This window comes from Talpa europaea, assembly GCF_964194135.1.
Source record: "Talpa europaea genome assembly, chromosome: 14".
Classification (NCBI taxonomy): Eukaryota; Metazoa; Chordata; class Mammalia; order Eulipotyphla; family Talpidae; genus Talpa; species Talpa europaea.
In genome coordinates this window covers 52,562,428-52,705,707 of record NC_140082.1, presented here as the reverse complement: position 1 = coordinate 52,705,707, position 143,280 = coordinate 52,562,428, and the positions used below count along the sequence as shown (strand labels likewise).

The 143,280-nt window shown below is 49.7% G+C and overlaps 3 protein-coding genes across 3 annotated transcripts; 2 read left to right on the top strand and 1 right to left on the bottom strand.

The window, feature by feature from the left end:
- Positions 1–39,450: 39,450 nt before the first annotated feature.
- RSPH14 (radial spoke head 14 homolog) lies at positions 39,451–116,361 on the bottom strand (the record flags this gene model as incomplete). The annotated part of the gene is made up of 6 exons (XM_084254296.1): positions 116,157–116,361; positions 114,730–114,832; positions 109,751–109,869; positions 43,449–43,674; positions 41,302–41,438; positions 39,451–39,689 (listed from the first exon to the last, which is right to left on the bottom strand). Exons 1-6 carry the CDS (start codon positions 116,353–116,355, stop codon positions 39,451–39,453), a joined length of 1,023 nt encoding a protein of 340 aa, XP_084110422.1. The 5' UTR covers positions 116,356–116,361.
- Positions 74,718–101,629, top strand: GNAZ (G protein subunit alpha z). Its single transcript, XM_084253501.1, has 2 exons — positions 74,718–75,703; positions 101,153–101,629. Exons 1-2 carry the CDS (start codon positions 74,981–74,983, stop codon positions 101,495–101,497), a joined length of 1,068 nt encoding a protein of 355 aa, XP_084109627.1. The 5' UTR covers positions 74,718–74,980; the 3' UTR covers positions 101,498–101,629.
- Positions 116,362–124,446: 8,085 nt separating the features above from the next.
- Positions 124,447–135,646, top strand: RAB36 (RAB36, member RAS oncogene family; the record flags this gene model as incomplete). Its single annotated transcript, XM_084254176.1, has 10 exons — positions 124,447–124,515; positions 127,757–127,848; positions 129,805–129,870; positions 130,298–130,399; positions 131,257–131,321; positions 132,028–132,083; positions 132,930–133,007; positions 133,331–133,421; positions 134,952–135,071; positions 135,582–135,646. The coding sequence occupies 10 exons, from the start codon at positions 124,447–124,449 to the stop codon at positions 135,644–135,646; spliced, it is 804 nt and encodes a 267-aa protein (XP_084110302.1).
- Between the last annotated feature and the right edge of the window lie 7,634 nt (positions 135,647–143,280).

Here is a 143,280-nt window from a genome sequence, read left to right as displayed (position 1 = left end):
TAGAAAAACCACCTTACTATTTGGCATAACAAAAGTTCACTTTATCTAACACTTATGCAAAGGTGTACATTAGCTGATTAAAGACTTAAATATGAAGAGTAAAACTGTACCATTAAGGGACGGTAATGTCAGAGCATATTTTTGAGAAGGGGGAAGTCCAAATCGCATCAGTTTACATATTACATATACAGTTTACATATTACATATGCATTTGCACATTACATATACAGACTTTGTTAACAAAGATTCCAGACAGTGTTGCTTGTTTGTAATGATGAGCAGCAACAAAACAGCAACAAGAAAAGGAGCTCCAATAGAAATGTGGGCAATTTATAGAAAAGGAAGTGGAAACAAACATAAATACTAGCAAGAATATAATGCAGTACTATCAGGGAAGTACAATTTAAAACCACAATGAGGGCCTCCCCAGTGGCGCAGCGGTTGAGCGCTGGGTTGTGAAGCTGCCCGCAGCCTCTGCAGCGCCGGTTCGATCCCTGGCTGCTCCCCGGCCACCAGAGGAGGGTCCCACATGGCGCGCAGACCTCTCCTGCTGCTGCTGCTCCCCTCAGCAGTGTACTTCGGTCCTTCTGCCTGCTCTGCTCCCCGCTCTGGCTCTGGTGAATTCTCTCACCCTCCCTTGCTTCTGACTGTACCCAGTGCTTGCATAAATAAATAAATAAATAAATAAATAAATAAATAAATAAATAAAATAAAACCACAATGAAACTGGCAAAAACTGAAAAGCTTAATAAAGCCAAGTACAGGAGAAGATGGGGACATTTTGGAACCCTCATGCACCTCTTGTAGAAGTATAGATTGGTGAAGAGTAACCTTGCAGTATTTAATAAAAATAAGTATTGGTATACTCTATGGCCTAGAAATGTTGCTAAGAATCTCCAAAAATATATGTTCATGTAAATTCATCAGGGACTATATAGGAGACATATGTTAGTGTTACCACTAAGTGTTGATTCCTATAGAGTGGGCAGGTGAAATATGGGGAGGTGATACTGAGGATGCAACAATTTGAAGCATTTGACTAGATGTACACATAACAACAACGATGACTCTTTAAAATGTATTGAGTGGAAGAACAGGAAGATGATTTCTAGCACAATGCATAAGCATTCTCTGTAACATAGCTATTAATTTTTATAGCCTCTATTATGTGTCTATGCTACTGAACCTAGAAGAAAAGAAATTGTTTCTTACATTTTTCTTTTCAATTTCATCTATAATGATAACTTTAAGAGTTTACCTGGAAGGCCTCCCTGGTGGCCCAGGCGGCTGAGCGCAGCACTGTGAAGGTGTCCACAAGCCTCTGCAGTGCTGGTTCAATCCCCCTGGCCTCGGAGCAACCCATGGCAAGCAGACCTCTCCTGTCTCGCCCGCTGCTCCCCTCAGCAGTGTGTTTCATCACTCTTTCTGTTCTGTTCCCCGCTCTGTCTCTAGCGAATCCTCTCACCCTCCTGCGCATCTGGCCTGTACCTCAGCTCTTGTATAAATAAAAAAAATAAATCTTAAAAAAAAAAAAGAGTTTACCTGGACTTCCACATCTGACAATAGGTAAACTGGATTTCCTGAACTATCTGCAATCAATACAGAACACCTAGGAACTTTGGGTGAAATATAACAAACATCTTATTGTAGTCATAGAGGCACTCATAAGAAAGGAAGAAAATCTCCAGACGCTAAAAACAAAAAGAGAATTGAAATCAAGAGAGCTAAGTTGACATTGACACTGACTGTCCCTGACAGCATTTACCAAGCTTGGTTTTCAAAGACTTGGGTTTAATGACTATGTAAGGACAGGGAAAAGGTCTTGAGTTCCTGAGTGGTCAAGAATGAACCCTCCATGTAGAACTTGGATTCTTGAAAGACTGTAATGACATCAAAATGGTAGACTTGGGGGGGGGGGCAGGGCGGAAATCTACCATCAGCCAAAGAAACAACAGCTTTAAAAAAGTGCCTCAGCCTGGGTTCTAAAAGGAAGGAGAAAGTCTCTGAAATTTCATAATATCAGGCCTGCCTTCTTGTACATTTGGGTTTTTTATTTACCTCTGTAGTCAGGAAAACTCCATAGTAACTCATCCAGAATTTGTTGCAATCTGACCTGGCAGGAGTAATGGCAAATTCCTTCAGAATTGATGCACCTATAGCCAAAGTTTTGTATTTCCATAAGTAAATTCCTACTCAACATGAGCTCCCAACCCCAAATTAGAAAACATTGAAGAATCAAGCCGCCATGAGCAAGAAATAGAAGAATTAGTACTAGCAAACTTCATAAAATTAGGTACTAAATGCAAAATACGTGTTTAAGGAAATAAAAGTGGACCTGAAACATTAACAAAGTTCTATCAAAATAAGATAGTCAAATTTGAAAATGCAAACTTTGAGAAATGAAATATATACTTAGTGAAATGTAAAACTCAGTAACTTTTAAATAGATTAAACATAGTTAAGGAGGGAGTGGGAAGAGCAAAAGAGACTGTGACGGTGCGAGGGTGTCTTGGTGGTGGGAATTTTATGGGGGTTACACCTGAGCAGAGATATCAAACATTGTACAAAAATGAATAATGATGTAAATATATATATAAATAAAAAAACATGGTTGAAGAGAGAAAATTAGTACTCTTGGAAGAGAAAACCGATGAAATTATGCATAAAGCACAAACATGGAAATGGCGAAAGTGAAAAAAAGTGACGATAGAATGAAAATCAAAATGCATATCATAGGAGTTTCAGAAGAAAAGGAGAGCAAAGCAATACTTCAAGAGAGACAGCAGGTGATAATTTTTATAATTCTTGAAAGATCAAGAATCCAGATTCTGGAATTACAGTGAGTCCCAAGCAGAACTGATTTAAAAATCATAGTGAAAGTTCAGAGCACTGAAGATGAGATTTTTAAAGTCACCTGAGAGGAAAGATCACTTACACAATAAGACAGTTATGCCCACAACAGACTTCTCAGCAGCCATGGTGTATCCCAGCGGTGGAAGAACAAAATTTTCAAAGTATTGAGGTAAATGTCAACTTCAAATTACATGCCTAGATAACATTATCGTTCAAAACCAAGGGCAAAATAAAGTCATAAACTTCTTCAAAGAAAGACTGAAAGGTGTAAATAAGGCAAAAGGAAGTACTAAAGAGCAAGTAGGAATATGTAGCAAAGATATTGATAGGTGGGTGAGAAAATCTAAAGCATTGGCTAAAAGTGAATAATTATGATTATAGGAAGTTAAAAACAGGAGAAAACTAAAATGGATCACAATTTGAAGTATGTCTGTAGACCTTATATTCAGGAAGATGAGGATATTGATTTGCTTTATACTTGAAGTTATATCCATGTTAGAATTTTAAGGATAATTACTAAAAGCATAGAAGTAGAGTATATTACTTCTTAACTAGTAAAAAAAAATGATTTAAGAAAAATAGTTTTCAAAAAGGCAAATTAACTAATTGAAGGAAAATTGTTAATCTTTGGCCCACCATCATTTTTAAACAATAATCCTCCCATCACTTTCTGATATATGACAGTATATGAAAGTGCTTAGAACTTTCTAATTATAAATGTTTAATGTCCTGACAATCACCCTTTCCTCAGAGAAAATCACGCTTGTGCCCTTGCCCTGCCACTTCACCGCCTCCCCAAAACTGTCTCCTGTGCACAGAGCTGAGCCAAGACCAGAACATATAGTCTGACTCTCCCCAACCTGCTCAGCACAGTCCTGCATACCCTGAGAGACCACCAACAGAATAGCAGCAGTTCCCCTGAGAAGCAGTACCTGTTGCATGAAACAAGAGCACTTGGGTGTTATTCCTCCTGTTGTTAAAATAATGCATTTGGAAAATAAGGCAGAAAATGAAAATCCTGCCTGTTAAGCCACCCAGAATTAACCACCATTACTGTGTTGCTCTTTTCCTATAGACTTTTGTAGGGACATAGTCCTAACATGTATGTACCCTGTGCCTTTAGTTACTGTCACATTGTGAACATTTTTCCACATTAGTTAAATGTTCTACAAATCTATAATTTTAGTGCATACACAACTCTGCATTGTTTTGATGCACTGGACCATGTCTTTATGTCTTTAAGTGTTTCTCTTATCAGCTGTAACATTCTGTTCGGCCTGAATGCACACTGCCTCTTAGAGCCATAACACTATGAAATGGGTCGTGAAACATCTCCTGGGAGGTGTTTTGCATGTTAAAGGTCTATACTAATTACATCAGATAAATGAAGGCAGTCCCAGTTTTGAGCACTCATCCATTACCATCATCTTTGCTGTAATGATTGTCACAAGGACCCTCTTAGATCTGCCCTGCAGAGACTGTCCATGACCTCTAGGAGGGAGTCTTGTCCTTGCCAAGTTACAGCATGTAATTGCTGTGCTACCCACGATTGGTGTTCAGTGCTAGCAATGAGGCCAAGGTCATACACTCCATCCCTGCCCCCTCCAGCAACTGTGCACTGCACAAAGCATGCTCATTGGTCACACATGCCTCCTCTAAACCTGGATACCCCAGAGATGCAGTGGGGGAGCAGTGTAGCAAAAACCCCCAGAGGGGACATCCTCCTGCTGCAGCAGGTCATGATTGTCCTATCTGTGCCGAGGCACCCAGGCTTTATCTGCTCTGATAAAACCATCACCCCCTCATGCACTTTTGTTTCCTTGGCAGATAGCTGTCCAACGATGCCTGGCAGGAAAGGGCATATATCATGTGAAATTAGGCTGTATCTTTTGTGGGTACCTGACTCTTCTGCCCATGTTCATTTTCGTGATGCCAGGAATGATCAGCCGCATCTTGTACCCAGGTAAAAATCTTGATCCTGATGTGCTCACACCAATCTACTTCTCTCTCAGAGATCTTGAAAGTATTTGGGGTTATCATGTCTCCCACAAAATATTGGCAGTGAGGTGCCTTAGATTGCTTTTGGAGGGCCTAATGGGTTTGGTTTGGGATGCAGCTGGACAAAAGTCTTTCAGAGACTGGATGTAGGTGACAAGAGAGGAAGTCCAGAAAGAGAAGTTGAGGCAGGAAAAGCCAACCAATGCTTTCTCTGCCTGGGCCAAGTCTCTGCCACAGAGTTGAGGCACAGTCCAAAGACAGGTTGAGTTTCTCCTCTGGCACTGCAGCTGCTTTTGGGCGAGGGGCTGCTGGGGACCTGACAGATGCTGTCACTACTTTGGCAACCCCAGAAACAGACTTTTGTACCTTCATTGAACAGATGAGGCAAATCAGGGGAACTCGGGGTAACCTTGAAAGTGGTCTGACTTTGAGGCCCATGTTTTTCCAGTAAATGCTATTAAAACATCCTGTTTCCTTTACTGAACTATCAATTCTGTGGGTGTATCTCGTCCCTATTTCAACCTGGTTTTACTAGCTCTACTGTCTCTGCGCACAACAGATTTGTTTATTCAGTACACCGTTACGGAGCACTTCCTCTGCCAGGTGCAGCACAGGGTCAGAGCAGGCGGCTTCCTCGGGTGTCTGCTGCTGCAGCGCTTTGACAAAGCCAGACAAGAATAGAACGCTTTTTTATTGTCAAGTGGGCATCTCAGAGCCCAAGTCACCCTTTAGTTTGCCTTGGGCTATGTCTCCTTTTCTCATCTTAATTCCTTTCCAGTTTTCAAAGAAAGGAATTTCCTTGTTAGATTTCAGTATTCCCAGATTTAGTCTTTGGCTATCCAGTGGCATTTTTGGGGTCTCATAGTTGGTATTTCCTTATAGGTTAGAAAATAAACCCCCTGTGCTCTCTAAGTCCCCAAAATTCCCTGGGTCTGCAGCCCTGCCCTCCCCCCACCCCACTTACAGCACAAAGCACCCCACTCACTGGGAAAGAAGTTTAAGCAGAATATCATGTATTTTGGGTTATTACTGCTACAGGAGAGTAAAAAAGATGGAAAATAGTTCCTTCATCTAGCTAGAGTAGACCTCAGGAAACTAAACTCCCTCCAGCTTCTGGCCAAGAAGTGAATAGAGTTGATGGACTGCCCCGGTGAAGAAGCCAAGGGATGGAGAAGGGCCTGGCACCCCTTGAGCCTAGTCCTCAGAAACAGCAAGATCACAGGTTCATTTCATATGCTAGAAAGACACTTATCATGGAAGCACAGTACTTGCTCATGTTTCTAGGAGAATATGCTTGTCTGAAAACGCAAACGCTCTGGTTTTTCTAGAAGAATATGCTTGTCTGATAATGCAAACGCTCTGGTCCCAGATTCTGGATCTCTCTCCTGGTCAGAGCAGGGGGCCAGACAGTGCCATGGTATGATTCTCCACCTCTGATTTTCTATGTAGATCATTGTATTGTTTGGACTTTGAGTTGAAAACAATGTGTACTTTTAGGAGCTTGTGTCATCATCAGGCAACCTGGTGGCAAGATAGCCACCAGCAGCACCAGGCCTCTATTCTGCCAGCTCAGCAACGCCCCCACAGAGAGAGTATTTCCTTTTCCAGTAGTTTCAGCAACAATCCCAGATGAGTCTTAGTGAGTTCAACTAAGTGATAGGACAGTCATTGTGGCTTAGTTGGCAAAACAGGCAGGCCTGGCTCTTGAACCCCTCCCAAGCCAAGCAAGTGAAACTGAGGGCCTGTTAACAAAGCAGTGGGGAAGGAGAGAGGATGAAGAAAATGACGTTCACTACAACTACTCCTTTGGACTTTGACATTCTTTCTCTAGATGCGTGGTAACAACTTCTTGAGCTAGTTGGCTGTCACCAGTGTAATGGCTTGCTCTACGCATAAACTTGGACAGTATCCTGCTAACTCATTCTAGTCTATTGACTCAGTTTTTTCACTCAGTCAGTATTACTCATTATATAGAGATTTTTTGTTCTTGAGTTATGCATCACATTCATTCCTTCTAATTCTCTGTCAGAATTTCTTCCCAAATACTCTAAAATAACATCGTTATCAGAGTTAAGGGCATAAGGTTATGAGTTGCTCACAGATTCATATGTGTCTAAATATAGCAGATGCTCAAATAATGACATTTCATTCATGCTGTTTCACTATAACATTGACAAGAGGGCAAAAATAGCCAACGTTATTTGAGGACCTGCTTTCATTATACGTCACTTCACTCCAAGTACAGTTTCCAAGAACCTATCGACAACTTTAAGTGAGGACTTACTGTAATCCACTTGCTTTCCTAACACCCTAGCTGCTGTTACTGAAAGATTTGTCAGAGTCATAGGGCTTGCTTTGAGTAAAGCTGTAAATTGGTAGAAACACTGATTTCTGTGATTCCTTCCTGCCTAACGCCTAGTCCATGCTTCACTTCCAGCTCCTAAAAAGTGCACAGAATCATGAATTGAAGCAGTCACCAGTAGACAATCTAATATCCATATCCAATTTTTAATTTGCTTCCCTTTCCCCGAGCGCAAATTTTAGAACTCTAAAGCCAACATGTTGGTGTGACTTTAATCTCTCTTTGCAGATAAAGTGGCATGTGTTATACCTTCACACTGTGAAAAGCAGTGTGGTTCCACGTCCGGTTGCAGCTTTATTGCTTACCCGTTGCTTGCGGTAGAGTTGCTGCCCACAGGTAAGAAATGAACTCTGATCCTGAGGGCTACAGAAGCCTCAAGATCTGAGTCCCTATTGGAGGCTACACCCTCAGGCTGTAAGTGGATGTTTAGAGTGAGTGGGCTGGAGTTGGTTTATCTAGCAGGCAGCCCATTGATCTAGATGGAAATAACAGGCTGTGGAATGGGAGCATGGAGAAGGAATATTGTTTGTCCTGAGTGAAGGGGCTGGTTCTCCCCCATCTTCATTCCTTACTCAGAGTGTACCATGCATATGATTTGCATTGTTCACTGCCCCTGCTTAAATCACACCTTTGCTCATTCATTCTGCAGATTGACTCCACACTGTGGTAGGCAGTGTTCTAAACCATCTCATCTCATACAGAAATGAGCATGACCTGGTCCTGCTCTCAAAGAACTTACCTCCAGTGGAACAGGCAAGGTCACCACCAGGGAGGTGACTTTCATTGTGAGATGACTGTGAGCCTGTGCGTTCATCTCACCTACTTCCCATGTACTATGCACCACATGCAGAGTCCAATTTAAAAGAAAATTCCATATTAGTACTGGATCAATAGCCTGGAAAAGTTGAAATATTTCAATCAAGTATGATACAAATGGAATCCGATGGAGAGAAATGCTGACCATTCCATAGATCAGAAAGAAAGTTGTCTGGATTTCCCCAGCCGAGCCACTCTGAGAGCACCCAGGGCTGTGACAGTAGGCTGCAGAACCTGATGGAAGACAAATTCCAGGACTCTAGTCTTTTCTTGGACTGACTACATTGATTACAGTTCAGGGCCAGTTACCCTCAGGCTTTCCCGACAACACATAGAAATGTCCAATGAGCATGGTAACCTTATACTAATAATAATACTAAATTTTATATTTATAGATAACATTTGGAGAATGCAAATAAGCATTTTAAAACCCACCTATTTAGTTTATGTTAATCTTAACAACCCTATGTTGGAGTTCTTTTCCATCCACTTCACAGGTGAGGACACTGAGGTACAAGGAGCTTATCACTTTCCTACCATCTGAACCTTCTCTGAGCCTCTGGCTCCTCATCTGTTAAAGGGGGACCACAGTGGTGTCCATTTCACAGGGCTTTAGGGAGAATCATGCAAAGTGATGCCTCAAGAGATGTTCTGGCAGAAAATAACCACTCCCATTATTACATAAAGATACAGTAGGAAACTAGTAAGTCTCATCACCAAGCAAGGACAATGCAATCCATTAATTTGTCTTAGATGGAATTGAACTGCAACTTAAATATTAATGTTTTATAGGGGAAAATTTAGTTTGTGGGACAGTTCCTTCAGAAGCAAAAGGCATCTCCTGGCAAGTCTCGAGGAAATGTCCCTTCTCTTCCAGGTGTACTAGGTGTGATGTTGTCTGCGCTATGGGCCTCTCTTATATCCTCCTTGACTTCTAATTTCAACTGTGCCTCCACCCTTTTCACATTGGACCTCTATACCCAGATACGTCCTACGGCTTCTGAAAAGGAACTCATGGTAACAGGAAGGTAAAGGATTCCTCTAATCATGTTAGTTACTCTATCTATATGAAATGATGCCCACAATATGTTTTACTGTGATAAATTCAGGCTATAATACTGTATATAGAATTATATATACTGCTTATATACAATAAGGTTTTTTTTTTGCTGCAGTTTTGCAGTAAAGATGCATTTCCTTTATAATCACAAAGAAAATGTTCCCATTTGGGAAAAAATTAATAATCACAATTACAAAAATGAGCAAAATTTAACATATCTCCATATAGTCCTTGTGAGGGGATTTGCATATATTATCTCATTTAATCCTAATGAAAATCTTTCAAAGTAAGTTTTACTATTCTTATTCTCATTGTATAAAATGGGTTACAGTAACTCAGAGAAGGGTCACATAGTTGGAGAACTTGTCATTTCAGGGCCATGCTATTAACCACAATGCCGCATGACAACATGCTAAGCATGGATTAAGAGATGGGGTGATCCCTTCTTTATTATGTAGGGTTTCATGTTGGCAGCCTATGGATCACATCCAGCCCATATACATTGAACTCCTCATGCATTATGTCTACAGTGCTTCCTTTAGCTCCCATCAAGGTGCATTTGAGTTTGCCTTCACATTTCTATTAGTACTCCATGTTTTAAAAAAAGTTTAAGAAACAGGGCCTCCCCAGTGACGCAGCGGTTGAGCGCTGGCCTGCAAAGCTGCCTGAGCCTCTGCACCTCTGGTTTGATCCCTGGGCGCCGGGCAAGGGTCCCACATGGCACGCAGACCTCTCCTGCCACACCCACTGCTCCCCTTAGCAATGTACTTCATCGGTCTGCCTGTTCTGTTCCCCGCTCTAGCTCTGGTGAATTCTCTCACCTTCCCGTGCTTCCCACTGTACCCAGTGCTTGTATAAATAAATAAATAAATCTTTAAAAAAAAGTTTAAGAAACATAACCGGTTTATTAAAATTTATTATAGAAGATGGGGAGAAAGTGAGACATATTTATTTTCTGAAACTCAAAATATTGATGCCAAAGCCTGTCAAATATAGCACAGGAAAAATTAATTTAAAAAAAATAATTTATTGTTAAAGAGTAATATCATTTTTAAATACTAATGCAAAATTATAAATATAATATTAGGCAAAAATCCAGCAATATATTAAAGAATGGTATCATATCACCCATTGTGATTTTTTCCCAGTAATATAAGAATGGCTCAGTATTAGGAAATTTAATAATATAACTCACCATACTAGTAGACCAGGAGAGAAAAAAACATGTCTTTTTACATATGATGAAAAGATATTTATGGGCCTCCCCTGGTGGCACAGCAGTTGAGCGCTGGGCTGCGAAGCTGCCCGCAGCCTCTGCATCGCCGGTTCGATCCCTGGCTGCCTGTGAGGGTCCCACATGGTGCACAGACCTCTCCTGACCTCTCCTGCCGTGCCCGCTGCTCCCCTCAGCAGTGTGTTTCATTGGTCTACCTGTTCTGTTCCCCACTCTGGCTCTGGTGAATTCTCTCACCCTCCCGTGCTTCCGACTGTACCCAGTGCTTGTATAAATAAATAAATAAAATCTTTAAAAAAAAAAAGTTTAAAAAAAAAAAAAGATATTTGTTAAAATGGATAAGTACCTTTCAACATGATAAAACATATCTATGTCCTCTAAAAGCCTTTATCATGTTTAATGATTAGAAAGGAACAAGGCAAGAATGCCCCCCTTGCCATTGTATTTGTACTAATATATGTAAATGTATATATAGACCCACGGCTAAAGTTAGACAAAAACTTTCAGATAACCATGATTAATATAGAAAATATATTTTTGGGGGGTTAGATAAACATTTATTAGATATGATACTAAAAGCAAGATCGATAAAAAACAGTCAATCAAAATAAAAAAAAATTCTTTAAAAGACAGCATTAAGAAAATTAAAAGAGGGCCTCCCTGGTGGCGCAGCGGTTGAGCGCTGGGTTGCAAAGCTGCCCACAGCCTCTGCAGCACCAGTTCGATCCCCTGGCTGCTCCCTGGCCACTGGAGGAGGGTACCGCATGGTGCGCAGACCTCTCCTGCCATGCCCGCTGTTCCCCTCAGCAGTGTATTTCGTCAGTCTGCCTGTTCTGCTCCCCGTTCTGGCTCTGGTGAATTCTCTCACCCTCCCGTGCTTCTGACTGTACCCAGTGCTTGTATAAATAAATAAATAAATAAATCTATCTTTTTTTAAAAAAAAGTCAGAAAGATTAAAAAAAAATAAAGAAAATTAAAAGACATTGGGAGAAGGTATTTGTGAATCATATACCTGACAAAAGATTTGTATTCAGAACATATAAAGAACTCAATAAGACAATTCAATAAAAATGATTTTTCCAAGAATAGGCAAATATATTAAGTAGATATTTTACATATATATAATATATATATACGCACATACATGATTCAACATTAGTAACCATATATTTCTAAAAAGAAAAAATGAAAAGATTAAGAATTTTGCCAGAGAATTAGAATTTATAAAAATAAAAAGGTTGGGTTTTTTTTAAGATTTATTTATTTTTATACAAGAACCGGGGTACAGGCCAGATGCGCAGGAGGGTGAGAAGATTCACCAGAGACAGAGTGGGGAACAGAACAGGAAGATTGACGAAATACACCACTGAGGGGAGCAGTGGGAGAGACAGGAGAGGTCTGCTTCGCCATGTGGGATTCTCGCCGGCCGGCCAGGATGGAACCCATGCTGCAGAGGCTGCAGACAGTTTCACATTGCAGCACTCAACTGCCTGTTCCACAAGGGAGACCCTGAAAAGTTTTTTTTTATGGAAAAATAAATATCTGAAAATAAGAATAAATAGGTTAGCAACTGTTTCACCATAACAGAACTCGATTAGAAATGGATTAACCAACAACATCCAAACTGAAATACACAGAAAAAAAAAAGAATAAATCAAAATAGTATTTAAAAGAATAAATCAGAATAGTATTTATGTAATTGAAATCAAAGAAAAGAGAAGAAAATTGTGTAGAAACAATTTTGAGAAAATGGCCACACTAATTTTCCAAATATTAGATAACTATCCAGAGAACAAGAAGTTCAACAATTCCAAGCAGGATAAGCACAAAAGAACCATACTTTGGCTTCAGTATAGTGAAATTACTGAAGGTTGAAGATAGAGAAAATCTTTAGAAAGGAGGAAAACATGGAATAACTAATAAAATACTTGATTACTCAAAAGAAATTTAAAAAGGGATAAAGAGACTATAAAAGGTTAAATAGAAACAAATAGTATGATGGCATATATAAACCTAAATACATTTATAATCTCATGAAGCATAATTCTTGTGAGTGATATAAGATAGAGATCTAGTATCATTCTTTTGCATGTTACTATACATGTAAATGGTATCCCAGTACCATTTATGCAAAAGACTATATTTCTCTGTTGAGTATTCTTGACTCTCTTGTCAAAATTTGTTGTCTGTACATTCATGAGTTTATTTCTGTGCTCTTGATTCTGTTCCATGGGTCTATATACCTGTTCTCATGCCAGTACCAGGCTGTTTTGATTACTATAATTATGTAAAATAGTTTAAAATCAGGAACTATTATACCTTTGACTTTGTTCTTCTTTCCCGGGATTGTTTTGTATATTCAAGATCATTTGTGGTTCCAAACAAATTTAAGGATTTTTTTTTCTATTTCTGTAAAAATACTTGCCATTGGGCTCTTGATGAAGATTGCATTCAATCTATAGATGGCTTTTGGTTGGTGGTATGGACATTTTAACAATATTAATACATCTAATCCATGAGCATAAGAAATCTTTCTATTTACTTGTGTCTTTTTCAAATTCTTTAATCAATGTTTTAGCTCAGATTCTTTCATCAGTGTTATGGTATTTAGTGTATAGCTCTTTCACTCTCTTGGTTAAATTTATTACTAAATATTTTACTATTTTTTGATACTATTGTAAATGGAGTTGTCTCCTGTGTTTCTTTTTCATGTAATTCGTTGTTAATGTATGGAAACACTACTAGTTTTTGCATTCTGGTTTTGTACCCTGCAACTTTATTAAAAAGAGACACCTTTAAAATAAAATTGATGATAGCTTAAAGAAAACATATAAATATGAACACAGAGAGAAATTTAAAACAACGTAGTAACAACTCCAGACAAGAAATATATAAAAAATAATAATAAACTATGGCCATCTGGGGTTTAGTCCAAGAATGAAAGCATAGTTTACTATTCAAAATTTAATTAAGGGGGCCTCCCTGGCGGCATAGAGGGTAAGTCTCAGCACTGTGAAGCTCTCCACAGCCACTGGAGCACAAGTTCAATCCCCAGCCAGGATGCTAACCCACATGGTACAACAGACCTCTCCTGTCTTGCCTGCTGCTCCCCTCAGCAGTGTATTTCAGTAGATCTTCCTGTTCTGCGCCCCACTCTGTCTCTGGTGAATCCTCTCACACCCCGCACATCTAGCCTACATCCCAGTTCTTCTATGCATAAATAAATAAACAAATAAATCTTTCTAAAAAACAAAATTTAATTAATATACTTGGCCACATTAACTGAAAATAGGAGAAAATCATATAATCATCAAATTAAGATAAAAACCATTTAAAATTTTAATACCTATTTATTATTTCCTTATCTCAGTAAGATTAGTGAGATAAGGAAATTCTTTGTCAAGTGCATATATATTTTTTAACCCTATAACATTTCTCATACTAATGCTTGTATTTGAATATCTTTTTCCCTGATTACTCTGCTGCTTTTTCAACACCCATACAGGCAGCACTTGGGTGTGTGAATCTGAGACAGATAGCACCCATACTGTACCCACACTGTGAGTACAAAAACCACTTGTAAAGCTGAAAACCTGGGCTGGGTCACATGGCACCAACTTGCAAGGGCTCCTGAACTCCTTTCATCTGGAGGATAAGTGCTAATGGTACATTTCTGATTTGCTACTTTCCTATCAAAATAGGACTTGCTTCATTATCTTCTTTTTTTTTAAGATTTATTTATTTATGCATACAAGAGCTGGGGTACAAGCCAGAGATGTGGGGGGTGAGATGACTCACCAGAGACAGAGCGGGGAACAGAACAGGCAGACTGAGTGAAATACACTGCTGCGGAGAGCAGCGGGCAAGATAGGAGAGGTCTGCTGCGCCATGTGGGTTTCTCCCTGGCCAACCGGGGATCGAATTCATGCTACAGAGGCTGTGGATTGCTTTATAATGCAGTGCTTAATCCCTTGTGCCACCAGGGAGGCCCTTCATTATTTTCTAAAATAATAAGGACTCTATGCTAGTAAAAAAATATTTTCCCACGAGATTGGGGACCAGACATCTATGCCCACAATAACCACTTTAATTCAACATTATGCTGGAGGTGCTTCCAATGTAAAAATGTGGAAAAAAACAAATAAATGGCATAAGGATGAAGGTGGAAGAACTAAAACTGTCATGAAAGACTCTTAGACAAACCATTACTACTTAAAAAATAAACTCATGCCATTCCCAGCAATATGGATGGAGCTGGAAGTGTTTAAGCTCAGTGAAATAAGCCAGAAAGAAAAAGAAAAATATAGGATGGTTTCACTTATAAGAGGAACGTACGGGAACCAAATAAGGGATCAGGAAAAAAGTTACTATAATGAATTTAAAAACAAAATCAAGGGCCTCCCCTGGTGGTGCAGCGGTTGAGCGCTGGGCTGCGAAGCTGTCCGCAGCCTCTGCAGCACCAGTTCGATCCCTGGCCACCAGCAAGGGTCCCACATGGTGCGCAGACCTCTCCTGCCACACCCGCTGCTCCCCTCAGCAGAGTATTTCGTCGGTCTGCCTGTTCTGTTCCCCGCTATGGTTCTCTGGTGAATTCTCTCACCTTTCCGCACTTCTGACTTCTACCCAGTGCTTTTAAAAACAAACAAACAAACAAATAAATAAATAAATAATTTTTAAAAAAATATTAAAAAAAATAACAGGCAAATATAAATCAGAGATACTCTGCAGGGGAGGGGGAGGGAGAGGGATCAAAACGACGGAGGGAAGAACACAAGGGACTATGGTAATGGTGCACAGGTGAATTGATGGTGGGAATTTCGTGGGGATTACACCTGAGAGGAGAAAGCTTACATTATACAAAAAGGAAGAATGATGTAAAATATATGTAAAATTTAAAAAATAATAAACAAAAAGAAATTAAATAAAAGTGAATTTAAAAAGACTGATACAAAAACACAAACATTAATCATATATTACACATTAGGCATTTTACATGCTATCATACCTATTGTGTTACATACGTTTGGTTACCATATCAGATAACTAAAAACAAATTTCACAAAAATGTGAGTAAATTGCTGAAAATTACAAAGCATCATTGAAAGAAATTAATGAAATCTAAATAAATACAGGAATGTGCCATGTCTATGAATTACAGGGTTCAGTATTGACAATATGTCTGCTCTCCCCATATTTTCCTATATATTCAGAGTAATTACGATCAAAATTGCATTAACTTTGTGTATGTAAAAATCGGTTCTAAAATTAATATATAACTGCAAAGAGAAAATAATAGAAAAAGTAATTCTTGATGATGAACAAAGCTGGAAGATTTATGTTAACATACACCAATATCTATCATGAAGTGATACTAGTTGAACAGTGTGGTTTTGGTACAAGTATAGACAAATCAATGGAACAAATTATGGAATACATAAAAAGGCCTATGGATGTAGAGTTACCTGATTTAGAGCAAAGATTACAATACAGTGTGGTGAGAAAGAAGAATTTTCAATAAATGGGTGATTTGGTTATTCATAGAGTAAAAGAATAATGATTCTTCAGTGCAGTCTTTATCAAAATTCCAGTAGCGTTTTTCACAGAAATAGAACAAATAATACTAAAATTTGTATGGAACCACAAAAGACTCCATGTAACCAAAACAATTGTGAGGAAAAATGGAGATATCACACTCTCCAACCTCATACTGCAAAGCTGTAGTTATAAAAAAAAACAGCATGGTATTGGAATAAAAATAGACACATAGATCAATGGCACAGAATGAAGAGCCCAGGAATAAACCCATACATATATGGGCAGCTAATTGGCAAAGGACAGCTAATTGAAGAGAGCCTATAATAGAGAAAGGAAAGTTTCTTCAACAAACGGTGTTGAGAAAACTGGACAGCCACTTGCAAAAATGAAACTAAAGCACTGTCTTATACCAGGCCCCAAAATCAATTCAAAACTGATTAAATACTTGAAGGTTAGATTTGAAACCATAAAATATATAGGGAAAAAAACATAGGCAATAATCTCATTGACATGAGCTGTAGAGATGTCTGTGGGGATTCTGTGCCAATAGCAAGGAAAACAAAAGCAAGAATAAAAAAATAGGAATAGATCAAACTATAAAGCTTCTGCATAGTAAAAGAACCCATCATAAAAACAAACAAACAACCTACTGAGCGGGCGAAGATAGTCATGTATCCATCAAGAGACTAATATCCCAAATTTGTAAATAAACTCATACAACTCAACAACAAAAAAGCAAATAATTCATTCAAAAATGGGCAGAATAGCTAAATGGACACTTCATCAAAGAAGATATATAGATGGCCAACAGATACATGAAAAAAATGTTTGTCACTTAACCATTAGGAAAATACAAGTCAAAACCACACCTGTGAGAATGACTTGCATTAAAAAGACAAGAAACAGGGCCTCCCTGGTGGCGCAGCGGTTGGGCGCTGGGCTGCGAAGCTGCCCATAGTCTCTGCAGCACCAATTTGATCCCTGGCAGGTCCCACATGGCGCAGACCTCTCCTGCCGCGTCCACTGCTTCCCTCAGCAGTGTACTTTGGTGCTTCTGCCTGCTCTGCTCCCTGCTCTGGCTCTGGGTCTCACCCTCCCACGCTTCTGACTGTACCCAGTGCTTGTATAAATAAATAAATAAATCTTTTTAAAAATAAGTAAATAAATAAAAAGACAAGAAACAACAAGTGTTGATGAAGATGAGGAGAAAGGGAAACCCTTGTACACTTTTGGTGGGAATGCAAACTGGTACAGCCATTGCGAAAAAAAATGTAATGCTTCTCTTACAGAATTAAGAATAGAAATACCATATGACCCAGCTATTTCACTTCTGAGTATTCACCCAAAAAATATGAAAATATTAATTTGAAGAAATTATGTTCATTGCATATGTTCATTGCAATATTGTTTTCAATAACTAAGATATGGAAATAACCTAAGTACCCACTGATGGATGAATGAATAAAGATGTGGTGTAATTATTCATAATGGGAATACTGCTCATTATAAAAAAGAAAAAAAGGTGAAATTTTGCCATTTGTGACAACATATTGATACTATGCTAGTTGATGATAGTATCATTTGGACAAAACAGAAACTTTATGATTTCACTCATGTGGAAGATAAAGAACAAATGAACAAACAAAACAAAAACAAGCTCTTAGATTTTTTTTAAAGATTTTTATTTATGTGTACAAGAACTGGGATATAAGCCAGAGGTGTGGAGGCGGGGGGGGGGGGGGCGGCGGTGAAAGGATCCACCAGAGACAGAGTGGGGAACAGAATAGGTGGATTGACTGAAACACACTGCTGAGGGTAGCAGCGGGCCAGACAGGAGAGGTCTGCTGCGCCATGTGGGTAGCTCCCTGGCTGGCTGGGGATCCAACTCGTGCTGCAGAGGCTGCAGATAGCTTCATAGTGCTGTGCTTAACCCCTTGCACCACCAGGGAGGCCCCCCTCTTAGATTTTAAGAACAAACTGCTGATTACCAGAGGAGCAAGGACTGGATGATAATTCAGTAAAGGGGATGTGTTATATCCTGGTGGATGGAAACTAGACTTTTGATGGCAATCTTAATGTAGTATATACAAATACTGAATTATAACATTGTACACCTGAAACCTATATAGTATATTATACCAGTTATTTCAATAAAAATGTTTTTTAATAAAGAAGATATCATTCTTTTAAAAAGAATATTGACCCTTCTCCCACACCATACTCAATCTGTTTCAGATGGACTTTACATGTGAAAGGTAAAACAACAAAGCTTTTATTAAAAAAAACTAACACAACATGCCCCTGACCTTGGAGTTATAGTGATTTCTTAAATGCAATATAAAGAAAACTAACCCTGAAGGGGGAAAATACAACGTTCACATTAAGGATGTCTGGTAATGTAGACCTAAAAGACATCCTACTGAATGAGAGAAAATAGTCACACATCATACAACCGACAAGTTATTAATGTCCAAGACACACAAAAAAATTTTTTTTCAATGTAACGGTAAGAAAACAAACAACATAGTGACCAAATTGGCAGCAGATGCAACCAGACAATTCACCAAGGAGAATATCTAAAAAGCTAATAGATACATGGAAAAATGCTGATCATCTCTTTATTAAAGTAGCTGCATGTCAAAACCGCAATTATCATCTCATACCTATGAGAAAGGCACATATTAGAAGGACACCTTCCAGGACTCCAGTAGTTCTGGAGAGGGTGCAGAGGAACCCTATTACATTGCTGATGGGATGTAAAATGGTACAACACTATAGAAAGTGATCTGGATTTACCTTTAAAAACTAGGGGGGGGCCTCCCCGGTGGCGCAGCGGTTGAGCGCTGGGTTGCGAAACTGCGCGCGGCCTCTGCGGCGCCGGTTCGATCCCCGGCTGCTCCCTGGCCACCAGAGGAGGGTCCCACATGGCGTGCAGACCTCTCTTGCCGCCCGCTGCTCCCCTCAGCAGTGTACTTCGGTCATTCTGCCTGCTCTGCTCCCCATTCTGGCTCTGGTGAATTCTCTCACCCTCCCGCGCTTCTGACTGTACCCAGTGCATGTATAAACAAAAACAAACAAACAAACCAGCAAACAAATAAATAAAGCATGCCTCTATAAAAAAAAAAAAAAAAAAAAACTAGGGGGGACAATAGGGCCTCCCTGGTGGCTTAGGGGCTGTCTCAGTGCTATCACCTCTCTAGCCTGAGTTCGATCCCCAGCCAGGGAGCTACATGGTGCAGCAGACCTCTCCTGTCTCACCTTCTGCTCCCCTCAGCAGTGTATTTCAATAGATCCACCTGTTCTGCTCTCCACTTTGCCTCTGGTGAATCCCATACTTCTGGCCTGTACCTCAGTTCTTGTATGCATAAATAAATAAATCTTTTTTTAAAAAATAAGGTAAGATAATTCTCTCAGTTCTGAAGACAATTCAAAACAACAAGGACTAGATTAAAATTCCAAACAGGAGCCTCTAGTAGGAAACAGAGAAATCTATAAAACTTTTGGCAGTCTTGTGGAACTGAAGTGCCAAATTGAGTTTCCTCAAGTATGGACAAGTTTCCCCCACAAGACATAAATTGAATTCCAAAGCTGTGCATTATGAAAGCAAAAATCTTTTGAAAAGTGAAGGGAATATCCTAGGATGTTGAATTGTGTCCAGTGCTTTTCTGCATCTATTAAAGTAATCATAGCATTTTCTTTTTTATTCTGTTAGTGCGGTAAACTTCAATTATTGATTTTTGAGTGTTAAATCAACCTTGTGAATCTGAAATATAAACCCTGTTTGGTCATGTTGTATTATTTGCCTTTATATGTTACTTAGTTTGATTTTTTAATATTTTATTAGGGATTTTTCCACCTGTGTTTTTGAGGACTCTAAGCTTGTAATTTCTTCCTATAATGTCTTTGACAAAATTGGTTTGATGGTTATTTTGCCCTCATAAACTGATCTGGGAAATGCTAACTCTTCTGTTTTCTAAAAGAGTTTGCTCAAAATTAGTGCTATTTAATAAGTATTTACTAGAATTCACCAATGAAACTATGTAAATAGGGAGTTTTCTTCATGGAAGTATTTTTATTTTGAATTCAATTTTTAATAAATATGTTACTCTTGAGGCTTTCTATGCCTGTGTCATTTTTATTAAGTTGAATTTTTCAAAATATTTGTCCATTTCATCTGAGTTAAGTTATTGCTAGCTGTTCATAATTTTTGGTTTTTGATGAATAGCAATTTTATTTTTTTATATTTAAAGACTATTGAAAAATATTATAAATTGTACTAAATAAAACCCAATATCTCAACTGGAAATATAACAATATTTACTCATTAATATGATTTAAGTTTTCTAAAATTTCTTGTTTAATTTCAGTACTGTGGACTCAAGAACCTGTTACATGCATTATGGTTACATTACAAATTTCTATAGCCCTTACTGTCATGAACATCATCATCATCATCATCATCTTCATATTTTCTTTTCTAGTCACTTGAGTGTTCATTGATGCTATTTTATGATGAAACTGTGTTAGTGGTAATGGGGAGTTTGGACCCAATTAATGATGGATTAATCAGAACATTGTGAATAGCTGATTTTTTCAGAAATTGATGCTTTTACAGGAATTAATGCTTTTACAGCTGGGGCCGTGAGATGGGCATTTGTGCTATTGACCTTTGCCCCATGAGGACATGGGAATCCTTACTTTCGTTGAATTACACATGGTTTGTTAGGTTGGTGTGCCTAGTGTAAGACTACTTGTTCTTCTAGTAACTGAACCAACACTAAACTGTGGAACAAAAGTACATGCCTTTATCTGTAAAGATTTAAGTCTATAGTTTGGAACACTCTGTTGGTGACAGGCTAGGAACTGAATATGACTTGATGAGTAGCAAACGGGTTTAATTTCTTTGCTTTGCAAGATCTAATAAAAAAATATCTTGAGGCAGGCAAGGTAAAACATGGTCAGCATGCCACTGGATTGCCAATCCCATATCATGTGCCTCTACAGAAGCTTTCTTACCATGGTTTAAATACATTCTTGCATCATCTAGAATTGTGGTCACATATCAGAATGCAAACTCCAGTGTCTGCTTTATAACATCTGATTCATATGCTTGTAATCCCCATATCCTTCAGGATTGGGGCCATCACTTCTGCATCTTTTGGCACGTACTTGGGAGAAGCCATCTTGCAGCTTCTGTGATGAGACTTCTTAGCTAAATCCCCTGATTAATATATTTTAATTCTGATCTTGATGCAAATTCTTTGCCTGTGGTTTTCCATTTCCCGGTATACCATGAGCAGGATGTTCAAAAACATCTTAATACACTGACTCCAAGTTTCTCCCATAATTTTACTCTTGTGTTTGAGAAAGTAAACAAAGAACACATATATTTCCAACCCTGAAGAAACAGCAATAGAGGCAGAAACTGGGCAGTGAAGGTCTTTATAGGTGGCCAGTGTTAAGTGGGCACACCTGTGCCTGCCACACCCAGAGTGCCACCTCTGGGTCAAGTGAAAATTAACCCCAGGCTCAAGCCTGGTGATCCAGAAACTTCTCTTTCCATTGGGAGACCCAAGCTTCATAGATCATGACCGTCTGCAGGAAGGATCAGCAGGGAGGCAGCATGAAAGTGAAGATAACCTAAGCACAGATTACAGCTTGCTGTGGAAGAAAAGAAGAGGTAGGGGCACCTAATGTTACTCCTGAAACTGAGATCAAGTATTAAATCTCCAGACCCCACTCCTACTTCCACCTCCCACCAAGGTTAACCAAGAAGCAAAGCTAAATCCTTGGAGCCCCAACAACACACACATGCACAAATAGCTATAAATAAGGCAATATACATGCCTGGGAAGGGAGAAACATCTGAACATAAGATTGAAAAGCAAAATGAGAGGGACAGAAGTCCTGGGACTAATAATATAAAACAGACAGAAATAGAAAAACTATCTGATCACAATTTCAAACCAACAATATTAAAAAAGTTAAATGAGATACTGGAAGATCAGTCAAAGACAGATACACAGGCATAAGATCTCAGAAAGGAGATCCAGGAACAAAGAGAATTCCTCACCAAAGAGATTGAATATATTTTTAAAAATCATTAAAAAAAGACTGAATGAAATGCAGACAAATTTAGAAAGCACTTTAAATAGAATTAAACTGGCAGAAGAAATAATTTCAGTTGTAGAAGTCTCAAATGAACAAATTACATGTGTAAAAGACAAGAAAGTCAAGACAAGAAAAAAATGAGGAAACGCTACAAGAAATATCAAACTCAATTAGAAGAATAAACCCAAGAAGGATCAGGATTCTGGAAGGGGGAGAAAAGGAAATAGGAGCAGAACACTTATTCAAAAAAAATAGAGAACTTCCTAAACCTACAGAATGAATTATATATGGATGCCCAGGAAGCAGAGAGAACACCTAATTTTCTTAAACAAAATGACCTAAACCCAGACACAGCATATAAAATTATCAAAAATCAAAGATATAGAATTTTTTTAAGAAACAAGGAAAAATAATAATTTACAAGGGCTCCCAAATTAGAATTTCCATAGATTTCAGCCCAGACACTCTCCAGGCAAGAAGAGAATGGAAGGAAATAGTCACAACCTAAAAGACAAGAACTGACAGCCAAGAAATCTCTACCCTGCAAAATTATAATTTAAGTATGAAGGTGTTATAAAGGTTTACTCAAACAGAAGTTAGTGGAGTTTGCCACCATTAGACCTACACTTGAAGTAATACTGAAAGGAGTTTTGCTACCAAATAGAAAAACTGAAACACAAACTCCTCAGCAAATTACAATAGCAATACAAAACTAGAAATATGAACAAGAATAAACCAACAACAAAACACTAAATGGGAGGAAGAAATGGGCAGAAACTGTATAGTAGTTAAATGTCAGACACCAACTCATAAAGGACTTAAAACAGAAATTTAAGTAAAATCCCCATGCCATCCACTAACCAAAAAATCCAGAATAGACATCCACAAATGAAGAAGCAAAGAAACTTACAGAAATACTAAGGAAAGCCATCTGGAAGAGCAGAGAGAAACAATGGGGCGGAGGGGGGGGCAGGAAATCCAGAAAAGTAAAACAATCAGAAGTCAAAAGCAAAATGACCTATAATAAGCAGTTCATATCAATAATCACCCTAAATGTAAATGGCCTGAATTCACCAATAAAAAGAAAGAGGCTAACAACGTGGATCTGTATTTAACACTATTAAGTTTCTATGACCTTGAGAGAAATAAATACTGATTAAAACAAAAACAAAAATAAAACAAAACACATGCATGCCCAAATCCTAGTCTTAGCTATTTTTATTTAGTCAGTCTCAAGTGAGGCAAGAGCATTTATAATTTTTATAACGTGTTTCTGAAGCACATTTCTGCTGAGAGCACCTGTTTTACAGATGCTGATAGTGCAAATCTATGTTACTTAGCTTAGGCCCTCTAGAAAGCAGAGCCTGAGACAGTGATTATGATCCTACTGTCTAAAAAAAAAAAAAAAATTTACATTTGCGTGTATGTGTTCCAATAAAACTTTATTTACAAAACAGAAGGTAGGCTAGATTTGGCACCGTAGGATGTCTCTAATGGATTCTTCAACTAAGCAATCTTTATATGAATAATTTCCTAAATGAAAGGATTTAGAAAAGTAGGATTCCAGTCACCTTAGTTCTTCAACCCAGTGCTTCACTAGGCACTCTGTGCATGTAGTTGAAGCCTTTCTAGACATCACACGTAAACCCTCCTGAAGCATTTAGGAAATCTCAATTCCTCTCAAACTTATAAAGAAAATCTGGATTGACACCAGTTTACTTGTTAATAATAATAGTCTACCATGTAATAAATGTTTACTCTGTGGCAGTGTTCCAAGTGAGTTATGGATTATCTCAATAATGAGAGGCCTCCTGGTGGCGCAAGGGGTTAAGCACAGCACTGTGAAGCTATCCACAGCCTCTGCAGCACCGAGTTCGATCCCTGGCCAGGGAGGTGACCCACATGTCACAGCAGACCTCTCCTGACTCTCCTGCTACTCCTCTCAGCAGTGTATTTGTCAGTATGCCTGTTTTGCTTCCCACTATGTCTCTGGTGAATCCTCTCACCCCCAGCACCTCTGGCCTGTACCCCAGTTCTTGTATGCACAAATAAATAAATCTTTTTTTTTAAAGATTTATTTATTTATACAAGCATTGGGTACAGTCAGAAGCGCGGGAGGGTGAGAAAATTCACCAGAGCCAGAGCAGGGAGCAGAACAGGCAGACAGACGAAGTGCACTGCTGAGGGGAGCAGCGGGTTTGCAGGAGAGGCCTGCACGCCAAGTGGGACCCTTGTCCGGCAGCTGGGGATCAAACTGGCGCTGCAGAGGCTGCGGGCAGCTTCGCAAGCCAGCGCTCAACCGCTGTGCCACCGGGGAGGTCCTAAATAAATTAAAAAAAAAAAAAAAAAAAGAAAACAAATAATGAAGATGGAAAATTCTAATAGTACCATTTTTAGAGTATATTTACATTATCCTGACTTCTCTCCACTTCCACTAGTACCTTGTGGTCCCAGGCATCTTCCTCCCCATAATTTTACTATATTGTCCCTTCAGCATTTGTGGGATCTCTAATAATGATTTTTCTTTTTGTTATTGGTAATTTGTGTTTCTTTTTTTGTTTTTTCTCTTAGTCAAACATGCCTATAGAGTTATCAATTTTAATAATCTTTCCAAAGAAACATCTTTTGAAGTTGTCGATTCCTCTGTTTTCTACCTTTGATTTTTGTTCATTATTTCCTTTTTTCTCTTTTCTTTGAATTTAGAAATACTCTGCTCTTTTTTTCTAGTTTCCTAGTGGTAATTCAAACCATTGGTTTTAAAACTTTTTTTGCCATTACCTTTTAAAGCTATAAATTTCCTCTAAGTTCTGTTTTTTAGCTGCATCACACAAAGTTTGATATATTGTGTCCTCATTTTCATTCAGTTCAAAATATTTTCTAATTTTCTTGTCATGCTTGTCTTTGGTTATAGATTATTTAGAAGTGTACTGTTGGATATCCAAGTGTTTGGTGCTTTCCCACTGTCTTTTTCTTAGCGATTTCTAATGTATTTCTTCGATCCCAGAGTATACTTTGAGATTTTTAATCTTTTGAAATTTATTGATACTTTTATATTCTTAATTGTGTCTATTATGTGTTGTCTATATATTATGTATATACACATGTACACACTTAGTGTATTCTATACTGTGGAGTGTTAAGGGTTTCTGATATGATTTTGTAGTTCTCTTATTTCTCCTTCACTGTAGTTCTGTCAGCCATTCTGAATCTCCAACCTCTGTGTTGTGCCACCTCAACCCAGTAAGAGGATTTCTGTTTAACTACTAGCCACTTCATGCAGAGTAGAGCGTGCCAGGGAAGAAAGTAGATAAATGTGGATAGCACTCAATATGGTTTTGTTCTTTGAAGATTGAATTCCCTCCCGTTCTTGCCTGCTTTGTGCTGGGCTTCAGTATTGATTTTATATTTGGTCCAGAATTTATCATTTATCATTGTCAGTTCAGTCTCATGCCAACTTCTCTATCATTACTAGAGCTGGAACTTAGATCCTTGCCTCTTCTTTGTCTATTAAGAAATTAGTCATTTCTAGTCTGCCTTGGCTACACATTTTTAAGTGGTTATTGGCACAAACCTAAGATTTATTAATCTTTGAAGTGATATCTGATTTAGGGTAATTTTACATATGAATACTTTTTAACAAATCTTTTACTTAAAAAAAAAAAAAGCCTCAGGCCTTCCTGGTGGCGCAGGGGTTAAAGTCTCAGCACTCTCAAGCTGTCTGCAGTATGAGTTTGATCTCTGGCTAGGGAGCTACCCACATGGCACAGCAGACCTCTCCTGTCTTGCCCGCTGCTCCCCTCAGCAGTATATTTCAGTAGATCTGCCTATTCTGTTCCCCACTTTGTCTCTGGTGAATCCTCTCATTCCTTGTACCTCTGGCCTACACCCCATGTCTTGTATGCATAAATAAATAAAAATAAATCTTTCAAAAAATCCTCTGGTTAGTTCCTTAAGATTTCAGCAAAAACTAGTAAGATTCTTAACTCATCAAAAACTTTAAATTTTAATAGGAAATAAAAAAATCTTTAAATCCATAGTATCCTGTCTGAAAATTTTTTAATGTGCTACCCCTCAAGAAATTAAGATTCCTTTTCACAAAGATGGCACCAAAAGTAAAGAAGGAAGTCCCTACACTTCCTTCCCAAAGTCAAATCCAGAGCTTTGAAGGCCAAGCAAACAGCACAGAAGGGCGTCCACAGCCACAAGAAAAACAAGATCTGCACCTCACCTATTTTCCAGAGGCCCAAGACACTGCAGCTCCCTAAGCCCCCAAATATCCTCAGAAGCGCACCCCCAGGAGAACAAGCTTGACCCCTCTGCCATCATCAAGTTTCCACGACCCTCTGTGTCAGCCATGAAGAAGACACATAGAAGACGGCAACACACTTGTGTTCACAGTGGATGTCAAGGCCAACAAGCACCAGAGCTGGTAGGCTGTGAAGAAGCTCCAGGACACCAAGGTGGCCCACGTCAACACCCTGATCAGACCTGAGGAGGAAAAGAAGCATACACCTGACTTGCTCCTGTGACTCTTCGGATGTTGCCAGCAACATTAGGATCATTGGAACTAAGTCCAGTTGGCTAATTCTAAATATAAATTTTTTCACCATAAAAAAATAAATTAATATTTTTAAGCATGACTACTATAAACCCACCCTCCAAATGTAACAATCTTTCTATGATCCAGTAACATATCAACAGACACTCCCTTTTACTTGTTCACAAGTTTGTTGTCCGCATCCTTATGGTCCTTTCAGAGTTTAGGGGTGTGATTATCTTCTCTATTCCACAAATATGAAGAGGCACTTGACTTAATGTAAAAGAATAATTGAGTTACTAGTTCACGGATTCACTGGTGTTGGGGGCGGGGGATGGAGATCTCATCAAACTGCTATTGACTATTGGTGTAATTTGCAGGTTTTTTGTCATAGTTTTATTTGCTATCACCATCGCCTGGGCCACTCTTATGCAAAGTATGTACAGTGAAGAAATGTTTGAGTTTGTGATGGGAACTACTAATTACCTGGCAGCACCCATTGCTGCTGTCTTCCTGCTTGCCATATTTTCCAGGAGAGTTACTGAGCAGGTAGGTGGGAATTGGCATAGCCACCTTGTGTCACAGTGTGAAGGTTTGCCAGAGTGGCATGAGGAGGGTCTCTTGTGCTTCAGGAGTTCATATCACCATTGCATCATTTGCTTTCTGAGAGAATGATTTCCTCCTGGAGAAATTTAGTCTGAGCTCCAGGAGAAGAAATTTATACATGCAGAAGAACTCTGATTAGTTTTCTTCCCTTTGCAATGTAATCCACTTTCAACCATACCACAGACAACACAAAAGGTGTGTGGTCTTCCTTCCTGCATATCTGCCTGTAGAAAAATATTCTTCTGTTGCCTCTCTGCATGGATGTGTCATGCTCACTGCAACATATATAGTCATGGGCTCCTTCTCCCTTCTTTATAGTGAGGACCATCTTTTCCAAGATGCAATTCATGATTCAATCATTTCATAAGGCTTTGAGAGATAGTTTTGCAGAATATTTTCATTTATTTGAATCATAACTTATTCCCTCTAACAGCACTGAGTAGCAAGGCCTTGCACACATTGCTGAGCATTGTCTGAGGTGCTCTGTGATCTGGCCCCTCCCTGCCATCTGTCCTTGCTCTTTCCATGCACATGTCCTAGGACCCAGCTACCCCTAACATTTGCAGTATTGGTTGCCTGAATGCCCTATGCTTTCTCTGCCTCCCTTCATTCCCAAGGACTATTTGCTCTGCCAGGAATATCATTCTCCTCCACCTGACTGATGCTTCCTCCCAGGCTAATCTTAGGTATTTAGTCCTCTAGGCCAATCTGCTAGTACTTTTTCCTCCAGACAGCTCGCCAGGACTCCATTAAGAACCAAGAATGTGGGGGACAGCTACTGGGCACCAGGGAGGCCAGAGATGCTTCCCTTTGCTCTCCTGGGGAGAAAATGGGCAAGAGTGGCAGGCAGTCTTGAGAGTCTGCTTCCCACTTATGACACCAACCTTGAGGTATTGGGGCCTATCACCAAGAAAGAGTGGGGATCTGGGTCATATCCCTACCCTTGGTTCCAGGTTACAAGGATATTGTGGGTATCCTCCAGATGTCTGTCCATTATCTAAGTTAAAGTTATTTCTAATGTTTTTTAAGTTCTCTTACTGTCCTAAGAGACAGTACAAGTGTCTCATGTCTTTGTTTCACCTAATGAATATCATCTCCTCATGGAGCTCCCTCCAAGTATTTAATGCCCTTATGACAAATTTAACTTTAGTCAGGGATATGAGGCTCAAGAGGGTTTGTTTCATCACCCATAATCTTCCCAGGTGACTCTCAGGTCTCCTTTTTGGCAGGGTGCCTTCTGGGGATTGGTTGGTGGAGTTCTGATTGGTCTTTGTGGAATGGTGTTCAAGTTTATCTACAAACCCCAGGGCTGCATGGAAAACAAAAGCATGTGCCCGGTGTTCATCTGCAACTTGAACTACCTCTATTTTGTCATAATACTCTTCATAGTCACTATATTCATCATCGTGGGGATCTCCTCATTCACACTCCCAGTTCCGGATAAACATGTAAGTGCTGCATGAGAAGGTTTTGGTGTCCCAGTGTTCCAGCTAGTGGTCCCTTGGTTCCACAAGTTTTGGGGGGAAAAAACTGAATTCCTGCAGTGTTCATTTATTTTTTTGTTGGTTTGTGTGCAAGTGGGGAGGCTGTGGATCAGGGGTTGGGGTAATGGGCATGGGAGTGGCTGAGAAATAGGCAAAAAACACAGAAAAGACCCTGCTTAAAAACAAAGCTAACCTAAAGAGCTTTTCAACAATCTGCCAATTAAGTATTCACTTAGAATGTGAAGTTTGGATTTTAAAATGAGAATCTTCCTTGAAAGTATTAAGCCCACTAACTGCAGTATGAATTAATGTAATCAGGGCAGTGCTAGCTGCCACCCACCCAGAGGAAGGAGAGGACAGTAGTGCCGGCAGCGACCTGTGGCAGCTTCAGGCTGGGTATTTGTCAGCCTTCTCATTCCATGGCCATCTCCCACCTCACAGGAGACAGGTTCACTCCCTTGGGATATTACAGCACCTGTATTTAGAGATGTTGTCACTTGTCCAAGGTATCAAAACTGGTAAGTGGGCAGGTCTGGGCCCCTACCTGGCTTCTCCACTACTTCTGCAAGGCCAGTAAGCTTAGCAGGACAGGGATGTAACTAAACCAGAAAGTGCAGGGGGTGTCTAAAGTTTAGGACTCAGCTCAGCAGTTTTGCAGTTTTGCCTGAGGTCTGGGTAAAGAAAAACTTGGAAGACTGCCTCAGGATCCTCAGTCGAGCTGGGGGTTACCCTCTGACCACGCCTTCTGCTCAATATTTTCCATTTGATTCATTCCTGTCATGCACACGGCCCAGTTTGCAAAAGGGACTGACAAATAAGGAGGATGGCCAGGATTATGTGGGAGGCACAGACCTGCTGTGCACCCCTGCATCAGTGATGGGAGGAGGTGTGGGGGACAGGGGACTTTTCCCTCTTGCTCAGGGTCTTCATTGTTTAGATGGCTTGTGTTCTTTTCTGCTGTCCTCTAGCTCTCAACATTTTGGTTTTGCCCCTTCTTAGGCAGTCACACTAAGTATTTCTGAGCTTCTTAGCAATATGCCAGGCGCTCTGGAGAATAGAGTAGTGGCCAGCAGGGGATGGGGAGATGAAGAGGAAAATTAGTGTGTATGTTCAACAACTATAGGCAAAGCTCTCTGCTCTCTGCTCCCCACCACCAAGGAGGGCCCAGGATCTCCCAGCATACCCAGCAACCTGGTCTACAGTAGGCTGTGTGTGTGGTTGGGGGAAGGGGGCAACTGCATACACAGAAAGCAGGTGCCTAATCAGAAAGCAGTTAAAGGTTAAACCTAGTCTCTGTCATGCACAGAATTTTAGTTTCAACATTTTAGTCCAAGAGATGAGACTCAAGTGAGTCGTAGAATGGGCTATCTGTGGAGGTATCCCAGCCTAGAGGGGTTCCTTTGCATCCTTGCCACATGTTGGGAGGCTGAGATTCAAATATACCAAGTGTGGTGTAATAGATTAAAATTTATCTATTACACTATAGACTCAGTAGAAATTTCACTGCTGACCCCAGACTTTGGCGGGGAGGGGCAGGGAACAACAATTGGCTGGATTTTGTTTCTTCCCAAAGTAACCATATATGTTTTCAGGAAGAAAATTAAATTTCAGAAGGGAAGGGATAGAAACCTCCCCTTCTGCAGCTGCTAATTCTCCACTGAACTTCAGTGACTGAGTGCTGCTGAGGGTCAGGACCAGGTGAAGCCTCTCCAGGCTGAGCTCATGCTCACCTCTGACAACCAGGGGGGTTTCTGGAACTAAATTGGCTCCTAGATCTGCCCTGTCCTGTTTGTCTGGTAAGAGCGCCTCCTCCTTCACCAGAAGCTGCAGACCAGGGGTGATGGGCAGCTCCTCCCACCCTGAAGGGCCCGGGTCTCTGGACCCTCAGAATTGGAAGGCACACTAGGCTCATTGCCTTCTACTTGTTGCTTCACCAACAGAAACATAGGAGACCCAATCAGGTTGCATCACTCTTTGCCAAGGCCATACAACCGCAAGTACCAGAGCCAGAACTGTGAGCCAGAGATGCCCACATCTTGCTTTCCCCACCCCATGGTCCTTCTATTCTTGTTGGAGTTCAATGACCAGATCTCTCTTCAGTCACTGAGACCCTGGCACTCAGCTGCCAGTCGTGGCACCACAGGTGTGCATGGTTCCAAGGGCTCAGGGTGGTAACATGCCCCTTGCTTTCCTCCCAGCTACACCAGCTCTGTTGGACTTTACGAAACAGCCAAGAGGAAAGGGTATATCTGGAGGCAGAAATCCAAAGGAAGACATGCATATCGCAGGAAACGCCAGGTGAGAAGGACGATTTAAAGCATTTGCCAGGGAATCCAGTTCAGAGCATTCGGGGTGGGATATGGCCTGTACTGCAGCCATGGATATGGCCTGTACCCCTACCCCACAGTCTCTCCCAGAAATTCTTTTCCAGGCAGAGGCCCCATCTTTCATTTTTCCTAAGTTTGCTTCAGGAGTGTGTATTGAGGTTGTGATGCTTCTCACGCATCTATGTGGAGCACTGTGTGCTGGAGGGATCCATGTGGCAGACTTCTGAGGTGTACTGGCCCCTGGAGGCAGGTTCAGGGGGGCGCCTAGAATGGAGAGAAGGGCCTTGCAGGCAATGGGGAGGAGACAGCCAGTGAGAGTGGAAAGACAGAAGTGTTTGGTGGCCCAGAAATGGCTCAAAAAGCAGGGAGTTGACCCATTGCAGCAAATGCTACTGCCAAGAGAGCTGGAACCTGAGAACTGGTCACTGGACTTAGCCACACAGATATCACATTGTGGCACCTCCCTGGAAGAAGGCAGGGGAAAGGGGCCCTGACGGGGATGCAAAACAAAAGGGTTTCTCAGGAGGGGAGCAAGAAATGGTTGGTAGGGTGTTTGGGGAGGGGGGTGAGCAGCCCCTACCCAAGAACATGCCAGGGGAAAACAGGTCATAAGTCAAGTGGATTTCATTCCGTACGGGAAAAGAAGGCTCCAACAGATCTTCAGCCCTGAGAACCTAAGGGCCCAGATGGTACCCTCAGATGGGGTCAGAAAAGAAGCATTTGGATCATGGGGAAGGGTGACCTGAGCTTCTTAGGCTCCAATGCAAATAGGGATAAAGCCTAATGAGATTAGCCCTAAGCCTGGGGTGGAGAGTGCTATGGAGCCTGTGAATTTGGGGGAAGGAAAGGTCTGCCTGGGAAGAAGGCAGAGTTCTGGAGACCCCTGTCCATCCCATAAAGGAAGTCTGAGCCTACAGGGACCTGGAGCTCCCTCCTGACACCTACAGGAGACCCTGGGTTGAAGTGAGCTCCTGGGGCTTCTGCCCAGCAGGTGTGGGATGGGGAGTGGCCTTTCCTGAGCAAAGCTTCCCCGTGCACCTGGGGGGATGCACCTGGGGGGTTTCCTGGGACTTTCTCCCTGAGGAGGTTAGTAAACTGGCTCCTTGAGGGCCCACAGTTGCAGACAGAGGATGATGATTCAGTGGCTACATTTATTGCCCATTTAGGATGTACCAGGCACTGCTGAGATTATTCCATGTGTGATAAGTATGATTCTTATCCCCATTTCAGAGGTGGAGCAACAGCACTGAAAAGTTAAATGACTTATCCTGGGCTCCATAGAAAACAGGCAGCAGAGGAGCTGGGACTTAAACACAGGTAGTCTGACTCCAGAGGTGTGCTCTTGGCCACTGACATATCCCACTCCTTATCAGACAGCCCTTGGGCTTGGTCTAGTGCCTCGTTGCCTTTTACCTACAATAGCCTCTTTTGGCCTGGCAGCTGAATGGTGGTAGGCAACACGGACATCTGAAAGAATGGACCAGAATGTGGTAATCAGGGTTTCTCAGTCCCTACAGCAGATATCTGCATCCCTGGCTTTGGGGTCCTCTGACTGCAATCATCATCCCTTTGCAACAGAAGCTGCTCTATCCCTGGCTGATAAGTTCCATCATCTCTGCTTCCTCCTTATCCTCAGAACACAGCTGGTGTGGAGACTACGCACCAGAATGAGACATAGAACATGTCACAGTACACACTGCTGGGAGCACAATCAGACTGAGATGAGCTTGTCTTGTCTTCGAGGAGGAAACCAATCCCACGCAGCAGCAGGGCCTTTTTCAGTGTGCTGGAGCTGGCCACGGTGCTGATCTATGCCCGAGCAGTCCTCGAGGAGAAGCCAGGGAGAGCTGTACTGACAGGGGACCAACATTTTAAGCCTAGAATTAGGCAATTTCCCTAATTTGGCCCAGAGAAATAGGTGGAAACTTTCTTATAATTCCTAGACTTCCCTCCTTTGCCTACTGCAAAATACCTGCAGTTCCCCTTAAGGACCCAGAGAGCCTAATTTTGGACCAGATCATGAAACTGGGAGAAGACACTGAAAAGCTGCCATAAAGAGCAGTGACTGCTTCCAGAAATCTAGCTGTTTCTTCCATCCTCTGGTGAAGTTCAAGGGATAAGGGGATTCTGAGGAGGATCCACTTACCTCTAGACATACAGAGCTGTGTTCAGCTGTGTACCTGAGACAGAGAAGGGCAGGTATACAAGAGAGGCAGAGAACTACACCTGGGCCTGGCTGCAGGATCTGCCAACAGAAGCTACACATGATCCCAAGGCAACCCCCACACTGTCTCTTGCCATGGTCTCTGAGCCCCTCATCCTAGTCTCCCATGTCTGTGATGATAGTGGTATATTCTGCAGTAGGGGTTGAGCTAAGCTTCATATTGGAGCAAGTTTGTCAGTCTTCCTACTAGGCCCATCACTGAGACATGACCTCCTAGAAGTCCTCCCTCCTGTGTTTCAATCTATACTGCCTAACTTTTTCCTATTTCCTCTGTTTCAGAGACATTCAGGAAGGACCAGGGCTACTTCTGGATAGCCTGGGATGTGTTCTGTGGCCTGAAGCTGTATCACAACTTGGTGAAAACAAAACCTGGTGACACCTCTGGAAGTACAAGGCATGATGATATAGAGGAGACATCCCTCATGAAAAAAACTACCAATGCCGCTGCAATAATCTTGCTACTGTTCCTAGTCCTCTGTCACATCTACTACTTCTAAAGCAGCTGGTACCCAGGGGCAGCTGGGCAGAACAGGCAAACCTCTGCCTCTCAGACTCTCTCATCATCAAGGGGAGGAAGTGTTTCCTATGGGAGATCCATGGATGTGGGCCCAAGGATTATACTAATGAAAATGCCCCCTCGGTGTCACACATCAAGTGCCACCAGCTGCAGGGCATGCGTGCCAATGGGACAGAGTGAAGTCCATCCGAGATTGCAGAGACTATGCAAATGAGAACATCTGTTCCTTTACAAAGTGAGTCATTTTCTCCAAATGGCTCTACTGCATAAACACTGACTTTCACTTTAAATTTAATTTTGGCTTTTTATCTCTAGATATATTTGGGATTTCTGCTTGTGTTTACTTTGCTGTCACCATTTCCTTCCTATACCCAACCTCCATTTGCTTTGTGTCTCCTCCTTTTTAAAGGTACAGGTCTGCTGGCAAGGATGCCATGTCACGTAGAGCCTCCACCCATGCTGGTGTTATACACACGCACACACACACACACACACACACACACACAGGTGCTGTGCCCACACTGAGAACCACACAGTTCAGCAGAAGCCAAAGCTGCTCCTGTCTAAACCACTGGTAGAGCTGAGTTGCCCTAATGGAAATGGCAACAGCCTGGCACTGCCTGGCTACTGCCCTGCCACACCCCCAGAGGACAGGTGTTCTACAGTCTGAAACTGTAGCCTAGCTCCAGACTGACCCCACAAGAGGCCAGGAGGGAAACCTCCCCCTTGCAGAGCTCTTCCCAGTCCTCCCCAAAAGCCTGTTATTGGAACATTTTGGGAATTGGGCGCATGGGTTATATTCCCTTTAGCTGTTAAATGTAGGCCACTTCTGGGCTATGTTTCTGTGGAGGGGGAGGGGAGTGGATCCCTAAACCTCTCCTTCCTCTTACTTCTTCTCAGACCAAATTAATGGATTTGTGTCTTTAGAAAAAGTTCCAGGTGACTTGAACTGAATTGGGGGAGGCCCACCCAGAATCCCAAATATCACACTCTAAGGGTGCACTCACATAACCAACCCCTCATCTCTAGTTTAATCCTGCAGCTGGAAGTTTTGATACCTACTACATGCCAGCCACTGAAAGGAAATAGCCATGAACAGAGCACATGGTCTATAAGGGAAAGAGACCATGACAGCTAGTGGTGACAATCAGCATTTAGTGTGGCCTGATGTTTTCCTGCCTGAGTAAGTGCATTATCCCATTCAGACCACAGAAGCACTCTTAGTGGAAGGGCTTGAGGGAATCACATTTCACAGGGGAGAGGCCTGAGGCTCAGAAAGGGAAGTTGGTAAACAGAGAGTGTGCACAAGGCCTGAAGCAGCCCTGTCTAACAGCAGGGCCACACGCTGGCCCTCCACATAGCATGTACACTGACACATCCTTCTCAGAGACCCCTAGCCAAACTCAGAGTCAAGGAAAACCTCCCACAACCAAAGGAGGAGGTCAGTTAGCTAGCTAACAGGAGATACAACTTGTGGGAAGACCTATGAGGTAAGTGGCCCTCCCCTGGTGATGCAGCGGCTGGGCGCTGGGCTGCGAGGCTGCCAGCAGCCTCTGTGGTGCCGGTTCGATCCCCAGCCACCGGTGAGGGTCCCACATGGCGCATGGACCTCTCCTGCTGCGCCCACTGCTCCCCTCAGCAGTGTATTTCATCACTCTGCCTGTTCTGTTCCCCGCTCTTGTTCTGGTGGATTCTCTCACCCTCCCACACTTCTGACTGTGCCCAGTGCCTGTATAAATAAATAAATAAATCATTAAAAAAAGGTATATTTATTTATGCATACAAGAACCGGGGTACAGGCCAGAGGTGCAGGGGTGGGGGGATGAGAGGATTCACCAGAAACAGAATGGGGAACAGAACAAGCAGATTGACCAAAACACACTGCTGAGGGGAGCAGCGGGCAAGTCAGAAGAGGTCTGCTGCGCCATGTGGGTTGCTCCCTGCCCAGCCCGGGGATCGAACTCTTGCTGCAGAGGCTATGGATAGCTCAACCCCTTGCACCACCAGGGAGGCCCCATAATCACAACCCTTTTATGTTTGGGGACCCTAGTTCCCTGGGAGCTTCAGCAGGGAAGTGACGAGATCAGATTTGCTGGCTACTGCCAGAAAGCTAAAAGTGAGGCAGAAACACCCACCAATGGACTATTAGAGTAATCCAGGCAAGTGTGTGGCAGAGAGGAAAAAAGAGTGAGTGACATCTATAGAAGTTATCGTTAGAAGTGACAGGACTTGACCCAAATGCCCAAAAATAGATGACGGGATCAAGAAGATGTGGTATATATACACAATGGAATATATTCAGCAATCAAAAAAGATAAACTCATGCCATTCACAGCAACATGGATGGAGCTAGAAGGAATTATGCTCAGTGAAATAAGCCAGAAGGAAAAAGAAAAATATCGCATGGTTTCACTTATAACAGGAATATAGGGGAATCAAATAAGACATCAGTGTAAAAAATATTAACAGTACAAAGCACAACAAAGCAAAAACGGACAATTATAAATCAGAGACATCCTGCAGGGGAGGCGGAGGGAGAGGGATCAGAAGGAGGGAGGGAGGGAGGAGCACAGGAGACAGAAGTGATGGTGCACAGGTGCATTGGTGAAGGAAATTCTATGGAGACTCAACCTGAGGGGGTGGGGGGAAGCAAATATTGTTTAAAAATTTTTTTAAAAAATACAAAAAAATAAATAAAATGGAAATAGGCAAAAATAAAAAAAAATGAATAGTGATGTAAAAAAAAAAAAAAAGAAGTAACAGGACTTGAATGATTAGACTTCTGGGAGGAGGGGGCCAGGGTGACTCTCTGCCTTCAGCCTGTGAGTAAATGATGTACCAGTTCCAGAGACAGGCAGAAGTAAAGATGTGTGAGCAAAGCTGCTTTGGGGACATGTTGAGTTTGAGTTGCATAAAGACATTGTCATCATGACAATATTAAGTGTTCTGATTCATGAACAGAAGATGTCTTTCTAGGTCTCTTATTCTTTTTCATGCTATTATAAATCAAATTGTCAATCCTTAATTGCATTTTAGAGTTGTTCATTTCTAGCATATAGAAAAACAATTTTTATATATTCATCTTGTATCCAAAAAATTTACTGAACATTTTTTAATAGTTCTAATGGGTTTTTTTTTTAAGATTTATTTATTTCTACAAGAACCGGGGTACAGGCCAGATGTGCGGGTTCACCACAGACAGAGGATTCACCAGAGACAGAGTGGGGAACAGAACAGGCAGACTGACTGAAATACACTGCTGAGGGGAGCAGCAGGCGAGACAGGAGAGGTCTGCTGCGCCATGTGGGTTGCTCCAAGGCCGGCGCTGCAGAGATTGGGGACAGCTTCACAGTGTTGCGCTCAACTGCCTGCGCCACCAGAGAGGCCCTAGTTCTAATTGTTTTTAAGTATCTTCCTTAGGATTTTTCATGTACAATATCATGTAGTCTGCAACTAGAGACCATTTATTTCTTTCCAATATGAATGCATTTTATTTCTTTCTCTTGCTGAATTGTCTTGGCTAAAACCTCTAGTACAATATCATAGAAGTAATGAGAGCATACGTTCTCATCTTGTTTCTTATTTTAGGGTGAAGCATCCAGTGATTCACCACTGAATATGATGTTAGCTGTGGATTTTTGCAGATGTTTCTTTATCATGTTGAGAAAGTTCCTCTCTATTTCTAGTTTGCTGAGAATTTTGCTTTCTTTTGATTGTGAATGTGTGTTGGATTTTGTCAAATGCTTTTTTTATTATCTATTAAGATAATCACGTGATTTTTGTCCTTTATTCTACTTATGTGTTGCATTGGTTCATTTTCAAATGCTAAGCCAACCTTGCATTCCTGGTAAAGGTTCAGCTGGTCATGGTGTACAATGCTTTCTAATGTACAGTGCTGGATTTAGTTTTTTGAAATTTGATTGACTAGTACATCCATATTCAGAAAAACAGTTTGTCTATAGTTTTTCTTATGATGGCTTTGTCTGGTTTGAATATCAGGATAATATTAGCTTTATAGAATGAATTAGGATGTATCCCCTTCTCTTTTATTTTTTTGGAATAGTCTGTGAAAGTATTGATGTTAATTTTTCCCTGGAGACACTTAAAGGTAATAGATGTTAAGTTGGGTGAAAAAAAAAATCCAGAACTCAAGAGAGAGCCTGGGACTGAAGACTCATATTGGGGGTCAGAAGGCAGAGGGCAGACCAGGCTAAGACAGGAACCTAGTAGAGGAAGCCCACAGCCAGGCCGTTGAAATGTGCAAGAGAGCGGGAGAGGGCCTAGCACAGAGACCACCAATACCATTGGTCATGTAGAGAAAGAGGGACCCAGAGGAAACCAAGAGTGCATAGCCAGAGCCTGGGGGAAGGACCAAGCCAAGCACCCCAAGGTGGGAACATCCACACCAAGATCACTGCAACAGGTCAAGCCCAAAAAGTTCAGGGTCTGAACAGCAAGGTCAGTGACCTTAGCCAGAACTTTTTGGTGATGTGGTTGGGATGCTGGTTGAGGAGGAATTGAGACATGAGGCAGTGGAGCCCCTAAAATGCCTTTTTTTTTTTTTTTTTCTGAAGGAGAATAAGTTTCCTCTTATGGGGCCTTTTTTTTTTTTTTTTTTTTTTTTTTTTTGAGAATGGTATTTAACCAGAAACCGCTGGCACAGCTCAGCCCAGTAGCAGATCCTTTTCACATCAAGAGAGCATAGTGGAGCTAATTCTCTTATTCCAGGAACACAGACTTCTCTGTGTTTCCTCTAGGAAGGAGAAGGCGCCTGGGGCTCTTTGAAAATACTGAAAACAGGCTCATGTGGGGGTTCTGGTTTTGCTGCTGATGTTTGTTCGAAAAGGAGTGGGAATCCCACGAACCTGGGGAGGTTCTACCCCATAGGAAACAGGGCTGCTAGTTGGTGACATAATGAAGGAAGCCTCATTTGAAGCAGGGAGCCTCAAAAAACTCATGGGGGAAGATAAAGATCCAGATAAACCATCAGAGCCCTGAAGCTGAGATCCACTCCAGTAGGGGTCAGAACTAGCTAAAGAATGTCAACCTTATCAGACCAGGGTTGAGTAAGAGAAATTAAGGGATTCCCATGCATACCTGGATGCCTACCTCTAACACTCAAACCTCCTGAGCCAGTTTCACAGAATAGGAGAAGAGAGACAGATAGAGACACAGAGGACCACCCTGGGGGAGGCAGACAGGTGTGGTCAGCCTCAGGCCAGTGCCAGAGCTTACTCAGATCACTTCCAGGCTATGGAGAAGAATCCAGTTATTTGGAGGAAATATTTTACAGAATGACCCTCCTTGGGCCTCCTTGGGGGCATCCTCTTCCAGCATGTCCCCACTGTGGGGCTGCACTTTTGACCTTCCTTCCTGCAGCTCAAGGTGAAAAGGGGGCAGACCTCACTGAGCAAGGGTGTGCCCAAGCATCTGGTCACTGGAATGTGCAAAGTTTGGGTGATGCCTGGTTCAGCTGTCTTCCTTTCCCCTGCAACTCCCTCCCCCCACACATACCTTGTCCCTCCAGGCCTCGGCTCTGCTCTCTACCGCTGAGAGGATGCTTGGTCCCAGCAGAGAGTAGAGTTACCTCCCTCCTGTTACTGGGCCCTGGGTTGAGCCCATGACCCCTTCCTGGCCACCTGAAACCTGGTGTTCCTACACTGGCAAAAGAAAGTGAGATGTGATAGTGCTCCAAGAAAATAAACTGCCATTCAGATGCAAGATAAAGAGATTCAGCCAATTTATTGAGGCATGGCGTTTATCAGGTCTGGCCCAGTAGGACAGACTCAGGGTTTCCACTCGATGACCTGGATGGCGATCTGTGCCGCCCGCCGCACAGCCATGCTGATATCTAACTCCAGTCTACGGAAGTTGGGCACACAGGCTTGCAGGAACTTTCGGCCCTCAGGGGCCTCGGCCAGCATGGTGAGGGTCTTAACAGCATTCAGGCGTGCCTGGCTCAAGGGGGAATTCAGCAATTTCAGGAGAAGGGGGATGGCCTCTGCATCCAGGGCTGCATACTTTCCTGTGGGTCACCAACACCAGGTGTTCATGAGGGGGCTCTCTTCCCCAACTCCTCTCATGCCCCAGTCCTCTGGCCACCCTCCAGCCTTCATAGTGTCTGGCAGATGCCACCCTTCCCCCGGGCTCCCTCTCTCACAACTCCCCACCGCAGGCCCTCCTTTGCCTCCAGCCTAGGCCAGGTCTCCTACCCTTGAAGCCCCCTAACTGGCTTCTCCCCATCCACCCTGGGTCTGTCCCACAATCCAGTCCTCACAAAGCAACAAATACAGTCTTTTAAAAATTAAAATCCAACCCTATATTTATGTGGCAAATATTTATTCAATACTGTGAACCAGTCACAAAGCACACTCCATTCTCATTCTCGTGACCCTTATAGTCTAGGGAGGGGCGTCAACATGAACATGAAAAGGCGATACCCTCCCTTCACTGCCTCCCCCCACCCTTCCCTGCTAAAAGGCTGAGTGGCTGCTCCTCTGCCCTGACGCTCCGGCTGCGCTCAGCGTGCTCTTTGCTTTGCTGCAGCAGCATGTCCACTGCCCCTTTGCCCTACTAACTCCCATTATCCTCTGGGTCAATGGCCATGCCCCACCCAGAGGATGCTTTGCCCCTGGCCTGTGCCCCTGGCCTGCTGCCCTGCTCCCTTCTGTCACTCATCACTCTGACACTCCTACCAAACCATAGATGACCCATGTTAAGACTGAGTCTCACAGGGGCTTCACATCTCAAGGTTCTGGAAATTGCCCAGGTAGAGATACTGCCCTGCTGATGCCTAAGAGATAGACATACAGGGCAGCACCTGCCCTGGCATCCTGACTGAACAGTGAAAGGGAGCAGTAGACTCTGGGAAAACCGCAACCACACTGCACTGGTACATCTCACATTCCACCATTAGGGCAAGTGGGGGGAGTGGGCGGGAGGCCTGACTCTGGGGGCTTTGCAGTATGATGACTGAGAATTAGAAGTCCAAGGAAGCACAGGTACCATGAGTGCAGGCCTGTGAGGAAGGTCAGATGGTTTCAGAGGTCATGGCCTCCAAGTATGGAAACCATCCATGGCCAACCCTCTGCGTAGCATGAATGCTCGGCTGGCTAGAGTCAGGGTGGGGGCTGGGGGCTTGGAGACATAATCTTATTCCTCCACTTGTCTTATACTTCCACTTCTCACACTGAGAAAGGTAATTTCTATCAAGAAACACAGGGAAGCAGGAACTCCAGCGTTTGCTTAGAATCATGGCTAGCAAGCAAATCAATCTCAGGATCATGGCTCACAAGGTCCTGGATCAGAGGCTGGAAATCCAGACCCAGACAATAGCCTGGTAGGAAGGGACAAGAGAGCCTAATGTGGGTGACCAGGGAGGGGCGCGGGCAGGCAAGCCCACTGTGACCAAGAAGGAGGAAGGGTGGAGCCTAGGACCCAAACTTGAAAGGACTTCAACCAGCACAGGAGTATTCTGGCAGGGTGGGGAGGGGACAATACCTGGGATGCCGATGACAAGACCAGCTGTGTGCCGGGGCTGGGGGCTGAGGTCACCTCTCTGCTTACAAATGCCCCCATTGATGGCATTTGTTCTCCCTGTCCTCCCGCCAGCACACCCAGTCAGCAGGCTGCCTCACCTTCAGTGGTCACTGTGGCGTACATGAGGGCCCCTGCGGCATTGGCCTGCACATTCACGTCATTGTCTTTCAGCAGGTGCACAAGGATGGGGATGACATCACATTTCCACACCTGGTTCTTGCCGTCCAGAGGGATGCTGGGTCAGAGAAGTGAAAGCTGGGTGACTCTGCTTGGGAGGACGAGGGAGGCAGGCCCCTGGACCTCTCAGGGGGACACTGGAGAAAAGGATTTGTGCTGGGATAATCCCTGGTGGTCTAGGTTGGATGAAGGACCAGGGTGTAGGGCAGCACTAGTGTGAAGCTGAGGTCTCAACCCCAAGCTCAGATGACAAGGGAGCAGAGCCTGGGGCTACCACATGTGGGACCATACAGGAGTAGAGGGTGATGGAACTTTGCCCCAAGGCATCACTCAAAGAAACTAGACATTTTGTTGCCCCTCGCCCCAGAACCAGGAGGAACAGAACCCAGGGGTGAGCCGCAGAGCTGGCCAGGATGGGCTAAGCTACACAAACAGCAGCAAGTTGCCAGGAAGCACTCAGGCAAGATGACTTTTTAGGTCACTTCTAATCCTGGAATTGTAGGAAGCTGTGAAACAGAGTGGTAGACCCCCTGAGTGTTTCCCTGTGAGAAGGCCAAAACTGTCCCCCAAAAAAGAAGGGTTCCCTGGGCCAGGAAACGTTGCTAACAGGTCCTACCAAAGCCTCATAACACACGTTTGTCCTGCAGCAAGGAACTCAAGTCACTCAGTTTCATCAGCCTTCCCCAAACTTTGCAACCCACAGAACCCTCATGTTGGCAGAACAGTTAATAACATCTGAAAAGACACGGGCTCTTATGTCTTGGGAACATGGTTTGGAAGCGCAGGGTTAGCCAATGCTGTCACTGTGAAGCTGTTGAGTTTCGAGGCCAGTGGACATCCACCCTCAGGAAACTGATCAAAGATATAGATATTGGGCCCCACCTGCGGCGAGACCTCACCTTCATTCATTCCTGCAGAGAGTACTGATAGCACCTGGTACATGCGGCCCTGGTCAGGACATTGAGGCAAGAGCCAGGTGTCTCACTCTCAGCACCACTGATGTTCAGGGCCAGGTAATTCTTCAGTGGGCACTGTGGACTGTATATGATGTTGAGCAGCACCCCTGGCCACTCCCACTCAATGCCAAGAGCACCCCCTGACCCCCAGTTTGGAACTACCAAAAATGTTTCTGGATGGTGCTGCATGTCTCCAGGATCGGGAGCAAACCTCCACCTGTTTTGAAGCCCTGGTCTCAAGCAGCAGAAAGAGCAAAGTCCTGTCCTCAGGCATTGCCCTTGGGGACAATGCATGAAACAGTTTGGAACGGTGAAAAGTACAGGCAGGGCTGGGAGGCCGCTGTTTTGTAGAGAAAGTACACTCTCAGAGGCCTCACTGGGTAAGCACATCTGAGCAAAGACCTGAGATGATCTGGTTAAGGTGGGGCCCCGGGATCTGCATGTTAACAAGTCTCCCAGGGGCCAGACTCAGAGGCCATACTTGACAGAGGTGCCCCAAATAAGGGAGGAGGCCACAGAACTGGGCGGCAGGGCTGACCCCCATCCTTCAGAAGTGTCACTGTCTGGGATCACACATCACCTGCCTCCCTCACCCCCAGCTCCCAGGGGGTGTTATGCTTTCTCAGGTGCCAGGCCAGGATTTAGACTGTGATACGTGTCACCTTGGGTCACAGGCTACTGGACATACAGCACCTCATTTCCCCATCTACAATGGGAAGTCACTCCTTTCCTTCAAGTAGTGTCTAAAGGTGAAGTCTGTGGACACTGCCTGCACACACTGAGAGCTTAGTAACCACCGTGATCCCCAGTTGTGCTCCATGCTTGCCTTCTTTTTGGAGGAGGGTGACCAACCATCTGGTTTTGCCCAGGACTGGGGGTTTCCTGAAATACAAGACTGTCAGGGCTAAGCTCGGGGCATTCTCGAGCCAACAGACAGTGGTCACCCAAGGGATAGGGTTCTCTTCAGTTCCAGCATCCTCCTTTGCACTGCACAAGCAGGCCCCAGGGTGGCTGATAGCCCCTCCGCTGATGGCAGCTCAACTGCCCGCTAAGTTTCAGCAGAAAGCCAAGGGGAGCAGTTGCTCCCACCTCCCCATGCTGCCAAACCTCACCTGACAGCGATGAGCGTGCGGGCAGCTTTGCTGCGAATGTTCTCGTTGGTACTGAGCAGCTTCTCCTTCAGGATGGGCACCACGCGGCTGTTCAGCGCCTCGGAGGCATCCTCCATCAGGCAGAAGGACAGTGTGTCCAGGAGAAGCACCTGGATCTCCTCTTCCTCCTTCTGCAGCTTCCACACCAGTGAAGGAATCAGGCCGCTGTTGATAATGCCCTGGGCCCCTGCCAGACAAGAAAGAGCACTGAGGGCCTCCCTGGTGGCGCAAGGGGTTAAGCACAGCTCTATGAAACTATCTGCAGCCTCTTCAGTAACTCCTGGCCAGGGAGCTACCCACATGGCACGGCAGACCTCTCCTGTCTCACCCACTGCTCCCCTCAGCAGTGTATTTCGTCAGTCTGCCTGTTCTGTTCCCCACTGTGTCTCTGGTGAATCCTCTCACCCTCTGCACTTCTGGCCTGTACCCCAGTTCTTGTCTGCATAAATAAATCTTTAAAAAAAAAAAAAAGAAAGAGCCCTGAGGGTGAGGGTGGGTCAGTCACTTCCCACCAAGCTGAGTAGCATGCAGGAACAAGGAATAAGTCTTCTAGAGTTGGGGGGGAGAGGGGAGGGTGCTGAGGAGATGACTTGCAAATATCTCCTGCTGCCTTCCTGAGCAGCCAGCAGGAAACTGTGGGTGACTAGCAGGGATGAGGTAGAGGTTGTGAGGCCTCAAAGGACACCAAAAGGTGCCAGCCTTTGGTCACCTGTGATTTGCATGGCATCAGCCTTAAACAGAAGCAGATGCCACCCCATTTTCCTCACCTTGTACTATGCGGGGGGGGGGGGGGGAGCAGTCAAGGCCTCTTCCCACCTACAATATCTCTAAGCTACTGGAGGTCCCAGACCTACCTAACTGGTCCTTGGGTACAGGAAGAACTTGATAGGGAGTCCCTGGTGGAAGATTTAGAGCAAATGGGCAACATGTTATTTAGCACTAAGATCTGTGCCTCCAACAAAAGGTAATAGGAAATCCACAGACCCTGCCCAAGCTCCCTAGTGCCCTGAAGGATGGGGGCTCCACATGGCACAGCTGGGGTACAGAACAGGGAGAAGTTCAGTATGCTGAACCTGTAAAGAGTGCCACCTTGCTCCTTCCCCTCCTGGGGAATGTCTGCAAGGCGCTACCTGGAGGAGAACCCAGAGCCCACCCAGGCTGCACCCAGACCCCCAGGTCCCAGCCGGTGAGTACCCAGAGCAGCCCTCACGGAGAAGCGCGCAGGGTGTCACTGGGCAGGGCCACCCTTCCCCAAGGTAGGCCCGTGGCCCATCACTACTGCCCTGCAGCCCACCATCTCCCTGCCTTCCCCGCAGCCCATACCACCCACTGTGAAGTCACCCATAGCCCCCAAGGGGGCGGCCACTGGCAAATACTTCTCTTCCGCCCTCCCCAGCTAAACCCTCTAATTTACTCTAGAGAGACAAATAAACAGGTTAATTAGCCTAAAGGTCTCTGAGTGCCAATTAACACCAGGGATTTCCTCTTTGAAGACATCACCCCAGCCAGCCTTCTTCCCTCACTCCCCGAGGACATCAAATGGCAGGTGCCTGGGGTGAGGGGGGTGAAGAGACCAGACGGCTTGTCCAGTGGCTCCCAGTGTCCCTGGCCAGCTTCTCATTGATGCACAGTGGTGGAGCAGCGAGCTCTGCCTCATTACTTCTCAGCACACTCACAACCCAGGAAGTTTTCTGTTGCTTCAGGAGTATTGGTTTCTTTGAAGAATACGTATTTCCAACAAGCCTAGGATGGACTCCTAAATGTATCCAGCTGTGTGACCTTGGACAAGTTTCCTAAACTCTCTGAGTCTAATTTTTTCATCATTGACACGGTCTACCTGGTCAAGGGTCGTGCAATATCTCTGAGGTAGTGGGTGGCAACATGGTCCGTGTAAGGGTCACCTGGGCCTAGCACAAGAATCTCTGCCGACTCTGAGTCTCAAGCTAGGATCTGTGGGGTAAGAGAGAGGGGTGAGGAGTAGGCTCAAAGAGCTGCACTGTCCCACCCCTGCAAAATCACCTGTTAGGCCAAAGGACGTCCACCCTTAGAAACTTGATCAAAGATGCAGAAAATGGGCCCACCTTCAAGGACACCTCACATTCAAACCTCGCCTCCAGTCAAGCCACTCCCAGGGGTGACTCCTGGGCCTTCTGTTCCTGCTCCTGCTCCTTTCCTAGGGCTCCCTACCTGCCTGACCCTCCATGGGTTCAGCACAGTCATAGTGGGGAGATGATCATTTGACCTAAGAAGGATTTTACTGGCTAAGGGGTGATCAGGCTCTTGACTGCGGAACACCTGAGAAAGAAAGGGCTGGGAGTGAGGCACATGTGGGCTCAGTTGTGGCCTCACTTGCCTCTGGTCTGAACTTCCTGGGGGAATGGGGATTCCCAGGAGAGGAGTTGCTGTTAGAACATGGAAAAGGGATGCCTACGGGCTGGGGGAAAGCAGAGGGAGGGAAGGAGGCGAAGTCAGAAGTCTGAAGAGTTGGAGGTGACAGCCTCCACTGTGCCCCACAGGTGAGGAAGCCCAGAGAGGCCATGCAGGTCACACAGCAGACAGGTCCCTCAGCAGCTTGGGGTTTACTTCTCAGGCATTTGTCTTGGGTCTCTACTCCTAGAAACGCTGAGCACCGCGACCGGGTTCATTTTGAGACAGAGGGAGATTAAAAATAAAACGCGTGCCGGGTGTGCCTCTCTGCTCGTTCACTTTGCTTCTTTTCAGCTAAAAGGAGAGTTGCAGGCCTGGCTATTTATAACTAACCCAGATCTATGGATGGCTTGTTCAAGTGGGGTGGGGGGCACACAGACCCCAAGGAAACAAAACAGAGAAATCAACCCATTCAGTCACAGCCTGAGAATTGCTGGGCGGGGATTGGGGGATCAGGACAGGTGGCACACATAGAAGAGCCAGCCAGGAGGGGGCTGCAGTCAGTGGTCCACCCTCCAGAAGTGGGGATGCTAGTGGGAGAGTCTGCTGGGACTGTCTTTTTTTTTTTTTTTTAAGATTTATTTGTTTATGCATACAAGAGCTGGGGTACAGGCGAGAGATGTGGGGGGTGAGAGGATTCACCAGAGACAGAGTGGGGTACAGAACAGGCAGACTGACCGAAATACACTGCTGAGGGGAGCAGCGGGCAAGGCAGGAAATGTCTGCCTCACCATGTGGGTAGCTTCCTGGCCGGCCTATCAAACTCATGCTGCAGAGGCTGCAGATTGCGTCATAGTCTGGTGCTTAACCCCTTGTACCACCAGAGAGGCCCCTGGGACTGTCTTTACAGCAAAGGTTGGCACATGTATACATGAAGAGTTCCAGGGACTGGGGGCCCTGGATGTGTAGGGAGAGAAGCCTGGGGAAGCTTAGCTTCATGGGGGGAAGAGGGGCAAAGTTATCTATGCATGGAGGGCCTTGTGTCCCTGTGGTGGGGAAGAGGGGGTGTGGCTTGGGTTCCTGAACAGGCTCATGGTTGATGAGCCAGAAAATTCTGCTGGGATTAAGGGGGGTCATGACGCCCATGGCATGGAACCCCCTGTGGTGGAGGTTTGGCTATTTCCTGGGGGAGGGGTAGACACCTCCTCTAGGAGTCACTCTTCAGCTGGCTGTCCCTGCTGGGCTGGTGAGGTGCCAGTTGGGCTCAATCACTGGGACCCCTTTCCTCTTTCCACCAGAAAACCCCAGCTGGTATCCCCCAGTCCTATTCTCCTGACCAGTGAGGCTTCAGGAGACCACGCATCTGTACCTGGCTCCCTGGGCCTACCACAACTCACCAGGACCCACCTGGCCAGCTTTAGCCTTGTGTGGCCCAAACTCTAGGCACACACCTTGGAGTAGCACATGACATGGTTGACCAAGTTTTCCTTCTTCTTGACACTCTCTTCCCAAGGCTCTGGGACTCTGCTGGTTCCCAGCCACTTCCCTAAGCGAGTACCATTCCTTCCTCCGGCCTCCCCTCTCATGTGGGCCCCCCTTTGGCCCTAGTCTCCCAACAACTCCCCACTGCCATGCCCAACCCCTTCTCTCCATGGCCGTCTCCTAACACACACAGGCCTCATGAGCCCATGGCCCTATGTGGAACTTGGCTTCATGGACTGACTTCTCTGCTTTCTTATTTTCTTTGGGCTTAGCTGACATTTTTCTTACTTGATTCTGCCTATTAGCACATCTCACATTGTGGGACCATGTCTAAATATGAAAAAAAAAGAAGCTTGCCAACCTCCTTCTCAAATTTAAAAAGCTAATCTTAAAATGCTCCACTTGTTCTTAGGCCAACGTCCCCAATCCTACCCAAGCGCTACCAGCACCATGTGACTATTCCCAGCCCCACTCTCGTCTCATATTTTGGCACCTTCACAAGCTCACTGGATCTTCCCTGTTCTTCAGGATTCATGCTCCTTCCTACCCAGTGCCATTGCCACCTTAGAAAGCACCTCTGCTGCCCTGTGTCACAGACCACCTCATGACCTCAGCTCAAGTGTTTTTTCCTCCAGGAAGCTGTCCTGGAGGTCCAGTGCCCCCCCCTGTGGATTTCTTCCATTGGGTTTCGAGCAACTGTAATGGTGGATTAATGTCCTGCTGTCTGTCCCTGCCTTAGGAGACAGGAAGGCCTACCAGCCAGGGCCCGGTCTTTATAAATCCCAGAACTCTGGGGCCTCCCTGGTGGTGCAGAGTTAAGCACCACACTGTGAAGCAATCAGCAGCCTCTGCAGCACGAATTCCATCCCCGGCAGGCCAGGGAGCAACCCACATGGCGCAGCAGACTTCTCCTGTCTTACCCGCTGCTCCCCTCAGCAGTGTATTTTAGTCAGTCTACCTGTTCTGTCCCCCCACTCTGTCTCTGGTGGAATCTCTCACCCCCCCCCCATATCTCTGGCCTGTACCCCAGCTCTTGTATGCATAAATAAATAAATAAATCTTTAAAAAAAAAAAAATCCCAGAACTCTGCCTAGAACTGCGTGTCCAGGACCTCCCTGGTAGCCTAGGGGTTGAATCTCAGCGCTGTCACTTCTGTGGCCTGGTTTGATCCCCAGTCAGGGAGCTGGCCCACATATAGTGCAGCAGATCTCTATTGTCTTGCCCACTACTCCCCTAAGCAGTGTATTTCAGTAGATCTGTTGTGCTCCTCACTCTGTTTCGAGTGGATCTTCTCACCCCCCTGCAACTCTGGCCTGCACCTCAGTTCTTCTATGAAAAAAATAAAAAAAAAACACTAAAAAGAGAAATAAGAACTGTGTGCCCAGTAGCAAATGGAAGGGCTGCAATCACTGGTTGACACCAGGTGACCTCTCACTTGGTGGTGGCCACCAAGGTCAGGAGGCAGCAGTGAACCCCCTTGGGTTCTTCCTTGCATAGCCTCTGACCTCACACCTGCACTCTGCTGGAGGGGGTCATTCTACACTTGCCTCTAGGTTTGCCCCCACAAACAGCTCTGTTCTGACCCTTGATCCCATAGCATAAACTGCCCTCTTCCATTTCTGAACATGTGCCAGTATGCATTTCCTATGCAAGATAACCTCAGAATCACCCTTTAGGGACAGTTTGTGTCCCCTTTTGACAGAAGAGGAAACTGACATGCAGCTAGATGAAATACCTCACCTGAGGGTATGGGGTGATGGGGCAAAGCTAGGCCTTCACTCCAACCCCCTGACTTCTGAGTCACCCAAAGCAGGGCCTGTCCATCACCTTCCTGTCCATCACCTTCATAGAGAGCCATTGGTCTCTATGTGGGCATCCAGGCAGAAGCCCAGCCTGACTCAGTATGGTGGTGTGTGGGACATGTACAGAGAGAAGGCCCTCAAATATGAGCCTGATTCCTCTAGTTCTCATTGGCCAGCTCCAGCAAGCACCAGGCCAAATCATGGTACATGGTCGGGCTAGTGGCACCTGCTTCCCTTACGTTCAGGATGCTCATAACCAGTATCTGTCCTATCTCTGAGAGTTAAGGCTACATCTTCACAGGTGGCCCAGGATCCTGGAGTATGCAGTATATACATGGTCTTCATTTCACAGCGGAGGAAACGTTGCTGGAGAGGTTATGAAATGATGTTGAGATGCCAGTGTCCAGCTGGCAGGGCCTGACTACCTCTGCCTTTGGATCACAGACCTTTGCAGGGGCCACCATCCCACCAATCTCCTGTGGTGTTTCTGCTCAGCGGAGGTAACAGCGGAGGTGATCCTTATTATTCCACCAGTAAGGTGTTGGTTGGAAGCATCTGGATTTTACTTGGGATGCGCCAGGAGGCTCAAAGGTTCAGGTTTCAGTAATGAAAGAGAGAGCTGTTGGCCCTCTGGTCTGTCCTTCACGCACAGGAGTGAAGGGTTCCTGACTCTGAGGCCTCCTGAAATTGAAAGCAAAATTTTGCAGACTCCCTCGGGTGCATTTTGGAAAGCTTCTCAAAGATCCCAACTTAGCTGGCTCCCACACCTTTGTCTAGTATGGGGGACGGCTCCTTGGTCCCTCTCTGTCCTCTCCTTTCCTTGACTGGGATTGCCAAGTACCCTAAGGAGCCCCGACACGCTGGGCCCTGGAGCCGCAATGATGACTAATGTCCCCTCCCATCTCTGCACAAACCTCACCAGCGCAAACCTTTAGGATTCGGCATACCCTTTCACCGACCGGCAACTGTCGCGACAATCCAGGAAAGGTGGTGCCACTAGCCCCACTTTTGCAAAACAGAAAAGCTCAGAGAAGTCGGTTGCCCAAGGTCGCGCAGCTCTCAAAGAGCTGCGCTGGGTTCGAATCCCAGCACGAGCGCACGAGCGGCGGAGCGCGCCGGCACATCCGCTGCGGTCAGGCCACACCTCGGCGCCGGCCATCAGGGGGTCCGGCCGGGTGGGCGCGCGGGCCTCGGCGCGGCCGGGGGCCCGGGCGGTCTGCGCGGCGGGCGCGTGCGAGTGTGCGGCGCGCGCGGGGAGCCGCGGCCCCGCCCCCGCCCATCGCCATTGGGCCGCGCCCGCGTCCGTCAGCCGCCCTGGCCCAACCAACGGCGAGCCGGCGCTCGTGGCGGGGCGGCGGCGCCCGGCGCGTGGTGCCCGGCGGGCCCGCGGCCACCCCCTCCCCCGCCCCCCGCCCGCGGTTGGCCTGGCAACGCGCTGCGCTCGCGGCTCCGCCTCCTGCCGGCGGCGGCGGCGCGGCGCGGCGCGGCGCGGGGCGGGCGGACCCGCGGGCGGGCGGCGGGCTGCGCGGGAGGGCGGGCGGAGGGAGTCAGGCGGGCCGGAGCGTGTGCGCCGCCCGCGGTCCGGTCACGTCCCCGCGCGGGCGCCGCCGCCCGCGTCGTGCGGAACCAGGGCGCCGCGGCCCCGCGCTCGCCGCCCCGCCCCGCCCCGCCCGGAGCGGCTCGGCCGATGCACCGCGCGGCGACCCGGAGGTGAGTGAGCGACCTGCGCCCGGGCGGGCGGCCGAGCCGCGGGGGTCCGGGCGGGGGACCCGGGCGCCCACCCCACCCCCACCCGGGCCTTTGTGCCGGGGATCCGCCTCGGCCGGGGTCGCCGGGGTGCAGCTACGGGGATGCCCGCGAGGGCGGGGATGCCCGCAAGGTGGGCAGGGGCGGCCGCGGGCCAGGTGGGTGCGGGGAGGGGGCGCCGCCCGGCCGAGGAGCCGCGGGGAGGTGGCGGCTGCCGGCCCGCGAGGGTGGGCAGAGACCGTCAGGGATGCCGCGCCGGCCGCCGGCGCCCCCAGCAGCCGCTGGTGCGGAGCTCGGCCCGGCGGGCGACCTGCGGAGCGTGGCTGAGGTGGGGTCCGCCTCCGGGCGAGGCTGGCGGGAGGCGCCCCCCGGCTGCGGGATCGCCGGCGTGTGGCCTGGGCTGGAGGGAGCACCGGGCGCCGCAGGCCTGCGTCCGGGCGCCGACGACTCAGTTTTCGGTCATTGCTCTTGCGGCGACCAGGTTCCCGGGAGGCGTTTAGAGCGAGAGATGAGTATCGACCCGCTGCGATTGAGATATTTTGCCGGCTCAATGTTTTTTCCCTTAAAAGGCGGTGGGGGTGTCTTGGGGGAGGGGTGTGAGGGCCTCGGGGCTGGGGCTCGGTATCCTGCAGGAGATCGGAGGGGGCTCTGCCTTCAGGGCGGTGCTGAGCCTCTCTGGGTGGTGATGGCAGGAATCCGCCTAGGCCAAGAATTAGGGTTCTCTGTTACAAGGGAGGAGAGGATGGGAAGGCGGTGCTGAGACCAGGGTTCCCTGGAGTCGGTGTCTCGGGGTGGAGCGACCCGCCTCCTAGGCGAGGTCTGCCGGCTGCGGGAAGCCGCCCAGCCCCTGACAGGCTCCTTTCTGCCCAAGTGATTTCCCTGCCTTGGGGACTGAGTCCCGCTGCCTTCGGCTTGGTCTGGAGTAGGCTCCTTGGCCAAATTCGATTAAGCAAATATTTACTGAGTGTTTGCTCCCCCAGGGCCTGGCGCTGGGGTGGAAGAGGTGAACTGAGCCTGCCCTCACCCACTGACTCACCACTCCACAAGGGAGAAATGTCTCTGCTCAGATAACCCAACCCTGAGTGTGGATTTAGGGACCTGGGCAGGGATGCTGCAGAGGTGACCTGGGCTGGGGTTAAATGGGCCTCTTGGGCAAAGTGACATTTCAGCTGGAGCTCGAAGGACTCAGGTGCGGTTTGGGTGGGCACTGCAAGCAAAGGGGAGAAAATGGACCTATGCACAGAGAGTGCACTTGGGAGTTTGTGTCTGGCAGGAGCACAGGAAAGGAAGGTGCAAGAGGTATGGTGGGAGAGGTATATGGGGGTGTGGGAGGCGGGTTGCTGAGGAAGCTGAGCGAAAGTAACCACCCCATAGCAGACACCTGTGACCCAGGAGCTGGGGTGGACCTGGGAAGAGTTTGAAAGACCAGGGGGGGCTTCTCGCAGACTTGGACTGCCGTTGGGCAGGGCCAGGTGCTAAGTAACCAGCCAGCCCCCTTCCTAGCCAGGATGGACCTGCCTATTTTGGACAGTCTAGCTAGTGAGTCTGTCCCTCTGGGATGTGGATACTTTCAGGCAGTGCTGTAGAGGGGCAGATGGCATGGGAGGGTCGGGCCATGCTAGAATGAAGTGGTGTGCCTTAAGCATTTCCCATACTTTGGAGACGATGAGACACAACATTTGGTTTAAAACTCTTCTCGTGTGTTCCTCTAACAGACATTGATTTTCTGAGACTGGAGGTGAAGAAGACACAATCCCTCCCCCAGGAAGGCCTCCCAGTCACCTTCTGCCCTAGATCTGCTCGCTAGCTTGCTCAGGGATGTTTTTACTCTGTCTCTGAGAGGCTGTTTGTTACTCATCTGTGTGGCCTGCCCCCTCCCCATCCCGTCCCCAAACACATACCCACTTTTAGCTTTTGGCTGAGGCCCAGTTTGCTGCAAGGAAAGCAGAACCTTCTGCCTGCCCGCAGAGCGTGCAGTCTGCGCCGCACTCTTGTGCCTGTTGCCTGATGTGGGACTCTAGGTTTGGGACTCAGGGAATGAATTCCTCCCTCTGTCCCTAGCTTCTCAGCTTTTCTGTTTCCTAGAGTCCCAGGAGGAAAAGTGTCTAGGTCTGGATCTCAGGAGCTTCAAGGGTGATTTCAGGAACTTCTGGGTAACCAGATGGACTTGACAAAGCTGCCCAGACCCTTGCTGAGAAGCGGATAGGATAGAGAGATGAATGGCTGGGAGGAGTCTGGCCTCAGACTTGGGGTCTGGCCTTAGTCATCTGACCTTGCCCTAGCCCTGTGGTTGTCTCATGTGTAAATGCAATGACAGTGTGTGACACACCTTCTTTTCCTGGAGGTGAGGACAAGATAGCCCTGTACTGTAGCCCTCAGAAAAACTAAAACGATAAACGCTGTAGGGCATTTTCACTGCTGCTGACCACAACTAGGCTACCAGGAACTCTGGAATAGGCAGATTAGCACACTGCTCTCCCACAAACCCCAGGAAGGAAACCTGGGTAACTGAGCCTCTAGTGGCAGGCCTGTAGCTCTACTTGGCAGGAAGGAGGAGGGCAAAAGGAAATAGACAAGAGATATTAAGGCATATGACAAGGATCTACTCCAGTCTGGTGCCCAGGGCACTGACCCCAATGCAGCTTATGCAGACTGGGGAGAGGCATGGAAGGGTCCATGGCGCAGGGAGAGAAGAAGACCTGGATCAGGCCCTGACCCTGTCTCATTGTATCTAAGCTTCTTTCTCATTTATAAACAGAGCACCAGTTCTTGCCCAGGTTCTCTCCACAAGTTTGACCCCTTCTGAACATCCATACTGCCTGGGGTGGGGCTTCATGGGAGTGAACTGACAGGACCAATGCATGGATCCTGCACCACATGGGAGGAGACATCAGCTTTCCATGTACATGGGCCCAAGGAAGCAGAACCTTACAAGGCTCATTCACTCATTCATTTAGTCAGTCAGCTAATATTCATCAGTGCCTGCTGACTGGTAAGTGCTGTCAGGTTCACAGACAAGGCAAAGAGCAGGACAGACATGGCATACACTCTCAGCTCTCACATCAGATCGGAAGAGACGAACACAGCACATTTGTAAATGCATGCCAGGTAGGATAGGAGAAAACTAAAACAGAAAGGGGGGCATCTCTCTGTGGAGGGGTTGATGGCACAGTGCCATAGAGAAACAGTGGGTGAGTTGTTTCTGACAGGGAAGAATACCAGGAGGGGAGTTGCAGGTGCAAAGGCACTGAGGCCAACACAGTTTATCTGCTTTGAGGTCACAACAGAAGATCAGGGGTGGGAGCCTAATGGGTGGGAGGTGGGGGTTGCAGGAGCAGGTTAAGTGGGTCTCCACAGACCTTACCGAGGTGGGAAAACCTTGGCAGATTTGGAGCAGAGGAGAGACTTGAGCCAGTTGCACTTACAAAAGATCTGTCTGACTGACGGTCCTGGGGGCTAGACCGGAAGGCCACTGGAGACCATCGCAACATTTGGGGCAAGGAGGCTGCTGGCATAACTGGGCAGGACAGTAGAGGTAGTGAAAAGCAGTTGAATTGGGGATTTATTTTAAAGAGGAGCAGTTGTAGCTGCTGGATGGAGAAGAGGGAGGACAGCTCTGAAAGGATGGCTGGGGAGGAATATATAGAAAGACTGATTCGTGAGGTAGGGAATTGGAGTTGGGTTAGACTTTGGTAGATACAGGCACATGTGGCAGTCAGAGGGGAGAGCAAGACTGGAGGCAGAAACCTGGAGTCCTCAGCACCAGGTTTGTGGGACCAGATGCAATTGGACTGAGCCTTGGGGCCTGGATGACTCAGAATGTGATCTGAGAAGAAGCACCCAAAAAAGAGATGGAGGACTGACAAGCAAGTGAGATGAGAGCAGAGTTGTGATAGTGACCTGGGGCTGCAGAAGAGGGTACCCCCAGGACAGTGGGCCACTACAGTGGGCGGGGGTGGGGGGGTCCATGGGGATTAAGCAACATGGGCAGGAGCAGCGACATAATTTGTGGGGCCTCTTCTTTAAAATTATTAAACAGGACCTCCCCTGGTGGCGCAGGTGGTTGAATGCCACGCTGTGAAGCTGTCCACAGCCTCTGCAGTGCCCGGTTCAATCCCAGCCGGCCGGCAAGGGTCCCACATGGCGCTGCAGACCTCTCCTGTTGTGCCCGCTGCTCCCCTCAGCAGTGTATTTCGTCAGTCTGCCTGTTCTGTTCCCTGTTCTGTCTCTGGTGAATCCTCTCACCCTCCCGCACATCTGGCCTGTACCTCGGTTCTTGTATAAATAATTAAATCTTTAAATAAATAAATAAATAAATAAAATTATTAAACATTTCAAGGCCAACAGCAGAGCATTCAGCCAGGCATGGGGCTCTATGTGGCTGCCGGTGGCCACACTTGGGAAGCAGGCCGTGAAGACAGTACAATCTCCCCACCATTCCCTTCTCTTTGGCAGGTGGTCTGTGTTTGGCACCTCGGACCATTCAGAGCCCGCCTGTGGCCCTCACCCAGGCTTCCTGTGAGTGTTGCTTCTATCCCCCCCTGTATGCCTTGACCCCCCGCAGGCCTCAGGCCTCTTGGCAGGAGCACAGCTCCAGGGTTAAGGGCTGAGCACTCCTCTTGGCAAGCCCTGGGTGAGCGAGGCGGGCGGCTTCACACACAATGGCTTCCTTGAATTCGTCTCTTTTCCAAAGAAACCTGCTACATCACAGAGTTTTGAGTTATTTGCTTCTAAATTAAGGTATAACTCTCTTTAGAGATGTCCCTGGAGAATCCATCAAAAAGTGCTAAGAAGTGAGACTGTTAAAAGCCGTGGTGCAGGGAGGGGCCTTACAGTGTCAAACCCAGCCTTCCTTCTAGCAGCCTCTCACCAGAAACACACCCATCCCGGAGGGCTTGTCCACACCCGCCATGCCTGGGGTCATGACCACAGGCTCTGGTCAGTGCAAACCTTCAGAAGGCTGCCCCCCTGCACAGCCCTGGCCCCTGCCCTTGGGATAGGGAGCTGGGGGTACAGTTCCCTGTGTGGAGCGGGAGCTGGCCATGGGGCTGGGCCTGAACCCTGACCCCTTCAGTGATGCCTGCCCCTGTGAATTGTGGAGATCAGGGACATGGGGTTGGAGTGGAGGAGAATGGACTTGACATTTACATTACCTCCAGAGCCCAGATAAGGCATTTGCAGGAGGACAAATGCAATCTCTACCTCCATTTTACGGTTGAGGAGACTGAGACCTGAGGAGATGGGGGTGGCTCTCCCGAGGGACTTGCTAGCTACAGGGAGGGCATTCAGGATCCCTCAGGACTTTGTTCTCAGTAGGTAGGGTAGCCTGGGTGATCACCGTCTGCTTGGGTAGTCACTGGGAAGGGTGCACCAGAAGGCTGCCTGGGCCTGCCTTGCTGGAGGCTGATTGAGTGGTAGCTGTTGTCAGTTCTTAGGTGCTGGCCCTGTTCTGGCAGGGTTGGTGAACTGCAGCAAGGCCTTGTCCTTTTCTCTGGAGGGACAGGACTGATCTTCACTCACTACTACTCTTCTCACCAACGGTTCCCACATGGGGCCCACATATATCCTTGTCCTGGCAAAGGGTCTTCAGACCTTCTAGTTCTATATTTTCATTTCAGGCGAGGCCTGTCTGGGCCCTCTCTCTAGAATAGCACCTGTGTTCCCACCCACACGTTTCCTGTAGCCTCCTTGCCTCTGTTTTCCCCTTAGCACCTATTATAGTATAACCTACTTCTTTTATTTATTTTGTTTGCTCACCATCTCCCTCCTGGATCTGAACATAAGCTCTATGAGGTCAAGACCTTCATCCACTGTTCACAGCCGAGAATCCAGTCCCCAGAGCCCAGCCTGGCCCACAGTAGCAACTCGGGAAATGACTGTGAAGCATACGTCCCACCATAATGTATTGAGCCACTTCCATGCGGGTGCTCTGGGCTTCCTGCTGGCTGTAGCCTTCATATTGGAGAGGTGCTGCTCCTGGGAGGATGTGCCTTTGGGTCTCAAGTGATGTGTCTCAGGCCTTAGATTGACTGCCAGACACAAACCACCCATGCATGGTGGACACCACTGACTGAGCATCCGTCAAGCAGAACCGTCATCCATTCATTCGTCATCCATTCAGATGGGCTGCCCATCTTCTCTGCTGTCCTCACAGACGCAGGTCCCTGCCTCCGGGAATTGGAACCTCAGGTTGACACCTGGCCCCTCAGTGACATGGTGTGATTCAGTGAGGCCTAGATCAGATGCAGAGGATTCACATAGCTCTGACATATGAGGGCAAGATGAGGTTCTAGTGGCAATAAAGGAAATAGTACCCACAGTGGCCATGTGACAACTGAGTGGCCCCTGTTCCCGGAGATTAGCTCATCAGGGCAGCTCAGTGTAGAGGAAAGAACATTGAACAGGAAGTTAGAAGACCTGGATTCTAGTCCTTGCTCTGCCTGTAATAGAAACCCTGGTGAAGCCTCTTCATTCTCTGGGCCTTGGAGTTTTCTACATGGGAAACCCTGGGCTGGATCAGGGTGCAGGCAGTTTTCATTTCTTTTTTTTTTTTTTAATATTTATTTATTTATACAAGCACTGGGTACAGTCAGAAGCACGGGAGGGTGAGAGAATTCACCAGAGCCAGAGCGGGGAGCAGAGCAGGCAGAAGGACCAAAGTACACTGCTGAGGGGAGCAGCGGGCGGCAGGAGAGGTCTGCGTGCCATGTGGGACCCTCGCCCGTGGCCAGGGTTCAAACCAGTGCTGCAGAGGCTGTGGGCAGCTTCGCACCCAGCGCTCAACCACTGCACCACCAGGGAGGCCCAGTTTTCATTTCTTATACTAACTGGAGTGAACATCCCATGCACACTGTGTTGAGAAGTTGTGGCTCAGAAGAAAAGTGGCCAAGGTTGATTAGTGATATCTGCTGTGGAAACAGGATGCGGGATTTAGATATGCTTGCCAGTTGTGGCCAACCCCACCTACCATGCCTCACTCTTTCCTTGTAGCTTCAGCTCATCTTTCATCTGTACTTATACGCTGCTTCTTCCTGGACTCCTACTCCCTCTTCAGTGCTTCCTCAGCTGCCATCCCAAGTCTAATGGCTAACACAAGTCACGGTTGAATGTTTCATGGTAGCCTCTCTGTTTACACTGGAATGAATGAGTGAATGATAGAGCGAGTGAATCAGAGAGACGCAGACTCAACCACTCAGCAAGGCTGAAGCCTCATGCTAAGCTCTGCTCCAACTTAGAGCTCCAAGAAATCTGCCTAGAATTGGGAGACCCGATGACCACAGAAACATGCTAAACTGTACTGTTTGGGCTGTAGATGTTTAGGAGTGAGAACAGGGCAGGAGAGTGATGAAGGGAGGCATAGTGTGTAAGCCCTGGCCAGGCTCTGTGTCTTTCAGGGGTCCATGGCCTATCTGACCTAAGCCATGCAATGGCTCACCTCGGATAAAGATGGGGGGAAAACTCTTCAAGCCAAGAGGACCCCTGAAGACCCTTCTTGCCTGAGCATTGGGGGACCTGACATGTACAGCTTTCACCCTGACTCCAGCAAGCTCTGGTTGAGCTGGTAGTGCCCCTACCCCCACTCTTCCAGCCACAGTGCCAGTGAACTGTGGGCCAGACAGGGTCACCTAGAGGTGGCCGGGCCAGGAAATTAACAGTCTCCACATGAGATACCTGTCTCTGATGGTGACTGATGGCTTAACCTCTCCCCCGCCCCCCCCCCCAACTCCTGCAGAGCATATCCTCTTACCTAGCTGCCCCAGCTTGTGTGGCCTCTGGCCTGCACTACCTGTCCCCTCTTGCTTCCTATGGCCCCATGGAGTGACCACCAGGATCCCAGCTGGCCTGCCATCCAGCCCCTTAGGCGAGTATGGGTGTGGTGGCCCTGTCCCTGAGCTGGGCTTTCTTCCAGCATGATCACCCCCTTCCCCCCGCTGTGTTACTTCTGATATGCTGTGCAAACATATTTCTCGATAAAATGCTGGGAAGAAAAATAATTAGAGTGTTGCCTCCATTATCCAATTTCTGATTAATCAAACTCTCTTTGTCCTCGGCCAAAATCTATTCATTTCCCTTAAACACTGGGCCGGTGCCAAGCATCGATTTCCTCTATGATAACACCACACATACACGCACATCCCCAGCCCTACCCCATGGTGGGGAGATTTCAGGAGCACCAACTGGGCTACTCTACTGCCCCCAACACCACCCACCCCCTTCAGGAAGCCCTTAGCCACGCTGTGCCCACTGCTCTACTCTTCGAGTTCCAGGCTGGCCTAGACCCCTGTTGGCCTCAGTCAGGGGTGTGTTAGTCTTGTATCTGGGTGTTCTGGGGCTCTCCTCAGGCAGGTTGAAGGATGGTAGGCACTGGGGCAGAGGGTGGGCTGCAGCCCTAGGCTCCAGGTAGGCCAGAATGTTGGGAAATGCCCCATTGCTAGCCCAGGAAGGCGAGGGTGAGCAGGGAGACTGAGGGTGAGGGCTTGTGAGCTGGGCTGTAGGGCTTCAGGGTGGGTGTGAAGACACTTTCATTTCTGACAATACAAGTCCAGCCCAGAAGGGCTTACCAGAGGAAGGGGCATCCTGGGGCAGAGGCTCAGAGGCAAGGCTGAGGGGAATGGGTGAGGTCAGCCAAGACCAGGGGGAAAGCAGCCACACCTCTGCTGTGTCCATTGGGGGATGCCAAAGATCAGTCTGGAAGACTTTCCAGAAGTCCCCAGCTAGCCCTCCCTGGCAGCATCTCCCTCAGCCAGTACAAGTTGCTGAGATAGATTTGTCAGCACCTGCTTCCTGCCAGGTATTTCTAGGGGAGGACACACGGGGACAAACAGATCCTGCCCTGGGGAGCATGATGGGAGGCAGTAAAAACAACAAACAAGTTTTGCGATGTGGTAGAAAGCAATAGTGCTGTGGGGTAAGATATTTGGGGGATCGTTTTCAATTGCAAATTATAAGTTAGATGGGCAGGGAGGACTTCCAGAGAGGAACATCTGAGCCTTGGGAGGGAAGGCTGGAATGCCTAATGACAAAGAATGTTCCAGATGGATCGATTTGCCAGTGCAAAGGCCCAGAGTCGAGAGCGTCTGACTTGTGCAGGAGGGTCAGCAAAGCAGGAGAGAGGAAGGAGCATGGGGCATGTGACAGAGCTCTGGAGCCCTGGAAGGACTTGGACTCTGGCTCCAAACTGTGATGGCAAGCAGAAACTTGAGCACAAGAGAGACATTCTGCCTCATATTCAGGATCCCCCTGCCACTGAGTGGAGCACAGAGTGCAGGGGCTGGGAGAAACACAGGCCTAAGCAATCACTGTGGCAATCCTGATGGGAGACAGGGTGTGGCTGGGCTAAACTGGGGAGGCTGGATGTGAGAGGGGGGAGGTTCAATGGTTGGATTCTAGACAGAGGGTTCTCCTGAGGCCAGCTTGGCCCAACCCTGACCTGTTAGAAAGGACAAAGGGCAGAGGGAAGGTATATGCAGTATGCAATGGATGCCACTAGTACCCCCAGATTCCCTTTCCTGCTGGCTGCCAGCTTCAGTGTTTTCTGCTCACAGCTCATAATAATCTCACCAAAGAACTGCCATGGGCCCTCACGAACCGCTTTCCAGGAAATGCCTGGCAGGTCCTGCTCCCCTCCCTCAATGTGGGACAGCTTTAATTTCCTTCAGACTCCACATCTCTCTCCCAGACCAATCCATGTCCAAGAATCTGCCTCTTGGGCCCTCCTGAAGAGTCTCAAGAGTGGAGGCTACTATGGGCTTGGAGATTCCTGGGTGTAACCAGCTGTTGCAGTTACAGGGATCTGAAGCAGCTTCCCAGTGCAGTGTCCCCAGGCAGCGGCCTTAGGAGGACCCACAGTGCTTGATAGCATGCACAGTCCAGACCCTTTCTCAGACCCTTTGAGCCACACTGGCTTGTTGAGGCAGATACTCTAGCCCTGCCTGGATTTATTGGACTTGAGTTTGAATACATGGGAGTTTAGGAGGATCTGGAAGCAGGATCTGGGCAAGGGCAAAGAAGAAAAAGAGGAGGAATGTGAAGTGCTACTAGCCTTCCAGGTGAGAGAAATAGAGAAGGAACCTCCACAAAGAGGGTCCCACCTAGTTGTAGCAGCGTGAGGGGACAGGATTAAGGAATGCCATTCTCAGAGGCAAGGGAGATAAGACTGCGCAGCAACAGAAACCCAGAATGGTTAAATCAGTGCCCAGCCAGCCCAGCAGCCTGACAGAGTCAGCAGTTACCTTTGCTATGGAAACTGGGGCGCCAGGCTCTCCTCAGGTGGCAACCACTGGCACTAGCTCTTTGCGAAGACCCCACCTCTGCTCTGTGTATCACTTTCTCCTTTCCCTAGTATGGGGAGCCGCTCTGCTTCTATTTGTTTAGTTACTCTTGGCCCAGGGAAATCTCTGGCCTGATTTCCTCCTGAGCCAGTGTTCCTCCAGGGATGCTATCACATCTCATTTGGTCGGTCGTGGCAGCTGAGGGCATCCCGCGCCACAGGAGGTACAGGCCATAGGAAGGGCCCCGGTCATCTTTAGTAGTGCCCTGGAGCTGAGCGGCTGCCTGTCTGGGGCAGAGCCATTTGTCAGGGCCTGTGTGTTACTGAGGGACGCTGTGCGCTCACCCTGCTCGTCAACCATCCATGTACACTCTGGCTCCAAAACAGGTAGGGTAGGGGGCTAAGACAAGGCAAAGAGAAAGAGAGGCTGCTTTTCATGGGTAACCCTCCATGGATCTTGGTGTCTCCCGCCGACACACACACAAGCCCTGAGTGTCCCCAAGCCCTGAGTCTGTGCTGCTCAAATATGCATGTGCTATTTTTTCATATGCTTGCAGAAGCTGTTGTGATAAATTAAATGCAAAGTCATTTACACGCCTTTCAGAAATGTTGCTGCTCAGAAACCCTTCTTACCCCATCACCTGCACGCGCTCTGTTCTCACAGTAGGGTGTGCTGTCCCATGTCCACGGCAGGCCAGACGCTCTGGGACGGCGGGTGGCCTGTGCATGCACTTCGCCACCCTCCCCTTTGAGTCAGTTGTTTGTGTCCCAAACCCTTGTGTGCCAGTTGTACTCACCTTTGTGATTATATCCTTGAATATTATATAAACTGATGAAATATGAATGTAAGGAGGGTTTCTATGGAAATTAAGTGGATACTTTGGAAAGCCTCAGTGAAAGCTGCGGTTAGGTTTAGTGTGGACCAGACAGCTGTCAGACTGGGGACAGAAGGAGCTGTGACAGCCTAGGATTTGGTCTCAGTTACTTTTGCCACCTCACCCGTGCAGAGAAAGTTGCCTGGACATCAAACAGGGTCTGCTGTGGCTCAAGCAAGAGCAGCAACAGCAGCTCCAGTGAGTGCACCTGTGTCCGGAGGGAAGTCCCAGTCTCACCCCAGAAATTGGCGAATGAATACATGTTTTTCTGTCTGGTTAAAATGAAATGTGAAAGCACATATTTCTCATTTCTTATGACTCAGTGACTTTAAGTCACTTTTTAATGTGCCAACCAGCCAGCAATCCCAAACTGGAGGGCAACTTTTGGTCATCAGTGGATTTGAAAAGATCTGTAACCATGTTGGAATATCTGTAACAGTGCTGAAATCTGCAAGGTTGAGTTTTGGTTGTTTTTTTTTTTTTTTTTTTTTTTTTTTTTTTGGTAACATTAGCATGGGGAGAGGCGGTCCTCTTTATTGGAAAGGATCATGAAGCAGGGATCTATATCGCACCAGGAGAGGAAAGTGGCTGGGCTGGAGAAGGGGCTGATGACATGGCTGAGCCCTCAGCCAGGCCAGCCTGGAAACCCTTATTCTGGGACTGCCCTATGGAGAGAGTCTGGGGTCAACTTGCAAGAAAGTGTGGGGTTTCCCTGCATGAAGGGATATGGGGGAGAGCCTAAGGACCACAGCAGGGCACTTAGGTACACTGGGGTACAGAGTCCACACTCTTCCCCCAACACCCCATCCCACCTCTCCTGCCTTCCTTTTTTTTAAAACAGGATTTGAAAAGATTGTGATAGTGTTTTGGGTAGGGCACAAGCTGGCTGGGGTAGGAGGGATCCCAGGGTGGTGTGAGGGAGAGAGAGGACACATGGTCAAGAGAAGGGCTCGGGAGGGCTGTGTCCACTTAGTGAGAGGGAGAAGGAGGAAGGATGAATTGGGAGCTGGGGGCGGGATGGGGGGAGATTTTGCCACACTGAGTTAGCCTACATATTGGGGAGGGGTGGGCAAGATGCATATTTGAAGAGTGATTGTGGAGAGCATGAGTGAGAACCTCGGGAGCCCTGGACATTTGGGGGAGGGGTGACACAGGCCTAGGACTCCCAGAGTCCCAGAAGTCACCTGTGAGTCAGCAGAGAGCACCTGTGCCTGAGAGGCCGGTGCAGACTGCAGTGTGACCCTCCACATCAGGGCCCTAGGCATGGTCGTGTGAGATAAAGAACTCCAAAGGGAGTGCTGGGGAAGCTGTTGTGCCCTGTACCCATTATTTTTCATGTTCATCCATCTAGCCATCCATCTGTCCTGTGCATTTTGCACAGAGTGCCTGCTTAGAGGCAAGTGAGCTGGAAATAGGAGAGAGAGATTGGAGGGTAAGGTAGCATCAAGCAGGAGGCCAAAGTGACACTAGGGTAGGGAGGAGGGCATGGTGGGTGTGGTCAGGACAGGGACTTACAGACAAGTCAGCAACTCAGAGCCCAAGGAGGGGCTGGTCTGAGGGCATCCCTGGTGAAATACAGTCCCACTGCCCAGTGGCATGTGGCAGTTGGCTCAAGGTCACACAGGGCTGGGTGACAAGTCTAGATTGAGTATCCCAGGGCTCCATGGGTGCTACCTGGTGCTAGTGGTCAGGGACTCTCATAGGGAAGGAGACTCATGACCAGCCTCAAAGGAGATAATTTCATCCCGGAGGGAGGAAGGCAGGATGCTCTGGGTATGGGGAATGGGAAACGCAGACAAGAAGACTGGGATATGGGTTCTGGGGGGTTCGTGGGAAGGAAGGGGTAAAATTGTGGAGAGGGCTTTCCCCGGGAGGCAGCTCCTGGGAGGGTGGCGTGTCCCAGACCCCAGTGTCACTGGCATCAAGGCAGGCGGGGCCTGGGGGGCATCTCCTCAGGAAGATGTCACTTTTTAATCGTAACACATGTGTTGTTATAACAAAAACTGTTAGCATTTGGGATGGGCTGAGCCACATTCTGCCACACATGTTGTGGGCCAGCCCCAAGAGCTGTAAGATGTGAGGGAGATGTGCCTTCAGCCTCACTCCCTGGCCTTGCTTTGCTGGCCTTTCCAGGGGAACCCACCTGTCCGACATCTCATCCCAGAGGGACGGCAGAGTGGATCCAAGCAAGATCCTGAGTGAGGAGGGTTGATTTATCCCTCGCACAATGGAAGTAGCACTTCCATTGGAGAAAGGAGGACTTGAGGGTGGGCGCTTTCTGCTTCTGGGCCTGGGGAGGGGGTGCCAGGATAGCCGTCAATGGAGGGACACTTGGGGAGGATCTACTTTGAGCCTGCTGTGCAGGCCCCACCCCTCAGGTGTCTCCTGTTACCTCCTCCTAGCCATGCCCCTGCCCCACCCTGCCCCCTCCCCCAGCTCTGAGTGCCTGGAGGCAGCTCCTCATTCTTGCTCCTCCAGTGTCACCTCCTTGGACTCTGCCTTGAGGCTTTGAGTCAATTCTTGACTCCAAGGCTCTTGTCTCTCCTACCTGGCTGCTCTTTATCAGAAACAGCCTCTCTGGCTTATTTGCTCATGATCTCCCAACAGAATACATGCTCCCTGCTGCACATACTCAGCTTTTTACCTGCCTTCCCCCCCCCTTACTCCACCCCCCCATATCCAGAGCAGGGCAGGTACATAGCAGGGCACAGTGACCTTGATAAAGGGCCTAATGATTGATTGACTGACTGCCCGTAGGGATCTGAGAGCAAAGGGCCTTAGACTGCAGGTACCCCCATTCCTTGTGCTGGGCTTTTTGTGACAGAGGATACCATACCGAAGAACCAGTAGAACTGAACAAGAGCCAACACTAGTTTGTGACAAGGTGACAAGAAATGGCCTGAGGGTGAACAAGGAATCCAGTGCTGACACCACAGCCCAGGAGCCTCCATCCCAGCCCTACTGTCTCCAACCTGGGGTATCCCAACAGAGAGGGCCACTGGCCCCACTTCCCTGGGCCACCCCTCTACATCCTCAGGGGGACTGAAGGCCTCACATGGACCAGCCTGTATGAGGTGGCTTGAATCCGTGGCCGTGAGCAGTGCTACTGCGCCTCTTAGGAAGGTAATCCTTTTTTATTTCTCTCAATCCTTTCCTTCAAGGAGAAAATCCCAGTTTGGTGCCAGTGTGGCTGTCACACCCTCTGGCTCCCACTAATCCCCGTTGTTTAACAAACAGCAAGCAGCCTTGCCTGGCCCCTCCTCCGGGCAGCAGGCCTGGCTAGCAGCAGAAGTGTCTAGCTTTACACCCATTGATATTTTAGGTTATTTCTGTCTACGGTCAATGTCTCTGGCTTTCCATTTAAAGTGGGGGCGTGAAGGGCCTCCCATGGTGGCGCAGTGGTTGAGTGCTGGGCTGCGAGGCTGCCCACAGCCTCTGCAGCGCCGATTTGATCCCCAGCCTCTGGCGATGGTCCCACAAATAAATAAATAAATAAATAAAATTAAAAAAAAAAAAAGTAGGGGCATGAAGTCATAAAGTATATCCGAGTAAGTAAAAATATGTAATCAACTTAAAGAAAAACCTTGAGTAATTAACGGAACAGGTGACCAGGTTACACTATGGTCTATTGCTAACTGAGGGTAAGAAAATAGGTAAGGAAGTAGGCCCCTTTCTTCAAACCTTAGTTCCTACATAGAATGTGCTGGTGCGCTATGAGGCTGATGCACACGAGCCTGTGAGGACTGGCAGCTGCCCAGGCGGGAGCAGATCATCCCTGATGGTGGGGCTGGGGCAATACTGCCCCCTCTTCCCTGCCTTCCAGTAGCCCCAGAAGCACTCTGTGCACTCAGAAAGTGCAGCCATGCCACGGTAGGGTCAGAAGCCCCTCTCCCTGACCCCCTATATTCTGCTTCCCTGGAATAGACCCACCCCACCCCTGACTCAGGTTCTTCCTGAAGCCTCCCTAATCATCCAAGATCACGCGTGGAAACAGCCCCATGAAGTGTCTGCAGGGTGCTGGAGTCTGATCAGACATTTGGATGATGTGTGCCAAGAGGCTGATAATAACGCGCTGATTTAGGGCACAGGTTTCAGTGGCTGTTGAGCCCTGGAGAAACACACCATCTTGGGGTGGTGCCACCTGTTCTGGCTTGGTAGAGGCAGGGAATTGAAAAGGAGAGAAGTTAAAATGGCAGAACAACCAGGCAGGCAAAAGACATGAGCTTCTCGGAGACCACAGAGGAGCCACGCCACCGCGACAGCCCCTGCGGGTCCAGGCGGGACTCTGGGGAGATGAATGAATGGACATACAGGGGAAGGACGCTCACGCAGGGGGAGCATGCAAAATGTTGGGCATAACACTGGATTCTAGTGTGCCAGGCGTGAAAGGGCAGTGGGAAACGTTTCCTTATTAAGAGGGAGGAAAACCAATAATCAGTGACAAACACAGGCAGAAGCCTTTCCGGGCCTTCAGGTTCTAAAATAGAGCCATGGTGGAAGCTGACGCAGGGGCAGCAGCTTTAGATACCCAGAGGGCAGGGAGACAGAAGATGGAAATGAGGGGTGGGTTCAGGCCCAGGAGGTATAGAGAGCCCCTTCTGCCCCACAAGCATGATAGACCTGAGGCCAGCAACAGAGGACACCCAGAGGCATATGCCCCAGATAGTAGGACCAGAGTACCCCAATGTACATCTTCTGTCAGCCCCCACAAACCCTGAGATGTAAGCCTACTGGAACCTGAGACAGGGACCTTGCCTGATCTACCCAGGTGTCATGTGAGGGAGGGCCTGAGGTCACAGATGCCCGACTGGGCCTCCTCCCTGCACCCTCTCCAGGGAACCACAGAGGAGCCATCTGCTGGGTACAAAGTAGAGCTAGCTAGTGGGGGGTGTCTGAACAAGCTGGCAAGAGGGCGTGGAAAGTAAGACATGCTGAGTCTAAGGCCCCTGGACAGCTGAGACTTGGCCTTATTGGGGGTGAGGGACAGGCAACCCTGACCCAGGACCTTGAACACTGCTGATCCCCACACTGGGGCAGGGCATGCTCCTGCCCTGGTGTCAGACCATGGACATGTACCTGACGACTGGGGCCTCTAGTACACTGGGTATGTGCCCTCACTCTGCCTTGCTGGGCTGCCTCCTCCCCCGCCCAGCTCTAGATTCCTAACCCCATCCCTTGCCTAACTGGCTAGCTGGCCTCTACTTGGACCCCTCCCAGTGCCTCTATCCATTCAGTGCAGGTTCAGTCTGTCTCCTAAAGAAGACCAAACTACCTCCCTATGGGAGGGTCTGCATGTTGACCTGGCCCTATCCTAGCTCACCCCTGTCTGGTGGCCCAGGGCTCAACATGGAGCAGACTCCTTGGAGTGGGGAGGGAGTCTGGAGAGTAAGGCTTGGCTTGTCTCTGCCTCCTTCTCCCTCACCCTCTCCCTCTGAGGAAGTGGGGGACCTGGTGATGAGGGAACCCCACCCTGCCAAGTTCAGACCTCTCCTGGTAAGCTAATAAGCCATCTTCTCTCCTTGGAAATCCTGATTTAACTGGACCTTCTCTGACCTTGACTCTGGGCTCTGTTCCCTTGTTGGGGAGAACCTGGGAGGAGTTGTTCAGGGAGAAGTTGGGGGACTGGTGTGGTGGGCATCCAGAGCACAGAGCATCACAGTATACTAAGGCCCAGGAGAGGTGGCAGCACCATCCACCTCCACCATGTCCCTTTTTCAGCCCAGAACTGTCACCCAGTCCAGTGTCCGGGATATGAATAGACTTGAGAGGCTAGTGTTGGGGAAAGGGTGAGTGTGACATGAGGGAAGGTCAGGCCTACCAAGTTGTGAGCAGGGACTAGGTGGGGATGGGGACGGGACAGGGAGGGTCTTGAAGGGTTTGGTCTGTGAGTATGCTGAAGTTGCAGGGTTTAAACTGCAGAAAGCAGAGCCATTTCCAGCCAGGTGGTCCCTGAATGGGCTGTGGGTTTGGAGGTCACGCCCTGGAACACACAACAGTCAGAGAAACCTATCTATGAGGGGTGGGATGGAGCTCGTCAGGAGCCTCAGGCAAAGGAGCCATTTCCTTAGGCTGCTGAAGAGCTCCAGCTGGTGCACCCATCTGTTTGAGCCCAGCTGCCACTTCCTCTCAGTGTTCCTTCTAAGAACAGCCCCACTCCCAACCTGCTGGCCAGACCCGTGGCACCCTGACCCGCCCCCCCACCACCGTCCCGCTAAGTGCTGTCTGCCATCCAGAGGAACCAGCACTTCCTCTGCCTCTCCTCACCCTCACTCCCTCTGCTCCCTTCTCGCCTAGATGACTGTGTGCGGGAGCCTCCGCTGACTCAGGGATCCGTTCACACATAGGGCACCAACTGCACCCCTCACTCAAACCCTGGCTGACTCCTGGACTCCTGACTTGCTCAGAGAAACAGTCAGAGCCCTTATACTGCCCTACTGCCTGCCCCTTACTCAAAACCAGCCACATGGCCTCCTTCCTGTCCCCCAGACTGACCAGGCACATCCCCACCTCAGGGCTTTTGCTCCAGCAGTTCCACTTCCCCACACCTGCTCACGATCATCTGTCACTTATAGGGCAGCCAGCCCTGCCCACCTGCAGACTTTACCCTCACCACCTCCAACCCCTGCCCATCTGGAGCTGGGCGCCTCCCATCATCGCTGTGTGCCTTTGGTCTGATCCTGCTCTCCCCACCTGTGTAAACTCTGTAGTCTTTGTCTGCTTCCTTTCAGGAGTAGCCTGTCCGCCCCTCCCCCCCCCAACATGCCAGCTGAAAGCTGCAGCCTAGTAAGTGACTATGGGATGACACAGCCAGCCAGTCCCTGACTCCTCCCCGCACATACAGACACACACCTAGGCCAATGCATACACAGCATGCAGTCCTGCAAACAGTCACACTGATCTGCATATGTGCACCCCCACCCTTGGGTTCCTCCTGATCAACCCTGCCCCCTCCTCTCCACTGATACCCCTCTATGTCCAGTCACTCTGACCTTCAGTCCCCGAGTTACACCATGGCTCATCACCCCCTTCCCTCTTTCCTTCTCCCCCATAGGGTCTTTTCACTGTTTCTCTCCCTTTCTTTTCCTTGCCCATCCCTCGGTAATCTCCAGCCAGGCCCAACAGCGCTATTGTGAGGAGTCCTAGTTGAGAGCCCTAGGGACCCGTGAGCAGTTACTGCGCCAGGGATAATGTGCTCATTCAGCCCTTGGCCCTTTGCTGTTGGGCTAACTTGGAGGTCCAGTAAGACCAGACTATATTCAGAGAGTTAAGACTGGTAGGAGCCAAGCTTTAGAACAGATAGGACTGTCCTGAGGTCCCATTTGGACCTTGACCTGGACTTCTGCCACAGGCCTCCCTCCTACATCCATGCACCATCCGTCTGCCACCAGTTCCAGTGCACTGAGCATTCATGTCCCCTAGAATGTGGCTGAGCCTGCAGAGCTGCAGGGAGAATTCTAAATGGAATCTTCTACTTGTTTCGTTCTGGTGATATGAAAGAAGAGGGCGCCTCTAGCAGAGGGACCTACCTCCCATGTGACTGTTTGTGGCTACCCTGTAGGGATGGCATATAGCCCCCAGACCTGGCCTGACATCACTTTCACCCCTTGGCTGTGGTCTGCCCTCATTCCTGAGTGCCCTATAACTGCTGGTGACTCTGGGCAAGGACTGCATGGCCAGCCCCAGGCTGCCTGACTGCCTATTTCAGAAGGCTGGCCCTTGGCCTTGGGCTCGTAGAACACATACTTCCCAGAGCAAAAGTCTCACCTCCTTGACATGGCAGCTTTGGATCAAAGGCTGAGTGGTCTCAATTCACACCCAAAACACAAACTTGATACCTGGCTATTCACAGGATGATGGTGTGGGCCCTTCCGCTGCCTCTGTTGGTGGGTAAAGCCAGGCTCCCATGAGCCTGTCTTTTTCTCCCCTACCACCTACCCCTTTTATCTTGGTAGTGGACCTGCAGATGTTGTTTTGTTTTTATTTTTTCATGCTGGTACATGTAACACAAAGTGTGCTAAATTGGTTCATATTTTGTGCAACCATCACCACCGTCCATCTCCATTTTTTTCACCTTACCAGACTGAAATTCTTTACCCAATAAACAACTCCCAATGAACACTTCACCCCTGTACAACCTGACAACCACCGTTCTTTATCTCTGTGAATTTGACTGTTCTAAGTACCTTGCATAAATGGAATCATACACTGTTTGTCTCTTGTGACTGGCTTTCTTCACTTTGCATAAAGTCGTCAGTGTTCATCCATGTTGTGGCCTGTGTCAGAATGTCCTTCCTGAGTAAAATTCCTTCGTGTGTACACAGTCATGCCACAGTGGACCACATAGACAACGACTAACCTCTGTGTGTGGTAGGCTACGCCCTCTAGGTTTGTGTTAATTACACTCCTAAGACATTTGCACAATGACAAAATCACCTACCGACACATTTCGCAGAACATACCCCTTTGTTAAACAATGCGTGGCTCTTTCGCGTTTTGCTTTTCCATTTGTCTGTGATGGGTTAGGTTACTTGGGTTACTGTCATGTTTTAGCGATCACCAATAATATTGTTATGAACGTGGTATACAAATATCTCCTTCATACCCTCCTTTCAATTCTTTTGGGTATATACCCAGAAGTGGAATTGCTGGGTCGTATTTTTAATTTTTAATCAATTTTTAATTTTTTGAGTAACTGCCAGACAGTTTTCGATAGCAGCTGCCCCATTTTACATTCCCATCAGCAATGCAACAAGGGTTGTAGTTTCTCCATATTCTCGCCAATGCTCATTGTTTTTTCCTTTTTAATAGTAGCCATCCTTAAAGATGTGAGATGGTGTCTTACTGTGGTTTTGATTTGTACTGCCCTAATGATTCATGATATTGAACATCTTTTCATCTGCTTATTGGCCATTTGTTTATCATCTTTGGAGAACTGTCCTTTGCCCAAGTTTGGATTGGGTTTTTTGTTGTTGAGTTTTAGGAGTTCTCTATGTATTCTAGATCTTAATCCATTATCAGATATGTGACTTGTTGATACTTTCATTCTTTTTTTTTTTTTAAGATTTATTTATTTATTTATTTATTTTTTATTTATACATGCACTGGGTACAGTCAGAAGCGCGGGAGGGTGAGAGAATTCACCAGAGACAGAGCGGGGAGCAGAGCAGGCAGAAGGACCAAAGTACACTGCTGAGGGGAGCAGCGGGCGGCAGGAGAGGTCTGTGCGCCATGTGGGACCCTCCTCCGGTGGCCGGGGAGCAGCCGGGGGGATCGAACCGGCACCGCAGAGGCTGCGGGCAGCTTCGCAACCCAGTGCTCAACCGCTGCGCCACCAGGGAGGCCCGATACTTTCATTCTTTGCATTGACTTTTTACCCTGCCAACAGTGTCTTTTTATGGACAATATTTTTTGTTTTTCATGATGTTTGTCTCTTTTTTCTTCTGTTACCTGTTCCTTTGGTGTCATATCCAAGAAATCAATGCCATGTCCAGATGTGCAGTTTTTGCCTTATGTTTTCTCCTAAGAGTTTTGTAGTTTTAGGTCTTACTTTTAAGTCTTACATCCATTTTAAGTTACTTTGTTAGGTAAAAAGGGCCTTATTGTTTTTAAGGAAATCCCATCCTGGCTGGAGAGACCAGAAGGGAGGATGCCATGGAGAGAGGCGGAGGCAGCTGGAGGCACAGGGCGCCCCACTGATGTGGGCGACAGCCATGTGTGAGCTGGCCTGTGAAGAGCAGGCAGAGTTCCAGTGCAGAAGGGAGATGAGAGGCAGCAGCCCTCAGGCACTGCCTGTGCCTAACTCCCCAGGGCCCAAGCCACAAGGGGAGTGTTTGGGCTTGAGAAGGACCTGAGGCAGGTCAATCATGCATCGCCTGGTGAGAAAGAGACCTATGTCCATGCTGCTCAGCTGCAGTTCTACTCACAGGCAGGGTCTGCCCTGCACAGGCCCAGGGAGGTGTAGTGCTGGAGTTTTCAGGTGATCTGCCCAAGCTAAACCATATATATCCCAGGAGTGGAGTCACTGCAGGTGCCCTGAGGCATGGACACCTAGTGCCTGGGAGCTGCTTTTCTTGGGTGGTATTGAGCCTGCTCTCTGGATTGATCTTTGTCCTTGCTTGTTACTAGCTGAGAGGGAATATGTCACTTACGGTCTAGCTGTACCTTAGATTTTAAAACATAAAATTGAAAAAAAACTTAACGACAAGATGGGGCCTGCACTGCCATAGGAGGGGGGCGGGTGTTGGTGTGCCCGTGGGAGTGATGGCGCTGACAGGGTGGCTGCTGGGGTGGAGTGAGACGTCCTGGGCAGCAAACTGAGTTCTTTGGATGCCTTTCCACACCCGAGGGGCTGCTGGATCATCAGCAGGAACCAAGGAGCAGCCCCTGTAGAGCAGAGGGCATTACACATTGAAGTTCATGTCCCAGGGACAGTGAACAACGGAGCCTTGCTAATGCCGTGGTTCATTCTTACCAACTTTTTTTTTATGACGGAAGTTCATTGAGAGAAATGTAGGAGATACGTTAAATGCAAAGAAGAAAAATCATCTGAACTCGTTGTTGCCTGGGGAGTAACCACCCAGCCCCCTGCTGTGTGGTGCGTGCGTGCTTGTGTGAGCATCTGTGTCCTGCCCCGATTTTGTGCACGTTGTCCCGTAACATGTTCTGTGAGTACCCACCCTGTGCCCAGGGCTGGGCATAATTTCCAACCTTGGGGCCATTAATCACTGATCACTCAGCAGAGACAGTTCAGGGCATTTTCTAGTAGTCCCTCATCCATGGGCTGTGGACTGTGGAGAGGCAGAAACGAGAAATTTCCTCAACCTCTCCAGACTTCCCTTGGTCTCACATTACCAAGAGCTACAAGCAGAGAACCTGACAAGGGTGGAAGCCATCGGAGGAGGTGGAATGCGTGGGACGAGGTGGTGCTCACAGGCAACAGGGACAGTGAGGTACCGACCGCTGCCAGCAGGCATGTGCTGGGTAGTTGGCTGGGTGCTGGGTGCTCACAACACCTGGGACTTGTGAGGGACAGGGGCTGCGACGTGGAGTAATGAACTCGGGCCACAGAGCTGGGATGAGACTCATCACCTTGCAAGTCAAGGTGCAGCTGAGGTGGGGAAAGACCTCAGAAGTGCTTGAGGCACCCCAGACTGCAGAAGCAGGGGGCCCCCAGGGAGTGAACAAGGAGAGGTTGGAACCTCAACCCAGGGAGAGAACAGGGCCTGCTTGAGAAAGGGACTGCTAGGCTAGTGGGCGCAGAATTCAGCTGGGAGACTGATTGGGTGGGGAGAGCAGAGGTTGAGTTTGAGATGCTGGTCATGCCTCAGAGTAGAGACAAGGCTCATGGCTCTCAGTCCTTACTCACCCAAAGCCCCCAGTGGGTGAATGCTGACCATGGCAGGATGAGACTGTAGGGTGCCACCAGTTAGCCAGGGAAGGAGGTCAGCGGAAGGAAGCGAGAGATGTGTATATGGGCAGAGTGGGGGCAGGTGCTATCCTGGGCTCCCAGTCAGGAGTTCTGGGGCTGTCCCTTGTCAGGAGGGTCCAGCTGCCTGCAGATCTTGGGGACAGCCCTGGGGAGAACATGTAGGGTGTACCCTCCCCCTACTGGTCAACAGGTGGCCTACTGAGGATGGGTTGCTGAGACCCTGCCTGCAGTGCGAGCATAGCTGTTCCTTATTGACTAACAGAGCAGGATGCAGACAATAAGAAGACTCCACCCGGGGCCCCTCTGTGCCGCTGCTGTCTGCATCTCGACTCAATTCCTCCTGCCATGACACGGTCAGGCCCCGCCCGCTACCCACACTTGACTGCCCACCCTTCCCCGCTCCTCCCACTGGGCCTGCCCTACCCCAGCCTCCCTCTCCTGCTCCATCTCACTCACCAGGGGCAAGGCCACCCCACCCACCCTGGAGACCAGCTCCAGGCAGCGTCCACCTCCCTCTACTCCCTGCCTGTCTGCTCACTCCCAGATGGCTGGCCTCCTCCTGGAGCACATCCTTGCCGTGGGAGACAGCAGGGCTGACCCACCAGATGTTGGTGAGAACGGGGGACACCAAGTCACTCCAGCCTAGGACCCCACTATTAAACAGAAAGGGGCCGAGTACCGTCAAAGGGCATGTGTGGGTCCAGCAGTGGCAGGAGAGGGCCCGGGGGCCGGGTGGGGGCATCACAGCAAGGTTGCTGGGTGGAACCCAAAGTAGGTGGACTGAGGAAAATAAGGCCGGCCGGGTCCAGTGGGCTGGAGGGGCTGCGGGTTCCTGGCATCACTCTCCCCCTTTGAAGACCTCCTGGGAGCTAGGGGGCTCACAAACTGACAGGGTTAGGAGGGACGTGGGGCTCGGCTGGGTGTGTTTTGTGGCGGTTGGGGCACTTCACATTGGGGAGATAGTTGATTCATTGTTCCCCAGGCTGTTTCTGAAGAGCCTCAGCAGCTCGGCTTTCCACAGTCCTGAGGGCTCCCTTTCCCCCCAGCCTGCGGTGGGAGGAGGCTCACTCTCTTCTCTATATTGGCAGGTAAAGGGTGGATGCCTGAGGCAGGGGGGCCTCAGGGAGCACCCGCAGCACCGGCACCAGCAGCCGGCCCTCCAGCCACGCTTAGCAGCATCGCCACAGCAACCAGCGCCCAGACGGCAGCAGCCTAGGCAGACGCAAGCAGACAGCTTCCCACCGTCGGGAGGACGGGGAATGACCACGGCGAATCAGGCCCCACAGCAGCCCAGGGAGGTGGAGTGTCCCTAGAGGGAGGGCCGGTCACCTCCAGCAGCAGGCGCACGCCATGCCAGCTGGAGCAGAGGCGCTGGGGCAGGGGCTGCATTGGGGCCCGGCCTCGCCTCCCTACCTGCGCTGAGCGCTCCGAGGGCCACCTGGTTTCCTCTGCCAGACACACCTGGACCCGTGTCTCAGCATTCCTGTCCCCTGCTCCAAGTCTGGGCCCGCCGCTGCCGGACCATGGGATGTCGGCAAAGCTCAGAGGAGAAAGAGGCGGCGCGCAGGTCCCGGAGAATTGACCGCCACCTGCGCTCTGAGAGCCAGCGGCAGCGCCGAGAGATCAAGCTGCTCCTTTTGGGCACAAGCAACTCGGGCAAGAGCACCATTGTAAAGCAGATGAAGATCATCCACAGCGGCGGCTTCAACCTAGAGGCCTGCAAGGAGTACAGACCTCTCATCATCTACAACGCCATCGATTCGCTGACCCGCATCATCCGCGCTCTGGCTGCCCTCAAGATCGACTTCCACAACCCTGACCGCGCCTACGACGCCGTGCAGCTCTTCGCGCTGACCGGCCCCGCCGAGAGCAAGGGTGAGATCACACCCGAGCTGCTGGGCGTCATGCGGCGGCTGTGGGCCGACCCCGGGGCACAGACCTGCTTCGGCCGCTCCAGTGAGTATCACCTGGAGGACAACGCCGCCTACTACCTGAATGACCTGGAGCGCATTGCGGCGCCCGATTATATCCCCACCGTGGAGGACATCCTGCGCTCCCGGGACATGACCACGGGCATCGTGGAGAACAAGTTCACCTTCAAGGAGCTCACTTTCAAGATGGTAGATGTGGGTGGGCAGAGGTCAGAGCGCAAAAAGTGGATCCACTGCTTCGAGGGTGTCACGGCCATCATCTTCTGTGTGGAGCTTAGCGGCTATGACCTGAAGCTCTACGAGGACAACCAGACGGTAAGTGGCCCGCCTTTTCCTCTGCTTGTTCCTGCCATGGCTGGCTGCAGGAAGCGCGTGAGCTCACAGAGGCGCCACAGGATGGGGCAGGGAGAGGCTGCCATTTCCAGCAACTCGGGCAAGGCATTCTCTCCAGTTGGAGCACGGGCACCTCACAACCTCTGGGTAGTGCCTGCTGTTGGTATTCCCGCCCACGAGGGTATCACTCAGTAGCTTCCCCACTGTGTGAGTCCCCTCCCCTCCTGACTTCAGTGCCCTGACAGGTTCTTGGGGCCCTGACATCCTCAGTGACCACCACACCCTCTCAGCTACTGTCGCCTTTACCCAGCTCCAGATGGCACTGCCTTCTTGGCACTTGCAGGTCCCTGGTACCCAGGTAGCTCCCACCTCCATGCCATGAGTAGGCCATACCCTATACCTGACTGAACTCAGGTCATGGAGGCCTCAAGTATATGTTGCTGTGATGCTCAGAGGGTCCCTTGCTTAGTCCCTCAGGCATTGGGGAAGACTTGGTAAAGAACAAGGGGAGATGAGGTGCCACAATTGGCTCTGCTGCAGGTGAGATCAGAGGTGTGGGCAAGTGTGGGGGATAGCACTGGAGGCCAGAAGGAAGCTGGCAGTGCCACAGGAAATGGCAAAGGCTTAGGGCAGACATCCAGCTGGTCCATGTGATAGTTCAGTAAACCCACGAAGCCCTTACCAGTAGTGGGCACTACACTTCATCCTGGGAACTGCAGTGTTGGTCCCCAACCCCATCTGGATTCTGGGAGTCTGGCAGTGACAGGCTTGAGGTACCACTCAGAGGTTTAACTTCCCAGGAGTTGGGTGGGTGTGGATATTCTTTCAGACCTAACCCCCTGGCTGAGAACCACTATGTGGGGAATGGGCCTCAGAGGCACATGGTACGGGAGATATCAAAGGTAGGTGTAGTTCAGGGAGGTGCCAAGGGGCAACTCAGGCCCAATGCTCAGCAGGTGGGGGCTTGAGAAGGTGGCTGCTGGGGTGAGAGGCAGGCCACTCACAAGGAGGGGGTGGGCAACATGCTACAGGCCCAACAGAAGCAGAAGGCCCAGTGCAAAGGCACCCAGGAGTGGCAGTGGTGGAAGCCACCAGCCAGACAAAGGATGGGTGTGGCCAGCCAGGGTCACCGCACCTGGGGCCATCCAGGAAGTAAAGGTTTTTATGTCAGGCAGAAGCACTGAGCACTGGCCTGAAATCTGCCATTAAGATGGGAGCAGGGGCAAGCAGGGGTCAACAGGGAACTGTAAGTAGTATGGGACTGGGGGTTGCTAGGGGCGTGGGGGTACAACAGGCAGGAAGGAACCTAGGAAACCTAGAGAAATGGGTGATGACGCTCATGGGGAGACTCACCACATTGGAGGATGAGGGGCTAGCCTCTGGATTCCAGGGAACTGACACAGTGCCAGAAAGGGGTTGCTTCCTTCACACAGTTTTTTGTTTGTTTGTTTGTTTTTAAGGCAGGTGGCAGCTTTGTTTTTTGGATTCAGCTGGGAGTTTTTAACTTTGGACCTGCAGTCCCTGAGGAAGTCTGTGAATGATTGCAGGCTGTCCACGGTGCTGGACACTGGGTGTTTTCCTGGGTAGAAAGCTCTGTAGTTTTCATAGGTTGCATGAAGGCAGGGAGCATAGCTCTCCTCCCACCCTCCATGCATCTGGGGTTCTCCCCAGAGCTGTGCCTAGGTGGTAATGGTGATTATGCTGCATTCACTAGGGCAGGGGGCCCGCTTTGCTCCTAGTGCTGTCTTAGTGGTCTTTTAGGGATTTTGCCCTTCTTACTCTTCTGTCTAGCCCCTACTTCAGCACTATATGTGGTTCTGGGCAAAGGGGTCATCCTAGCAGATGAGCGTTGATAGGACACTGCCCCTTGATAGGACACTGCTGAGGGACTAACCAGACCTGGAGACAAAGCCCTGGAACAGTGCCAGGACAGGTCTACCGGCCGCCTGGGCTCAGGTGTTTGAATCTCAGAGCTTCTTCCTATTTTAGCTGTGTTCTGACATCTGACACTGGTGATAGCTTATGCTCTGAGGCCTTCCGGAGGTCTGAATGTTAGGGCTGCCTCATCTGTCGTCTCTAGGGCAGGCATGGCAAATTCCCTTGGCGCCTGGCTGGGCTCTCAGACCATAGGTGTGCCAGGACCCAGGAGGCAGAATGCCTGGGGCCTAAGTTGGTCTTGTGTTTCATGGAAGGATTTGGCTATCGTCTCTGTTCTCTGAAACTGTTGACCAGGAGGTAGCCCAAGTGTCCTCAAAGACAGGCTCAAGCCCAGGCCGCCTGCCCAAGGCCCTCCCAGTTCTGATCGGCATTCCCCACCTCCTTGCTGCCTTTCTCCTCTCTGCTCTGGCCTTTGTTGGCTTGTAACCCCACAAGCTCTGTTCTCTTTAGCCTTAGGCATGTGACCACCCTGTTTCCGTCCCCATTCAGAACTCATTCCAGGTGTCCCCTACTGTAGAGGCCTTCCCTGACCCCAATTTGGTGCCTATATACCCCTCCATTACAGAGTGGGTTCTCACTTATGTACATGCTAGGCTGGGTGGACAGGAAGTCTGCATAGGGCTTGAGTCTCTAGCCTTCTCCAGTCCTGTCCCTGGGATGGGGGTTAGGGGCACAGCAGGCAGCCCTGGGTGGGGACAGCAGCTGCTGGCAGGGTTCTCTGTGAGGCTGCCACTTGCCTCTGAGGGCCATTGGGAGCATTTGCTAAAGGGAGTGACTGGCAGACAGGCCTGCATCCCCCCATCCCCCACCGCCCTGGTCTCTGTAGGCCTGGAAGGTGGTTATTTGCCAGAAAAGGAAATTCTTGATGAGAAACTCTAGCGTGGCTGGAAATTCACTAGATTCCAAATGGTTCTGACCTTTCCTGCTCCACCAGCAGTATCTTGGATGGAAAACAAATAGGCTGCTGAGGAAAGACAATACCTTCCCGCAGACTCCTCCAACGGGCTGGCCACTGAGGTGAGCTGGCCGCCCAGGGCCACCAGTGAGGAGAGCCTGCCTCTCCCAGCACCTACAGGCAGCTCCTGTCACCGTCCTGTCACCACTGCTCTTCCGCACTGCGCCTGCCAAGTATCTCCATAGGGACTAGAACGGACCCGCCACCTTTGCCTTCTCCTTTTGGAGGGCCCCGAACTCTCTTCCTCCCTGGGCTTTAGCAAAGTCAAGACAGCCAAAAACAGATCATGCTGATTTTTCAGAATCCTAAGGAACATGGAGACCCCATGCCAGGCTCTGGACACGGCCCGTCAGAGGTCTCCCCCCACTCAGCTTCTGAAGCCTGTTTTCCCTCTGACAGAGGGCCGCCAGAGCCCCCTGCCCCCGCGCCTAGTGAAAGAACCACAACCCCCTCCCCCCTGTCATCTGCGTCAGCTTGTTGCCAAGGGTAACGTCAGGATCTCTGGGCTCTTGGGTGTGGAGGACTGCAGTGAGCACAGGGCAGTGCCTAAGAAGAGGCAGGTAGATTCTGGGGTGTCCATGGACCATAGCAATAAGCAGTTAGGAGAGGTCATGCCCAGCCTTGGGAAGAATCCATAGCCCTCATTCCAGATGAGCTGGATGGGTCCTCAACATGCCCTGGACTCCCTCTCCTCATGAAGCACTGGCAGGCCCCCCAGGGTCTCTAAGATGAGGGGGCCTCGCCTGTTCCCACAATGGGGTTCTCTTAAATAATGCAGGTCAGAGCAAGGCCCAGGAATGCACACCTGACTGATCCTGTGCTTGTGGTCCCTGTCATGGAGGGGGCACCTGGAGGCACCCAGGCTTCAGACAGGTCACGGATCAAGCCGTGCCCTCAACAGCCATGGCCCTTTCCTATGTCTCCCTGCCACCCCGCTCTCGGCCTGGCCTCTGCAAGCAAGCTACTTCCTTGCTGCCCAGCCTTCCTTTTCCCTTTGTGTTCTTGCAGGGGTAAAGAACGACAAGGGCTTTAAATTTGGGAGTTTGGCCAGGGCCCCCCTTAGGTACAGAGGTGCACTAGCTGGCTGCTCACCCCAGCATGATAACTCCTGAGAGGCCACGTGCCTGGGGATCTGCCGTGGCCTTCTCACCCAGCCAGCCCATTGTAAGGGCTCTTCCCCCTTTTCTAAACATTCCTGCAAGCTGGACCCCAGCACCTGGGAACTTGGGGAGAAGGGGGTGGTGCAAGGGTGGGTGCTTGTCATCCAGCCTCTGCCCCTACAGATTGTTCATGAACTCTGCCACTGCTTAATGGTGAAGGGGTCCTTCCAAAGGGACTGGTTAAAAGACTTGGCTATACAGTGTCAAGGTGCTTTCCCAGGGAACTGGCTGCCCAATTCCTGGTGGAGCCGTCAGGGTTCCCAGCCCTGTGGTGCGTGCCTGCTGTGTGCCTGGTGTGGGTGTGCAAGGCTGGCTGAGGTGAGCCCCACTGCCCTGGCAGCACTGGGAGCTGGGGGGGCATGGTACACTCGCACCAGCATAGTCATAGCATCATTTCCACAAACCCTCGTGCTGCCTGGAGTCACCTGCCCTCCTTAAGCACCTGGCAGGCAGCAGTTCCCAGGTATATCACCCCTTGCTCTCGTCCAGGACCAACTATGGCTACAGGTAGTCTGGGTCTCAGCAAGGTTCACTGTGGGAGACCTGGTGTCCCCATCACTTATCCATCAGGTTGACGTGTGAGAAAGGGTCCCTAGAGGCGACACAAGGACATGCCCTTTAGGGGATCGAGTTCTACAGGTGGGAGGCGCTACACACCAGACTCCAGGGCTCTGGGTCACCTCTGCCTGCCCTTGCCATGGCCCCTCCTTCTCTGGGGTCCTCAGGTCCCAGAAGAGCCCCCTGCCCACAGTGAGGGCAGACCCACAGCCCCCTTTGCCCATCCTACTGCACATCTGGGAATGCAGACCCGGACGCAGTTGGTGTTAAGCAGGATTTTATGGACTGGATGGAAGACAGGTTCAGGAAGAGCAGGTGAAAGGGTTTATTCAGCCCTTCCTGGGAAGCCCCTTTGGGTCCCAGGCCCTAACAGGTGTGTGCTGTGCACCCCTGAGGAGGGGCTGCTCCAGGCCATCCCACAAACCCACACGCTAGCAGTGTGGCCTGTCATTCAGCCTGAAAGGGAACTTGTTTCCATACTTTACAAAGTGTCATAAAATGGCACGTTGAGTGTGATGCAGGTATGGCAGTAAGACAGGCCTTACCTGTTCATAACAGAGCTGGTTATATTTGTCTATGGAGGGAATGAGAAATGGGAAACAGCCAGATGTGGATGGTGCCCCTGACTTAGATTTGACAGGGACCTTCTGGTGGCCTTCCACCACCCCATGCCCCGAGTCCTGGGAGCCATCCACAGGGAACCAAGGCAGGGGGGCTGCCATGTTGCCAACCTCCCTGTGCAGAGGGGGAGAGGGGTCGGTGGGGCCCAAGAAATGTGTGTAGTCATCAGGGTTGGTACTAACCCCCTCCCCACCCCGGCAGTGGCAGGATCATAGGAAGCCCAAACCGAGCATGTCCCCACTCTGCTTCCTGCTCCTGACCCTGTTGAGGACACAGATCCAGGAAGCATGCCATGGGGACTTGGGATAATGCCAGAGAAGAGTGCCACCCACCCGCCCAGAGGGCACCAGCCTTCTCCTGCCAGGCACTGATTTCCCCAAGCAGCTCCTTCCAATCTCGTGATTTGCCCAGGCCACACGCAATTTGTTTTAGATCTCCACAAATCATGGTGACCCTGGGACAGCGGAGACCTCCCGGACCAGAGCCAGGAGGTGGGGCCTGCCCAGCAGCCGTCCTTCCCCTGCAGCACAGTCTGGCGCATGTGTGCAGTGCTTGGCACTTGCCAACTGACATTTTAGTTCTTTGGGCTAGGACCGCCTTCCCTCTGCTCCCAGGGACACAGAGCCACCACAGAGGCCCTGGGTAATAGCAGCTTCCTCTGTGCCTCCTTCCCTGTCACACTGGGAGCTTCCCAGGGCTCCTGTTCTCTGTTTGGCTTTGTGCAGTGACTGCCCGTCCCGAGCAGGTCCTCTGTCAGACACCAGCTAAATGGGAGGAGGAGACCAGGGTGTGGGTTCCCCCCTCCCCTCCACCCCCCACTGTGGTGGAGCTTTGGAGTGCTAAGAGGTCCTTCGCTTCCATCCTCACTCAGTGAGCCCAGCTCAGTCATTTAGCTGAGGGCCTGCCCCTTCATGGTGGTCACCTCATTGGAAACTACCCCCAGGGCACAGGCTGTCACTGCTCACGGCACTGCTTTGCCTTCTCCTTTGCCAAAATCTTGGTAGAATCTGCACGGGTGTGCCCATGGTATTCCTCCCAAAAGCAGGAAGTCGACAGCGTGAGTTCCAGTGGGGGCCTCCTTCAGAAACAAGTTGGGGTCACCTGCAGCTGACGAGGGAGGGGGAAGCAGGAGCTCTCAGCACTGTGTGGGCAGCGCTAGCCCCACCTGTGGATAAGGGTGCTGAGACCAGGCTTAGCAGAGGCAGAGTCTGCTCTGTGTACACCAGTGCACTGGAGGCCCGTACCAGCTCGCTAAAGCCAATTTTTCATTTTTTAGGGAGTGTGTAAACTGTTGGTAGCTTAAAATCAGTCAGGTGAGAGTAATTACACCGTGGAAATTGGCAAATGCTATAAATTGGCCCCCACTTTGCTTAACGTTGTTAAACATTCGTCAACCCACCACAGCCCGTGACCCCCAAACCCAGACCAGAAGGACCCACCCTGGGTCGAGCTCATTTATCAGTAAATGACAAGATTCACTGCAGCTTTTTTCATCCCTGTTTTTCAGCCGCTCTGCCTCCTCAGTGATTCCCTGCGCCGGCCCTGTGGCGGCACGTGTTATTTCTGTTCAAGTCCATTCCGTTTGAGAATGGTAACGTGCCAGAACGGCACTGGGTGCCCCCACTCTCCCCAGGCAGATTTACAAGAATCCTCCTGCGCAGAGAGGCAGCCTGGGAGCCGAGGAGCTCTGTTTCCTCTCTGTCAGCACGTTAGCAGACTAACATGAGACCATCTGCTCCAGCTGCGCCGTCCTGTGTTCTCCAACTGACAGAGAGCAAGGCCTGTGATACTCAGTCAGGAAACAGCCCCTACACACCTAGAATGTGCAATGAGCTCACCCTCCAGGGACAAAGACCACGTGTTCCTCCCTCCCCTGCAGTAGATGGGGACAGCATCAAGCAGCCCCTGGGAGGGCCTGAGGAGCCAGGGAGGGTGAAGGGTAGTCCCCCAGGACCTGCTTCCCCCCCCACCCCCGTGCTCTCTGTGGTTGGCTGCAAGGCACCCCTTCAAGCATCTGCCTGACTCCAGAGAAGCCAGGAGGACCTCTTTGTCCCAGAAACCAACTTGCGGGAAAAAAGGAGTCTCAGACACAGGAACCTTGCAGGTTGGGCCAAAAGTGGGGGTGATAATCTGGACTTGATCTAGACTTTGCTGAAGTCAGCCTGGGCTGTGAGAACAGCCAGCAAAGGCGGAGCTGAGAAACTATTTCAGGGGGTCATAAAGAGCTAGAGCACTGGGCAGAATGGACCCCTGGTGCTGTGGCCAGTCCCAGCAAGGTCTGGGCTCAATATCACTGCCCACATACTCTGGGGTGGCAAAGCTGGATTCTAAACTCCCATATCTGTTCCCTGCAGCACTCCTCCAACAGCAGAACATCTCCATTCTCCAGGAGCTTCAAGGCAGAAGCACTTCACAGCTGCTTCGTAGCCAGGCCAGTGGTGTAATTAATTTCCATAGTGCGTTAGCTCTGTTCTTACACACATCAGAACAGCTCTGGGTTTTAAGATGCAGGTTATTGTTGTTTTAGGGGATTTGTATGATCTAAGAACTGAAAATAACTCCATTTATCAAGAACAGGCAGGAGTGGATGGGGGTGGGGGGTTGATAACATGGAGACCCTCAGTAACCAGTACAGATTGGGGGGTGGGAATCTGTCACCCAGGGGAGTCCCATAACTGACTGTGGATAACACCAAGATGCTTCTGTGCTAAAGAACAATAATGCAGTCCCTCTTCACCCACCCTGAGGTCCCAGTGACTCAAACAGTCTAGAGTTTTTGGAGGATCAAAATAATAGTGAAGCAAAGGGACCCAGCGCATCTGAGTAGGTCCCAGGGGTGGGGCGAAAGGTACTCCTGCTCCCTGCTGAGAATAAGCTCATGCTAGCCCAAGGCCCTGGGCTGAAGCTCAGACTAATGCCATCCTCATCACCCTTCGCGTGCCATCTCCTCAGCTTATGGACTTTGTCTAATTTCATTACTAAAACCACAGTCAGCCAGAGGCCCTGGAACTCATGTCCTGAGGTTCCCACCATGCCTAGCCCCAAGCCACAGCCTGGCACAACTTTTCTGAGCTGCATAGACCCCGGGGAATGTTGACAGCATCCCAATCAAAGAGGCCAATATGGCCCAGCTGGTGGTGTTGGCCATAGGCAAGTCCATCCCCATAGAGCCTCACAGCCTCCCTTAAGCAGCAGTGGTTGGGAGTAGAAAATCTGTCATCTACTCAATGTTCTCCAGAAGCCAGTCTCCCAAACTCTAGAAACCAGGTTTGCAGCTAATTGCCATCTGCTGGGGGAAGGAAACACACTGGACCAGCTAACCGAGGCAACCTCTGGCTTCCCACCCCTGGCAGGCAGGAAGGAGGCCTACTCTGTGGCCCTGTGTTCAGTGCCTGCTGGACTCCCAGGCATGTCCCCTCTGGCTCCTCTTTGAGACCAAGGATGTGACCACGGGAGATAAAAAGGAGCAGATGGGACTCCTGGCACTGCACAGCTTCGACATGCACAGGCTGGTGTGATTTTAAGGCTTCCAGGTCTGTACAGTAGGACTAGCCTTCGGCTCAAGGACAGGAGGACATGGTTTTGATAAAACCTGCCCTTAGAACACTGGGACTGGTGAGGAACAATGGCGGGGAACACCAGGCAGTGGAGTTTAGACCCTGGGCAGCTTGTCAGGTCAGCAGACCTCTCCTCGTTCCTGTTGCCTCACCTGTGACCCAGTGACCCTGTTTGGTTCAGGTGGCTGGGAAGGCTGTGTGGAGATTAGCTCTGCAGGTCTCAGAACAAAAACTTGGAGTAGCACCAGATCTGTCCCAGAATAAGTTCCTCCTGGGGGCTACCGTCTCCTAACCTCATCCCTGGCTGCAGTGGTTAGACGTCTGGTGGGAGCAAGAAGTCTCCTCTGGATAGCAGGAAACCCATGGGGGCCAGAGGCTTGACTGCCCCCCTAGGGCTGTAGGAGACATGGATCAAGGTAAGGTGTGTGACTGGACTCAGGGAGTCCTGGACTCCTAGGACTCAGGGAACCCTCAGCCATGACCCACTGACCAGCCTGGACTCTGGGCATGCACTGTCCCCAAATCTTGTCCCAGCCACCCCAGATCATGCACAGTGCCAGCCTGTCCTGCCCACCTTTGCCCTGTCCTGGGTGTCCTGAGCTATTCCATGCAGTGCCTGCACACTGCCGACTGGGGGTGGGGGTGAGGCTGACGCAGCCCTAGGGATGACAGGGCCACAGGTGGGAATGGATTTGCGGACCCCTCAGGAGACACAATGCAAAGGCCAAGACTGTCCTAGGGCTCGGGAGTCAGAAATGGGGCCCTGCCCAGCATGTGTCACCTTGAGTAAATAGTGCTGGTGGTGTTGTCTAGGCTAGAGCTGAGAGGTGGCTGGTGCTAGCCAGCATGAGCAGCATGAGACATCATCAGCTGCTGAGAACCCAGCCAGGTGTGGGGGTGACAGTAATGGCATACCAATGGGATAAAACCACCAGCCACCATCTTGGGCCCATGCAGTGACAGGCACTGGGCTAGGAACAGCCATTCCAAGGCCCCTGTTGTGGTAGTGCCTGGGAGCCCTGAAGGGTCCCAGGAGCCTGCAGAATTTCCTAAGCCATGTCCTAAATCTGGCTGCACCAGCACATACATGGGCATCCTTCCCAGGATAAGCTTTGTCGCTTGGACCGTATTCCCCATGGAGCTGAGACCCCAGAAGATCACATGCCCTACCCATTGCCTCTACAGATGGAGAGAGGGGAGGGGTAACGGGTAGGGCAGTAATGGCCCAAATACTTATTTTTCAGGATAAGCATTGCTGAAATCTGCCTTGTTGGCTACAGACAGACTCCCTACTGGAATTCTACCCCCTGCCCCACCCCCAATTTCCCATGTCCCTGCAAAAACCAGCCAGATATGCTGCCAGTGGTTTCACCAGCCTGTGCTCCTAGAAGTGTGGCTCGGGGTTGCACCCAGGAGCGCAGTAGTGTGCACCTCGCTGAACAGTGTCAGGCAAGGGTGTTAGGCTAATGGGTGCCTGGGGGTCCTCTGGAGCTGAAAACAGGGGGAGCTTCTTGCACTCTGGTTTTCTCACATGGTGACCGTGATGGTCTGCACGCCCCAGGCCAGGTCTGTGTCTGTGTCTGTGTCAGCAGCTTCCAGTCTGCACGCACCTGTGTCCTGCTGTTTGCTAATTTCCCATCAGTGACTGACAGCAGGGGCGCTTGGATCAAGCCAGCAAGATTCCACACAAAAACAAATAGGAAGCAGTTCTCACTTCAGCTGAAGCAAAAAAAGGACTGGGCTGGAAAATGCCCCTTCCTGCAAGGGGGTGTGTCAAAAGCAAGAGCTGGCTGGACCTGCCAGCAGCCTGCAGTGTGGCCCAGGGGGCGCTTTCCCCTCTAGGCCTGCACATGAAATGAAGCAGTCATCCCCAGTGGCACCCTGGGAATTTACTGCCCCAGAATTGAGAGTCTTTGAGTGTACCTGCGCTACCCCTCAAGTTACAGGACTTGGAAGATTTACATGTGCCTCCCTGGGGCTTTGGTCCACACTTTTGGGAGCTGGAACAGCCCTTTCCAGCTCTCGGGTCCTTAAGTCATTGTCTCTGACATTCCATAGGGGCAGAAAAGAAAACACTGACATGCACATTTGGGGTGTTATGTCTGTGCTGGGGAATGGCAGCCTGACATGCAGCTCTTGGTGGGTGCTAGTGTGCTAGTTGGCACATAGAGATTCCCCCCGGCAACAGCTGGGTCAGGTGTGCAAAGCCCCTTGCACAAGGCCCCCTCCAGCTCATGCTGGGACTCTAAGGTGGCACAGTGACCTAGCTGTGGCCCCAGGTCCTGTGTCCATCTGCGCCCCCTCATCCCTTCCCCCGCTTCTAAGGAGTTGAGGGTGTTCCACAAGGTGCAGCATGACCTCAGAGCAGCTGTGTGTGTTGTGGTTGGCCACAGATAATTGGAAGAGTGATAGGTGTGAGCAGTCTTCACAGATCCTGACCACAGACATGCCCACTGGGAGTTAGCACGAAGTGGGAGTAGCCCACTGAGTGCCGGGGTAGCCACACACACAGGTCCTGGTTCTCAGCCTTGTGCGGGGGCACTGGGAGAGATGGCAGGGCCTATGGTGCATTCCTTCCCCTCCAGGGACCGATGTCCAGGTTGGAAGACAAAGACAGGACAGTGGAGGGAGGCAGGGCCCAGAGGCACTGAGCACAAATCTCTAAACCTCGACCCGGGAGGAGGCAACTCCACCCCACAAATGAGGACACTCAAGTCCCAATAACAAGTTGCCTAAGGCAGATCCTCCGCTACCCTTTCCCTGCCCAGAGGATTGGGGGCGCTACCCCAGCTAGATTACGCTAGCCCCTTCCATACTATTCATGGGGGAAAACCAGAGGCCAGCAAACAAGAGTGCCCACAGAGTGGGTGCTGCGCCAGGCAGGGAGCTGTGAAAGGTGAGTGGCCCCAGGCTGGACTGCCACATGAGGAAGGAAGTAGCTCTCCACTGGTTCTGGCAGGTTCACAACATGGTTTTCAGGCTATTAGGACCTGAGTTATGGCTTTACCAGCAGCCTGTTATCTTGTTTAAACAGTCCTTGCTGTTTGAAGTGGCAGGCCTGGCCTGTGTTGTTACTATGAGCGTTGCAATTGTCGCTGACTGGGGGTGGGGGAAGGCAAGCAGCAACTCTGACTTCTGGATTCAGAACATAACCCCACCCAAGAGAAGCCCCATCTGTCACTGGCCTGAGGCCTGCAAGGCTGAGACTCCTGTCCTCCTCCCTTCTCTCCCTCCCTCCCTCCCCTGCCTGGGTGTGCAGCAAGCAGTCCCTGTGTGGATGGGGACTGGGAGAAGAGAAAGTGATGAGGGAAGGGAGGGACCAAGCTGAGCCCTGTCTCTTCCCTGGGGAAAGGGAAAGGTCGAGGAGCCAGGAAAACTCAAGGCCCTGGAGAATGTGACTGTGTGAGGTACACCGCCTGGAGTTGCTAATCTTGTGTGCCACTCGCTAATCTCTGCTTTAATATGTGAGTCCTGTGGCCTCAGGGCTGGTTCTGCAGGTGGCAGCAGAGGCTGCCTGGCCCACACGGTGTCCTCAACCACAGAACATGTATCGGGTCCTGGGGTGTGTCTGTACAAAAAAGCCCCAGGGGTTGGCCATGGGGTATGAAATAGGAAAATAAAATCAGAGGCTTCATCCACCAAGACACAGGAGCAGATAGTTCCTGATCATTTTCAAGCCTGAAGAGTACCTGCTTATCAAACACTTTTCCAGTTAGTTTTGCCAGATTGAGTCACTGAACAATGAAGCGGAAATGAGAAAGAACTGGAGCCAAACATCACTGAAGGCCAGGACTGTGAGTGCCAGCTGCTGGGGAGGGAATGCCCTGCCCTGCTGTCTTTGATGGCCCCAACCCCATGCCAGGAATTTTGCAGGGGGAGTCCAGAGGAGTGTGAGGCCTGCACGCCCCTCCCCACCCACCCTGTCAGACTATCGGTGGGACAGGCCCGGGGTGGGCGCACCTGTACAGGAGTGCGGGGCCGCCCAGGCACCCACACCTGCTCTCACCCCCGCATTGGGCGCGCTGCCCTGGCTGGGCACTGGAGAGCACTCTGCCTCTGACAACAGGGCAGATGACGGACAGTAAGAAGAGGGCCCGATGGTGCTAAAAGCTGTACAGCCAATTAACAAGGTTAGGATGATGACTAGAGGGTACTTCAATGGGAGGGGGTGTCAGGGAAGGCTTGGGAACCTGTCCTCTCATGAACCCAGAAGAGGGGCCAGGCCTGAGGCAGGGAGAGAAGGATGTGGCCCTGGAGGAGTTGGGAAGCCAGGCAGAGGTTGGAGAGTCATTCAGCTGTGACGGAAGCCCCTGGAAAGTTTTGTTCAGGGCAATGAGATGATCAGGACACAAGCAGGGAGATAGTCCTGGTGAGAGATGAAGGTGATAGCAGTAGAAAGGTGGACAGACACCAGTTGTCTGGAGGTGCTGCCGACAGGACAGGACAGGACGTCGGCGGAGCAACACCAGAACCTCTGCCGGAGGGGTTGTACCCACGACCTGGGGTGCCTCCTCCTCTGGCAGGAGTCAGCTCATTTATCAGTGCCCCTCCTCCCATGTCCCCTCCCCTCTGGCCTGCATGCTGTGGTGTGGGACTGTTGGTGGCATGTGTGTCCCTCTCCTAGGGTGCTCGGTTCTCATACGCCAGGAAGGCTGCTTCTGTCTCCCTCAAGGCAGGTGCATGCTCTGCACTTGGCAGGAGCTTCAGGTATGTCTCCCAGTGACCCCTGGGGTCCAGAGAAGAGGTGCAGAAGGGCCCCCAAGGCACCAAGGAGGCTGGACTCGCATCTTCATGTTGCACCCAGACCAAGTGCCCACTTAGGAAGAGCTGCACTTGGTGGGTGGGGGGCGCCAGGCTCCACCTCCTCCTATTGCCTGTTGACCACATTTCTATTGTGACTCATTTCACCGTAGCCCAAAATAACTGCTGTCTCATGGCTCGCCAGCGGGACCAAGATGCTCAGGTAAGGTAAAGTTCAGGGAGAACCAGGGCGGCCCCAGTGGGCCTGGCGGCAGGATAGACAGGCTCTTTGCTCAGGCCCCCACTCTGTAGGAATGCTTCCTGCCTCGCTAAGGGGTCAGCTGCTGTCCCCCTCAGACCATCCCACCTGTCACCCAGGGAGCCCTAAGGCCTTAGTGAGTCAAGGAGAAAAGGGGGTCAGAGGGAAGAGGGTTGGGTGCTGAGCTGAATGGGTTATGAGAGTACAGATACCCCAGACCTATGACTGGGGCCCTGGAATCAGAGAGCAGGGGGAGGCAGGAAAACGTGGGGTGTCCAGAAGAGGTGCGGAAGAAGTTGTGGAGAAGGGGAGGCTCTCTTTGGCTATGACTGGGAAGGGGAGGAGGAACGGGGATGAAGCTCTGAGCTGTTGTCCCTGCTTGTCTCTCCTGGTCTCGGCACTCCAGGGGCTCCCACACAGTTTCAGAGACAGCTTGACTCCTGGGCTCCAGGGCCCATACTTGGGTAGTGAATGCAGCTGACCTGGGCCTAGGAAGCCGCGGGGCGCAGAACTGCTCTGCGGGAGAAGGCGGCTCACCAGAGGCCCTGAGAGCCCGGGATGGGGGAGGAGGGGCCCACACCCCAGCTTACCCCTGCCGCCCCTGTTGCTGACTGCCAGTACCACCCCTCTTTGTACTGCCCCTGCAGACAGTAATGGGCTCATTGATTCATCAGCCTCATTAATCCAATTCCCCTGCCCTGCACAGCAACATTTAAGTTTGTAGGAGAAGAGGAGGGACCACTGACCAGATTGGTCTGGACATGACCCTGGTCATACAGCTCTGTCCCCAGACACTCTCTTTCCTGAGGCCAGTAGCAGTGGGGGAATGACCAAGCTGAAGGGTCACTTTAGCTATCTGATGTTCTTTGGAACAGGGGTAGTGGGCTGGGCAGAGCCCCCCAAGCAGGCCAGGTAAGCCCTTGGGGCCTAATTCTACATCTATAAAATGAAAATGTTGGGAGTAGCCCCACTGTGCTGCTTTCCCCGACACATCTTGTACCCCTATAGCCACTTTTCTGAGACACATGGGGCTGGACATCTGGGCACCATGACAGTCACCACACAGAGGAGGCAAGACCCAGAGCCATCAGGGGCTAACACTGCCACAAGTGACAAGGGCAAGAGACTGTTCCATAAGATGTCAGCCTCCCTTCTCCCCTCCTCACTGCCCTGCCCCTCAGAGAACAGCGCCCCCCCCCCCCAACTCCCAGATACCCTCCTCAACAAGTAGGAGTGCTGGATGACGTTTGTTTGGCCAGCTAGCCGGGGTTAGGCCTGTGCGCTCCTTGGAGCGGTGCCTAGCCAGGCTCAAGGATCGGCAGCTTCCTCCTGCCATCAGTCTGTGTTGCCGTGAGGGGTTCTGCGGGCGGAGGCTTCTTCTCCAGTTGTCATGGAAGCAGCAGCAAGTCTGTTGAGCGTCTGAGCACTAAGCTCAGCAGAGGGAGGGGACCAGTCACCCTGGGTTGCAGCTGCTGTCACAGATACTCAGCAGCTCAGCACTGGGGAGGACCTGAGGGACTGCCCTGCTCCTGAGCCCTGAGAGCAGAGGGCTGCTCAGAGCCGCCTCGCCTACCGTCTTCCTGTGGGCAGCTGGACCCTGACCATGTCTGGCCTTTGTCTTCATGGGGCTATGGTAATTCCATGCAGGCACAGGGTGAGCTGAGCACACAGGTCCCGGCCTCTGGGAGACACTTGAATAGAGGATAAGATAGCGTGGGGTGAGAGTGCAGCTAGGGGAGATAGAGAAATATGGTTTCAATGGGCGACAGCCCAAAGATGGAGCTGCCTGGAAAAGTCACAGTGCTCCATCCCCATCCCTGCAGGCGTGAACAGAGATGACTCAGGCCTCTTCTACCTGCTCTCACGCTGGGTGGCTGCTGAAGGGTGGCCATCCCACCTTACTGTCTGTTTTTGGTCTGTCTGCTCATCTCTGTCACCTACTATCAATCCCCTCCCATACACACACACCTCATAAGCTTCTTGAGGACAGGGGAGGGGGAGGGTGTACAGTGGCCTCCCCCAAAGGAGAGACCGACAGAGCTAGACAAATGCTGTGTCCATCCACTGGCCACAGGGGAGGCCACACCTCAAGGTCCAGGTCAGATAAGAGGCAAACACAGAAGTCTCAGTCCAGCCACAAAGGGAGCCTCAGGAAAGTCTCAGACTCAGGGCAGGACCCAGCAGCTGCCCTGATGTGTGGGTTATGGGGGAGCCCAGGGACTAGAGGGTCGCAATCAGGAGAGGATACTCAGAATGGGTGAATGGCAAGAGCTGCCTCAGTGTCCAGGGCTTAGGCTATCATGAACATGCCGGCAGTGCCAGCCACACAGCCCTCAGTCACTGCAGCAGGGCAGTCAGAAGCCAGGGTGCAGGAGAGAAAGTGATGTACCCAGGGTCACACTGCGGTTTGGCGGTAGAATAAGTTCTGGTATCTGAGTCAGCCAGCCCCACCCAGGCCTCAGCACGAACTCAGGGCAGGACAAATTCCATGTCATCGTCCCCTGTCCCACCCCCACTAGCCCCATTCCTGAAACCTCAGTCCCTCACTGCCCCTGGGGGGTGCTGCTCCTTGTCGTTTCCAACCAGAAGCCCCCAGTCAGAGCAGAACACCAGAGCATGTTCCTAGACGTCAGCAGGAAATCACCTGGCTCCGGGGGCCGAGCGCGCAGAGGGCTGTGTCCTTAGGTGGGTTTTTTCTCCCCCAAAGTGGTGGGACCCCAAGAAAGGACTGGCAATATTCCTGGCGTTGGTGCAGGATGCTGGGCTGGCCCTGCCCTTGCCCGCGACACACATACCAGGCTCTGGGTGTCAGTGCTCACTGAGTTGTTTGCCCTGTGATGTGTCAGGCAGTGGCAAGTGAGACGCTGGGCAGTCCGAGCTCCCCAGTGACTTGGAATGCCTCCCACAGGGAACGTAGCCAAGGGGCCGCATACTCAGTGGTGTGCGGCCAGGAGATCAGATGACCACAACCAGCAACACAGCCGCCTGGGGCTGTGGTCAGGGCAGGTGGCGCTGGGGCCAGAGGAAAGAACAATGAGCTGGACACGCCCAAGTACCCTGGGGGGGAGGGGAGGACAGTGCACTGTGGGAAGGCTCTCCTCATGCAGGAAGGGACTCATCTGGCTGGGGGAGTCTAGAAAGCGGAAGCACAAAGGAAACCTCAGGTGAGGATGGGGACTGGAGGCAGCTGGGTGGGGACAGCTCTGCCACGGTGCCTCACTGTGGCTGTCTCCCCGGCGGGAGAGCAGAGCATTCCGAAGCTCACCAAACGGCATCTTTGTGACAGCAGCATGGGGCCTAGTGAGCAGATGAGGCCCTGCTGGCAGGCACCTTTCTCCCCTCCAGGTCCCACCCTGCCCTCTCCCCCACCTATTCATCAGCACCCTCTGTCCACCACCTTTGGTGTCTCAGTCTTGTCTGTCCGGGTTCCCAGCAGTTGCCACCTCCCTCAGAAGCCCCCAGCGCCGTCTGGGACTCTAGTTTTTTCCTATCACCACCATGTTCCCAGGGGACCCCTCCTATCCTGCACCCCTCAACCTGAGAGTTGACACAGACCACGATCTTGCACCTCTGAGCTCTGCTGGGACAACATGAGGGCCCAAAGGGAAATGAACTCAGGAAGGATGCGGACCTGCAGTGAACTGAGCGGCCAGGGGCACTTCAAGTGCAGCTATCACCTACTACTTGCAGCCCCAAGCAGGACTCTCTGAGCACCCTGCAGGCCCTCTTAGATCTCTCTACAGCTTTGATGAATGACCACATCCCTCTCACAGCCCCCCATTCTTTGGAGATAGAATACGCTGTTTCCCTGAGGGACTGCCCTTGGAAGGAATTTACTCTGGTGGTACAACCCTGTGTACACACTGTTCCACAGCTGCTGATGCATCTAACACCGCCCTCAACCCTCCACCCTGTGCAGCAGCCAGGACTTTGGGGCATGGATCTGAGGATGGAACCCAATCCTCCCCACTGGAGAAGTCTGGGGACTCCTTGCCCAGGCTGCCCATTGGCAGGGCTCAGGTTGGTCAAAGGAGATCCAAGCATGGTCTCCAGGCCTCACCTGCCTCTGGCACTGATTAAGAGGAGGGGAGCCAGTACTCCCCTGAAAATGAACACCAGACTGCCCAGGTACATTCCTCACCCTGTCAATAGCACCCCTCCACCCTCAAGCCACACCCTGCCAGTTGACAGCAGCACCCCTTCATACACTGCTGATCCTCAGCCTTCCACCACAGTGGGAGCTTAGAGGACCAGATGACTGGCTCTCACTTTGTGAAGGCTCCCAGCTTGACCTCCGGCTCTGTATAAGGCGTTGGCTGTCCAACCAGGGTGCTATCAGGCGGCCTCACTCCCAGGTCCTGCCCTCAGCACCCTTGGCGCCTGGTACTCTGTTGCCCGGGCTAGGCCTGGTGGCACAGCTTCAGGGTGGGCAGAGCCACTGGGCTGACTGTCCAGGGTGAATGGAGCTCTTTCACTCCACAGCCCAGCCCAGCCCAGCCTCCTAGCTCTACTTCCAGTGTGAAAAGCAGGATTCACGGTCCCCATGAACAAACACTCCAGGCTTTTCTATGACTGACAGTCTTGGGTTTTCCTGATGGTGACAGAACTGAGAACGCAACTGACAGAGGAGGAAACTGAGTCCCAAGCAGGACAGAGCCTGCCAGGTTCGAGGATCGCCAATACCTGAGCCAGTGCTGAGGCCCTGGCCCTGCACTGCCGCCTCCACCACACTTCCCACACCGCAACGCCAACCTCCACGCCTTCCTCTTCCCTGCTTCCTCTGTTCCTTTCAGAGCCCTCCCCTTCCCTCCCCTCCCCAACCCCCACCCCCGCCAAGACACAGTTGAAATGCCCCCTGCTCTAGGACATCTCCCCTTTTACCCCAGAGTCATGCCTGTGATGGTTGCCGATACACTGCATCTGGGTGTGGGGCCCAGACTCTCAATGCATGTTATACGTTAGCCCTTGGCCACCTGGTGAGGGGGGCTTTATGGACTCCATTTCTCAGGGGAGGCTCACCACAGTGAAGAGCTGGTGGCTGGTGGAGCAGGGCTCCTGCCCCTCGTCGGCCACTGCACAGCACATCAGCTTGTTCGTCCTGCCTGGGACGTGGGACCTACCGTCCCGCTCGTTGAGAGCAGAGCCTTTCCCTCATCTCCCCGTCTCCCTCGTGCCTAGAACAGCATCCCCTGCAGGAGGGCACCCAGAGAGTGTCTGCCCAGGGAGACAAGGAAGGGGTGAGGACTGTGGAAGCTTAGCAGTAAAGGGGTATTGGGGTGCCAGCCTGGTTTTCTAGGGCACTCGGCCCCCAGGGTTCAGGCTGTTACTGGGAAAAGCTGAAACTTTGATGTTGCCCCCATTTTATGTGAAGTCTGCAGCCCGAGTTGTGGGGCCCCACAACTGATCATGAAAACTGAGACCCCACTGGCCCCCTGGATGGGCCAACTGGCCTTTCCCTATACTAGACCCACTCTGTGGGGTACAGACCTGATGGGGATGAACAGAGAGATAGGATGGGTCAGTACAGAGCCTTTCCCAGCTACTCACCATGTCATTCACTGCCACCCCGGCACATTCCCTACCCAGTGAGAACCATAGGTAGCAGGTGACACCCCTCCTCAGCCCCCCCATGTGGCCGGGTTGGGCTGTATAAACCAGGGTTAGGGAGGGGCCAGTGCCACCACTTCTGGAGTGTGCACCCATTCCAGAGATGACAGGGTGTTGGAAAAGGGGTGGATTGGAATTGGAAGCTAGCATGGAAACAGGCAGCCTGGAGTGTACCTGGGCCTTCTGGAAGGACTATCAGGGATGGAAGGAGGCGATGGGAGCCCCAAGGGGTGCAGAGAGTAGTGTCTCCATGTATTAGAGCTGCCGGAGTAGGAGTTTTAACCATTAGCCTACACAGCCTGCTCCTTCCTTGGACAGCAGTCAGGGGGCCCTGTGTGCTAATGGGGGACAGCAGGGTTGGCCCCGGGGCCTCCATCGGGCCAGGTGTATGGGGTCACTTGCCTGTGGCCCCACCCATCCTGCAACCTGATGAGGACCCTAGTCAGTGAGCGGCTCGGGGCCCCACAACCAATGATGAAAACTGAGTATAAACCTGCATCTTCTCCATTAAAAGGCACGCTCCTTGTAGGGCGGGCGTCGTTACCTTCTCATAAGTGAGGGGCCCTGGCACTGAGAAACCAGGATCTTGCCCAGAATGACACAAGTGAAGGGCTGGCCTGTGTATGGCCACAAGGAACACAGAGTCGCAGGAACTGTCCCAGTGAGTCCTGAGGAGGTGGGAGCTAAGGGTGCAGCGTTCCTAGGAGCTTAAGAAATGGGGAGGGAGGTTTCAGAGCGTGCCTACGCCTGTGTCCCTGGCTGGCCCCAAGCCTCATCTCTCCAGGGGTGTTCGGTGAGTCACCCATACAGGTACTGGGTCCTAAGAGAACATGTGTGGTGGCCTGTGAGGAAAAGGTGGGTGGGATGCTGACTTCTGGGCACCCATTGCTGTGGGCAGCCACCAATGGGGTGCATTTGGTGGATCAAGAGTCAGATTTGGGGCTCTGAGGCCTCGGGTATTCATTTCCCCACCTGCCTGCCCATGCGGCTGCCTCAGGATGTCCTTATGAACTGGAAAATGATGGGTCCATTACTGTGTGGTAAAGAGACTAAGGTTTCCCAGCTCCAAAAATAGGCACCCAGTCCCAGCCTGCCCGAAGCCTGTTCCATTGCAAATATGCCACAGAAGGAAGCCTACATTCTGTCGCAGATGGGAGACCAGCTGCATGAGAGGCTTCAGAGGTTTATGGAGGGAAGAAGGAAATGGCCCATGAGGAGGGAAAACTGGAGGCTAGAATGAAGCCCCAGGAGGGCACAACTTGGCAAGACCGGGTGGACTGGCAACCTGAAGTCATTAGCCAGCTCTCTTACCTCTGCCCCCACCCCCACCCCCAGAAACTACCGTGTCTTAGAAGGACTGAGAAATGCTCCCAGCCAAGGAGGGATTCAAAATTCACCCTAAGCGACCCAGACCCCAGGCCTGAAGGATGCCTGCTGTCCCACCCTTCAGGCAAGCCAGCGAGCTCTTGGAGCAGCCGAAGATAGACATGCTGGGAGAAGCCAAGAGGGTAACGTGGGCAGATCCCTTTGCCTGTTGGGCGACTCTGGTGTCCACAATCAGGTCCAAAGCAGGTTCTCTGGGAAGCAACCCTCTCCCGCCCAGCCAGGATGCAGAAAAACAAACGCATCCCTCCCAGGACACAGCTCATCAGCCTGACCTATTAACTCGGGGAAGCAAGTAACCAGAGCTGCTGGGCCTGGCATTTGGGACTGTCCCACAAGCAGCTAGGGCCACCTATTGCAAGGAAGACAGACCTGCAGCAAGTGAGAGGCGCTGAGCCAGAAGGTGCTGATGCTCCATCACATAGACCAGGCAGTGAGACCCAGTGTACCCGCCTGGGGGTCATTAGCCAGCTCCCGCACCTCTTTTCAGGCCATGAGGGGGCAAGACCTGGGTGGAGACTGGACCTCCAGACTGAGCAGTCACAGGAGCACCTGGAGGAACCAGGCTTGACGTGGGCCTGTGGGAGCATAAATGAAGGGGTCACTGGTCCCAGGACCTCTGTGAGTGCTGACTGAACTCAGCCTGCAGAGTTAAGCTGCTCCCTCTGCGCCTCTGGGAGCTGCCTCTGCCATTGGTAAGCATCCCTACAGCAGCCTTGGATTGGGGTGGGCGGGCAGGTCTTCCAGTGAGGAGTCAGGGCATGCCCCATTGCCAAGGCAAGAGGAGAGTGCCCACTGAGACTTGGATGCTGCCACCACCCCCATTTTGCTGATGAGGGATTTAAGGCTCAGAGAAGAGAAATAATTTGTGCAGGATCCAGCAAGCCTTAGCAGTAAGTATAAACCCAGACCGCTGGCCCCAAGCCCCATGCCTATAACCAGGAGTATCTGCCTTGTTGTGACTCCAGGAAAGACTGGAGAGTCAGGACCTTGGGGCCATGGCCCCTCACTAACCAGGTGCAGACTCCATTTCATGCCTCAGCTCCTCCGGGCCACTGCCCCCCCACCCAGAATGTCCTTCCAGGAGCTGCACTGGGCCAAGCCACCACAGGTGCTGGCAGCTCTGTATGGGCTGAGTTTGGCACTGAGAAAGACTCCAGACGCTGACCAAAAAACTGGAAGCCTCTTGGGGCAAGTGGTCTGGTCCAGCCATAGCGTAGGAAAGTCCTTTTATTGGTGTTAAATATATCTTGACCTGTTCAAATAGGAGCTTCCTTTTTGCAAATGGCCAAGAAATGACTTCTGTATCAGCTCAGGGAATGCATCCAGCCACCAGCTGCTGCCTGGTGTCTGACATGCTTTGTTACAAGTCAGTGGTTTCTCACCAATGAGCAGTGAGATTCCTGCCATTGCACCGGCTTCTGACGAGAATCATCTGCTCTGTGTTATTTATATAAGTGCAAACCCCAGAATCCTAGAAGGTGCTATCTCGCTGGAGAGCAGGTCCTGGAGAGAGCTGGGTGGGCATCAGCCCTGGGCTGGCATCACAGGCAACTACTCGCAGGTGTGTTTCCTCTTGAGCAAAGCATCCGTGACCTCTGTTGTGCTGCACCTGGGAAGGTGAAGGCATGAGGGCATCTTGCAGGCAGAGAACATGTGATTGGTGGGAAGACAGTTGTCACTTGTGCTAGTCCAGGCTCACACGGGGAGAGAGAGAGAGAGAGAGAGAAGCACAGCCTTCTCCCTTGCAGCGTGGCCTAGGGTACAGAATTTATTCCTCTGATTCAGAGTATGAGGAGAGGCTGTTTGTGTCCAGCTGGTGGGGAGAGTCAGCAGGTGGAGGTGATATGCTAGCAGTGGTTGTTGCCCAGAACACCAAAGGCTGCCCTTGGCTGCATTCACCACAGTGGCTCAGTCCAACTGCAGGAGGAAGGTGCCCACCCCCATCTTAACCACCTTTGGGCCCCTCAGCAGCAGCTCTGACCCATGACATCAAATAGACAGAGTCATAGGACAACTGGGTGACAGGGTGGAACCCCACCCAGCCAGGGAGGGGCAAGGGAGAAGAACAGAGCCACAGCTGGCTCTCAAAGCCGAGCATTCCCTCCAAGGTCAGGGAGGTGTGAGGGAAGGCCCCAGAGACCAAGCTGAAGGACTGGAAATACCTTAATACAGGAGGCACCGCCAGATGGGCGCCACAGGGACATGAGCAGGGCACCTTCCAGAAGGGGCTTTGAGTGAGGCCATAAAGGGTGAGCAGAACATGAAAGGCAGGAAGATAAAGGCGGTCTGGTGCTGCTGCAGCATGGGCCAGGGCTCTGGAGGCCTGTCCAGGAGGCAGCACCTGGGGTTCTCGTCCCTCCATACTCGCTCACACTCGTGCATACTTTACAGTTTGCAGCATTACAGCCCAAATTAGCACACTCCTTTTTCAATGATTTGTGATGTAAGGCGACAGGATGCTACTCTACCACCTGGCAGTGCCCAGGCTGGGAGAGCGCACATACCATGGTGACAGGGACACCAAGTTAAGGGACCAGGTGGCTCCAACCCTGCCTGCTTTCCACTTTGGGACTTGACTGCTCTCCTCAGCTGAGGGGCCCCATGCATGGAAGGATGTAGTGGTGGCAGTCCACCTGCAGGCCATAAACACCTAGCACCTATTTGGGGGTGACTGTGTGAGACATCTAGCCTGGTAGCATAACCGCTTGGAAGCTTCCTTCCACAGGCCTTGAATCCTGCCTGGCCTTGAAGCCTATGGAGACAGGGCATCTGTGCAAATAGGGGCTCTGCAGTTATGAATCTCACCTTATTAATGTTCACTAGTTTTTATAAGTTACGTTCTTTCATTGAGTGTCCGTTATGTAAATGTGAAAATGTCCAATATTTGTCTCTCATTCTGACTTGCTTTACTGCACATAATTTCCTCAAATTCCTTCCATTTTTCTGTAAGTGGGAATATTTCATCTTTCCTTACGGCTGAATGAATGAATGGTGTTGCACAGTGCAGGTTTACCACCCCTTCTTGACCCAGTCTTCTGTCAGTGGGCATTTAGGTGACGTCATGCCCTAGCTGTTTTAAAAAGTGCTGTTATAAACATTATAGGACATAAAGATTTTTGAGCTGATGGTTTCATGTTCTTTAGATAGGTGCCCAAGAGTGGGACTGCTGGGTCATGCCATTATTTCCATTTTTAGTTTTTTGTTTTTTAAAGATTTATTTATTTATTTGTTTGTTTATTTATTTATTTATACAAGCACTGGGTACAGTCAGAAGCACGGGAGGGTGAGAGAATTCACCAGAGCCAGAGCGGGGAGCAGAGCAGGCAGAAGGACCGAAGTACATTGCTGAGGGGAGCAGCGGGCGGCAGGAGAGGTCTGTGCACCATGTGGGACCCTCGCCCTGCGGCCGGGGATCGAACCGGCGCTGCAGAGGCTGCGGGCAGCTTCGCAACCCAGCGCTTAACCGCAGCGCCACCGGGGAGGTCCCTCCATTTTTAGTTTTTAAAGGTAAATCCAGATTGCTTGCCATAGTGCTGCACCAGTTTACATTCCCACCAGCAGTGTAATGGGTTCCTCATCCTCTGTGTCCTTTTTAGCACTTCTCGTTGGGGTTCTTTTTAATTAGTGCTGGTCTCACAGGTACCAGATGGCAGCATCTCACGTGGTTTTGACCTGCATCTCCTTTATTGAGAGCGATGATGAACATTTTCCTTGTGTATTTATCTTTCTGTTTGTTCAGATCTGCTGCCCATTTCTTAATGGAGGAGTCTGGCTTTCTGTTGTTGAATTGTACAGTTAAAAGCTAGAATTGTCACTTCTGTGTAGCAACCATGAGTTTGGGAGTGAAGCACATTGTTTTTTTTTTTTTTTTAAAGCCCGTAGCCACTAGCACACATTTAAGGTCCTCAGAAAAGGGATGTAATGGGTGGCTACGTGCCACATTCTGTGGTCACTGGGCCACTAATCTCATGTTCTGTGCCAAAGGACAGGCCCACAGGATCCTGCCCTGGGCAAGTAGAGGTCTTGAGTGACTTTGAATCAGCCCAGCAGGAGGAGAGGGGCCTGAGCTTTCCCCAGTTCTCGAATGGCACCTTTGGTTTTGGAAGCACAGTTTACCCCCTCATGGACTCTGGCTGAGGACTATGGTGATATCACATGGCAGAGTGAAGACTCAAAGGACTGAGCCAAAAACGCCAGCAGGATGGAATTGACTGGCGGGCAGAGAGCTGCCCACGCTCCTGTTGAAAAAGACTTGACCTGACAGTGTCTCCTGGGGGAGGCCTTAGCCTGCACATGCAGGTGTGGGTGGGCTGGCCGCGGGTATGAGGGGGGAGATGGCCCTGGCCACAGAGACGAAGGTGGTCATGCCACAGTCCTGAAGCCACCTGTTAAGGTCACTGACCATGGGTGCCCAGATGAGCAGGTAACACACAGCAGGCTCTCAAGGAGCAGAGGGGGTGGCGCCGGCCACCTCAGGGACTCCAGTGGGAGATGGATGAAGACAGATTTGATCTCACAGAGGAAGAACTTGTGGGGGCTGGTACTGGGCTGAGAGACCTTGCTAAGACCCTGCCTGTCCAGCAGGGCTGTGGGCCCAGGGTCTGTCCTTGCTGTGGGCCCTGATTAACGCAACCATTTTACTTCCCCCAGAGTCGAATGGCAGAGAGCTTGCGCCTTTTTGACTCCATCTGCAACAACAACTGGTTCATCAACACCTCACTCATCCTCTTCCTGAACAAGAAGGACCTGCTGGCGGAGAAGATCCGGCGCATTCCTCTCACCATCTGCTTCCCCGAGTACAAGGGCCAGAACACCTACGAGGAGGCCGCCGTCTACATCCAGCGGCAGTTCGAGGACCTGAACCGCAACAAGGAGACCAAGGAGATCTACTCCCACTTCACCTGTGCCACCGACACCAGTAACATCCAGTTTGTCTTTGACGCGGTGACAGACGTCATCATACAGAACAATCTCAAGTACATAGGTCTTTGCTGAAAAGCCAGGCCAGCTCATTTGCCTGTGGTAAACCCACGGGGTGTCATACCCCCACCTGTGCTAGGGAGATGCAGCCCAGGGGCAGAAAATGGGGGACCTCAAGAATGTCCCCCTGCTCCTCCACCTCCTTGGCCCTTATGATTCCACAAACATAAATATATATGGATAGATTGCTAAGTAGGTAGACACACACACACACATACACACACACGCACACACACACACACACCTGAAGATAGCAAAGTTCCCCAAAGCATTGAGGTCTCTTGAAGACTTGAGGATCTGTCACCAAGTTCACTACAAGCCCTTCCTGCCCCTTCACTTTGCCTTCCTGAGTCAGCCCCACTCTGCATGGGGGTCCTCGTGGGACAATTGGGAGAGGTGGCCGCCCACGCCCAGGTCACCTGGAGAAGGCCAGCTCTGCCCGAGCTCCGGACTGATGACCTTTCCGCTGAGCAGAAGGGAGGACCAGGCCAGGGTCCGCGCCTGCCCTGCTGGCCACACCCACTAACGGCCTACTTTGTACCGTGTCTGTTCTGGAACCAGGGTGTACAGCCAGATGACAGCACTAACCAGACCTCCAGCCACTCACAGCTCTTTTTAAACAGCTTCAAAATATGCAGCAAAAATCCACACAATAACATGAGTGGCGCGATTTGTTTCAAACTAGGCCAGCTGGGTTCCAGCTTTTCTTCTACTAGTCTGATGTTTTATAAATCAAAACCTGTTTTTTCTTCTCTGACATCTTTTTTTTTTTTTTTTTTTGGCCAAATCTCGTGGTGTTTCGCAGAAAAACAGAAATACAGAAAATTTCAAATGCAGTTGAGTATTCTTTTTTAAATGCAGATTTCCAAAACATATTTTTTTTCCAGGTGGTCTTTTTGTGTCTGGCTTGCTGAGTGTCAGAGTTGTTCTGTGGACGAGTGTGTCCCTCTGCTCACTCGAGCGTCGCCCTGCGGCAGCCTCGAGGGCAGTGTTGTACATAAGCCTGTGCAGCGTCCTCTTGTTCCTGGTGCGGTTTCTGCTTTGTTTTTATTTCAGAAAATCAATGTGGTGTATTTAAAGAAGGTTCTTCACCTAGAGCGAATGAACAATAGCTAAATGTCTTGGTATTTAAAGAGTAAGTTATCTGTGGCTTTGCAAGTGGAGGAAAGGTGAGAGGTGGGACAGCGCCTGAGACAGGCTGAGCGCAGTTACGACTCCTGTGAAGGCTCAGCCAACCGTGTAGCCTGAGGGAGGCCCTGCCAGGACCCTGTGTGGCCCTCCCTGCCCAAGGCCTGTGGCACTGGCCCTGAAAGAACCTTGGGCAAGGGCCCTGTGTAAATACAAACCCCAAACCCTGCTGTCGAGAGCGAAGGCACCACCAGAGCCCTTGCCAAATCTCTCGGTCTTTGTTCAGTACCCGTGTGTCCAAGGTCAGTATGCAGAGTCACAGCCATGAACTTTAAGAGATGTACAGAGGGAAAGAGGAGCTGGTGATCGTATGAAAGTCAAAGATTGTCTACTTTAAGAAAATAAAATACCCTGAATGAGCCGAGCCTCGTCCCGGCGTGCTGTGTGCGTGTGTGACTGGCGCGTGGCCACCCTTGGTGCTGTCTGGGAGGGTTACCCGGGACACCTCCACGCTGAGATGCTTGCCCCCTCCACACATTCAGATAAAATCATTTGGAAATAAATGCGAAGAATAAACCTCAAGAGAGGAAAAAAGCTGCAAAAGAGGGGAGACCTGCCATGGGCCCCAAGGGGCTGAGGTTTGAAGGTGATGATTCCTCAGACCCCACCCAGCATGACCCAGGCTTCCCTGTCACCCAGACCCCTGCACCCTAAAGACACCTCTGTCAGGATCAGGGCTGCCCCACAGATTGGAAGAGGTGCCCAGAGAGCCTGGAGGTTGCTGACAACCCCCAACAGTGTAGGGGCACCCTGCTGGCCCACCATTTGTTGATTCTGGCTGGTGTGATGAGAGGCCTCTCCAAGTGGTGGAAAGCACTAATTAGAAGACAAGCAAGTTTGTTCACGCTGCAGCAGGCAAGCTCCTTACAAATTATTTAACACGATCCACTGTAGCAGGTTGTAAGTAGTGACCATTTTACGGTTGAGGCCAAGGTCAGAGAACAGGAGGAGCAAAGACAGACACCAGTGGTGGTCACTCAGCTCTGCCCTCTAATGACTCTGCACCTGACTGGGGCAGGAGCCCCAGGGGAGCACAAAGCCACCTATGCCATCGCTTCCTTAAATGCAAGACCCCCACAGAGCCCTGAGCAAGGAGCAGCAGACAGGCGCACACGCACGCACACCCACAGACACACGGCACACAGCCCCACTCTCGTTTCCCCCACCCCTAAGCCCAGGTGGGGTTCCCTCCACTCTTCCCATGTCGTCACATAGCAAACACCCAAGGGGGCTTTTGTGGGAGAAGAAATAATGTGTGACTTAAAATCTTCCAAACTTATTTTGCACTTTTAATGCCAACTGTGAGAAGAGCAGTAATTTCACCGTGAGAGCCTCTTTAACCTAAAAATACAGTTATAGGGAACTAGGGTTCTGCCTTCCATCCTGACGTGTTTGAGAATGAAAGGCGGCTTCCCTGCAACAGTGCTTCCTCCCGATTCCCTGAGACAGGCACAGATCCCCACCCTCCAGGTAGTCTTGATCTCTAGGTTCCTCTTCTCATGAGCTGCTGCCTGCTTCCCTCCGACACGCCCTGCCCCTTCCTCACAGCCCAGCTCCCTGGGTGGCCTACTTGACAGTCCTCTCTCTCCTGCACGCCACTGCTTAGACCACCCAGGCCAGGCAGGGTAAGGGAGGGAGGGTGCCCACCCCATGCTCCCCCTGAGCCTGTACAGTGGCTGGCATGGGGAGGACGAGGGCTGAGCTGGAGGTCCTTGGTCCGACTACTGGCGAGGTAGAGGAGGTCAGGGCAGTGGCCGCCCACGAGCTAGGAGTCCTGTTTAACCAGAGGGAAGTGAGCTCCAGGACCAACAGAGAAGCCAGTAAGGAGGCCAGAGTCGGTGGGAGCAAGGTCCTAGGAGAGGTGCTGCCCTGCACAGGAGGAGCTGGCCCAGCCCTGTCCTCTGCAGTCAACTGACCACAGCCTGGGTCCCCTTGGGTCACTCAGACTCCCTCTTCCAGGACACACTGCCATGTAGCTCGTGGGGCTACATGTACCTTCTACTTCCCACATGGCACCCAAGATGGTGCAATGGGACAATGACAGTGTCACGATAAGCTCAGCTCCTCTTCATGACTGTTCACCACGAACAAGGCCCTGTGTTGAGCCTTACACCAGTTCCTCTGATTCCACCCTCCCCTACTCCCAGGAAGCCAAGATTATTGATTGTATTTTACGGAGAAGAAAGCAGAGCCCGAGAGAAGATGACTTCCCGGTGTCACACGCATTGAAGGAACGACGCAACTGAGCCTGAGTCCCCTGGGTCTGTACGCCATCTGTCCACACTCCCTGGAGCCCATGGAGGCCCAGAGCTAGGACAAATGGGCCCATCTAGGACAAATGGGCATGGGGTGTGAGTCCAGCTGGCACAGGGCATTGCTGGGGAGGCTGCCTTGCACCATGAAGACAAGGGGGCCTCAAGGGTGTTGGAGGTGGGCCAACACCCTGGGGAACTCACCAAAAGATGAGCTGGGCTAGTTTCAGCACTGAGGTGGGATTTAGGCCAGATGCCACCTGGTTCTACCCAACAAATGCCCAGAAGCCCTTCATCCCTTTGGTAATTCATGGAGAAGGCTGAGAAAGGCCACCTGCCCCAGAGACAGCACAAGGACAGCCACCGGGACTGGCCTGGCTTGACTGGGCCAGATAGGGTGAGGCTCTCTCCATGGGAGAGGCAGATGAATGGGGAGGGGGGAAGGCAGGGAGGCATCACCATGCGTGGCAGCCCAGAAACCAAATGGGAGATGTCACCATCAGTGGTGTCATCGTTTGCTAAGTCCAGGAGGGCATAGTGCCCCCAAAGACGGTCAGCCTAGGGAAGTGCCCAAGGCCCTGCTGCACCCTATCCTGAAGGCAGGTGAGAAAGGAGAGAGCTGTCTCTGAGGCAGCCAGCCCCATCCCTCTACCCTATGGTGTCAGATCCAGGAGAAATGGGTGCTCCTCTTGGCTGCCTGGCAAGAGGGAAAAGGGTGCAGCAGTAGGCCCGGCTGAGGCTGCCTGGTGTGGAAGTAGAGAGCACATCGTTTTGCTTCTCCAGCAGTCACCGCACTAGGCTTCTACTGCTCCCACATCTTCAGCTTCCCCTGGACACAGCCAGTCCAATTACTCCCTACCCCAGATGGCATGACTCCTGGGATATCCCCCTACACCTCAAAATTACCCAGATCAGACCTGTAGCTGGACATCTCCCTGACCACACGCAGTCCCTGCCCAGCCCAGCTCTCCTCCTTTCTGAGGCCAACCGACTGTCTCCACAGGAGAGGCTTGAGTGCCTCCTCCTGTCCTCCCTCCCCTCCCCTAGCTGGTGTTCCTGCTGTTGCTGAATTAGGCCAGCAACTATCAGAACCCTGGACAGGGACAGGGTGCCAGGGGCTGGGCCAGACTCACAGGTATACCCACTCAGGGCCCAAGGCTGTTATTAGAGCACCCAAAGGAGTCTGGTCCATGGCCAGTGGGACTGGTAGGGGGACACTTGCAGGAGCACCTAATCTGATGCACCTCAAAATCCAGTTACAGAAGAATCCTAAATGTTGGCACTGGAGCTGGCTCCTATATAATGGCATAAAATGAGACCAGTGTCCACCCAGGATAAGCAGAAACAAAAGAGACAGATTCCCCCAGAATGCCGGGCAATCAGTTACCCAGGCTGGCTGACAGGGAGCTTGGAGTGGCAACTTCTGCGTGGCATCTGCCTCTATCCTCTGGGTTTCTCCTTCCCAGACGCTGCACCACCTGGGACCTGAGACAGAGTCGCGCAGCATCAGACCGTCATCCGTTCTGTGGCTCCCCCTGCTGGTAGTTATGGGCAATGGAGCAAAACAGACCTGGCGGGGCTCAGATTCAGAGGGAATTCTCTTCGCAGCTTTACTACCCCCCAGATACCCCAACACATATTTGTCAAACGAATGAAGGAGTGAGTGAATGAAAGAAAACAGGTAACTTTAACAAATATACTTTAAAATATGGCATAAAACCTACTAACCAATCAATATTTGTTGAGTGTTAGCCACCTGCCAGGCACTTCACTAGCACAGAAGATGCCTTCCAGGAATTACACACTAATAACCACCAGTGTGAGAGCACACTAAGCTGCAAGTGAAGACTGTCCCAGCAAACGACATGGGCACCCATTCTATGTGTTGCTGCCCGGGCATGTGATGAAGCTGAGGTTGCTAACGATGGAGTCACTGAAATAGATGTTCTCACGCCACCAGAAGCTCAGCAAGGTGCCCCTCTACCTGGGTCACAGCTTCAAGGGTCAACCCGGAAGCCATAGAGCTCAGAGCCCCCCAGATGAATCTCCTAGAGCCCTCATCACACATCTTATCTCCATCACTCTATCCAACTATCCCCCACCCCCACCCCACCTCACTACAGATCCATCCCAGGCTCCCCTCTGAGCACATCACAGACAATAAGCAGCACCCAGGAAATGCTACAGGGCAGAGGTTTGCACTTTGGGCGCCCAGTGAGACTTGTCAAAACAGCCCTCATGATACACCCAGTGTCTGTCGTTCCAGAAAATTTGCAGAGAGGAGATGAGGGAGACCTCCAACCGGAACCCAGATTACCACAGAGCTTTTGTGATTAGACAGTGATGGACTAACAAGATCTATTCAGTATACCAGAAGACCTCCAAGCAAACACAAAACTCCATTCTAGGTAACTTCAGGACTAAATGTGAAAAGCAAAGTCTTATACTTTCGGAAGAAAATAAGGCAGAATATTGTCATGAACTCTTAAACAGCTCTTAAAGTCTCTTAAACAGAAACCCTCCCCCCTAAAAAAACACACACACACACAAAGAAAAAGATTGATGAAACTGACTATATTCAAATGCAAATTAACAGTGAAAAGTCACACAAACCATCCTGGAACTGATATTTGAATGTATGCAGCCAACAAAGGGCTAGAACCCAGGGTAAATGAAACACTCTCAAATCAAAAAAAGGAAAGGAAAAACAACTCAACAGAATGGGCTCCAGCTCCCCAGAGGAACCAGGCAGGGGAGGAGCTGGAGGCTGCTCCAGGCTGAAGCTTCCTCTCCCAGTCACCAGGGAGAGCAAAGCCAAACCACAGGACTGCTGAGGAAGATCCCCCATGGGGCTCTCTACCAAGGGGAAGGGGCTGGGGAAGCAACTATGATATCTGACCAAGCTGAAGGTGTGCATTCCTGAAGCGACTCCAGGAAAACCCATGTAGGAATGTTTGGGAGCCAGAGGAACTGGCAAGCATGTTGGCCAGGCACAGGGAAGCAGAGCGAATACAGTATACATTCAGACAGGTGGTTATAATAAATCAAAGAGCCCCTGACACCACACAGACAAACCTCAAAATTGTAACATTACATTCTTTAAGGTTTTTTAAGTAGCAAAAGGTTATATCAGCAAGATCCATTTACATCATGTTTTACAACATGTAAGGCAACATCTCTATATAATTACATGTGCGATAAAATACAAAGACATGTGTTAGGCATACAGTCATCAAATCATCTGGTGGTTCAACGAGGGCAGGAGACGGTGCCACGGGGTAAACACGGGGTGCTTAGATTGTATTTTTTTTAAACAGAAATCTCAAGCAAATATGAAATTTGATAGGATATTAAAGATTTTGCAAAGCTAGGTAATGATACCTGATATTCATGATCATCATCTCCATGTGTCTCTGAATGTCTTATGTTAGTCACAATAATTTTAAGAGCCCTGTGTGAGAGCAGCCGGTCCCCTCTCTCCACACCTCAAAAAAATGAGGTTTTTTTGTGTGTGGTGAGTACAGAGCATTCATTTAGCTCAGCCTACACTAGGGGTCTGTCATGGAGATACCCCACTCTCTCATTGGCTCTCAGTACATTTGCACATGAGAATCAACTAAGGTGTGTTTAAGAAATGAGTCCCAGGGCAAGTTAGGATTAAGTAGGCAGCTTCAGGGGCAGTGCAGGCAGGGACTTTGGGAGAGTTAAGGGAGGCCTCTGAGATAAGGACAGAGAAATTCAGGAGGGCTAATGTGGGCAGTAAACAGTAAATTTTAGGAGACCTTGGACGGGGGAGGTAAAAAGAGAAACTCTTAAGATAAGAGCCAGGAAAACTGACACATCTGCCTGAAGGAGTATAGCCACTAGGAAAAAGAGCCAATCACAGAGTAGGATAATGAGATTTTAGAATAGAGAAAAAAAAAAGGTTTAAATATCCATAGACACAGGCCCACAAGGACTTTCTTGCTCCTCCCAAGTACAACATACTTATAGGGCTGGCATCATCAGGGAAACATGAATTAAGCCAAATAGAGACAGTCCCATCCAGATAGCTAAAACAATAGGACAGGAAAGGTCAAGTGCAGGCAAAAGTATAGAACACCTGGAACTCTGCTCCACTATTGTGGGGGTGTACACTATTTTAGAAAATAAACTATTTTAGAAAATCTTCCAAAGCTAGACATAAACTTAACTTATACCCCACAGTTCTCCTGGGTATAGCTCTAAAATGCACACAATGTCCATCAAAAGACATTGGTGGGAAAGTCCATCTATTCGTGGTTGCCACACACTGGAAACAATTCAAAAGTCCAGCAGCAACAGAGTGAAGAGATACTCACATACAGTGAATACCACACTCCAGAACAAATCAGCAAACTGCAGCAATACATAGCATATGTGGATCTCAGAGGTAAAATGTTGAGCAAAAGAGGCTAGAAACAAAATGTTACAGACTGTGTCTCCATTCATGTGACGTTTAAAGAGAGGCACAAATGAACCCGTGGTCCGCTCAGGTCTTCTCAACCGAAGCTACTGTTTACCTTTGGTAAGGTCTGGGCACTAGGGCAGGCACGGGGATGTTTCTGGGGCGCTGCTGATACTCTATGCATTCCTTGACCTGGGGAGTGGTTCTGAGGCATCTTCACTTAGCACAATCCAACCAAGCGTTCACATACGATCTGTGCATACATGTACATGTTGAATCATAATGAAAGCATAACTTTTCAAAAATGTGTTCTAGATCATTATCTGCAGCAAAGCCCAGATCATGCCCGACCTGGAGAGGAGATGAAGGCGCCACCTAAGCGCATGCCCACTGTGAGCCTACCTGAAGGCATCTGGGCTATGTGCTTGAACGTCAGGAACAAGTTCTTTCGGCACTCTGACTGGCTGTCGTTCAGCAGGAAGGACAGAGCAGGGATGATGTCATGCTTTAAAATGCCATCTCTGGGGAAGAGAAATCAGATTTAGACACAGCAAAGGTCATGCCCTGCAGATCCACTCAGAGCCAAGAAGCAGTTGCCCGCAACATCCCCCACCCCTGAGTGCCCATGCTGGCTGGCACAGACCACATTCTCTGGCTTCCTCAGAGAAGACAAAGGCCAGAGGGCACATAACAAAATCCCTGGAGCCTATGACAGCCGTGTGGCTTGTGGGCAAGTGGAAGGAGCCACACGCCAAAATCACAGAGCTCTGTCCTTCCTAGTTGTCACCCCCACTGGTTCCTTAGGCCCCTGGGTGCTTTGCTTCATGTTTCTGAGCCTCAGCTCTCCCATCTGTTAAGTGGGAATGAGGCCACAGAAGCTTGCAGTCAATCTCCCCTATAAAGATGTGCCCTGAACTGCCAGGTTCAGCTAGCTGCCTGTCTGCAATGCGTGCCCACAGCAGGTACATCTGCTGCTGCTCCAGGCCAGTCCCTCGCAGCCCCTCCCCCTTCTCCCAGCTGAGCAGCCAGCTTGCCAGCAGCCAGCTAGCGGCTTGCCTCCAAACCTATGTGTGTCTGTAATGCTTGTTGTTATAATTATACAAGTTAATTAAATATTAGGTAAGCCAATTAGATCGGAGAAGAGTTTTGTTTTTTTTTTAATTTCCTCATGAAAACAAAGTTGATTGAATGCTGTGGGAAGACTCAAAAGTGAGTCTCTGGGGGAAAAAAGAGATGATCTGAAAAGATACTAGAATGTTTTTGCATGTAGATTACTTCATTCATGTCTGAGATCTTGCTCTACTTTAAAGAGACCAAAGATGCAAATGAATGATGATATAGGTGCAGCTTAAGCAAAAAAGATGACAGGAAATGCCAACCAGTGGGCCCATATCCAAGAAAAGGCCTGAGTTGCCCATGGGGATTGGTAAATGTTTAATCATTTGTGTTTTGGATAAAAATGAACTGTTTAAAGGAAACATACAATTTATCAAAGATTCCTGGCTTTTTAACCACTTATTTTGATTAGACAAGCATCTGCTGGGCTCAGTTGCCTTTGGTGAGAAGGCTTCTTAGCTCACATCTCTCAGGGCTGGATTCAGACATAAGTGAGAAGCCGGTGTGAACCCTCAGCCCAATGCCTCACATACAGGAAGTGCCCTACCGATTGTGTTCTGCCACAAAGGCCAGGACTTGACTTGATGGTTAAGTGGTTTTTTGTTTGATTGTTTGTTTGTTTAAATTTAAAGATTTATTTATGCATACAAGAACTGGGGTACAGGTCAGAGGTGTGGGTGGTGAGAGGATTTTTTTTTTTTTATTATCAACTTCAACTTTTTATTTTATTTATTTTTTTTTTCTCTGTCCAGTGATCTTTTTTTTTTTTTATAAATTTTATTGTTATATTCCCCATACAATTGCAGCCCCCCATTCTGACCCCAATCCCTCCCCTCCCGCCCCCGCCCCCCTAAAAGTGTCTCTGGTTCATAGTTTTTTGTTGATTTTGATTTTCACTTTCTTATAGTTATTCATTTTCCTGGTCCCTTATTTAAGTTTTCTAGATTCCTGCTATGAGTGAGACCATCCGGTATTTTTCTTTTTCTTTTTGGCTTATTTCGCTGAGCATGATCCCTTCCAGCGCCATCCATGTTGCAGCAAATTGCATGTGTTTATCTTTTTTGAATGCTGAGTAATATTCCATGGTATATATGTACCACATCTTCTTGATCCAGTCATCTATTTTTGGGCATTTGGGTTGTTTCCAAAGCTTAGCTATTGTAAATAGTGCTGCTATAAACATAGGGGTGCAGGTGTTCTTTGGAATTGATGTTTCTGTGTCCTTTGGGTAAATACCTAGGAGTGGAATTGCTGGATCATATGGAAGCTCTATGTTTAGTAGGTCCAGAAATCTCCACACAGCTTTCCACAGTGGTTGGACCAGTTTGCACTCCCACCAACAGTGCAGAAGAGTTCCTTTTTCTCCACACCCTCGCCAACATTTGTTGTTGCTAGTTTTTTTAATATGTGCCATTCTCACTGGTGTAAGATGGTATCTCATGGTAGTTTTGATTTGCATTTCCCTGATGACAAGTGATGTTGAACATTTTTTCATATGCCTGTTGGCCATTTGCATTTCCTCTTCAGAGAAGTTTCTTTTAAGCTCTTCTGCCCATTTTTTGACTGGATTATTTTCTTTGTTGTTGTTGAGTCTCATCAGCTCTTTGCAGATTTTTGTGATCAGTCCTTTATCATTAGTGTTGGGTGCAAAAATGTTCTCCCAGTTGGTGGGGTTTCTCTTTGTTTTAACCAGAGACAGAGTAGGGAACAGGACAGACTGACTGAAATACACTGCTGAGGGGAGCAGTCGGCGAGCAGGGCCATGTGGGTAGCTCCCTGGCCAGCTGGGGATGGAACTCGTGCTGCAGAGGCTGTGGATAGCTTCACAGTGCTGTGCTTATCCCTTTGCACCACTAGGGAGGCCCTGATGGTAAGTTCTGAGTCACTCTGGGAGAAGAAACTCACCCTGGGACACCCACATTACAGGGACCTCCCAACCCCTCGGTGTGAGTGTTCAGGCCTCTTCCCTCTGTATCTGGTCACCCACTCAATATTCACCCCTGCTTTGAAAGTTGACTGTTTTCTTGGGCAGTCCTGTGAACTAATTCTTCAAGGTGAGAAGATGCCCCCTTCAACCCAATTTCCTGTTACTACTTGTGTGGGTATGAGGCCAGAAGGATTTCAGTGTGGGCAGTGTCAGAGCTTGACTTGAGAGACACTGGCTTTAGTTACATATGAGATCACCACTTCATTCTAGGGAATTGGAAGTTCGCTAATGGACACTCTTGGCCCTTTGCATTCCTTGTCCCACTTTGGAGGAGAGAGCCAGGGCGTGTAAGCTGCCTCCCTTGGGTCTCCTCCCTGTGCCTTGAAGTAGCAGAGTAAGGGATGTGAGGCCACGGTCAGTGACAGTTTCTTTGGTTTCTTCACCATATCCCACCATGTTGATGGGGCCACAGCCAGGAACTCTACTCCCCCACCCAGGAACTGCTAGTGCTCTGAAATAAATGCATCATCACCCTCCCTAGGCTTAGTTTTGTGATAATTGCCCAGGCTTCAAGCATCTCTCCTCTCAGCCTCTGTTACCTAATCTCCATATCACATCCAGAAAAGAAACAAAAGGAGCAGGAAGAATGAGGGGTCCTTTGTTCTTCTGGACGCCTATGACATTGGCGCACTTTCCCTGCATCTGTGTCAATAAGTGAAGTAAGACTGTATCAAGTGTCTTGCCAGGTCACCGAGCAGGAAAGGTTAGGGGCCCTAGGCTGGGGCTGGTATCTTGCCCACTTGTCTCAGTGCAAAGCATGTGAATTGCACTGCCACTCACACCCCATTTATAGGGACCCACAGGGTTGGGTTTGCATTCTGGATCAGGCTGGTCATACTCTTTCCCAGGGACCTGAAATTAGAACCCAGAGAGGAGAGAGAGGGAGGTCAAGGGGAAGAAGGTGGGCCTCTGGAGATGGCCCTGAGCAAGTGGGTGGTCTGTGGGGAGAGGGAGGCAGCAGTTACCAGAGGAACACCCAGAGAGGCCTGGCTGCCAATGACCACACAGGCTGACTTGGGGCAGATGTTTCCCAGGTGGTGCAGGGCTGAGCACCTTATATGCATTAACTCATTTGACTCCCTACCCCAGGAGCAGTTTTGGTTGAAGACGATGGAGCATTGAGAACTTGGAGAGAAGCAGGGCCAAGTAACATTGGGTTCTGTGAGGTACTCTGGCCCCTTTGAAAGGTTCTGTTATTTCTGTCAAATAAGCTGGGAAACAGTGGCCCCTTTTCTCTGTCATCACTACTGATATCTTTTCTCTTCCCTCCTCCTTTCTGGGGACGTGTGCACTGAGCGATGCATGCTGGACAGTGGTCCCAGGCAGGGCTTGAGGGGTGTTTGTAATTTCTGGTTCTATTTTCAGCACAATGTGTGATCCCAGGCAAAGAGGGTAAACTGAGCTGATGTGGGAGAGCATCGCCATCCTCTCCCTCAGATCCCCTACACACACACACACACACACACACACACACACACACATTCCTAAACAAAGTGCAAGATGAACAATTTAAGTATAAAATGTGAAGATGGGGCCTCCCTGGTGGCGCAAGGGGTTAAGCACCGCACTATGAAGCAATCTGCAACCTCTGCAGCATGAGTTTGATCCCTGGCCAGACAGAGAGCAACCCATATGGCAAGCCAGACTCTCCAGTCTCGCCCACTGCTCCCCTCAGCAGTGTATTTCAGTCGGTCTGCCTGTTCTGTTCCCCACTCTGTCTCTGGTGAATCCTCTCAACCCCCACATCTCTGGCCTGTACCTCAGCTCTTGTATGCATAAATATATAAATCTTTTAAAATAATAATAATAAATAAATAAATAAAAATGTGAAGATGTGTTTATGAAACAAAGGGACATTTTCAGGTACCAGAAACCTAGAGCCTAGTGTTACCAGCAGGGATTGAAGCTACCAGCCCAAACTTGGTATGTAGTTTGAGGCAACACCTGCATGGAAATGGGAGCCGGAATGCCAGCCTGTGGGAGTCTAGGAGGGGAAACCGAGGAAATTGTTGCATGTGTGGGGCCTGAATGTTTCACCTTCAAAGAGGGAAGCTTAGAGCTAGACACTAACTAACATAAAAACTGATCTGGAGAAAAGGATCCCATTATACCACCACAGGGGCAACACAAACCACCCCCACAGAGATCTGTTCTGGCCAACAGAACTCCCTCAGAAGACCAGTGCTACAGATAAAAATTGGTCATTTTAAGGGCATGCCACCTAGGGGAGAGATGTGACTCCAAAGTGTGACATTGGTTTCCAGAGACAGCTGCCCACCTGCCCACGTTGTGGGTCGCCATGATGTGGAGCACCTCAGTGGCCTTTATCCGCACCATATTGTTGGTATCATTCAGCAAATCTTTCAGGCTCACCAGGCAGCCTATGAGGCAGAAAAACTTTTGAATGTTGAGTAGTCTCAGAAAACAACCAACCCAAGTAGTCAACTGGTAAGCCTACATCAAGCAATGAGGATACCTGGGGTTCTGCGTTGGAGTGTGGGGGAAATCATGTTGGTTGCAAAGCATTTCAGAGTCACTGAAGGGGATTCTGTGCGCTAGAAATGTTCACACCAGGGACCGTTTCATCCAATACTCATACATCTCATGCATACTTCCTACCTTCTCTCAAAGCAGGCCACAGTGTTAAGAAAATGGTCTTGTGACCTCCCTAGTGGACTAGGTGTTAAGTCTTAGTACTATCACCATTATGGTCTGAGTTTGATTCCAGGCCAGGCAGCCAACCCACATATGATGCAGCAGACCTCTCAGACCTGTCTTATCCGTTGCTCCCCTTAGCAGTGTATTTCAATAACATCTCCCTGTTCTGTTCCCCACTCTGTCGCTGGTGAATCTTCTCACCCAGGCACCTCTGGCCTATACCTCAGTTCTATGCAAAAAGAAAAAAAGTTAAGAAAAAATGGGGTTGGCATTAAAAAGACCAGGGGTCAAATTCTAATCTTGTCCCAAACTAGTTGTGTATCCTTAAATGGGTTATACCTAGGAATGCCAGACAGACCAAATAAAAGTCCTATTTTATTTTTTTACTGGGCAGTCCTAGCCTACCCTCATCCCCCTTCTCTGAACCTTGGTTTTCTTATCTGTTGGTTGAAGATGCTCCTTCCCTCCGAGGGCGGATGCTGTAAGATAACAGGGGCCCTGTACATGGGGTGATGCTGGCCAGGAACCAGGCTCATTAAGTTGCAACCCTTTATTACTGAAACTCTACCCAGTGGAGTTTCCACCCAAGGCCATGCTAGGACCACATCTTCCTCTGAAATTAAGCCAGCCCTTCAGAAAAGGCCAGAGGGAGAAGTAGGACTCCTCATGTGTCTAATCTCTGGGAAAGGTGTGACATATGCCACTAGAATCACCTCAACTCTTATTTTGGTAATTAGGAGAGTGGGAAACAAGGGACGTAGGTCCCAAATATATGTGTGGTTTCAGCAGGATGCCTGCCAATCCTTCGTGACAGTCGGGAATGAAACAGGTAAATAGGGCTGTTTGGTGGATTTGTGATTAAGCCAGAGTAGGAGGCTGATGTATGGCTCTGGGTCAGCCACTGGTGATGTCCAGACAAACTGATTGACTGGCCAGCAGAGAGGGGTACTATGAAGAGGCCCTGGTCACTGCAGCTCCTCCCCACTTGAGCTTCTCTGACTGTCATCCAGATTCCAGTTGTGGTCACTTGGGCTGGGTCACTCTCACCTATGTTGATGGCCTCGTAGACATGCTCAGGGTCATGCATGAGGTCACACAGAGCCACGAGGGCCTTCAGCCTTGTCAGCAGCACCTCCGACTGCAGCTCCTCGTTCAGCTTGGGCAGGGCTCGACAGCCATAGGCAATGGCAGCCTTAGTGGGGTCAATATCAGGGGGCTGGTACATGGAGATCCGGGCATGAGCCATCTTTCCACATCTGCAGTGGGTAACTCTCTAACTTTCACAATGGAGTTCTGCAGAAACCAGATTCAAAGAACCCCCAAAATTAACATTATTACTATGATATTATTTACAAGTTACTTCTCATGTGATTCTCAAAATTGTGAGTCCAGCTGGAAGGACATTTTTACACAGAAGCAAACAGAGCCTGAGAGAAATGAGGGACTTATTCAAAGTCTCAGTGAGGGTGAGCAGTGACCCCATAGCAAACTCTGTGTTTTACAGAGCGGGTAAGACTGGTAGCCAATGTTCAAATCTGAGTCTAGTCCTATCAGAGACCCATATTCAGACGTTTCAGACATACCCCCCTCCCAAAGGAATTAAGGTTAAAGTGTCATTTGTTTTATCACACACACACATGCTGAGAAACTATAGACTGGCTTAGTAGTTCAGAACCACCTCCAGTCCCAGACCATGGATGGCCCTTGGAAAGAGACCCTTGACTTCCTTTATCAGCCTCTTGCTGCAGCTGCGAAATGGAGATGATAATAGCATCTCCCTCCCTGCCTCCCTTCCTCCCTCCCAGTGTTGTCCGATTAACTGATATTCAGCACACCAGGGCTCCAGATACAGTGACTGTGTTACTGTGTCAGTAGTGGCAGCGGTGGCGGTGGTAGTAAACTGCATTCAGTAGCACTGACAAGACCCAGCATTGGAGGAGTCTACTCTAGTGAAAGAGTTGAGCTAACTCTGACCCGGGGCACCAGCTGTCAAGGGAAGGCCAAGAACAGTCCAGTTTGAGGGACACGGCCATTTTGGACCTGGGCTCCCCTCACAGGGCACAGCGGGCGCTGGGCCTGCCCACCTCCCGGACATAGCTGAGGAATTTCGGCCTCTGACGAGAAAGCCTATGGGGTGAACAGGACTGGGCAGGTGTGAGGGCCCCCCGCTCTGTCCCCGCGCCCCAGTCCAGCACCAGCTGCCTCACCTGCCTCAGCGGATACAATCTCCGTAGAGCTAGGCAGTTGCCAGGCGACCCGGTTGCCAGGCGACCCCGACGGCGTCGCTGCGCGGAGCTGTGTGCTGTCGGCACCTATCACGCAGGCGCGAAGAACTCCGGCCCGGGCCGGCGGAAAAGTAGGGACAAAGATATTTTACAGTAAGGAACAAAGGCGACTAGGTTTCATTCATGGTACAGAAGGGAAGGGAAGGGAAGGATAGGGAAAATTTTGTATGCCTTTAGTCCTCGGAGTAAACCCGTGAGGTGATAACGTTATCCATTTCCAAACAAGAACCTCAGAGATGTTGAGTATCTTTCCCAAAATCACACAGCCCAGATCCCAGGACAGCTAGCTCAGGTCTGTATTCCTTGCCCTGGAGGCTGTCTGTCTGGTAACAACACAGAAAGTCCCCTGCGGTGGATTCAGCACACTACTGGCCAGATCAATTTAAAAAAAAAAAAATTATTGAAGTAACATTGATTTATTCTTTTATATTCTTTTTTATTTTTTTTACATCATTGTTCATTTTAAAACAATATTTGCTTCTCCCCACCCCCTCAGGTGTAGTCCCCATAGAGTCTCCTTCACCAATGCACCCGTGCACCATCACCACAGTCCCCTGTGCTCCTCCCTCCCTCCCTCTCATCCCTCTCCCTGCTCCTGCCCTGCAAGATGTCTCTGATTTATAATTGTCTGGTTTTGTTTTGTTGTGTTTTGTACTGTTGTTTTTTTACACTGATGTCTTATTTGGTTCCCCTGTATTCCTGCTATAAGTGAAACCATCCGATATTTTTCTTTTTCCTGCTGGCTTATTTCACTGAGCATCATTCCTTCTAGTTCCATCCACATTGCTGCAAATGGCATGAGTTTATCTTTTTCGATTGCTGAATAATATTCCATTGTGTATATACACCCCATCTTCTTGATCCAGTCATCTATTTTTGGGCATTTGGGTTGGAAGTAACATTGATTTATAACCTTACATAGGTGTCAGGTGTATAGCATTATAAATCAACATCAGTTTGTACTAGGTTAGGTTCACTAACCAAAGTCTAATTTCCACAATTGACCCCTTTTACTCTACTCGATCCTCTTCCCATTTCACTTCTAGTTGTCACTATTTTGTTCTCTTAGTCTGTTTGTTTTGGGAGTAATTACTATTGAAAGCCAGCCAGACCCGGGCACCACCTGCACAAAACCTTCTCATGGCTCCAGTTTATCAGGACAGAGTTTGTATTCTCAGTCCGCACTCAAAGCATACTAATCGCTTTCTCTTCCCTTTCTCTCTTCCCTGCTAGACCATTCCATCTTTCAGAATTAGAACAAACCAGACAATAAGATCATTCCTCATCAGGCACATGACAGGTTAGAGCTGGAAGGGACTTCTCCCTATATCTAATTCAACCCCTAATTTCCTAGACATTCAGTAGATGTATCTAATCAAGAAAGATGCAAATTATGTGAGAACACCTATACATATTATCCCAAAGAAGCATATATTAAAGAAAAAAATTACCTTAATAAACATTTGGTAAATGTAAAAAAAATGGGGTAAACTTTACTTGTTATCCTTGTGTAGAGACCATGTCAATCCTCTCTGTGTTGTTTTAATTTTAACATACATGCTGCCAAGAAATTTCCAGAATATTTTTAAATGAATAGAAAATGCAAATGTGCATCACATATTGTAAAGGTATTGTATTGTGAGACTTCCGTGTTAGTTAATATATGTATGCATATGTGTTGGTTGTGATATAAACTTTATTTCATATGGTGGATGCATTAACAAGTGTTGAAAATCACTGGAAGTGGAAATCTCACTAGAAAGTGGATTCAAATATGTGGTTCTAGTCATTGCTCTGTCAATGACCACCTGCATGAACCTGGCCAAGGAACTTAGCCCCTCAAGGTCTCCATTTCCTTATCTTCATTTTATTCTTTTAGATAGTCTATTTTTTATTTTTTGCCTTGCCACTATCCCTTATATCTCTGCAACACTTTCCCCTTCCTGCCTACCTCTTAACCTCAGACACCATACTTCATCTATTCATGTCAACTAATTTTATAACTGTCAAGTTTTCTGCTGTGTAAATGTCCGATATTTTCTTTTCTGATTTACATTTTCTGATTTATATTTTCTGATTTACAGCACATAATTTCCTCAAACTCCTTCCATTTTTTTCTGTACATGGCAGCATTTCATCACTTCTTATGGCTGAACAGTATTCCATAGTGTAGATATACCATATCTTCTTGACTCAATCCTCTATCAGTGGAAACTTAGATTGTTTCCATATCCTAGCTGTTGTAAATAATGCTGCAATAAATATTATAGAGCATATAGATTTTTGAGTTGACGGTTTCATGTTCTTTAGATAAATGCCCAAGAAGGGGATCTGGCTGGTTCACACTGTATTTCCATATTTATCATTGATGCCATGGAAAAATATTGCAAATATTTTCTTCTATGCATTTAATTGTTGCATGTTTTATATCTAGATCTTGCATTTATCTTTGAAGTCATTTCTGTGCATGGAGCAAGTGAGTGATACAACTTCATTCTTTTACATGTGTCCATTCAGTTTCCCCAGCACCATTTATTAAAGAGGTGCTTTTCCCCATTGTGTAGTCCTGGCTGCTTTATCATAAATTAAGTATAGATTTATTCCAAGGCTTTCAATTCTGTTCCATGGGTCCATGTGTCTATTTTTTATACCATTGCCATATTGTTTTTAGTACTGTTGCTTTATAGCGTGAAGTCAAGTAAAGTGACACCTTTGTTTCTTATCTGTGATTGTGGAGAGGAAGAGATGAGTGTGGGAAAGACTTCAGGGAGGGATGAACACTGAAATACATCAGATCTGACCTGGGAGGTCCAGACATGGTAGAGCTCTCCATGCTCCAAATTGTTTCTTTTCATTTGAATTATTTATTGACTAGGCAATGTATGCACATAGAGGAACATCCAAGAAGTATGAAAGTAAAATATCTCCTCACTTCCCCAGCCAAAATGGGTTGTCCTCATCTGTGCCAACCACAGGCATCTTTCCAAAGATAGGCTAAACTTACAAGAAAATCCAATTCATTTCCCTTTTAATATAGTTGCAGCATCCCTCACGGTTCCCCATCTTCTTTTTAAAAATTGAGTATTTGTTTATTCACTTAACATTGACTAACTGCCTGCTTAGTTGATGCAGCACATAGATGAACAATGAACTAAACACAAAAGGCTTGCTGTCATTGGTCTCAGAGGAAGGAGAGAGACAATACATATAAACAATGTTATATATATATTTTTTTTTTATAAATTTTATTGTTATATTCCCCATACAATTGCAGCCCCCCATTCTGACCCCAATCCCTCCCCTCCCGCCCCCGCCCCCCTAAAAGTGTCTCTGGTTCATAGTTTTTTGTTGATTTTGATTTTCACTTTCTTATAGTTATTCATTTTCCTGGTCCCTTATTTAAGTTTTCTAGATTCCTGCTATGAGTGAGACCATCCGGTATTTTTCTTTTTCTTTTTGGCTTATTTCGCTGAGCATGATCCCTTCCAGCGCCATCCATGTTGCAGCAAATTGCATGTGTTTATCTTTTTTGAATGCTGAGTAATATTCCATGGTATATATGTACCACATCTTCTTGATCCAGTCATCTATTTTTGGGCATTTGGGTTGTTTCCAAAGCTTAGCTATTGTAAACAGTGCTGCTATAAACATAGGGGTGCAGGTGTTCTTTGGAATTGATGTTTCTGTGTCCTTTGGGTAAATACCTAGGAGTGGAATTGCTGGGTCATATGGAAGCTCTATGTTTAGTAGGTCCAGAAATCTCCACACAGCTTTCCACAGTGGTTGGACCAGTTTGCACTCCCACCAACAGTGCAGAAGAGTTCCTTTTTCTCCACACCCTCGCCAACATTTGTTGTTGCTAGTTTTTTTAATATGTGCCATTCTCACTGGTGTAAGATGGTATCTCATGGTAGTTTTGATTTGCATTTCCCTGATGACAAGTGATGTTGAACATTTTTTCATATGCCTGTTGGCCATTTGCATTTCCTCTTCAGAGAAGTTTCTTTTAAGCTCTTCTGCCCATTTTTTGACTGGATTATTTTCTTTGTTGTTGTTGAGACTCATCAGCTCTTTGCAGATTTTTGTGATCAGTCCTTTATCATTAGTGTTGGGTGCAAAAATGTTCTCCCAGTTGGTGGGGTTTCTCTTTGTTTTTGTTATTGTCTCTTTTGCTGTGCAAAAGCTCTTTAATTTGATATAGTCCCAGCTGTTTATCTTTGCCTTCACTATCACTGCTTTGGGTGATGTGTCTGTAAAGATGTCTTTGATGTGCAAATCACGTAGTGTTTCGCCTATATTTCCTTCTATATATTTTATGGTTTCAGGTCTTATGTCTAGTTCTTTAATCCATTTTGAGTTGATTTTTGTGTATGGTGTGAGGTGGTGGTCAAGCTTCATTCTTTTGCATGTAGCGACCCAGTTTTCCCAGCACCATTTATTGAACAAACTTTCTTTGCTCCAATGCATAGTCTTTGCTCCTTTGTCAAAGATTAGTTGACCATAAACCTGTGGGTTTATTTCTGGATTTTCTATTCGATTCCATTGGTCTGTATGTCTGTTCTTGTTCCAATACCATGCGGTTTTGATGATTATGGCTTTGTAGTATAGTTTGAAGTCTGGGAGTCTGATGCCTCCATTCCCTTCTTTTTTTTTCAGGAGAGCTTTGGCTATTCGGGGTTTTTTGTGATTCCATATGAATTTCATCAATAATTGTTCTATTTCTTTGAAGAATGACATTGAAATTTTGATTGGAATAGCATTGAATCTGTATATTGCTTTTGGAAGGATGGCCATTTTAATAATGTTTATTCTTCCAATCCATGAGCAGGGGATGTCTCTCCATTTCTTTGTGTCTTCTTCTATTTCTTTTAACAGTGTTTTATAGTTTTCTTTGTATAGGTCCTTTACCTCTTTTGTTAGATTTATTCCCAAATATTTGATTTTTTTTGTTTCAATAACAAAAGGGATGGTCTTTTTGATTTCTTCTTCTTCAGATTTATTGTTTGTGTATAGGAAGGCTACTGACTTTTGCGTGTTGATTTTGTATCCTGCCACTTTACTGAACTGATTGATGAGTTGAATTAGCTTTTCTGTGGAGTTTTTGGGGTTCTCTATGTATAATATCATATCGTCTGCAAATAGTGATAGTTTGACTTCTTCTTTTCCTATTTGGATTCCTTGGATGTCTTTCTCTTGTCTTATTGCCCTGGCAACAATGTTATATATTATGTGAGAATATAGTTAAGTGTCTGGAAGAATCAAAGCAGAAACAAGGGTTGGGAGGATGCTGCAGTGTAAATCGGGTGCCTAGAGGAGGCCTCATCTGGAGATGACATCTGAGCAAATTCGAAGGAGAGGATCAATGTGGATATCTGGTGCAAGAGCAGTCCAGGTTTAGGTAACAGTCAGTGCAAATACACCAGTGCCTGGCATGTTGGAGCAACAGCAAGGAGGCAAGTGGAGCATAAGTAGAACGGAGGGAAGAAGTGGGAGAGTAGTTGGTGATGAGAGAAAATGGGGCTGGGGCAAACCATATGGAATTCTTGGGCCACTTGTAAAGATTTTATTTCTGAGAGATATGAGGAGCATTGGAGAGTTTGGAGGCGGGGATTGACATGATCTGATTGACGTGTGTTTTAACAGAAGGAATCCCTGTTAAACTGGGAATCAGATAGGGGTGAGGGTGAAAACTGGGAGACCAATTAAGGGGAGTAAAAAGACGATTGTTTGGACCAGGATGATACCAATGGAAGAGGGAGGGAGACGATAGCGGACCAATTTTCAGGGTAGAACATACAGGATTTACTGATAGATCCATTACAGGGTGTACAGAAAAGAGTGAAAGGCTGTTGGAGATCGCTTCATGCTATATTATACTAAAAAAAAACACGAACTATTCAGATAATCGGAAAACATTTACTGTATGATGAAACTAAGTACTTAAACACTTCACATAATCTCTACCACCCTTTGCGCCACCAATCCTCCCAGTCATGGTGATCATAGAAGATGCTGCGCCAGTGTAAGGGCAGCCTTTACTCAGACCCTGCCCAAGACAGAAAGGCTCCACCCCCAAACTGCTTGGCCCCGCCCACCGACCGCCTAGCCCGGCCTAGTTGCCATGGTGATCAATGGAGCGGGGGCTGCGTCCTGGGAGCTGCCTAGTCCGGAGTCTGCCACTCCCGCGAGGCTCTGGTTGCTATAGTGATCGCTGTGGGGCTGGCCGCCCTTGAGACGCTTTCCTCGGTCAGGTCCGCCCAGACCCCGCCCCCAACGATCCTGATTGGACAGATGCCGGCAGTTCCCGCGTGGCCCTCGTTGCCGTGGTGATCGCCGCCCAGGGTACCGGGGATCTAGGCCGCGCGGAGCCTGGAGCTTCTGCAGCCGCCGTGGGTGAGTCCGCCGCTCCCTCTGTCCCACCCTCCGCCCACCCCAGTGCGGGCACGACCCGGAACCCGGGGGCGGGAGTGCGCCGCGTTCCCCTCCCACCTCCCACTCACCGCCATGACCTGACGCTGTGACTGCCTCATATCCTGAGCTCCTGCCCTAGACCAGGCTGGTTCTGGTCCTGGAGGAGACTCAGGTTCTCCTCCCCATTTGAACCCTAGGGTCCCCAGCCTACCCAGAGGCTTCATCCCTTACAGACTAGAAACTGGGGACCCCTCCCCCCTCTACTTCCACCTTTCTATTCACCCCGCCCCTTCATGAGGCACAACCTAGCCTATGTGCCAGGCCTCAAGCCTCATACCCTAGTGATAAGCGCAGAGAGGGGTTTTGCCTGGTTGGAAAACCAAAAGGAGACCCGGAACTTCCTGACTCTCAGGCAGGCCTGTTTCCCTTCTCCACACCCCAATACTACCTGCAGATTGAGGGACATTACCTGACTTCCCATGTCCAGATGACCTCTGGATGATATGCCTGAGAGAAACGGAGGCTTGGATCTGGTTTTAAAACTGCTGAAAGGTTAAGCATAAACTTGCAGGTGAGTCCCCAGGGATTTGCAGACTCCCTAACTCTCTTTCCCCTGGTTGGGTCCACAGGACTCTGGAAGGATGAGGTCCTCCCTGACGCCTTTGGGGCCCCCTGTGAGCCGGGACCGCATCATCGCCAGTTTCCCTAAGGTAGAGAGTCTCTTAGGTCAGCGCCTTCTGGGTGCACTGCGCTCCTGACATTCAGCTTTCTACATTCAGCTTCCCCCCTCTCCCACCCCACTCACCAGAACAAAGCAGGTGAAAGGGGGCGGTCAGTCCTTGCTGACAGGCCCCTGGGACTTATCATATTTCCTGAGAAGCTGGGAGAGTTGGCATTGACATACCCAAGGTGGGTCAGCAAATTAAGGAGGCAGTGAGGCATAGAGCTTAAGGACATGTACTCAGTCCCAAGTGAAGGCTGACCCTGTCATTAATGGGCAACCTCTCAGAGCTGCTGATTCATAATAATTCCTCTTACATAAAGTGCATAGCTCATGGTAAGTAGTAGTTCCCATGTAGCCAGGCTTGCTGCTGTATGCATTATTACTACGTTTATCAAAACAGCACTTTAGTTTCCTGACGCCAAATTCAGGGTTCTCCCCCTTTACCCTTCAGCCTTTAGTTTCTGCTGAAAACTCACAGTTCTCTGCCATCTGTAGTAAAATCCAATTTTAATTGCATCTAGTAATTCATCTCGGTACAGCCTCTATAAGAGACAGTGGGACAATATTCCCCATCATTGCAGAAGCCCCACCATCTAATGCAACCATTCAAGGTCAGACAATGGGGTAGTTTGTAAAGCAGAAGGTCAGACACAATGTATGTAAGTGTCCTCCTGGAGGGAACTACTTAGCAAACTACTACTTCCTAACCCAGATGCAAGGAAAGATGAGGCACCTTTTCAGCTGCTGATGTGCCATGAGAGCTAAAGTAAATTAAGTGAAAATGCAAGGAATGGAGAATTGTGTGTTGCAGCCTCCTATGTGTGAAAAAAAGGAGAGGGGAGAAAAGAAACAAGCGACTGTTTACAGTGCATTAGGTATCTCTGGAAGGAGGCATAAAATCCTTGTGGCTTGAGACAGGCATGGAGGGAGACCTTCTCCATGGAGTGGCCTTTTGTCTGTGCTCCAGTCAGTGAGAAGGAAGAAGGTGACAGTAGGCTGTGGGTCTTTGGGGGCTACAATCGTTCCTCCTCCCTCTTTTCTGCCTCCTCTCCTCCATGCACCACACAGAAATCATAAGTGCCTCAGACCCACAGACAATTCCTCCAGGGTTTTCAGTCTCAGCTGAGACCCAGGCAGTTGCTTTAGAGTGTGACAGTAGTACCAGGGATGACAGAGACTATTATTTAATGAGTCCAAAGGAAGGGAAGTGTGATTGTCACAATGCAGTCCAGGTCTCAAGGGTTGAAAGACCCCATTTACAGAGCAGGACAACTAATCTCAGAAAGGTCAGGCAGGCTGTGAATGTCACCACAGCTGGGTGTGGTAGAGCAGGGACTTGACCCAGGTGTAGTGACTCCAGACCTCCTATTTTCCTCTTTCCCAGGAGGCAGCCTGGGCATCCCTCCTGTTTTCAAACAGGGTGAGATTCTCCCCCTCTTACCTGTGCAGTCAGGGGTCACAGGCCACTGCTGGCCAAGTTCATGCTGCACTCCAGGGCCACACAACTTCAGACCTGAGAAGTTGACAGTCAGGTGGGGCACATCCTACCCCCAACTCCATGTCCTTCAATTCCTCTGTCTCTAAAATCAGCTTACACATCCAACCCAACCTTCCTTATTACACTTCGAATTTGTTCAAAACAGTGGAATTCCTCTATTCACCACTCTCTAGACAGCCCCCAGCTTGAAGCTGATGTGGAAGTCAACAGGAAAAAGCAGCCATCCCTCTCATGGGGTAGCTGAACTTTCCCTGTGAATGTGGGCTGCTGGGTGAAGCAGTTACCGCATTATCCATTTAATCCTCCAGTGAAGCATAAACAGCTGCTGTTATGACTGTCCCAGCTTTATAGATGAGGAAACTGAGGTCCAGTGAATTTCATGACTTGCCTGTTTGCAAAGCTCTTTCCACTATCCCTGCTGCCTCAGTCTCCCAGCAGCTGAGAGAACAGATGGGCCAGAGCAGAGTCCATGTCAGTGCCTGAGAAGAAACACTAGGGTAAGGGATAGGGCCTCCATCCTTGCTGCAGTGCAGCTGAGGTCCCCACGGTGTGCTGAAGGACAGTGCCAGTGGCTCAGGGGACCACTGTCATATCCTACAGAGCACTCCAGCCGTCTCCACCTATGCCCTTCTCCCCACATGCTTGCGATGGTCCATACTTAGCCTTCGCCAACGTGATAGCAGAATGTATGGACATCTTAAGTGTTTAATGTCACTTTTTCTAATTATTAACAAATATGTATTCAATGTGTGTTATGGCATTATTGAGCTTAGTGTGTGCCAGGTTAGCTCTGTGCTGATAGCTTTACAAACAGGGTCTCATTTTATCCTCCCAAGTCTCTGAGGTTTTTTTTTTTAAAGATTTATTTATTTATACAAGAACTGGGGTACAGGCCAGAGGTGCGGAGGGTGAGAGAATTCACCAGAGGAAGAGCAGGGAGCAGAGCAGGCAGACGACCAAAACACTACTGAGGGGAGCAGCGGGTGAGACAGGAGAGGTTTGCCACAACATGTGGGTATCTCCCTGGCCGACCGGGAATCGAGCCTGCACTGTAGAGGCTGAGGACAGCTTCACAGCGCTGCACTCAACCCACTGCGCCACCAGGGAGGCCCGTCTCTGAGGTTTTATAGAGGGGGAAATTAAAGTTCAGAGACATTAGGCCACTGCCCATGGTCACACAGTGACCATGAGTGGACACAGATCTTCCTGATCCTAAAGTTCCAGCTTTTAAATCACTGCCCATCTGAATCTTCCAGGAAAAGGGGCAGTGACTTCCAGGACATTTTCCATGTACATATGTGCATACTTTTTAAACAAAAATGGCATCAGAGATCATTAAGAGGTATGGAAGGATCTTGGAGTTAATAGGAAACTTCCAGTCCATCCCTTGTCTCGCCAAGAGGTCCAGAGAGAACAGAGTCCTGCCACACACTCACAGAGGGAACACCTGTTCCCATCTAGAGAGACCTGGGGTCTGGCCTTTCCTGCCGACTAACCTCTGCTGTTCCTCCTTGGGACTCACAGTCCACTGGAGTCCCAAGACCTCTGACAAGCTCAGGGACAGATGTGACAGAAGAATCAGGGAAAGCTAAGGCACCTGCCAGCCTCATCTGGCAGTGGAGGACAGGAATGCTGGCAAGTAAGTCACCACCTAGCTGCCTGCTCAGTGATGGAGCCACAGCTTTGCAAGGTGTTCTGTCCACCTGTCTATGTGTCTGTCTCTTTCCAGTGGTACACACCTGCTGCCTGCCTGCAGCTCAAGGAGCACTTCCACGGCCAGGTCAGCACTGCCTGCCAGCGCGGGAACACGGGGACTGTTGGGTGAGCATCGTCATTCCAGGGGGTGCAGGGTGTGGTAGGAGGCAAAAATGAGTGTGTGAGTGGACAAATGAAACACTGGTGCAATCCTACAGGCCTGGCCTGAAGGTGATTGGGAGTTTGATCTGCCTATACCTGGACACACCTCTGCCACGTACAACAGCATTCCTTTCCCCAGCGAGTCGTGCACGTGAGTGCTTAGCCAGAAATCTCAGCACATGTCTGTTGCCTGTGCCTGCAGTGTCTTTCCTACTCTTCAGGTCTCATTATGTGTCAGGTCCCCTGGGGGCTACTCTGAGGCTCCCACAACTGTCTCCACCCAGCCTGGGCTGGGTGAGGTATCTCTCCTGTGTCCAAACCACACTTATCTCATGGAATTGGGGGTTGGTCTGTCTGGAGTCCTTATTTGAGGGCCAACGCCATGTCTGCCCTGTCCCTGCCTCAGCTACACCTGGCCCTGCTGACATGGGGTCTTGTAACAGTCTGGTACAAGAGCCAGCTTTCGCCGCAGCCTGAGGACCTCCCAGCCAACTCAGGGGGTTGGGTGAGCTCACAGTTGTCACACAGGTGAGGGGAGGCCTTGACAGAGACCCAGGTCCCAGTTTGCCCAGTTCCCAAGGCAGCACAAAGTGAGGCAGGGGTCAAGTCAGAATGGTCAAAGCACCATGGTCTGGGGTGAGAGGAATGGCCACTGGCTTGGGGAATACTGATTTTTTCAAGGTTTATTTATGTATGCCTACAAGAACTGGGGTGTAAGCCAGAGGTGCAGGTGGTAAGAGGATTCACCAGAGAGAGTGGGGAGCAGATCAGGTGATCTACTGAAATACACTGCTGAGGGCAGTGAAATACACTGCCATGTGGGTTGCCCCCTGGCTGGCCAGGGATCGAACTCCTGCTGCAGTGTCTGGGGATAGCCTGATAGCTCTGTCTTTAAACCCTGTGCCACCAAAGAGGCCTGGGAGTGCTGATTCTATACCTGGTGCTTCACACAGTTTCTCCATGACCCTTCTCTATACTGTGGGAAGTGGGGGAATTGGGCATAGATGATCCCCCATGACACCTCAGCAGTACCTTTTCTCCCTCATCTGAGAAGGAGAGTCAGGGATTCCTTGTCCCAGGATTAGGGGCTGCCTGGGAGCAGAGGAGACACAGCCCCTACCCCTGCAGACAAGGCTGGTGGGCTGCACTAGGTCCCTGGGTAACGCAGTGCCTTGCTGTCTGCAGGTGGAGGATATTTAGCCAGGTTGGTGGCTTTCACTACCTGAGGTCCTTTGGCATGAGCTGCAGAAACCCTTAGGGAACACTACTGCAGGACACACACAGTGAGCAGGATCCCCAGATAGCCCGGGAGCCACAGAACCAATACCACAAGCCACAGCCCAGACATGTTCTTTCCGTGACATGCCCCTTGGCCTTGCCTGGCCCTTACAGACATCTCCAGGGCACTGGTGACAATGGTGTCCCAGTCAGGGAGTGTCTGCTTACAAAGAACAAGGAGCATAAGCCTGGGGCATAAGCCCTAGGGCTGGGTAGGAAGGTGAAGGGTTCTGCCCCTTGTGCCTGTGACCCCTACACATGGGCACTGTGTCTGTACCCTCAGTGTACTCCAGGTTCCTGGCTGCACCCCAGCTCGGGCGTGGCCTGACCTGGGGCTCCTCCCTTTGCTTCCTCAGCCTGCTTCTAATTCTTAGAAGCCTGCTTCTAATTCTTACAACAGAGACTTGGGTCCATTGGTATCAGAGTACCACACCAGGGGTAGCGGGCCCCCAGAACAAATGCAGATTCTCCCACCCTTTCTTCGAGGGCCAGGGTGGGGCCAAGGGTTTCAGCAGGTGGCACAACCCCTGTCCAGAATAGAAGGATGGCTTATGGGTGGGGATTACAGGAAAGGAAGGGCCTGTGTGTGTGAAGATGCTTTTGTGACCATGCTTGAGAGTAATTTGCACATATTCCTGACAGGCTCAAACTCTCCAAGGTGGTTGTCCTCGGCGATCTATATGTGGGCAAGACCAGCCTCATTCACAGGTACCTCGGCCACACCTCCCCACACCAAGTTGCTACTCCTTTGCCTGAGGTAGCAATGTGTCCAAGCTGTGTAACTATTGGGAACGACACCTTGGAGGAGGTGCAAGACACTGGGGAAGGTGGCAGGGTCAGGTTGAGAGTCGGCATCCCAGGATGTTGGCGTTTGGCATACCTTCCCCCGGGAGCCATGGGCTCACACCAAACCATACTTCCTGCGAATGGACCCCCAGTTTCTCTTCACCATTCCTGACTGGCAGTGTTGGCTACGGCCTCCCTTCCCCACATGCTTCTTGTTGGGGCTCCCTCCAGCCTTGGTCTGGTTTCCTCTGAGAAAAAAAATGCGAACTTTTTGTTGTATCCAGACTTTCACTGTTATGAATGAAGCTTTTGCACACAGCCTCTCTGATGACTTCCTCGGCTCCCACAGGTTTTGCAAGAATGTTTTTGACCGTGACTACAAGGCCACCATCGGGGTAGACTTTGAAATTGAGCGCTTTGAGATAGCTGGGATTCCCTACAGCCTCCAGATGTAAGTTGCCATGATGTCACCGTTTCCTGCATGACTTGTGGTGGACTTTGAGGAGACCCATGAGGGAGGCCTTGGCTAGCTCTTTCTCAGCTGCCCTGTGGTGCTCAGTGGGGACCCATTTAGACAAGCCGGACCTGGGTGGCATTGTGAAGCTTGGTTTCTAGGTTCCAAGACCCTAGGTTCCAAGACCGCCTCTGCCCTGATGGGCATTGAATGTTAGTTATTGAATGTGAGAAAGTCCTCACAGTCTTGAGTGCCCACCCACCCATGACCTCCCATGAGGCCTCTGCCTCCCCAAGCTCTGACTCTGTGCCCCGGCCCTTCCCCCACCAGGCCCTCTGTGATCCCACTTGCCAGGCCAGCATGGTTGCCTCTGGAAAGTCACCTCAGGCCTCTGAATTTCTGTTCCCATCTGGAAGACAGAGCTCTGATGGAGGCCACACAATCTACGTGCCTTCCTCAGGCCTGACACATTCTCCCTTTCACAAAAATGCTCTCTACTCCCCTACCCCCTCTCCCTCTATCTCCTTCCCTGCCAGACCCAATGCCTCTGCCTCTTTGTGGCCCACTGAATTTAGGCTGTCCCTGTTTTCCTCCCCTGGCACTGAGAGGATGCTTTCAGCCTGCCCATGCTCTACAGCTCTGCCCTCTCCTGCCTGGGTCTTCTGCCTTCATGTTCTGCATGGCTGCCCCTGCACCCCTTGCCCTTACCTGCTGACATTTACCAGGCCTCTGCCTTTGCCCCCTACTCTTTTCTCTCACCCTGGGTGTGTGAGCCCTCGAGTCTGCTGGTTCAGACCACTGCAGCTACTTAATCTGTCACCTTTTGTTTTCTCGCTCTCTCTCTGCTGGCACAGCTGGGATACAGCAGGACAGGAGAAGTTCAAGTGCATCGCATCCGCCTACTACCGAGGTGCCCAAGGTAAGAAGCCCGGTAATGGCAGTGGCCCTCAACCAGGTGCAGCAGGGAGCTCCCACTCTGGCGCTCAACAACAAGAAGCCCTCTGCACCAAACCTGTCCTCAGGACCCGCTGAGGAGACACCTAGGCTGGTCCTCGGGCACAAGGAATCCACCTTCCAGCCAGGGCCTGAGCTAGCCCTGACAATCACATCCTAATTTAGGGACCTGTGATGGTGCTCCTTATAAGTATCAACCCCATTTTCAGCCCAGGGAAATACTCAGGGAAGAGCTTGTCTAGAGACCCCAGAAAGGAACAGAATCAATTCCAGGGGGTGGTGGGGGAGAGGTTGGACCAGAGTGGAGGGGAGGAGGTGGACCACAGGAGGACTGCCCTCCAGGCAAGACCTCCTAAACGACTCTCAGTAGTTTAGGCCCTCACCGAGCCCCCTTAGCTATAACTGGCACAGGGAGATTTGAACTCAGGAGCCCACAAATTCATCTTGCCTCCCTGTGTCCCCCCTATGCCTAGGGTCAGAAAGGGGCAGCCATGGGGTAGCTCCTCATTGTGGGGTCTAGGGCTGAGTGCCTGAGGGGCACCCTCACAGTTCCACAAAAGCTGGGCTCTTCCTGGGAGCAGGGAGAGTCCCGGGGGTCTTGTCACTCTGTATTTGCCTCACATGTTGCTGAGCAGTTGCTGAGCAGTTCTTGCTTCCACCTGTGTGTGCAGTGATCATCACCGCCTTTGACCTCTCTGACGTGCAGACTCTGGAGCACACCAGGCAAGTGTGGGACTCTGTGACCCCCAAGATGCTGGTCTCAGGAAGTGGCCTAGAAGTGGCCAAGCCCAGGCCAGTGGACTGAGCCCCTACATGTGGCCGGGTTCATTTGTTAGGACCAACTGCCCACTGGCCACCTGCTATTCAGGCACTTTTTTAATCCCTCAAGATTTGCACCCATCTGCTGAGACCAGGGCCAGCTCAGGGCCTGCCAGTGCCATTTCATGGGTCTCTATGCGCAGAAGGGCCATCTTGAAAGCCTTCATCATCATGGGATGAGGGCCTCACATTTTCACTTTGCTGTAGGCCCTGCCAGTTATATAGCCAATGCTGTCTGAGGTGACAGAACTAATCAGGCACTTGCTGTTTGGGCTGAGATGTGGGCAAGAGAGTTGGCAGCATGACTCAATCTTGCTTCAGCTCAGAATCATCCAGCTAATGAGCCAAAGCCTCTTTTTTTTTTAACCTTACTTTTGTTTGAGGCACTCATAGCTGACATTTCCCAGGACCTTTGGGGAGTCCAGGGGATGGTTTCAGTTGACCAAAGTGCAGGACTCAACCGAGTTGACACTGGGCCAGGGAAGGGCTAGGCCAGGACAGAGTCTTCCCGTCCCCTGCCGGGTGCCTTCACATTCCCACCCCTTCAGTCTAGAAGAGGCCCTTTCTGCTGCAGGATGAGTGCCCCAATCAAGGAAAGTCAAAATGTCCTTCCTACACCTCCTAGCTCTGTGCTCCCAGCTCTGGGGAGGACGCTGGTATGCACCTCTGTCCCCTGGTCTTCCTTGGGCCCTCTAGGTGAGTGAGTGGAGGGACGCATCTCTCAGCCCATCTCCTCTCTGTGCATTCCAGGCAGTGGCTGGAGGATGCACTGAGAGAGAATGAGTCAGGCTCCTGCTTCGTGTTCCTTGTAGGAACCAAGAAGGACCTTCTGGTGAGCAAAGTAGAGCTGGAGGCCTGGGTGGCCCTTGGGAAAATGCATCTGCTTTCAGCCCCAGCTTGAGGAGGGGGTGGGTGGCACTGATGTGCCCAGATGGGAATTTGAAGAATACAGGCCCTGGAACTGAAAGTTAGGAGCACTCTAGCTCCCTGTGCGCATCTCATCAGAGAAGAGTAGCTGGGACTCACCAACCCCTGGGCCAGCATCCCCAAGGCCCCCACACTGGGGAGGGAGGAGGCACAGCGGGCAGCTACTCCCCTGGGTACCTCCCTATAGGAGGTCCCGGGGAGCTGGGTCAGGAGGACCACTTCTCCCAGTCAGGGGCGGCGTGTGAGCAAGTGGAAGCGGAGGCTGTGCGCCTGGCCAACCAGTTGCAGGCGGAGTACTGGTCAGTGTCAGCCAAGACGGGTGAGTGGGTGCAGAATTGTCAACATGGGAGGTTCAGGGCCAGCTGTGGGAGGCTCTTGTGTTTCCTTCTGCAGCTCTAGTATATATCTAGGTCATAGTCCAGATGTGCTATAACTGCAAGACCATTTGTTGCCTGAGAAGAATCTCTTCCCCTCTGGAAGGGACAGGAGGGATAGTGATACCTGCCCCTGGGCCTCTGTGTTCTCTAGTGCAGCCCCCACACCACCTGTGAGGCAGCTCTGTTCTTTTCCCATGAAGTCTCTTCTAGGGTCATGGGAGGAAGTGGCAGGGATGGGATGAGAACATCTGTAACCACTACACCATCCTGTCCCCAATCTGTGGCAGCTGCGTGGGAGGCCCCCCCAGCACACACAGAAGTCCCATCCCTTCCCCAGGTGGCATGGCTGCCCTGAAAGGGTATTCATGCCCCCTTAGCCCTCATCCAGTCTACTCCTTTGCCACACTGCGCCCTTGACCCCTAAGTCACCTTCACCCATGGGCCACCGTTTACCCTACCCCCAGACAAGATCTCTAATGTCTCTGAGCCTCAGTGTTCTCATCTGCTAAGCGGGGTGATGCTAACTATCTCATTTTGCTTTTAATGAACAAAACATGTTTTACATTACAAAAATCACGTGTATTCACTGAGGAAAAATTAGAAAATGCAGAGAAGCAAATAACAGACTTTGAAAACAGGTTATCGGGACATGAAATGAAATAACATGCAGTGCCTGATGTTTAGTAGTCCCCAGAGACTGGGAACTCAGGAATGTGTCTGGTAGTCCTTGCTCAATGCTGCTGCAATGGATGTCTGGCCAGGGACTGGGTGAGGTGGCAGCAAGAGTGCTGGGGACCTGGGGTGGAGGCACCACGGGCCCAACACAAAAATGTGGCAGAACCCAGAGTACTCTGCCCCTCCTGACAGTGTCCCTGTGCCCTGTGAGTACCCTGCCTGCCTATTAGAGTGCCAGAACATTCACTGAGAGCTTCCTGGGGGCCAAGCAGGATCTTCCCGCACTGTTGTACAGGGTGTTAGCTGCACAAGCTCAGTGTGCATGTTGAGGGCTGGAGCCTGATGCTGTGCCCAGATGTGTGGCCTCCACATGGGGGCTAAGAGGACTTAAATGCTCACAGCTACCCATTAGACATGTGCTCAAAAGTGACAGGAGAGCAGGTACAACAGTGTCTGTACATCCCAGCACCTGGCCCATAGGAGGTACTCAGTAGCTATTGAATAGAATAGATGCTGGAAAACTGACAGAGATTTAAGGGAGATTCTGTGGCAGATGGCAGAGTCAGGAGGCACCTGGGACAGATGTGAAACCAGGCTGACAGGCCCATCCCCTGTGCTCTGCTGTTTGGAGCTGCACTCCCATGTGGTGGTGGTGACCATCAGAACTGCTCTGGAAGAGGCCACGTACCAGCCAGAGGTTGGCTGCCCTGGCTCCCATGTGAGCCAGCTCCCAACCAAATGCACCTGTGGGTGACAGCAGAGGCGGGCAGGGTCATGGCTGTCTCGTGGGCCCACAGGGGAGAATGTGAAGGCGTTCTTCAGCCGTGTAGCTGCCCTGGCGTTTGAGCAGTCGGTGCTTCAGGACCTGGAGAGGAGAAGCAGTGCCCGGCTCCAGGTCGGCGATGGAGACCTCATCCGTGCGTACAGGCGGCATGTCAGGGCTGGGAGCAGGCTGTGGCCTAAAATCCATGTCCACCTTCTCCCTGCCCCAAGCCCAAGCGAGATCCTTAACTTAGCTCTTTCTGCTGCCCTTTGGTGGGTCTCCCTGGGCTGTCCTTTCTCCTGTCACTCTGATATCAGTTCCGCAGACTCTGCGACCCTGCCCGCCAACTCAGAACACCCTTCTCCCCAACCTCCCAGGTTTCCTTGTCCTCCTGCTTGTGGGCTTGCCTAGGCAGCCCTAGCTCCATGGAAGTGTCCTGACTGTGGGTGCTCCTAATCTATGCCTTTGCCCTTTCTATTCCACCACCTGGAATGCGTTCCGGGCCTCCTGGCCTATGCTAGGTCACCAAGGTCTTGGATAAGAGGCCTTAGGGGTTCAGGCTCATGAATCTAACCATCAGTCACAAGGATATCCATGGGGGTGCCTTACCCAATGTAAGCATTGGGTGTTTGGTTGATGCCAAGTGACTTCTCCCTTTGTACAGGGATGGACAACAGTCTACCTAAGGCCCAGGAGAGCAAGAGGCCTACCAGCCTGGGTTGCTGTTAGCTGGAGTCTGCATCAGAGTCCTCCATTCCTTTCACATGCACAGATAGTGGTTCCCGTGACTGGAGAGGAGACATGGAGGCTGAGCTCTATGACTTGTCTGCCTGGAAAGACCCTCAGGACTGCCCAGCTGAGGGTGTGGGCACTGGTAATCATCTGGAAAGCCACTCATACCTACAGAGACACCAGGCAGTACCCCTTCGCTTTGAGAGATCTCAGGACTGCAGACATGGGACATTGCACCACACGGCCTACATCCCTTGCCCTCAGCACACATCAGAAGTCCACCTTGGCACACTTTTCCGGCTTCCTAGACTGGCCTCAGAATCCTCATCTCAGTGGTCCAGGCGAGCAGGACTTATCAAAGTTGGTTCATGAGGGAAACCCACCTGCCATCCCTGCTTGAAATTTTTCTGTTGCTGACAGGACATGTAGTTATGGGCCTCAGAGCCCTGGTCCTCACACTTACCCTCCCTCTTCCACAGACTTGCAGCCTCTGGGAGCCCTCTCCAGAGGAGGACTGATAAGTTCTCTCAGGCACTTCTGGCCAATGGACTGTCTCTGACTCCTCCTCGATTCCTGGGATTCTACCCTCCTGTCCAGGGGGTGAGGACAGGCAGAATGGGCCCCCCGAGCAGCCCCCAAGCTGCTTTTGCTCCCCTAGATAATGCATTCCCTCATCTGCCCTAAGAAAGAAGACTGCCCAGTGACCCCTGGGGGATCTCTCTACATCCCTTAAGCATGCCACTGTCCTGCTCTGCCACCTGCAGTAGCCACCCAGACTCTGCTAAGCTGGTGCTCACTGTTGCCCCCAGCAACCTTCTCCTGCCAGCCTGGGCAGGAAGAGCCTGGAAATGAGAAAGCACTGGGCACGTGCCTCTCAGGGACCTTTGTGATGGTGGCCACACATCTTCGGGGGACATTGGAAGCCCTCCACGGTCAAGCATGCACCCCATCTTCACCTCCCCTGCACCCCCAGAGCAGGGATGACTGGCCCTCACCTCCCCTGTGCAGTTCTGCCCAGCATGGCCTGCCCTCCATGCCATCACATTGCCCCTCCCCACGCATCCCTGCATACCTTTGTGCCATCAGCAAGTGGGCATATTTGCTTTTCGTAGATGGTAAATGTTGTGGACAGCTATTCTAGTCAGCACCATCTCCCAGTGCCCTGGACAGGGCCTGGCACAGCAGAGGAGCCTCACGAATGTTCTTAGCTTTGAGAGATTGCCAAATATCTGTTGGGGAAGAACACTGGCATCTTTCTCTGTTCACTCCCCCTTCACCATATTTTTAGCTCTTCTTTTTTTAATAGATATAAAATGCATTTTTATATAAATCACTCTTGAAAGAATTATGTGCTTATTGTGAAACAAAACAAAGCAAAACAAGATGGTGCGAAGCTTTGTGTCTAATCCAAAGTGGAAGTCCCCCTCTAGCCGGTGGCCCTCTCCAGAAGTAAGCCCTAACAGCTGGCAGGATTCCTTCCAGACTGTTCCTGTGTGAGCACAACCACATTGTTGGCTGGTTTGTTGTTTAACCAGAATGACCTCTTACCACACACGCTGCTTAGCAGCCTGTGTTCTTGGTGCCCTGCTGGAGCCCTCACTGCCAAGGCATGCCCAGCCTGCTGGCTCCTTTAGCAGCTGCCAGTTTTCCTTCATGCGGATGGACCCAAGTCCATTTTAACCTGCCCTGTACGTGGGACACTTGGTTTGAGTCTGGCTTGTAGCTTTTACTGAAGGTGCCAAGTAATCATCCCTGTAGTTAGGGCTTTGTACACTCAGGATTCCCCAAAGAGGCCTCACTGAACCCTCTATGAACTGTGGCCCCACCTTGGCCACTAGATGCAGTTCTGGGAGCAGGCAGGATCGGGGTACCATAGGACCAGCAGAAACCTGTCCAGGGAGTCTGGAGTACCCCACAGCTCCCTCCCCTTACCTCTTCATCCCCCAGGCTTGGGTGGGGGAAGTAATGATGTCCTACCTTTACCGTTGATAACTCCTGAGTACTAATAGCACCACAGTCCCATGTGTGCCCACTGTGCTATCATGGTCTTTTATTCAACCCTCCACACATTGTTAATCTTTGTGCTCAATTGTTTTCCACCACGGATTCCATCAGATTATTTCTGGTGGTTCACTAATAACTAGTAAACAGTCTATTCAGATAAATGAAAATTTGCGTGTTTCTGGGGCAGAGACACACTCTTGGTATGGTCTGGTAGATGCAGGCATGCAGCGTCCTGCAGCCACAGCACAGTGAGTGCTCAAAGGGACCCAGGGACCATAAGCATGAGTTTCAGAAAAATCACTTGCCCATTTTCCGGCCCCCTCCCCGACCCTCCCAGTCCATGCTCTTGCCCTGGCAGGTGAATGCATGCTGGCATTCACTAGCATCCACCCTGCAGGCTCCCCATGCTCCAGCCTTCATCCCCAGTCACCATGCAGTCTTTGCAGGTGCCAGGCCCTCTCCCTTGCCCAACAGCTGGTGTGCCCCTACTCCAGGACGTTAGGGATGATGTGCCATGACTTGGAGTATGTTACCTCTGGATGTGGTTGTCTGTGTCTGGGCTTTCTCTCTTAGCTGTGGACTGTTAGGGGGAAAGGATGTCCTGAGCTAATTCCATACAGGCTTTGTGGACCCCACCCACACTCCAGACCAAAGCCATCAGCACATTGGGAAAGACAAATCCCATCATCACCAAAGGGAAGGTGGCTGGGACCTGAGGGTGGAGTTAAGCAGCCAGGTTTGGTATAAAACCAGACACATGGGTCTTGGGCCCACTCGCTTCTTGTCGTCAAGGCTCTTGGCTCACCGCCAGCTCTCAGAGTGCCATTTGGGATTCCAGGTCAGTGGAACGGGTAAGACACATTTAAGACTTTATTTCCCTCTTTTCTCCTTGAGTTGTACATGTCCTCATTTTCCCTTTCCCTTGTAAATAAACCTTTTATTAATCTTTTGTGTGTGCCTGCAGTTAAGTATTAATAAGTCCGTTTTAAGTGCGGGTGAGGACCCACAGTCAGGCAACCTGTTTTATATCGGGTTTGCTCTGTAACAGGACCCCCAAAGCTAGGGTGGTAACTGTTATTGTTATAGGGCAACCCCGACACAAAACGGGTTGCCTGACTGTGCTAGTGTGCTTATGGTGACCAACGCATGGAATGTTACTTTGGGCTGGTCAACTGCGGGTATAACTTGGAAACCACGTTGGGTGCCAAACTGTTATGGGTTGCCTGACTGTGGGTCCTCACCTGCGCGCTTAAAAGGACCTATCAATACTCTACTGCAGGCACACACGAAAGGTTAATAAAAGGTTTATTTATAAGGGAAGGGCAAATGAGGAAATGTACAACTCAGGGAGAAGAGTGGGAGACAAAGTTTTAAATGCGTCCTACCCGATCTGCCGTTCTGGAATCCCAAATGGCACTCTGAGAGCTGGCCGCAAGCCCGGAGCCATGAAGCCAGGAGGTGAGCGAGAGAGCGAGCCCCCCAAGGCCCACGTGTTTGGTTTTTATACCAAACCTGGCTGCTTAACTCCACCCTCAGGTCCCAGCCACCTTCCCTTTGGTGATGATGGGATTTGTCTGTCCCAATGTCTTTTTTTTTTAGAGGCATGTTTTATTTATTTGTTTGTTTGTTTGTTTGTTTTGTTTATACATGCACTGGGTACAGTCAGAAGCACAGGAGGGTGAGAGAATTCACCAGAGCAGGGAGCAGAGCAGGCAGAAGGACCAAAGCACACTGCTAAGAGGAGCAGGGGCGGCAGGAGAGGTCTGCGCGCGATGTGGGACCCTCGCTGGTGGCCGGGGAGCAGCCGGGGATCGAACCGGCGCCGCAGAGACCGCAGGCAGCTTCGCAACCCAGCGCTCAACCGCTGCGCCACCGGGGAGGCCCTGTCCCAATGTCTTGATGGCTTTGGTCTGGAGTGGGGGTGGATTCCATAAAGCCTGCATGGAATTAGCTCAGGACATCCTTTCCCCCTAACATCATCTCTTCTGTCTTCCCCAGCACCTCCAGGATGAAAGGCCTGCAGCTGCACTCAATAGATGTGTGAAGCAGGCAGGAGGGCTGCTGGTTAGTCCCAGCAGACATTTCACTCTAGCCCAAGATGTCCCCTGAGAACTGTAGTCCTCCTTACCCTTCCTTGGTAGTCAGAGACAGGTGTGCCTCACCACTTACTTGAAGGACCCCGAAGTCCTGCTGACCTGAGACCCTTGCAGGCATTAACCAGGAGGGCTGGGTGTCCTGACTCTTCTGTCCCCATCTAACAGATATGAGGGTTGGGGGCAGTTTCAGAGGTGAGGCATGGGACGGAATAAATGCCTTCTTCCTATTCCTGGTCCCTGCCTCTGCTTCAGTCACCTACCTGGAAGCACCCCCCACCACCATCTCGCAGCTAGTCACACTCTGATCCCTGGCCCCTGCCCCGCCCCCATATTGGCTCTTCCCCAGCCCTGAAACCATGTGACAAGTCTTCTAAAGGACTCTGAGCTGAATATTCACTCTTAGTCTCTTTAATCTTGTGCCCTGGGGGCCTGCTTGCCTTTCTGGCTCCCCTCCCCCCATCTATAGTGCTGCTGAGGCCTCTGGAGGGGAGGGAGATCCAGGAACCGTTTAGCTCCATTCTAGCCTGGGGGGATGGTAGCCACTCCCTCTGAATCTCACACTCAGGAGGGACCCAGGGGAAACCTCAGGTCACTGAAGATGTAGGTCACTGGAACATAGAGATAGACACAGTATCTGTTACATTCACTCTCTACTTGTCACAGTGTAAGAGGTAGTGAACCCTGGAGAGGCCCAGGTAGACATGGAGTTCCAGGCTCTGGGGACAAGGCAGGAACAAGAGGATATGTGGGGTGGGAAGTTTTTGGAAAGAGGCAGCAGGCAGCTTAAAGAGAGGGGCTCCTCTTCTGAAGGAGAAGGGGCTCCTGGAGACTGGGGAGTCTTGGGCAGAATGCCCTGAGAGGAGACACCTTCCAACAGCTTCCCAGCATCTCCCTGGGCTCCTCTGCCATCTGCTGTGGCCTCCCAATGTCACCTCCCATATGTCAGGCCTTCCCCTGAGGGAAGTTGATCGGCAGATGGGAAGTGTAACTGTCACAGAGCCTCCTTCCAGGCAGCTCAGCTCAGATGCTTCTAGGCCTCCACCCCCTCATTCACACACCACCAGCCACCTGTCTGAGCCTAACCATGTGGGCCTCCTGTCACAGGGCTGCTTGCTCCCCACCCAGCCTTCCTGGATACAAAGCAGGTGGGAAGTAAAGCAGCCCTGGGGCTCCATCCCCCACGGGTGGGTGTCATCTCCTGGCCTGAGGGTGCTCTGGCCTCTGAGCACTGGAAGCACAGCCTATTTCATCTCCATGGCCAGACCTCCTGGAACAAGCTCATCTTCTCATTTTGTCCCAGCCCCCTTGCTCTCTGTGAAGCCAGGACTCTCCGCTGGGATTCCCCAGCCCAGTGAGCTCATCAATAATTGATTCTGTGGAAGATGGTGGCCTCACAGCTGTGGCAGGAGGGCCTGGGAGGTAAGATCCACCCTTACTCATTTGGAACCCTTGACCACAGAAACCCCCATAAATCTCTTCTCCTGCTTTGGGGTAGAGTTGGGGGCCTGGAGTTGGTGCTCAGCAGGCACCACCCAGCATAGTGTAAGCAAATGGGTCTAGTGAACAGCACTATTGATCGCCCCAGTTTTCTGATCTTCTCTGAAACTCCCTGGGGCTGACAGATGACAGATGATGGATGACAGATGACAAATGGGAGTCACGTGGCCATATGCTGCTTGGAGAGAGTCCTCCTTTGGACTCTGGCCCCCAAAACAGGTGGAGATAAGGGTATAGACAAGACAGGGAAGGGGCAATAAAAGGCCTAGGCTTCCAAGTCAATTTCAGGGAGGAGTTCAGACAGGAAGCCCTGCCAAATCTGACCGTTCTGCCCGATGGCACTGCAGTCAGGAGCATTGATTGGGCACCTGGCAGGCTGGGTTTGAGTCTGGGCCCTGCTTATTGCAGTGTGATTAGGGGATAATGGCCCCTCTCTGAACCCCTCTCCCTGCCTCTTACTGGATGAGGGCTGTGAACATGAAAGGAAGTCTCCTCTCTGGAGCCTCTAGGCTCAGGCTGGGCTCCTTCCTGGCAAGGACTGGGTGGAGGGGAGCCCTGAATACTGGGTAACTCTCATGGGTAGGGCTGCTGTGCTCATCCACATGGTGCCTCACGGCAAATTAGAAAAAGATATTCATGTAGCTCCTCAAGCAGAATTTCCATAAGACTCAGAATTCCATCCCTTACCATATACCCCAAAGACTTGAAAACAGAACTCCAACAAGTACCTGCACACACATGTTGAGGGCATCTTTACTCACACTAGCCAAAGTGTTCACCAACAAATGAATGGATAAACTGAATGCTATATATCCATACAAATGAATATTATTCAGCCTTGAAAAGGAATAAAGGGGTCCTCCTTGGTTAGGTCTCAGCACTATCACCACTGCTACAGCCTGAGTTTGATTCCCCTCCAGGGAGCTAACCCACATATGGCACAGCAGACCTCTCCTGTCTCACACACTGCTCCCCTCAGCAGTGTATTTCAGTAAAACTGCTTGTTCTGTTCCCCACTTTGTCTCTGGTAAATCCTCTCACCCTCCCCCCCACCTCTGCCTATACCCCAGTTCTTCTATGCAAAAAAAAAAAAAAAAAAAAAGAAAGAAAGAAAGAAAAGAAATGAAGGATTGATATGTGCTAAAACATGAATGGACCTTGAAAACAGTATGCTAAGTGAAAGAAGCTACAAAAAGCTGACATATTGTATGAATCCATCTATATGATCTCTACAATAGGTAAATCCATAACGACAGAAAGACTGGTGATTGCCAAGGGCATGGAGAGCGGGGAAAATGAGGAGTAACTGCTTATTGGGTATGGAGTTCCTAATTTTGGGTTGATGAAAATATTTTTGAACTAGATTATTAGTTGTGGTCATACAACATTGTGAAGGTACTAAGTATCTTTGAATTTTTCACTTTAAAATGGTTAATTTTAGCTTATGTGAATTTATCTCAGTTAAAAAAAAAAAAAGCACTCCTTGTTCAAGATGTGTGGGTTCCTCTGATCTGGCTACTAGCTGGCTGCTCATGGGCAACTGTGATGTATTTGCTATCTAAATCACAGCAGAGAATTCCTTGACTACCTATGGAGTATAGCTGGTATCACGAGGCAGGCCTGAGGACGCCTAGGCCACTGTTGACCTGATTACATGACTATCTCCATGGTGGTCTCGGAGAACTTTGCCTGTGATTATATCATACTTTGCTGATGCAGATGGCTCTTGACATATGGTCATAATGTCCCCTTCCCTGTCCCTTGTAAAACTTTGTCCCCCATTCCAGTCCCACCCTCTAGACTTGATTCCTCGTGCCATTGTCGCATGATCAGATGTTACTATCCTGTTTGCTTTCAATAAATGGCACAAGAACTTCTGCTCAAGTATCAGAGTCTTGTCTTGCAAACCTGCTCCACAACCGTTGTGTCCCTCATCGTGTTTCCACCACAGAGCAGCAACAAAAGTCCTGTCGCAACAAAGGTGATTGATATCCATTTGTTATTATACTGATATGTAACTACAGTTATTAAATG

Excerpts from the sequence above, each read along its gene's own strand:
- GNAZ (XM_084253501.1), top strand. The coding sequence starts at position 74,981 with ATGGGATGTCGGCAAAGCTCAGAGGAGAAAGAGGCGGCGCGCAGGTCC. Across the intron at positions 75,704-101,152 it reads TCTACGAGGACAACCAGACG|AGTCGAATGGCAGAGAGCTT; the intron begins GTAAGTGGCCCG and ends TACTTCCCCCAG.